General features: G+C 42.7%; 4 protein-coding genes across 6 annotated transcripts in view; 1 reads left to right on the top strand and 3 right to left on the bottom strand.

Moving 5' to 3' along the window:
• rgl1 (ral guanine nucleotide dissociation stimulator-like 1) overlaps positions 1-17,608 on the top strand; it is a 66,998-nt gene extending 49,390 nt beyond the window's left edge. For both annotated transcript variants that reach the window (XM_084309175.1, XM_084309174.1), the window contains exons 6-18: positions 585-709; positions 1,693-1,908; positions 2,059-2,162; positions 2,372-2,456; positions 2,801-2,890; positions 3,185-3,271; positions 3,559-3,591; positions 3,820-3,941; positions 5,914-6,003; positions 6,586-6,766; positions 8,679-8,930; positions 9,330-9,444; positions 15,545-17,608. In XM_084309175.1, coding sequence (XP_084165301.1) covers positions 585-709; positions 1,693-1,908; positions 2,059-2,162; positions 2,372-2,456; positions 2,801-2,890; positions 3,185-3,271; positions 3,559-3,591; positions 3,820-3,941; positions 5,914-6,003; positions 6,586-6,766; positions 8,679-8,930; positions 9,330-9,444; positions 15,545-15,732 — 1,688 coding nt within the window. In that variant the 3' untranslated portion in view covers positions 15,733-17,608. The remainder of the gene's footprint in view (positions 1-584; positions 710-1,692; positions 1,909-2,058; positions 2,163-2,371; positions 2,457-2,800; positions 2,891-3,184; positions 3,272-3,558; positions 3,592-3,819; positions 3,942-5,913; positions 6,004-6,585; positions 6,767-8,678; positions 8,931-9,329; positions 9,445-15,544) is intronic.
• Positions 17,609-41,940: 24,332 nt separating this feature from the next.
• Positions 41,941-55,568, bottom strand: abhd17ab (abhydrolase domain containing 17A, depalmitoylase b). The gene is made up of 5 exons (XM_084308753.1): positions 54,833-55,568; positions 54,180-54,565; positions 50,438-50,632; positions 46,257-46,436; positions 41,941-44,607 (listed from the first exon to the last, which is right to left on the bottom strand). Exons 2-5 carry the CDS (start codon positions 54,557-54,559, stop codon positions 44,379-44,381), a joined length of 984 nt encoding a protein of 327 aa, XP_084164879.1. The 5' UTR covers positions 54,560-54,565; positions 54,833-55,568; the 3' UTR covers positions 41,941-44,378.
• Positions 55,569-57,412: 1,844 nt separating this feature from the next.
• Positions 57,413-83,901, bottom strand: LOC311222923 (AN1-type zinc finger protein 5). The gene is made up of 6 exons (XM_084307589.1): positions 83,797-83,901; positions 82,137-82,343; positions 81,465-81,576; positions 65,490-65,617; positions 63,473-63,580; positions 57,413-61,524 (listed from the first exon to the last, which is right to left on the bottom strand). Exons 2-6 carry the CDS (start codon positions 82,306-82,308, stop codon positions 61,376-61,378), a joined length of 669 nt encoding a protein of 222 aa, XP_084163715.1. The 5' UTR covers positions 82,309-82,343; positions 83,797-83,901; the 3' UTR covers positions 57,413-61,375.
• Positions 83,902-84,085: 184 nt separating this feature from the next.
• Positions 84,086-123,565, bottom strand: plin3 (perilipin 3). 2 transcript variants are annotated; one of them, XM_084307300.1, is made up of 8 exons: positions 123,439-123,565; positions 115,444-115,530; positions 112,292-112,487; positions 93,129-93,211; positions 91,683-91,905; positions 86,773-87,158; positions 85,957-86,175; positions 84,086-84,893 (listed from the first exon to the last, which is right to left on the bottom strand). In XM_084307300.1, the coding sequence occupies exons 2-8, from the start codon at positions 115,507-115,509 to the stop codon at positions 84,753-84,755; spliced, it is 1,314 nt and encodes a 437-aa protein (XP_084163426.1). In that variant the 5' UTR covers positions 115,510-115,530; positions 123,439-123,565; the 3' UTR covers positions 84,086-84,752. The 2 variants fall into 2 exon arrangements, with proteins under 2 accessions (XP_084163426.1, XP_084163427.1); XM_084307301.1 differs by having other exon boundaries at positions 85,957-86,172.
• Between the last annotated feature and the right edge of the window lie 20,614 nt (positions 123,566-144,179).

The raw sequence follows: 144,179 nt of genomic DNA, 5'->3' as shown, positions 1-144,179 counted from the left end.
TGCTACTGGTGGTATATCACAAAATATTCTCCAGCAATCTTTAAGTTTGCTGTTTTGTCTACGATACAACCTCTGCATTTAGATTCCGACAGGGCAAAATCCGATCAAATCCTTAATGTTGTTATTTATAGCGAACTATATTTAGCTATTCCAGTGCATAACATTAAGCCATGATGTTAATATTTAATATTTTCTCTCATAGTCACTTCAGCAACATTTTATATTTCTTTATCAAATACCGGTACTATTTGAATTGGCAATTTCTTCTCTCCGCTGAACCATACCAAACTGAAACCGTGATATGCACCAAACCGTGATTTTTGCGAACCGTTCCACCCCTAGTATATATATATATATGTTTAGCATTCACAACACCCAGGATGTCGCATACTCTGATTATCCAGCATGTTCTAATTGCAGAGTGAATACTGTCGTTATGATTCATTAAAGTTACATAAAGAGAAGAAGGCGTTTACACATAATTTAATTTGTGTATTCTAATGGGATACACACATAATTGGTGTGCAAACATAGTCACTGTCATTGTTATGGTTCCAACTAAAACTCTATCTGGATGTTTCCAGGTGGTTTCCACGGAAACAATTCCTTCTGCCTGGGGGAGGAAGAGGAAGTGGAGATCGAGGTCCACGAGGACTTCCTGTCGTTTGAGGCCGACCTGGTAGCTGAGCAACTGACCTACATGGATGCGGTAAGAGAGGGACTGTTGGGGGGGAAGGAATGTGGGGATCGGAGGGTGGAATAAGGTGTAGCGGTACGGGGCTGTTTATATAGGAAGAAAGGCTCAGAGGAACACGGCAACATTATGGTCAAAGTCTTCTCAAGAGTGAGACAAGAAGATGGACACCAGTTTCCTCTCTGTGCGTATCTTAGCACAATGAATGGAAGTGGACAGTGCCGATTCGCCTAGGCGTTTGGCTAACTAACGCCTCTCCTGGAGTTTTAAGTTAGGCTACTGGTACTGTCCACTTCCATTCATTGTGCTAAGCTAGGCTTGCGTGCAGACAGACGGATAGCTTTCTACTGAACACACAGAGAGTTAACCGGTAACTTTCTTCGACCTGACTCTGGAGAAGATTTCCCATACTGTTGCCGTGTTCGTTTGACAGCACAAAGCAGTGGTATCATCTTTTGTATAATCTTTCCTCAATGTTCTGACACAAATAATAATAAACTTTATTTGTATAGCACCTTTCATACAGAAACTCCAGCTCAAAGTGCTTCACAACAGAAAAAAGACAGGCATAAAATGAGCACATAAAGTGCAGACATAAAATCACAGTTTTTCACATTAGGATCTAACATCCCAACAGGCCACCTTGTTTATGGTTTGATTCAGTTTTAAACATAGACCATAATAGAAAGAGTAAGATAGAATAAACAGAGTAAAATAGTGCCGTACAATAAGTAGTAGAATAGAATAGACATGAAATGAGCACATAAAGTGCAGACATATAAAATCACAGTTCTTTTTACAGTGCAATAATAAAATAGTTCTGGATTATTGTTCAAAGTCGTCGTTACCTTCTCTGTTTGTTATCCACCGTTTAAAACCTGACAGTCTTACCTCCTGTTTGATACCCACTTTGACCCTTCAAACCTCCCACTCAGGGCAAACCTCCCTCTCAGGGCGCGCAGTGCATTAATGTAACTTTTCTTTTCCTTCTGTTCCAGCTGCTGTTTAAGAAGGTGGTGCCGCATCACTGTCTGGGTTCCATCTGGTCCCAGAGGGACAAGAAACAGAACAAACACAGTGCGCCCACCATCCGCGCCACCATCACCCAGTTCAACGCCGTGGCGGCCTGCGTGCTCAGCACGGTGCTGCGGCGGCGGCAGATCAGACCGCACCTCCGAGCGCGGATCATCCAGCGCTGGATAGACATCGCCCAGGTCAGCAGTACATGGAGTCACTCGTTGGACACACTGAGTGGACTTCAGAGTTACACACACACAGACACGCACATTAAACAGCCCAATGGATAGAATGTTGGGCCCTTTCGATGTTTGACACAGCGTTTTCTTTCTGTTCTGCTCTTCCAGGAGTGCCGTATACGCAAGAACTTCTCTTCTCTGCGTGCCATCGTGTCTGCACTGCAGTCCAACCCTCTCTACAGACTGAAACGAGCGTGGGCCTGTGTGCACAAGTGAGTTTCCACCTTTAAGACTATTATCCATTATTAGATCGATAATTATGGTGGGTCCTGATTGACACATCAGAATCAGATGGGGTTGGGAGGATACGCATAATATCAGGATCACTCAAAACAACAATTTTACTCATATATTTATTTCAGTGTTTTCGGCACGTGTCGGTGTTATCTAACCTTAAAGCTCTGGTTGACACGTCACACAGGGACAGCATGCAGACGTTTGAGGAACTATCGGACATCTTCTCCGACCACAACAACTACTTGACCAGCAGAGAGCTTCTCATGAGGGTGAGTTCCAGCGGCAGCGCCTTCACAACACACAGGGTGGTGTTTTAAAACGCACCTATCTCAAACCCCCGCCCTCTTTACTCCATCCTCCAATCGCGACGGTTGCTTCTGAAGGAAGGGGCGCTGTTTGAGATGGATCCATTGGTTTATTATAATAATCTGACGAATTGGAGAAAACATTTACCTTCCTTTTCATATTCAACGGTCTTTCCAGCCCAGTCCTCCAGTTAACACATCCACCCTTATAAAGTGTTGCGATATCAGCCGTGTGAGACATGTAACATTCATCTGTTGATCTTTAATAAAGACCGGGGCTAAATACTGATGTCTTTTCCCTCGAACAGGAAGGAACCTCGAAGTTTGCCAGTCTGGAGAGCTGTGCCAAGGAGCACCAGAAACGCACGCACAAGAGACTGCTGCTCCAGAAGGAAATGGTGAGGAAAGAGAGCCGGTTTACTAAGGAATAAAAAAAAGAATCCGAATACAAATCAGCATGTTGAAGGAAAAATTAAATGGGGCTTTTATATATTTTTAATGGGGCTTTATGTTATTTTCTCCAAAGCAGTGTACTAGTATACTGTGTACTAGCACAGTGAGTTTGTGGTCTCTGCCCCCCAGGAGACTTTAGTAGTATGAACCTCTTGACACTTACCGGTAGCTGTGCTTACACCATACACTGTGTGTTTGCCCAGTACGTGTGTTAAGTAAGTGTGGCGTTTTCTTCACAGGGGGCCATGCAAGGGACGATACCGTACCTGGGGACCTTCCTAACAGACCTGACCATGTTGGACACGGCTCTGCCTGACTTAGTGGAGGTAATGGTCTCACCTTGACACCTGTTGAGTTGTGTGTATGGGTGTGTGTGGTCGGGGGGGGGAAACCTTGCATGTGTGGATCAGTTTCTGTGGCTGTTCTGTGGCACACATATCACCCGTCTCTATGTAATCAGTGTCGGCAGCTGGAGCATAAGTTTCCACGAGTGTGTGTGAAGGAATCCGTTGGGCCATTTCTGGAGTGGCCCATCGAAACGCTGTTTGTCCAAGCAGCCGCCGGTATGGGACGTCCAGACCCTTGACAGTGTGCTCTTTGTGTCCCTCCTCAGGGTGGGCTGTTCAACTTTGAGAAGAGACGCCGGGTGAGTAGCCTCCTGTCACCCTAGAATCACACCAGCGGTGGGCACACACGTGGTGTGCTTGAAGTGGATATATACTCCAGGGCAATCGGGTCTAACACTGATCTCTCTATCTCCCTCTTTCTCAATCTCTCTCTCTCTCTCTCTCTCTGTTCTGTCACTTCATCTTGTGTGCTTCCTTTCTTTATTTCTCTCCTCCTGCTCTCCCTGCCTTTTCCTCTCCCTCTCCAGGAGTTTGAGGTGATCGCTCAGATCAAGCTGCTCCAGTCGGCCTGTAACAGCTACTGCTTGAGCCGAGACCCGGCCTTCCTCCGATGGTTCAAGGGTCAACCTCAGCACAGCGAGGAGGAGAGGTACATGGTCACCGTCAAGAGTACTTCACCAGGAATGTCGGGGAATTGCCCCGTTTCACTATTTTGTTGCTATGTAAACGGAACGTCTCGTGGTGGGGGCTTAGCTAGTCAAAATTGTGGCTATTTCTTTGCTATTTTATCGCTATGTGGTCAATTGAAAGACGACGCTTAAATGTTTTAATACATTTTACATTCACTACAATGGAAATGAAGACGACTTGTCATCATTTGGGAATTTACAAATGTAATTTAAATCCAGCTCTTATTGTTTTCATTTACCCCCCATCTCAAGCAACAGTGAGTAATTTACTGCACGTTCTGTTCCATAGTATACAGATACCCATGGTACAGTGACAACAGGATGTCATATACCACACATCAGGATATACAACAGACAGTAGACTAATCATCACTCTAATATATACATTTCCTACCATGTACATAAGCATTTGGCAGCATGGCATTGTCCAGACTAAAACGATTTTGATCTGTTTAGTTTTCGTTTCGTTTTTAAGGTTTCCGTAAAAACGAAAACGTCTCAAGATAATAAGTGCATGCCACAAATTTACAAAATAAATGTCTTTCCTGTTTCTTTTATTTTGAAAACCCCCGACCGGAAGTGTTATAGTGTCTGTTGCTAGCAGCTTAACTTGTGTCTGCCGGTTCTGTGCTTTTCGAGCTAACGTAACGTCATTAGTTTCCAAAGGAGAGGAGAGAAAGACCGCGGCTCACATGCAGCTCAAACTACCTGTTGGAATAAATTAATTGATTGGTGTTTAACTTGTCCCTGTGTGTGTCCAGTCATTTCGACTAGCAAACGTTGTCTGTATTTAACGTTACCTCAGGATACCACTGTCTATTGTATTTAGTTGGTTAGCTATTTAGCTAATGTGGATAGCATTTTGAATAGCATCAATGCTAGCTGGCTGGCTACAGCTTTATTTACTAAATTATGGAGGCTTTTTAATCGTCAAGGTAAGAGAGGATTTGTCATGATCAACTGAAGGCGTATGCTATGGAACAATAATGTGCTCGGGTTTTCAGAAAAAGGCCAGCTATGTGACGCTAATCTCTAGTTAGTATCGTGTATTGCATCACAGTAGCCTCCCGATCAAGCTCAATAGCTTCTGTAACACGAATGCAACTACTCTGATGCCATTGTTGTTTAATAAGAACTCCCGGTGTTTAATAAACACTTCTAGCCAGGACATATAAGACATAATGTATCATGTTTCTTTTTTTTGTCTGGGTTTGCATGCGGATCAAGGGAGATGCGTGTGAGCATGTGTGTGCGCCTCGGTCGGGGGTGTGTGTGTACAGCAGAACCCCGCTCCGCTTCAGACAGATAGAGAGAGCACAGCATATGTAAAGCTGTAAAAGCCCGATCAAGCTCAATAGCTGTACATGCCATTGTTGTGATGTTTTCACACGCGGGGTAAGGGAGAGGTGGGCTATCGCGTCATCGGTTCAGGAGAAGACTCGTATAGCTTGTAAAGATGGTGACGCAATGGGGGGCGTCTTCAGGTGTCTTCAGAATTGCGCACTCTGGGAGCTGGTATCAGAAAGTATAGTCTTCAGGCTGCCAGCACGCAGTTCTGTGTGGCAGGACGGTGCAAACTATCAAAGACTTTGCCTAAAACGACCCAAATCGTTTGAGTCTGGACATGGCCACAGTCTCCTGGTTCATTCTGAAGCTTCTTCTTTATCTATCTCTGTTAGAATTAGATAAGAGTTAATTAATGCTGCTATCAGTACATGGTCTATTGGGTCTATTGTTCACATACCCAAACCAACGAAAGGCAGAGAGCCCCTCCCTCTCTTCTCTTGTCGTGTCTTTTCTCCCCTCTGATCTATTGTTCTTTAGAGAGCACTCTCTCTCTCTATATCACTCACACACACACACACACACACACACACACACACACATGGAATACATAACCGATGAGTATTGATATATTTTTGTTTCATGCAGCTATGCCTTGTCCTGTGAGATTGAAGGCCTGGGAGACAGCAGTCCAACGTCACCCAAACCTCGCAAGAGCATGGTCAAGAGACTCAGCCTGTGAGTACCCACAGAAACATAGAGCATAGTCAAGAGACTCAGCCTGTGAGTACCCACAGAAACATAGAGCATGGTCAAGAGACTCAGCCTGTGAGTACCTACAGAAACATAGAGCATGGTCAAGAGACTCAGCCTGTGAGTACCCACAGAAACATAGAGCATGGTCAAGAGACTCAGCCTGTGAGTACCCACAGAAACATAGAGCATTGTCAAGAGACTCAGCCTGTGAGTACCCACAGAAACATAGAGCATGGTCAAGAGACTCAGCCTGTGAGTACCCACAGAAACATAGAGCATGGTCAAGAGACTCAGCCTGTGAGTACCCACAGAAACATAGAGCATGGTCAAGAGACTCAGCCTGTGAGTACCCACAGAAACAGAACATGCTAAAGATCTGTCCTAAAGGGATAAGATGAATGTTCACAAGTACATGAGCAGGAAGCCAAGTCTTAAGTAAAATATTCACTGGCCTGTACGTGATTCTTCTGACCACTATTGTTCTAGGCATTAGGAGAAGGGATTGCTATATGACCTACATTTTTTTTCTCCCTCTCATAAAACATTCCTTCCTTCTCTTTTCAGACTGTTTCTGGGAGCAGAGGCGACGGCCTCCAGTTCTCCGGTCAGGGAGACGCCTCGCTCGCCCCCTACTGGCAGCTCAGGGGAGAGCATGGACTCGGTCAGTGTCTCCTCCAGCGACTCCAGCAGCCCCTCCGACAGCGAGGGACTCGCAGCCATCACCTCAGACGCCCAACAGAACAAGGTGGGTGGCAACACTGTACACCAACCAACACTTGTTGAGAGTGTGTGCTCTTTGAAAAGACATTAACACATCATGTTGTCTACTTGGGGGTAAAATCTGAGAAACACAGAAACAAATTGTGTAGCGTGTGAGGCGACATCTGGGCATAGCAAAGTTCCAAATAAATGCACATGAAGTCGAAGGCTGTAAGGGAGAGGATGTAGCTACTAGGGGTGGAACGGTTCACAAAATCGACGGTTCGGTTCGTATCACGGTTTTGGGCTAACGGTTTTCGGTTCGGTTTGATATACGTTGTTTTTTTAGTAAAAAAAATATTTAACACTCAAATCTAAACATGTTTCTCATTTATTAAAAAAACATTTTTACAGTGGTTTGCCTTAAATAATGTTTGGCACACAAACACCGAACTGACGAAAAATATAGGCTACATTTGTCAAAGTATTAACTTAGTGCAAACAAACTATGCTCAGCCAGCACTAGACTTTCCTTTCTTTAATATAAACACAAAAAAACAATGTCAACAATGTTTAAATTCCCTGATTGTCAGTTCTTAATGGAAAGATTCGTTTTCCGCTTGAAATTAAAGTGCAGTATTTGAAATACAATGAAAGGAATATGGCTGGATTTCTTATCAAAGGGAAAAGTGTCACTGTTATTTAAAATAAATAAACAGTGAAGGCCATCAATATAAATTGCAGCATACATCAAACTAACACACACACACACACTGTACTGTTTCAAAACAACACTTCTCTGTTCATTCTATTTTTAAAATACATACATTATCTGTCTACATTTATTTAGACTAACATTATTTAAATATTGAGTGCAACTGTGGTGGATTAACGTAATTCGGTGAGTTGGAACTATCTATGGGTTGGGTGACCGCACGGACAATTTAGCGTCACGGACCTTCTCGACTCTACCGGTTAGCGGAGTTGAATCGAGTTGATAACATGCAGTGGAAAAGCAGCAATAGTCCCGGTTGGAGTTAGTAAACACAGTTGTATGTTAGCCTTCTTGGATGTTGAATAAACGCCTATCATTGTCTCTCAACACCCCGCCTCTCAGACTCCCATTTTCTCCTCTGCTAGCTAGTAGCTACAGTAACATTTCATTGGCTGTATTAGCTGGCGGGCTACCATAGTTAAAAACGTGCGTTGTGTTGTACAAACTGCTAACGTTATGGCAAGATTGTGTGTAGGCCTATGTAATGTTAATGGCTATGTTTTTAAAGTCGTAATGAAGATTGATTTATATTTCGCTTGCCATTTCCACAAACTGACTAGCACCTGCACCACAGAGCACAGAGACATTTCAAAGGTACTCACAGTTGCACAAGGGTTTTGAACAGACAAACGTTAGGGTTTGAAAGCTTGGCGTTGCTAATAAACATTTTAAATAGTTTTTATAAACTGGTCAACACTGCTCAAAACGGCTTTAGCTGCCTGATGCGCCTGTGCTGTGATCACAGCGCATGCGCATCAGGCACCCAATGCTGGAAATAAAGCTGTGTTGACCAGTTTATAAAAATTATTTTAAATGTTTATTAGCAACGCCAAGCTTTCAAACCCTAACGTTTGTCTGTTCAAAACCCTTGTGCAACTGTGAGTACCTTTGAAATGTCTCTGTGATACTTGTATAACGAACGGTTCGGGTAGGACCAGTTCTTCGGGGTAAATCTAGGTTGGTTTCCCATTGAGGAGCAAGGGACTGGATTCACTCTGCCAAACCTTGTTGGCGTGCATCACAATCACAAGAGGGGCTAGGCTGTATCTAGTGTTATCTGTTGTGATCTCATTGTGTTGTGACGTCATTGTATTGTGTGGTATCATTGTATTGTGTGGTATCATTGTATTGTGTGGTATCATTGTGTTGTGACATCATTGTATTGTGTGATGTGTCCCCACAGCTCTCGGAGTCGTCCTCCTGTACCTCTCTCCACTCCATGGATACCAGCTCGTCTTCAGCAAGTGTCCCGTTGACCCCTGCCTCTCCCTCCCTCCCCGGCCCTCCCTGCACCCACAGACGCTCCCTCTCCCTCACCCCCCTGTCCCCCACCTCCCCCAGCCAGCCCCCGGCCTACAACACCCAGGCCCAGGACGCGTGCATCATCAGAGTCAGTCTGGAGCAAGGCAACGGAAACCTCTACAAGAGCATACTGGTGAGTGCTTAGACCCTGTGTGTGTGTGTGTGTACACGCATGTGTTTGAATTCTTTATTGCACGTGTACCAAGGCCCAACAAGTTGCATGGACATTCATGACTCCATTATATAAGTCTAATCATGTAAGTTATATAAGTGGTAATCTCCTCTCTAACAAAACAATAAAATCACACATAAAAACATAAAATATGACACAGCACTCTTTTATAAACCAATTAACCATTTTTCACAACATTCACTGGTAGGCTGTAAAAGGGTGGAACATTTTATGATGCATACAGGAACATCATTCAGACTCTTATGAAGTTGCATGATTTACTTTTACATTCATTTTAATGTGACCGCATTTCTTTCTCTCTTTCTCTCTCTCTCTCTCTCTCCCCATTTTCCAACCCAGCTGACCAGCCAGGACAAGACTCCAGCAGTGGTCTCTAGAGCCATGGCCAAACACAACCTGGAGGTGGAGCCGGAGGAGGGATATGAGCTGGTACAAGTCATCTCCGAGGACAGAGGTAGGCCCTGCGACACGCATCCACGTTCACTGTGACAATCGCACACTCTGATAATGTGCATCGGGTTCTCTTAAGTGGGGTTCAGGGATCTCTAGGGATCCCCAGGGGGGAGAGAAGTTCAATTTCACTGATTGTAAAAGGAGCATATTTAGCATTGTAACAGAATTCACTGAGCTATTGATCATCTCTGTATAACAGGCCTACATCTGATCTGAGTAATATTTTCTCCCAGTGTGAAAGTATTTGGGGTCATGGTGTGATAAGATTTGAGTGATCATTGAGTAATGATCTGTGTGATCTATGAAACGTTTTACCCTTTATATCAGTGTAGCTCTAGTCCAAATCTCTGAGCTACAGGTGCAGTTGGTACAGTTATCTCAGGCTGTTGCATAACTTATATAATAATAACCCAAACCTGTGAAACATGTTGCCCATGTTATCAAGCAGCTAATAGGGAGGTGTAGTCTGACGTCACTTTAGTTTCCCGTGCGGTCCACCCGTATAGGGATTTATCATTGGGAAAATGTATTATCGGCTATTGTAATAATTCTGCCTCATGAACATTGCCAAGCTTTCCATTTTTTGCACAAAATTGAGTTCCCTTCTATCACTAACATTATTGTTTAAGCATTTTTGGTTGAAATAAAATTACTGTAGTTATAAGGTTGTTTAATTTGTCCTTAAAAAAGAACTACACTTACCAGTAGAACGCCTGTCGGTAGAACACTCTACTAACGTTACGTAAAAAACATTAACGTTATAAACTATATACACAATATATACGAAACAATGATTTACATTCGTATTTACAGTGATTTAATATGCAGCGAATTAACATTATACGATTTAAATTATAAATACAAATATGGTAACGTGGTTGTAGTGTTGGGTGAAACGGATAATTCAGGGTCAGTTATTTTCCCATTGTACGAATTGTCACGTTAAACACTGCAGACCACTGATTGGTCAGAAGAGACGCGTCACTCGTTGGAGGCTCTCCACAAAAACAGAAAGCCGCCATCTTTAATGTCTCGCATAGGATTTCATTTGCAGCAGGAACAAGTGCAATAAACAAAAAAGGATACGGTCACTGTGTATTCTGCCTCATTTATTGATGAAACAAAACCGACATCAACACAATTTGCCACAGAGCGGAGAGTTTAGTCTCACAAAAAGATCGCTGACTTGTTAAGCTTGTTGTTAGGTTAGGTGCTAATGTTGTGCTAGCGTTTTAGCATGGCTATCGTTAAGCTAAAACCAAAGATTTTCGCCCATCACCCCGTTTTAAACAGCGTAAATACGACATTTCTCTCAGTTTTTAAAGCAATCAACTTATATACGCCAACTCCCCCACACCTTAGCTAGTATCCCTCCGTTTTTAACAACAATCCGACGGTCGCAACATATTTAAAACACATAATATTAGCTAAAACCAAAGATTTTCGCCCATCACCCCGTTTTAAACAGCGTAAATACGACATTTCTCTCCGTTTTTAAAGCAATCAACTTATATACGCCAACTCCCCCACACCTTAGCTAGTATCCCTCCGTTTTTAACAACAATCCGACGGTCGCAACATATTTAAAACACATAATATTCATCGCTAGTCATTACATGCCAAACCCTGCCGCTCTCGCAAGACGCTCGTATTTTCAAACCTCTTTGTCTAGTTTAGCGACACGACAATTCAACATTACTTTTACAGTTATACTGTTTATTAAAACACACACGTATTTAACACTTTGAGCGCCACTCACGGCTAATCTCGGGTTTACGATTGTGACGTTGAAAGCCGGTCGTCACGGCTTTTCTCTGGATTTTTTTTTATTAGCGATCTGCAATCATATTGCATCACGAGAGCCTACCGTTGGAGATCCAGGGGCCGCCGGCGATCAGATGTGAAAAAAGCGCCCCCTATCGTCTCCCAGATGGTAAATCACCCTTTTGGAATGGACTCAATGAAAATGGATGGGGGAAAAAAATATTCCAGTCCACATTTTCCAGTCCACTGATGCAGCCGGAGTTACCAGAGTTCATTCTGGAGCATCTGAGCCGCGGCGATCATGGGTTATACTGTACACATGTTGGATCAATATACTTATCGATTTTTTCCAATGGTGATCAGGAATTGGAATATACCATTTGGATACCATCTGATGTCAGGTAAGGAATATATGTTATCAGTGTTAGGATAATCAGACTCGTTTTCATGGAGATATAAGCGTTTCCACTATATGTGATATGGCTGTTTCACTGTAAAAGCCATGAGGAAATAATAGCAGCGATTATCAGCGCACGGCACGAGCGTGCGTGCGCACACATATACTATCGACCATCTAGCGTTTATTTGAAAACGATTCATAAATAGACAGACAAATGATAACGTTCTGGAATATTCCAGTAAAAGGCGATTATCATGGGATGTGTTGTTTTTTCTTCGAAACCGAGTGGTTTTCAAAATGCTATAAAAAGGAAATGAAGCGATAAAAACACGATCTGCTTTGCCAATGTTGACTGGAAAATGATTCTTTGATAAGCGATGGGCAGATTAGACACATAGCATAATTTAAAACATAGATTAGGCGATATTAACGTTACATGGGCCGTGGACCGTGGCATCAACGGGGTAAAAAGGAAAACACGGCCTGGCACTGAAAGTGTTAACAACGACCTCAAGTACTTCCTATTTAGCTCCTGTATCATAACACAAGCGTATTTGTACGCTCTGTAAACGAGCACCTGGGGGGAGCCTCATGCGCATGCGCGGCGTAGGGAACGAGCGTAGAGCGGCTGGTATTCACGAAGGAGAGCGCTGGCCAACGCTGGCCAATCAGCAACGTGGAAGGACATGTTGGTTGCCGAAAGTATTCACGCGGCATGGCTCGTCCGGCGAGTGTTGGCATCGGTGGCATGACTACAGTACTGATAGGAGCTACTGTAGCACATAACGTTAGTTATCATAACCATCGGCAGTCGCAGTGGGGATCTTTGTTGATTGGCGTTGGCTGGCTAGCGCATTTTGCGTGGAGTGGACTCGGCTAGCGTTGGCTTGTATAGCTAGCGAGCTATGGTTCTGGTTGGGGCTGGCTGGCTGACGTTGGTCGATGGAGATCCTCGCTGCGATTGTCGATGGTTGTGCTGCGGTGGCTCCTATCGGTGCTGTGGTCGTGTCGTTGGTGCCAACGTTCGTTGGATGGGCTATGCTAGCTCTCGTGACTACAGTTCCTTATACGAGCATTAGAAAATGTCCACAATGCTATTCGCAAGAATAGAAAATAAATTGAAAAGCCTAATAATAAGCTATACACAGCCTAAACTGCCGTGCTAAAAGCTAGTAAACACAGCATCCCCTGTTGCCTACCCACAACAGAAATTAATTGATGCACACGTGCATCTCATCTCTATGGCTTAGTCACAAACGTGATTTATACAGAGACATTTGACAATTGCCCATTAATGGTTCATACATACTGTATAAAGACAACGGAAATCTATTTTATTTTAGTTAAGCGGCCTACAATATGACATAACCTAGTTCTAGAATTATGATATGGCTATAATCAGTCTCACTCATCAAAATGTTTTCTAGGTAACTTATGGTATCTCAAACTAATTAGGCCCTCTGCTATGACAAATGTATAATAATACAACCATACTTTGTCTACCCCTTGAATTTTTTTTAACTACAGAAGTCTGCTGCATTTGGCTCACAGAGTGACTCCCCCCACTCAAGCAACCTAACCTCCCAGCTTTTTTTGAGCAGCATATTAAGTACACAAATGAGTCCAAAGATGATAAAAGGATCAACAGGGCAGTCGCAGAGTTCATCTGTATGGACCAAGTTCCAATATATATACAGTTGAGAAAGCTGGGTTCAGAAACCTTGTACAGCAACTGAGTTTTTCCCTGATTTTGAGGAAAAGTATCGAAACTTCGAAAGTATCGAAATTAATATTGGTATAGTATCGAAACTAAAATGTTGGTATCGTGACAACCCTAGTGTGCATTGTGCAGCTGTATTATCTAGGGAAATACTTATATCGGATCAGGACTCTGTATCAGCAGATACTCCACTTGATGATAATAATAATAATAATAAATTGTATTTGTATTGCACTTTTCGTTCACTAGGATCCCAAAGTGCTACAGGGTTAAAAACATAGTTAAAAAAATTAAAGAATTATTAATAATAAAATAAATACAGAATAAAAAAAAAAAAACATAGTTAAAAACATAGTATAAACAGAAAATTTAAAACAACAGCACAAGAAAAAATTGTGTCGCAAGAAAAAAAGAAAAAGCTAGCAATCAAAGGCCTTTTGAAATAGGTAGGTTTTCAGGCCTGCTTTAAAATAGTCCAGGCTCTGTGGTGCCCTCAGCTGGATGGGGAGGCTGTTCCACAGGCGTGTTGCAGCCGAGCAGAAGGCTCGGTCACCCATAGGTGCAGAGCCAGGTACTGGGGACCCGAAGGAGCAGGCTACCTGCAGATCTGAGGGTACGGGTGGAGGATTTGTGGAGTGATGAGTTCCTGTAATAATAATAAACTTTAATTGTATAGCACCTTTCATACAGAAACTGCAGCTCAAAGTGCTTCACAACAGAAAAAAGACAGGCATAAAATGAGCACAAAGTGCAGACATATAAAATCACAGTTTTTCACATTAGGATCTAACATCCCAACAGGCCACCTAGTTTATGGTTTGATTCAGTTTTAAATAGACAATAATAAAAGGAGCAAGATAAAATAGACAGAGTAAAATAGTGCAGTGCAATAAAATTGTAGAATAGAATAGATAAAAAAATATATATATTTTACAGTGCAATAAAATAGTTCTGGATTACTGTTCAACAGTTCAAAGTCGTACAATGGTAAAACTGTTCTGGATGACTGTTTCAACAGTTAAAAGCCGTCCCAAACCTTTGTTCTTTGTATGCACATTTTAAGACAAGCCATATCAGACAGTATTAAAGCTGACAGTCTCCCCTGCTCATGACAGTCTCCTGTTGCCTGACACCACAAATGCACATTTGAAGGCAAGCCGTATCAGACAGTAGTCTCCTGCTCATGACAGTCTCTTCTGCTCGATACACACACAGTTCAATACCCGACAGTTTTGAACCTGTAATAAACAATAGACAGAAAACTGTAGCCCAGTGCAATAAAAACCTGACAGTTTTGAACCTGTAATAAAAAGCAATAATAATACAGTGCAATAATAGAATAGTAGAATAGAATAAATAGTAAAATTATGCAATAGAATGGACAGAGTAAAATAGTGCTACAGTACAGTGGAGTGTATTAGAAGGCTATGGTGAAGAGGTAAGTTTTTAGCTTATTTTTGAAAATATTAAGAGATATAGCTTCCCTAATGTTCATAGGTAGTGTGTTCCATAACTTTGGTGCATAGTTTGCAAAGGCTGCATCCCCGATTTTCCTTAGACTGTGGCTTGGAACCTTCAATAGACCAGTAGTAGATGATCGCAATGTTCTAGGAGGCACATAGTTGACTAGAGAATTTGCAATGTAGCTTGGTCCTGTTCCATTTAGTGCTTTGTATATAAGGAGGAGGACCTTGAAATCAATTCTAAATGTTACCGGAAGCCAGTGTAGGTTAGCTAATACAGGACTGATGTGGTCTCCTCTTGGTTCTAGTTAGTAGCCTAGCTGCTGAGTTTTGAATGAGTTGGAGTGCAGGTAGAGGGGTGCGGGTCTGACTTGACTGGGACGTCCCTATTAACTAGGGATGCTCGATATTGGCTTTTTTACCAATACCGATATTGTCCAACTCTTAATTACCGATATCAACCGATACCGATATATGCAGGGTCCCCCCCCCCCCCCCCCCCCCAAAAACGGAATAATTTCAGGTAATTAACATTACATATCTCTTGTCGTGTAATTAACACAGCATTATGCATAAAATAATAATTTGTTCTTACTTGCTTGCCTGGGTAAATAAAGGTTAAATAAATGTAAAAGAAAAAATTAAACCGATACAGATATTTTCCGATATCGCTTTTTTATGACAATATCGGCAGATAATATCGGACATCCCTACTATTAACGCTCGTCTCTTCTGTCGTCTCTCCTCCTCTCAGAGCTGGTGATTCCAGACAACGCCAACGTGTTCTACGCCATGAACACCTCAGCCAACTTCGACTTCCTGCTGCGGGTGCGCGGCTCGGCGGGGCGGCCGGTCCAGCTGCGGAGCCGCTGCAGTTCCACGCTGCCCCGCGCCCAGCACCGCGCCAGCCTCTCCCTGAGACTCAGCAAGGTCACCCTGTGACCTTGGAATGTGAACTTTAACCCCTACCACTTTGACCGTAGACCCCCCGTGACATCACCAGGGCATTACAGGAAACAGCCTGGGGTGTGAGCGAGGCTGGGTGTTTTGGGCATGAATGGATACGGATTTGAAGATTTGAAAGAGCTCTAGGGAGAACTGAATGAGTGAGACTCTTATAAGGCTCCAACGTGACTCTCTCTCCCTGCCCTTTGTGCCACGCCCAGCACTTGTAGTCTCAACCTGTCCTGTGCCAACCCTGCCTGGCCCCTCCCTCTCCAGCCCCTCACCCAACCTGTCCTGTGCCAACCCTGCCTGGCCCCTCCCTCTCCAGCCCCTCACCCAACCTGTCCTGTGCCAACCCTGCCTGGCCCCTCCCCATCCAGCCCCTCACTCAACCTGTCCTGTGCCAACCCTGCCTGGCCCCTCCCTCTCCAGCCCCTCACCCAAGCTGTCCTGTGCCAACCCTGCCTGGCCCCTCCCTCTCCAGCCCCTCACCCAACCTGGCTACGGACTATGAAGTGTGACTGCTGTGCCAGTGGGGATAGACTTATTAGAGTGATGCCTGTGGCAGAGTGAAACAGCGCCCCCCAGTGGCCACTGCTCTCCACGGCAAGAGTTTTTGCACACACTGCAGGAGCAGCCCGGCTCCTGACCTCCAACAGTATTCTGCTTTTAACCAACTTGTTCTTTCCTGTGATGCCTGTATTGTTGAGATAATGTTCCTATTTTGGTGGCTGGATGGATGTATAGATAAAGTGATTGATGGACAGGAGAAGAAATAGACTGAGTGTTCAGTCATGTTGCCTTTATTGATGAATGAATGGACTCCTGTATCTTTCAGTATGTTGATTGATTGATCGATTGATCAATTGACTGACTGACTGACAGGAGCTGTGATGTCATTGTTTTCTCTCATGTTTAAATGTCATGTCCCCTGTGTGCACAGTGTGTACCTATATGTTCTACCCCTCTCATATATTGAGCTGTGTGACGAATGCTGTATTATTTGCATTCTGATTGCTTCCATAACTTGGTTTTAACAAGTCCTTTTTCTAATTTGATACGGCTTTAGCTGCCCTGTTTCTAGGGTGGAGAGACATGATATGAGCTGCATTCCAATCCAGAAAGACTGTTCCCTTTTCCACCTTCTACCCTCCCGACATTCCTATTTTCACAATATTCCCTTCAGATTTTCTCTCGTGACTTGAGTCATCCTTGTTATTAAAATGTAACACGCATTTATGGAATATGATTGACGTCACAACAAGAGGGGAGGGAACAACTCACTGGAATGGTAGGCAGCGTAGGGGAAGTCTCGAGAGTTGATGCCTGCTTGTACCTGCTTGCCCTTAATTAGCTGAACTATACAGTAGAGCTGCACTTGTTAGTGGGTAGGTGATGCCAGAGGGATGTATGGTGGAATGAGTGACCCGCTCTGATGGTGGTTTAGCTCCCTCTTCACTAAATGAATTACTACGTATGTTTCTTTTTATATGTTTTTTTTTGTAAGTCAGGTCAGAAAATGTGTTATCAACTTGGAGAGCGATAGAGGTTTTTAATAAATGATATGTAAATTAATTTAGATGATTGTCATTAAAAAAAGTGCCAGTGCCAGATTTTTACTGTGATGCATTTGGAAATCCTGACTGAGGGGCTCTTCACTTGCGTACACACACACACACGCACGCACACATATACACACACACGCACCAAACAAATCCAAAAGCTAGCCAACCTCTTAACACCCTGACTTTATCTTATGATCAGTGACGGCTACTTTGTCATACACTCCCTGTCTCTCTCGTTCATGATGTCAACTATCATTACATCATCACTAGCAATTATTCCATTTGGTATTACATCTGCAGACACTATAGCCATTCCTTTTTTTTTTTTTTTTTTTTTTTTTTTTTTTTTTTATATAAATCTTTTCCCCCCTCCTTTTTCCTCAGTTTTTCTCCCATCCCAATGTTAGTCGTTATGCCAATTCCCAATCCCCTTCCTGGTCGCTGTGCACTTACCCCCTACGGTCGGTCTGGGAGAGTGGAGGCTATCACATGCTTCCTCCGACACATGTGTAGCCAATCAACTGCTTCTTTTCACCTGGCAGTGCGGACTCTCACTGAGAGGGTGTAACGTGTGGAAGGATCACACTACCCCCCTTAGATCCTTTCCTCGCTGAGCAGGCGCCCCGACCGAACTGTAGGAGTCGCTGTTTACAACGACCAGGACCCACCCCGCCAGCTTTCCCACCCTCTAACACTGCCAATTGTGTTAGTATGAACGACCAGCCAAGCTGGTAGCAATGCAGAGAGCTGGGCTCGAACCCAGCATCTCCTGCACTAGTGGCGAGTGCCTTGCCCACTGCGCCACCTAGCCGCCCCAGCCATTCCTTTTGTTGATGCAACTTGCTATCACTCCACTCCAGTAGACCCTCCAAGGTTGTTGTTATTATGGTATGTTTACCATGATCCAATGTTATAGCAAACGGCTAGTGTTCTCTGGGATTAACTGACTGTACATCACCCAAGCTAAAACAACTTCATCTCTTTTTGGCTTATGAGATGTTGGCTCAAGGTGGACTGTTATGTGTTACTGGCCAGTTGTCCTATCATTCTCTCCCATGCAGTACTTCACTTGAGACTGATCCCCTCATGAAACCACCCTCAGTACCTGTTTTTCACTGCCAAAGACTCTGTTTTACCTACATAAATAAATTATTATCATCACTTATGATGCTTGTCTTGTGTCTTTATGATTCCCCCTTACCTTACCACACTATGCACTATACTTTATCTGCATATATCCCATACCTACTCTTACCACTGGCTAGTATGGCTTACTACCATAGTGTATACTTGTATCACTGTACATAATAATACTGTACATTAGGTTAGCATATTTACTCTGTAGCTTTGTTATATATATTCCATATAATCACTGGGGCTTGTGTCCATAGCGGATGTTTTTTTCAAGGCGGACCGCTTTGAAAAAAAGGGAAAAAAAGCTTGAGCGCTTTCCTGGGTCTCGCGACTGCCGCGGCTCCGCCCCTTCCTCGATGTTGATTACCTTGATGAGCGCGCTCCTTTCCAAAAGTTGAACTAGTTTCAACTTTATGCGCTGGGAGCTCTCCGCCCAAAACCGCTGCCGCCGATAGCTCATAAACGCGAGGCGCGGCGCTGGGAAGAGGAGCACGCCTGTAGCATAGAAATGAATGACAGGAAGGAGCTGACAACTCATAAAACGTCCGCTATGGACACAAGCCCTACTGTATATTGTTAATGCACTTTACTGTTACCTAGCACTCTGGTTAGATGCCAACTTCTTTTCGTTGTACTGTACTTGTGCTGTACGATGACGACGCCTGCAGCCTTATCTACAGCATACACCTTCTTTCACACACCCAGACCCTCCAAACGTGGTGGTGGAGGCACTGGCCTTCTGACCTCTCCCTCCTGAACTACAAGCCTCACCCTCTCCTCTCAAATATCATGCAGTATCTGTCTGTAGTCCATTCAATCTCACCATTGTTATTCTCTATTGCCCTCCAGGTCCCCTACACTCCCTGTCCCCCTCCACCCTCTCTGACATCCTGTCCACTCTACCCTTGAGTGAGACTCTCTTTGCTCTCCCTTCAGATACGGCAACCTCCACCCTCCTTTCAGCCCTCTCAATCTCCTTCGGCAAGCTGTGTCCCCTCACCAAGAAGCCTGCCAGCCGTTCCACACCTAGACCGTGGCTGACAGATGCGGTTAGAGAAGAAAGACAGAGCCTGAGAGCTGCAAAGAGGAAGTGACATCACTGCAGTTAGAGAAGAAAGACTGCAGAGAGGAAGAGCACAAAAACCCACCTCACCGGTGACCTCTTGTCAACATTCTCCAAAAACATTACTACTGTCAAAGCCTCTTTCTTTCACCATAGGATTGAGGCCTTGGCTATGAACCTCCACAAACTGCATGCCAGTTTTTTTTCTTTTTTCAGATATCGATTGAAGAAGTGTCTTTAGTCGATGGCGAAAGATGGACGGGTTTCGGATGTCCTAACTGTGGTGGGAAGTTCGTTCCACCATTGAGGGGCAAGGACCGAGAAATTACGGCTTCTCTTTGATGACCCTCCCGGAGCTCGGATAGGAGTAGGTCTGAGGCGGCCAGAAGATGCAGAGCGTAGGGGTCTTGAGGGTGTGTAGTTAGAGACCATTGACCGTAGCCGTTCTCTTCGTTGCATGATATGCCAGGTCGAGGGCCTTGAAGCGGATTTGTGCGGCAATGGGGAGCCAGTGCAGGTCCCTAAGAAGTGGGGTGACATGGGCTGACTTCGGTAGGTTTCAGATCAGGCAGGCAGCTGTGTTTTGAATGAGTTGAAGAGGCTTTGTGGCAGTGGTCGGAAGGCCAGCAAGCAGTGCGTTGCAGTAGTCGAGGCGGGAGATGACTGTTGATTGGACGAGGAGTTGGGTGGCTTCTTTTGTCAGGAAGGGGCGGATCTTCTGACGTTGCTCAGGAGGAATCTGCAGGTTCTGGTTGTTACTGCGATCTGAGCGGAGAAGTTCAGCTGGTCGTCAAGGACAACACAAGGTTCTTGGTGGTCCGGGACGCGGCCACAGATACATTCTCCACTATGATGGAAAGGTTGGTCAGGGGGTAGGATTTGGCCGGCAGGTGAAGCAATTCTGTTTGGCTTAGGTTCAGTTTGAGGTGGTTGGTCGTCATCCAGGCGGAGATGTCGGACAGACAGGCCGAGATCCGCTCAGAGACGTGGATATCTTTTTTTTTTATCAAATATTTTTCTTTTCTTTTTCTTTTCTTTTTTCCAACATGTAACAAAACATATCACAATACAACAACAACAATACATAAAAAGACTTCCCAAGACAGTAACTCAACACCACATGACAAGACAACAACTGATACAACTGTACAGTGATCATCCTAACATGGACACTCGCTCGTTCTCTCCCCCCCCCCCTCCCCCCGCTCACCCCAGGACCTCAACATGAGTCACATGAGTCACACTCACTGTTGTGAAGGATCAGATTAAACCGAATATATATATTTATTTATGGATATATATTGAATAGTATTTGTATATCGTTTGATATCCCTTGTATATTCCTTGTACATATACACGGAATATTCCTTTAGTCTACTATAGCCCATAATAGTTCATTCTCTTATTGGACAAGGACCTGGCGCCAGGGACAAGCCCCTTGGAGCCAAGTTCAATGGTACCGACGAAACATGTCCCTACTAGCCCCGGCTCTGCGCAGGAATACGGCTACCGAAAAGAGAGTGGCACTATTTGTTCACCGTGCATATAAATAGGGCGCAAGTAAATGTAGAATTCCTCTTTCCCCTTAGTCCTTTACCCTTCTACCCAACTAAGTAACAGAACGTGAAGCCTCACCCCACGATACCGCGTGCGGTGTAGTATGGCCTGTTTGGCCTTAGAATAGCATCGAGACTTCGTGCGAATTAATAGCTGAATTGTCAGAGTTTGGCACTGTATTTCTATTAAGTAATAATAGTCTATTATGTATGGTGCATCGTGCGGTTAGAGTTCTAAAGTGAGCACCACCCCCATCGCTTCCACGTGTTATCTAGAGTCTTAACCAGGTTGGGCAGACCACACGTGGTGCTTTCATCCGAGGAGTTCTAGGCGAGGACCGAGTGGACCTGTACATTGGATTACCTACCCGACGACTGCTGAGCCCTATGCGGCATGGAATATATATTTGCTTTGGTACTTTGATTTGTGGAGCGGATAATCGCCAACACCGGTGAGTGTTGGATCTACCCCGAAAGGAGTCAAGGTGAGACGGCGCTCAGACCAGACTGAGGTCGCCTCGCTTCTTCTTCACTGTGGAGCTACAGCTACAGCTACAGCCTACAAGAGAGCCAAGGTGTATTCATCTGTGGATCAAGATTCTACTGCACTGTCTTCTGTACGTGAAGTCTCCCTAGACATCGTTGACCAGACGGGATACGGCCGACGGCTCTCCTACCCCCCCTACCGGCTTACGACCGGGAGGACCCCTACAGTATATCCAGCTATAATCATTAAGTGTGCCATCGTTATAATTCCCTAAGAGCCAGGTTGTATACTTGCTTCCTGCGTAACCAGAGATTGGACATTCAGTGTTGATTTGCCTACGAGTACTCATTTGCCTTACAAGAGCATTCAAATCATAAACGTAATAGTGAATGTTATATGTACCTTTTGCTATATATTAAATATTTGATTATTACCTTTGTGTGGACCTGGTTTCATGGTGGGAAAGTGTTCATCATATTTAGATATCGTGTACTGTATGGCCAGTAGTTAAAGTACATAAAGCGGTAGTGGTTTAATGATACCATACTTATCAATACAGTCAGGGAATTGTACCCCTCAGTTACACTCACAATACATCACAATACATCACTCAGCAAAAAAACAAGAATCAAAACAAACATTTCCAAACTTATATGCGTTCCCTCAACTTTGCCACTGTAGCCAACCAAATTACGATATCAGATTCCCTAACCCCTATAACACGTGCCGTGGATATCTCCAAATAGATCACGTCAAGGTAGGTGAGAAACCATACCTTTGGACGTGGATATCTGAGGGAGGAAAGGAGAGGAATGGTAAATGGTAAATGGCTGCTTTTTTTATATAGCGCTTTTATCCAAAGCGCTTTACAATTTGTTACTCACATTTTACCCATTCACTCACACATTCACACACCGACGGCGGAGGCAACCATGCAAGGTGCCAACCTACTCATCGGGGGCTTAGTGAAATCTCTTCGTACATGGCATCAGAGAAAATAATGTTCAATCTTAAGAAAAAACCACATCTCTTTGATAAATGCTGGGCTGGGTTTAGGCAATACTTAGAACAGATTACATAGTAGGTTGACGATGTAGACTATTATTGAAGCTCCCTTTTGTCTTTCTGATGGGTATATATATTGCAATGAATAATACTGTAAATGTTATTAGTTGCTCTTTGAAGAGAAAAGATGTAACGGTAGATATTTATTTGTTTGGTGTAGAAGTATGGGCACCTGTTAGACGGGTGTAACTGGGTTTACTAAATTCTCAAAATGTGTGTAAAAAAAAAAAAAAAATGAATTTGTTGAGGTCCTAGTCTGGGGGAGGGGAGGGGGGGTCTGGCCTAGAGTTTTTTTTAAATTTTTTTTGTTTATATTGATTTATCTATAAAAATAGATCTATTTTTCTGTAACTCGGGGAGGGGGGGCAGTTGGCAGCATTTCCTTTTGTATGGTTGTTGAACTGTTGAACTGATGCTGTAAAACTAAAAAAAAAAAAAAAAAAAAACAATAAACATATTGTTTAAAAAAAAAACTGCTCATCGGGAGCAATTAGGGGTTAAGTGTCTTGCTCAGGGACACATCGACATGCTGCCCGGGAGGAGTAGAAGAGTTGAGTATCATCGGCATAGCAATGATACGAGAAGGCATGAGACGTGATGTTACCCAGAGATTTGGTGTAGAGGGAGAAGAGGAGGGGTCCAAGAGCCGAGTCCTGGGGGCCACCCGTCCGCAGGGGGTGTTGGGTCGACACGGTCCCTCTCCATGATACTTGGTAGGAATGGTTGTTGAGGTATGGTCAGCCATGTCAGCGCAGAGCCAGCCACACCCATTCCTGCGAGGGACGCAAGGAGGATCTGATGGTTGACTGTGTCGAAGGCTGCAGACAGGTCCAGGCGAATCAGAACAGAGGAGAAGCCTTTCACTTTTGCTAAGTGAAGAGCCTCACTATGACCGCTATGAGGGCCGTCTCTGTGGAGTGACCAGTCCTCAAGCCTGACTGATTACGGTCTAGGAGGTCGTTCTGTAAGAGGTTGTCACAAGTAAGTCCTTTAAGCACAGGTCCCGGTAGGAATAGACAATAAGGCGTTTTCAAATGTAAATTATATTTATTTTATAATGGGGAATGAAACCCACAAACACAATCAGGGATAAGGTAGGGGAGAACAAACAGCGATATACAATAAGACAAACAAACACTAAGCAAAGGTAAAACACTAAACAAACACAAGTTATCGACGTGTCACAGGACACAAGCAAAAAGCCACATGGTTGGCACGCTGGGAACCACCCAGCAATAATATACACAACACAATACGGCTATGGCTATTATGGTTTTTAATAATCCTATCGATCCTATCGATCCTATGGTGAAAGAAAGAAGCTTTGGCATTAGTAATGGTTTTGGAGAAAGCTAACAAGAGGTTGTGATATGTGGCGATGTCAGCAGTGAGTCATGTCTTTCTATACTTCCTCCTGGCTGCTCTCAGGACCTGTCTTTATTCTCTCAATGCATCCATCAGCCATGGACTGGGTGGGGAAAGGCCGGCAGGTTTCTCAGCGAGGGGACAGAGTTTGTCAAAGGAGGTTGAGAGGGCTGAGAGGAGGGTGGATGTTCCCGTATCTGGGGGGAGAGCAGAGAAGGTGTCACTCAAAGGTAGAGCAGATAGTATGTCAGAGGAGAGGAGAGTTACATCCAATAAATTTTTTAGAACATAAACTTAAAGGGGCTGTAAGTGGTATTTATTGATTTGTTCAAATAAGTGGTCTACATGTTAAAATAATCTAGCTCTACATTCCGTCAGCCATCACTGATATAGTGTTTGGTCAGTATGGGTCTCCCAGTCCCTCCACTCTGCAGTAAACAGCCATCACTGATATAGTGTTTGGTCAGTAACATGGGTCTCCCAGTCCCTCCACTCTGCAGTAAACAGCCATCACTGATATAGAGTGTTTGGTCAGTAACATGGGTCTCCCAGTCCCTCCACTCTGCAGTAAACAGCCATCACTGATATAGTGTTTGGTCAGTAACATGAGTCTCCCAGTCCCTCCACTCTGCAGTAAACAGCCATCACTGATATAGAGTGTTTGGTCAGTAACATGGGTCTCCCAGTCCCTCCACTCTGCAGTAAACAGTCATCACTGATATAGTGTTTGGTCAGTAACATGGGTCTCCCAGTCCCTCCGCTCTGCAGTAAACAGCCATCACTGATATAGTGTTTGGTCAGTAACATGGGTCTCCCAGTCCCTCTGCTCTGCAGTAAACAGCCATCACTGATATAGTGTTTGGTCAGTAACATGGGTCTCCCAGTCCCTCTGCTCTGCAGTAAACAGCCATCACTGATATAGTGTTTGGTCAGTAACATGGGTCTCCCAGTCCCTCCACTCTGCAGTAAACAGAAAATACACATGATCCAATCAAGAGAGAAAACTCCACAAAAAAAAAACATCTGACAAAAATATGAAATAAAAGCTCGTTTTAAGCAATATGTGCTTTAAACCGGTAGAATAACCTGCCAGTGCTGTAAGCAAATCTGGCTTGGCAAGATTTCTTGAAATAAGTAAATAAGGTTCTCTCTCCTGATTGGATAAAGTGAAATGGGATACCAGAAAAGGAAATGTCTGTTTATTGCAGAGCTGAGGGACTGGAAGACCCATGTTACTGATGAAACACTATATATCAGTGATGGCTGTCAGACTGTAGATGGGTCAATGACGTGACGCCTATTTTTTCTGTCCCACTGAATTTCTTACCTTAAAAAAACATTAAAATTCATAAAAAGATTACATGTATCTCTAATACCTTCCCCATATACAGACCCACTCTAACTCCTCCAAACATTTGAGTTATTGGTAATTTTTCTGCTATCTGAAGTGTCAAATGTCCATGTGGGGCGACTGTCCAGCATTGACTTCTATTTGGACAACCGGCTTAAAATCACTTTAAATCTATTTAAATATTACATATATATATATATATATATATATATATATATACAAAATTATGAAGCATTTGCACATATACTTCCATCATAATATACAAACGAATGTTGTCCGCATATGTTAATTTTATGAAATATCATCTGGGGCGACCATCAAGAAAACACAATTGTGGGACTTTTATTTTGAAACCACCTCAAGGACAGGATGTTGCATCAGCCAGTCACATGTGAGGGACCCAGAGAAACAACTAGCAGGTTAGTAAGTCTCTTTCATATTGGCAAATAAATCTCTTTTTTAACTGCTGTAATGTACTTGCCACTTTTGGATGTCTTGTGGGACGACCGCCCCAAAACTGTGAATAATAAGTTTGATCTGAAAATCTATATTTTGATGATGAATTTGATAGTGACATGTGGTAAGCGCTAGCTAGTTTGGTTTCTGTAGCTAATGGTTAGCCTGTAATATTTGACTGACCTTAAAAACATCATCTGGGCGACCGAGTATCATGTGGGGCGACCACTGCTGAGTGTTTTAGATGATAGATATATGTCCTGTATTTGTAGTTTCTGTATATTTATATTTTATTCATGTTTTATATACATAAAGTTCTTTGTTTTAGCATAACTCTTTGTATACTTTAACATATATTTTTCAACGTTTCTGTCATTTTTCATTCCTATTTAGGAATTAACGTTTCTTTTTGAGTATTGTACCATCTTATGAGAACATTTTTAAAACGGTATAGCATGACATTCCATTTAGGTAATTGTACATGTAAGTGGGTCCTATGTTCCCCGGGTTCTATGTTCCCCGCTTTGATTGATTAATAGATTGAAAATTTTATAAATTTTTATTATTTTATTAATTATTAATGTCCGCCTTGTTTCGAACGGTTAAGCTTAGGCCCTCTTTCGAACTGGTTAAGGTTAGAGTTTGGAATCAGGGCTGGTGGTCTAAAATGTTCAATCAATCAATCAATCAAAGCGGGGAACATAGAACCCGGGGAACATAGGACCCGGGGAACATAGACATGCTCCCGTATTAGTCATGTTTAACTAGTTTAACCTATTTTCTAGATGGCACAAACAAGCAAACAGAAGACTGCTCACTACAGACAGCGGGTCAATGCAGACTATCTTGCCAGGAAAAGAGAGAGGTAAAAAAAACCTATAGGTAACATGCAGTATATCTTTCTCTGGTGTATTTCAAACTGTCATGTTAGTAGGATTAGGAATTACCTTTTCTGTAATATCTTGAACTTAAGTTTGTATGTAATTTAGCCCACCAGAAGTAGTATCACATTATACACTATTGTTTCAGCGAGAAGAAAACAACAAGGCAAGATTCCATGTGAAGTCAGATGAGCTATCGGAGAGGGAGAAGGCTGCATCCAGAGGTTACAGGGAGAAGGAAAAAGATGGAAAATGCGATGCTGGACCTGACACCACCATCCATGGAGAACACTCCACCAGTTCTGGCTGGTGTAGAAGTAGAGAAGAGCAGCAGGGCAAGCTGTGGTGGATCCCCTACCTCTAAATGAGGATTTGAATCACTAACATTTACTTTGATTCTACAGTAGGTGTCGTATTCGATTTATATAGAATAATCTTCAGGACGAGGAGATTGCATTTAGATATTTATTCAAAGGTAAGTACTCGTTAAGCATGAGTGTAACTCCATCCACGGCTGGCAGCCAACTGACTGTCAGGACCCCTTGTCAGGTATACATAATAGGAAGGTGCGCCTGGCGCGCCTGTCGTAAATGATATATTCAAAGCATGAATATTACAGTAAATGATATATTCAAAGCATGAATATTACATCATCCTTCTTTTAAAGAAAGCTTTATAAGCTATGAACAAAATTGAAATAAAGAAAGGTTGTGCAATACTCTGTAAGAGTTTCTTTGTAAACAATAACAAGTGCGTTACCTGTGTCAGGACCAGGCAATGTAAACAGGTAGGATTAATATGTTAAACATAAAAGATTCATGTATCAAGGTATTACAGTTCGTATTGTGTGCCCTCTTATTCTGGAAAGTCTGCTTTAATATTTGAATACTTCAGCTGTGAAAAGGTATGTATTCATGGCTTATTTGGTCGTGTGTCTCAACACTCTTACCATATGCAGTTCTTATTTGTAGAATTAGCTTGCTAACAAAATGGGAAAATATCGACAATTAAGCAAGGTAAGTAGGTCATAGATTCAACACATATAGTAAGTCATCATTTCAGCATACATTAATATTTTGTTACATTTCACCACTTTTTTTTTTTTTTTTTTCTCTTCATTGGGGTAAATGGTGTTATAATAGGGCAGCGATCCGCCTGCACCCTGTACATTTATAGGTCTAAAATGTCCCGAGGCTTCACTGCTCGGCCGGATCTGGTGTAGTATGAAGCTGAGTTCTCTTCTGAGTCCTCAGACAGTTCAGGGTCGTTGGTCTCCGGCGGTTGATCGACGCTCTCTGGACTTGGCATACCGTCGCTGTCCTGGAAGTGTTCCTCTTTTGTGTCCCTCAGGTGCCTGCGGTTGCGGCGGTATTCGCGTCCATCTTGGGTGCGAACGTGGTATGACCGCGCAGTGTCGGCTGGTTGTATGACTACTGCTGGCCTCCAGCGTCCATGTTCTTGTAGCCTGACAGATTCACCACAATGTAGTGGGGGCAGCGGTCTAGCTGACCTGTCATAGTATTTCTTCTGGTGCTGTTGTCTCTGCACTCGCTTGTCATGTCCATCTTTGGGGCTTACTACCCCTGGCCGCAGCTGTTGGTTGGTGCTCGGGAGGGTTGAGCGTAGCCTGCGGCTCATCAACAGCTGTGCCGGCGATTTGAAGTTGTCGACTGGGGTGTTACGATATTCCAGGAGGCTTAGGTACGGGTCTCTTCCGTCTGCCTTAGCCTTGTCCATGAGTGATTTTGCCGTCTTCACAGTTCTCTCCGCTAGTCCGTTGCTTTGCGGATAGTGTGGGCTTGACGTGACGTGTGTAAACTCCCACGACTTGGCGAATGCCTCGAACTCTTTAGACTTGTATTGTGGTCCGTTGTCTGAGACTATGGTCTCTGGGACGCCATGCCTGGCACAGGCTGCCTTTAGCTTGTGGACAACAGCTGCCGATGTGGTGCTGTGAAGTCTGTCTAGTTCGAAGAATCTGCTGTAGTAGTCGACGGTCACAACATAGTCCTGGTTGTTCCAGTTAAAGAGATCTGTCCCTACAACCTGCCAGGGGCGGTCTGGGATACGATGAGGCATCATGGGCTCCTTGGTGTTTGATGGGCGGCGCTCTTGGCATATTGAGCACTTCTCCACGACTTGCTCTATATGTCTACCCATTCCAGGCCAGAACATGATGTCTCGTGCTCTCAGTTTGCATTTTTCCATTCCCATGTGGCCTGCATGGATCTTGATCAGCATCTCTCCTCTGAGGCTGGTAGGGATGACTATTTTCTCCCCTTTGAAAATTATTCCATTCGTTTTGGATAGTTCATCTCGGTGATTCCAGTATTCGGTGATGTTCTGGGGGCATTGTTTTCTTTCCTCAGGCCATCCCTCCAGGATAGCCTGGCTGAGCAGCTTTAGCTGTGTGTCATTGTCTGTTGTTTCTCTGATCTCCTGTAGCCTGTCGTCGTGTACAGGTAAGCTGTTGTATACCATGTGTACCTGAAGGTCCATCCCTTCACTGAGACCGTCGTCGTGAGAGGTGAGTGATTTCCTGGACAGCGTGTCGGCTACTGGGATGTCTTTCCCAGGGCGGTGCACGATCGTGAAGTTGTACTTGTGTAGTTGCAGTATCATCCTCTGTAACCGCGGTGGGGCTGCGGCGATCGGCTTCTTCATGATCGACTCCAGGGGCTTGTGGTCAGATTGCACCATAACATGGCGACCGTAGGCATATTGGTGGAAGCGTTTGAATCCATAAAGGACTGCGTACATCTCCTTTTCGATTTGTGCGTAGTTGACCTCGCTGTCCGTGAGTGATCTGGATGCGTAGCTAATGGGCCTTCCTTCCTGCATCAGCACAGCACCCAGACCATACTTTGATGCGTCCACTTGTAAGCTGAGCTCCTTATCTGGGTCAAAGTAGATGAGGACTGGCCCAGGTTCACTGGTAAGTATGTCTTTCATCTTTTGGAATGCAGCGTCGTGCTGCGCGTCCCACAGGAACTCATTCGATTGTTTAAGCAGCTGTCTCATGGGTGCGTTGATCTCGGAGAGGCTCGGGGCGAACTTCGCCAGATAGTTGACCATACCTAGCACGGTCTCCAGTTCTGCACGGCTCTTTGGCGCCTCCATCTCCTTGATGGCAGCTATCTTGCCTGGGTCAGGCTTCATGCCGTCAGCTGAAAGGATGTGCCCGAAGTAGCTCACTTCGGTGGCTCCGATGGTGCACTTGTCTGCGTTGAGCCGAACGCCTCTCTCCCGTGATCTCACCAACATTGCATGTAGGTTCTTATCGTGTTCTTCTCTGGTCGCGCCATATACAAGGATGTCGTCTACTATAGCTGCTACTCCGTTCAGTCCCTCGTATGTCTCGTCGATTTTTCGTTGGAACTCGTCCTGGGCAGAAGCGAGCCCAAATGGTAATCGTAGGAATCTGTATCGTCCAAACGGTGTGTTGAACGTCGTCAGCTTCGATGATTCTGTGGAGAGCTTGATGGACCAGTATCCCGACCTTGCATCCAGTACGCTGAAATAGCGTGCGCCTGTTAGTCTGGGTGTGATGTCCTCTAGTGTCGGCAGAGGGTAGTGCGGGCGCTTGATAGCCTTGTTTAGCTCCTTAGGATCCAAACATAGTCTGAGCTTGCCTGTGCGTGGTTTCTCAACAATGACCAGTGCACTGACCCACTCCGTTGGTTCGATGACTCTAGCGATGATCTGTGTGTCTTCCATACTCTGTAGCTCCTTCTTTAGTCGGCCACGCAGGGCGATCGGTGTCCTTCTCAGTGGGCAGACTACTGGCGTGGCGTCTGGGTCTATATGGATGTGACACTCTCCTGGGAATAGTCCTATCCCTTTAAACACGTCGTGGTATTCTTCCATGATGGTCTGTTTATCTGTGTGTGCATTTACTGACAACACTAGTTTAATGAGGTCCATATTCAGGCATGCCTGTAAACCTAGAACTGGGGGTGCCTGAGTGTCTACTATGTAAAAGTCTAACAACATGCCACGCTCTTTGTATTTACACTTTAATGTGCATGTGCCCTTTACCACTAGCTTCTCTCCACCATATCCTGTCAGTCTGCGTGAAGTAGGCTGTATTTTGCGTTTATCTTGTAAACTGTGATACTCTCTCAAAGGAATTACATTTACTTGTGCACCTGTGTCTAGCTTAAATTTAAGCTCTGTGCCCTGTTTTCCTACTTGTATGTCTGCGAACGCTTGTTCTGTTGCATCAAATCGTCTGTCTGTCACGGTGTCTACATACAGTTCGTCTGACTCTTCTCCTGACTCAGAGCGCATGCTAATCTCGTGTACTGACTTTTTCTGGAAACTACCGGCCCTGCAGACTTTGGCAAAGTGGTTCCATTTTCCACACTTTGTGCACTGTTTCCCCCTATATGTATCCCCTTCCTTGTGAGCTCTACCCCCACAGTATCCACAGTTCTTACGTGTGTCTGTGTCGCTCGCTCTGTTCGCTCTCTCTGTCCACTCTGCTCTGGGGCGATATCTCTGTGCGCTATACTTCTGTTCATGTCTGTGTACCTCGTGCACAAGCTGCTCCTGCGCGCTGCTCGTGGCGCCAGTAAAGCTCTTTATCTGTGATTGTGCTAGCTTGTGGGCTCTAGCTATATCTACCGCTTTGTCTAACGACAAGTCTGATCCAACGTTTAATAGTTTCTCTCTTACTTTTGCTGAGTGTATGCCAAACACTATGCGGTCTCTAACCATCTCATCATTGTTCACATATGCACAGTCCTTCACGAGTAGTTTCAATGCAGTGACAAATTGTTCAAATGACTCGCTAGGTTGCTGGGTTTTCTCATGGAATTTGTACCTAGCGAAAATCGTGTTCCTCCTTGGAAGTACATATGCTTCGAAATTGTCATAGTAGCTCTTCAATACCTTTGCTTCATCTGCACTGAGAGTCCATGTGTTGTGAATGTCTCTCCCTCTTTCTCCGCTCCACAGTAGCAGGTAGCTACATTTCTCGTCCTCTCCTTTCTTCTTGAGTGGGCCCGAAAACATTAGCTCTGCATGCTGCCTGAACTTCTTCCATTCTCCCGGTAAGTCCAGAGAATCCCAATTAATCCGTGGCGACGGGACTCCGTTGATATCCATGTTCATCCCACTTCTGACACCATGTCGTATTCGATTTATATAGAATAATCTTCAGGACGAGGAGATTGCATTTAGATATTTATTCAAAGGTAAGTACTCGTTAAGCATGAGTGTAACTCCATCCACGGCTGGCAGCCAACTGACTGTCAGGACCCCTTGTCAGGTATACATAATAGGAAGGTGCGCCTGGCGCGCCTGTCACAAATGATATATTCAAAGCATGAATATTACAGTAAATGATATATTCAAAGCATGAATATTACAGTAGGTTTAACATCCCTTGAAACCATAGGTTATATATCCAGCTCATGATCAACAGTGACATATTTCAACAATAAATGTTCAGTGGATTGCACTGTGCAACATCTCCATTATAATCTGATCAAAGTTTGTTTCGTGTTTGATATATCTTTGGGGAATGTTGACTGTAGGAGCCAAAGCTATATTGTCAAGTCAAGTCAAGTCAGTTTTATTTGTATAGCACATTTCCAAGCAGCGGCAGCTGACACCAAAGTGCTTCACAAGCAAGTTGATAAAAACAAAATAAAAGCAAGGTATAAGATTAAAAGAAAGAAAAAAAACATAGCAAAGCAATGAAAGCAACAAAAACAAAACAATATGGTGCAAGATATAGGATTAAAAACATAATAAAGCAATGAAAGTAATAAAAACTGGTAGGACACAGTAAAACAAAGAGGATAGAAGGGCCAGGGGTCTAGTGGTGGTTAAGTAGGGGGGAAGGCCAAGGAGAACAGGTAGGTTTTCAAGAGTGATTTAAAAGCCTGTACGGTCTGGGCGGCTCGTACGCTGAGGGGGAGGCTGTTCCACAGTCTAGGCGCTGCGGTGGAGAAAGCTCTGTCTCCCCTAGTCTTGAGCCTGGTTCTGGGTACCACCAATAGCATCTGGTCAGCTGATCTGATGGATCGGTGGGGGGTGTGGCGATCCTGAAGCTAACAGGCAGCCAGTGGAGCGAGGCCAAAACTGGGCTGATGTGTTCGTGTTTTCTTGTTTTGGTGAGGAGGCGCGCGGCTGCGTTCTGCACCAGTTGTAGGCGGCGGAGGAGGGACTTGTCGATGCCCGTGTACAGAGCATTGCAGTAGTCGAGGCGGGTGGTGACAAAGGCATGTATCACCGTCTCTAGGTTACTTTTGGAGAGGTATGCCTCATATTGTATTGTATGAATGTTTATATGTTTATTTTTATAACCTTACATTGAAACGGCATTAGGAATATTGATTGGATTTAGATAAAGTCATTGAACCGTCTTATTTGTCATAATAGAACATTTGTGATGTCACAGTATGATGTCATGACCGAACGTTCTAGAACATTTGTGATGTCACAGTATGATGTCATGATCGAACGTTCTGGAACATTAATGATGTCACAGTATGATGTCATGACCGAACGTTCTAGAACATTTCTGATGTCACAGTATGATGTCATGATCAAACGTTCTGGAACATTCGTGATGTCACCGTATGATGTCATAACCGAATGTTAATAATTTAACTAAATGTAAAAAATATCAGTGTTTAGTTTTTTTGGTGTGCTTCTTATTCTAGGTGTTCAGGTTGCCTGATTTGTTAAAACATGCACATGTACCTCAATTTGAAATGCCTGCAGTTTACCATGAGATAATATAAAAGGAACTAGGGATGGCACCAATCCGATACTCAGTATCGGTATTGGTCCGATACTGGCCAAATTCACAGGATTGGATATCCGATACAGGCCGTAAAGCATGCCATCACGTGAACAGTAGTAGCGTGACAACAACGTTAGCATTAGCTAAACGTAAGTCAACTTGTTAGCAGCGTGCCGCGATCATGTCAGCTGTGTGGAGTTATTTTAAGCTCAAAGAAGAAAAAGGCAAAATAGCCTGTGGTGTTATGCTAATGTGTGTGCATTAATATGACGCAGAGTACAGGCCACCGTACTGGGATCACAGACAGGTACGCAGGGCAGAGTAGACTAAGAGCGGATAATAACGGACCTGTATGGTGGAGCTAACAGAATGAAGACACGCACAAACAAATACAGAGGACTCACATGTATACTTGTGGAATAACACGACACAGCCAAGTGTAATATCTGCGACGCAAGTATTTCTAGGGGTGGCAGCAACACTGGAAACTTCAACACCACACAACACTTGCAGATTAATCATGGAAAGGGAGTATGCCGAGTTCATATGTGCAACGAATGCCAAGAGGAAAAGTTGTCGCAGCAGCTAACATAGCTGGAAACCATTCAGAAGCGAGAGAAACTCCCTGCAGACAGTAACAAAGCAAAGCTGAAGAAAACCGAGAAAATAACCACATTTATTGTGCTGGACGACCAGCCCCTTTCTGTTGTTGAAAATGTAGGTTTCCGACACTTAGCCTCACTTCATGTTGCCAAACCGTCATTATCTCTGACACGGCTATCTCAAATAAGTACAATGTTGTGTTTCTTTTTCAAATGTAGCCAAGAGTAAAGACCCTAACCCTATCAAAACAGCAGTCAAAGTGTATATTTTCAGCACTATGTTTGTTTACCAATGATTGGAAACTCTCCACGCATTGTACTGGTAAACAGACGTTTTAGACGTGAGGACAGGAAGCCGCCATGAAATCGATGTAGTCTTATTAATGTATTAACTAAATAATTTGAACAAAATAAAAAGCAGCAGCACTATTGCATAACTGAGTCATGTGTGGTATGTATTTCTTCCTTTAGGGGAGTTTTTCATGTTTTATAGATGGCTAGGTTAAACACAGGTTTTTGTTTTTTAAGGGAGTATCGGATGGGTATCGGTATTGGCAGATACTCAAGGCTGTGATATCAGTATCGGACATGAATAAGTGGTATCGTGCCATCCCTAAAAGGAACTGATACAACTGTGTTGTAGTTGTTTAGCGTTGATTTCATCCATGCAACTATGTTGGTGGTTATTGTTTGTTGACTATAGAACTGTGTTGGTGTTTAATTTTTATTCCATACATACAACTCTGTTTACCTTTTATTATTGACTTAAATTGTTAATCCCTGTCCAATCACAAAAGTGACGCTACTTAACCCACCTTCTCGCTCTCATACATTGACAAAACCAATGATGATATGAGGACATGAAAATGGACATTTGTGAAATGTTCAAGTTCCTGAAGCATGTAATGTGTATTGCACTTAAACTTTTTGAATGTTTAAATTTTTTCTTTTTTTTCTTTTTAGATTTTTTTTGGCGTTTTATCGCTTTATTTCTACTGGGCAGTCCAGTAGGGAGAGACAGATGAGGAATGGGAGACAGAGTGGGGGGAAGACATTCGGCAAATAATGACGGGGTCGGGAGTCGAACCCGGGTCGGCCGCGTTGCGGCTGAGCACGCTATGTGGTTCGCCACTGGGGCGCCCATGTTTAATGTTTTTAACATTTGTGATATTTGAATGTTCCTGACGAAGCTTGTAACCTACTGTGCCAAATGATGGACGGAGCTAGAGCACCGGGAGTCGGCGTTGTATTTGTACAACACTGTGTACTTCGGCGCATACCTCACATATCGGCATGTAACTCGAGAACCGCTGAACGGATTGTGTCACCTGAAATGACTATCGACAGGCAACAAATAGGGCTTTAATTCGATATATATATTGTATTAAAATATATGCACACCCAAGCCGGTAGAGGTCGCCAAAGTGCAGGTGGGAAAATCTTCCTCAAGAGGGCCCACATGTGGGCCCTCGCATGTTAACATGTTTTACTTTTGCGATATTTGAATGAATTGAAGAATATTTTTGTTGACCACTTGAAAAGATTGTAATAAAAACATTGTTCAGTTTTCTTTTGTCTGAACTGCATTGTGTAACATTTTAAATAGGCTTAACTACTCATCATTTGGGGCGACCATTTGTCATGCGGGGTAACCAATGATTGTCAATAACTGTACTAAATTCAAAATAGAATATCCATCAGTTTTGGCTCAAATATTAATCACTGGTATACTATGCTTAAGTGGATACTATCTGTACACATTTTAAATCAGTTTTATGGGTTTTAGAGCATATATGGGTATTGTAACTGCATTACGAGGGAGACACTGCCATTATAGAATAAACTTGTGAAATCATGGTTTACAAAAAATTAAAGGGCACACAAGCCTGTCTTTCTTAAGATGTATATTTAATTACTGATACCTGTTAAAATATTAGTAATGTTAAGGAAATATATTAATTTTGAGATAAATTACGGTCGCCCCAAATGACTTTTATTAAGGCCATGTCCTATTAATTCAACTTTAAAAACACTAAAATCTCTTAATTTGGGTTTTTGCATAAATGCATGTATACACTACATTCCAAATGTTTGAAAAATCGCCAAATATATCCTTATTTTTTGTATTTTAAAATTGGCCCATTGAAAAGTCAATCCGTCAATCTATACCCAGATCTATTTAACACTTATTTGAACAAAAATAATACCACTTACAGCACCTTTAATCTTTGAGAAAATGTGTTTTATATCGTAATCTCCCATGGTAACTACAGTACTACAGTACCCATATGCCTCACAAATCTTTGACCAATTGCAGGAGTACAACTACTCTGACATGACATCTCATGAGATTCTTGTTGGTTATCGCGGCATTCGCCACCATCGTTGTTTTTAATAATCAATAAAACATTAAAAACATGAAAACTACAGCGTTTTAAAACAAGTTAGGTAATCATGAGTATATAATTCCAATAGTGTATGTATGTCTGTTGTTTTGACTATTTTGGTTTCCTAACATCGTCCTCTCAGCGTGGCATGTTTGCCTGAGACTGGTGTCAAATGCAATTAACCAGTTTAACCATTCATTTTCCTGGAAAGATGTTGTTTTGCATTAGGTACACATGCTTGTACCCATTACTTATTTTTTTTTTTTTTTTAATATGAAAGCAGAGCCTCATTTAATTATGTTCAACTCTGCTCTCGTCAAATGTCATACCTTCTTCTTCTTTCGTGTAACGTCAGAGGTCCAATAATCCATATAATCCATACTTAGGTCCTGGTTGTGGATTTTCTGGTTTAATCAAGTTGAGTTGAGGTTGTTAGCATCGTCCTCCTCGCCTGCTAGTAACATTAGCAGGGATCAGACTTTTGAAAAAGCTTGAGATAAGTTACTTGTATGTTTTTCAGAAGTAGAACGTCCTTCTATCCTTTTGTTTTAGTTTTTTCTTTAGCTGATCTAGCATTTTTCATCCATGTATGATTGTTGAGCTAACTTTAACATTTCTTCTGTCATGGTTTCACACTGCCGCTATCCAATTCCCATGTGTCCAAAATCCAAATGTGTCCAAGAAATACACCCAAGAAATACACACAAGTGTAAATAGACAAAGATATGTGAAAGACACACAGATTTGTTTCTTCTATATTTACATTGTATTGTACAGTATGTTCTCTTATTGTGCAAATAAAGCTTTTTCAAAGCTTTCTCAGTCATTACATTTCTTTGTGCATGTTATTTTTCAGACCATGTATACATTTATAAAAGTGGCAGGGACAGTGTACAGTGTAAAATGTGTGTGTGTCCCCTACCCAACCCCCCCCCCCCCCCCACCTCCAATGTACAGCCCTCACCCACCCACCCAACCCCACCCCACCCACCCAACCTCCTCCAATGTACAGTTTCTACGCCAAATGTATATACACTCTTTTTCTGGACACTTTTGTATCACAAACAGTACTGTATTTGCAAATCTGATATGTCATAATGTATAGATGTAGCAGTACTGTCTATCTGTATGTCATGTATGTCATATATGTTATGATGAATTGAAAATGGGGGACCCTGATGTAAACAAGACGAAAGTCTTTCTCTGGTCTGCATCCCCTTAACAATTGTATGTATTGAGCTGTACTGTACTGTACCCATTCTGCAATCTGTTAATAAACTTTTCAATCAATCAATCGGACAAAATTGTCCATCTCAAAAAGTGGTGGGGACATGTCCCCAGCGTGAAGGACACCTATGGGTTCAGGGGGGGGGGGGGTAAGTCTGGATAGGGCCCCATACTTTCTGCTGAGCATCAGACATTTCTGCTGACTTGAATGTTGTTGTCAGGACCTTCCTTTCCTGTAACTACATTTTCCTGTGCTGGTCAGGCCTTTTCCCAATAATTCAAACACAAACATGATGCATGGGATTTTCAAGATTTGACTACAAAAGATGAGTCAAATTTCATTGAATCAAGGGAGAAATAATTAGCACTAATACTATTATTCCAAACACACCACACGCCAATTTACTTAACGGGTATCTCAAGTCTAAATTTGAAGTCAAAAGATACATTTATTGGGGCGCCAGGGTGGCGCTGCAGTGCAACACGGCGGTCCGGGGTTCGACTCCCGGACCCGGCGACACGCATGTCCTCCCCCCATATCTTCTCCCATCCTTCCTCTCTGCCGGGTCTGTCCAATAAAGCAATAAAAATGACAAAAATACTATTTACATCGATTTTCATATAGGACATGTAGCTCAACAATGGCAAGATGTGTGTGCGTTTTATTTAGAAGAATTTCTTTGGTATTTTGTTGAGTAAACACACAGCATATTTTCTTTTATAATATGGGTACACACATGGAGGTGAGTACTGAAATATTTGACTAAAAGTTGAATCAAGTAAGTTGAGTGAGAGCAGAAGTATAGCTAACACAAACACAACTTAAAAAGAAAAAAACATTTGATCAATCATGTTTGTGTAGCCTATCTTAAACTAATACATGTTTAGGCCTACTGCTCATGCCTTATCTAGCCTATAGTCTCATGCCACGGTCGGGTCATCATGTCAGAGAAGCGTACAGTGACAACATCCACCCAGTGGGCTCATTGCCAGCCACTCACCTGACATTGTTGCCAAGTCAGCACATTGCTTCCTTTTTACCCATCCTCCATCAGTGGAGGCTATTGACCATATTCACACGGTGGCCATTTTGCTCTTATATCATGCTCAGGTTGAGATTCCTTTCCATCCTGTTCGGACACGGGTGGAAAATAATCCCAACCGGAGCATGACATAAGAGCAAAATGGCCACCATGTGAATATGGTCAGGACACAATGAAGACCATATCAAATAATTGACTACTGATATTTGATCAAAAAGTGACTCATATCTTTTATCATGAGTATTACACAGTATTGACCTTTTCAAATCCTCCCTCACATTTCCTGGAATTAGTCCTTCTATCAATCTGTTGTCATGGCCTACTATTCATTTGGATGGTGGAGACCTAGATCAAACAGGAGACAAGGCCTATGTGTGTGTGTGTGGGGGGGGGGTCTTTGATACAGCAGGTCAGACTGCACTAACCTTGCCTTGTGCAGGGGGCGGGGTCATTGCTTCTGCCTTAATCCCTGCCGCAGGCCATAAGTGCATTTGTGTAGGACACCGGACTGGTTATGCAGTCCATTGAGAAAGAGATGGGAGAAGTGTATTTGTATTGTATTCAGGGGGGATGGTGAGTGGAGCTTAAGGCCCATCTGTCTGTTCTTCTCCTCCCCAACTCTACATGGTGGCCAGTTCATCTGTCTGTTCTTCTCCTCCCCAACTCTACATGGTGGCCAGTTCATCTGTCTGTTCTTCTCCTTCCCAACTCTACATGGCGGCCAGTTCATCTGTCTGTTCTTCTCCTCCCCAACTCTAGATGGCGGCCAGTTCATCTGTCTGTTCTTCTCCTCCCCAACTCTAGATGGCGGCCAGTTCATCAGTCTGTTCTTCTCCTCCCCAACTCTAGATGGTGGCCAGTTCATCTATCTGTTCTTCTCCTCCCCAACTCTACATGGCGGCCAGTTCATCTGTCTGTTCTTCTCCTCCCCAACTCTATGTAGCAGGGTGGATTATCCCTGCTTCGTGGGAACGGGTGGGCACAATCACTGGGTAGCGAGACACAGTAGAGCTCTGTCTAACTGCACCTCCGTCTTTGAGTCTGGAGCTTCAACTGGAGGCTGGCAGTGCGAGTGGATGGGGCCCGGGATTTACCAACCTGGTCTGGTTAATGCTATGTTGTACTGTTCAGTTACACGAATGAATGGGAGTGCTCTAATGGACTGTAGTCCTACCATAACTCCATGTGTAACTCAATACCGTATGTCTACGTATATTCTACACACACCTCCGTGTTAGTGCCTGGAGTAATATACTTTAATGTGTTTTACTCATCACCCACGTCTGGGTCAACACCCTGTATAATACCTCTGACAGGCTTTAATTATACGGCCAGAATAATACCTCTCTAGGCTTTACTTATAAGGCAACAGGTCTGTAACCTCCCCACAGGGAAAGGGTTAATTAGATGGGAAAATATTATTAAACACACACACGTTATCACACTCAAAAGAAATCAAAATGTGGGCCCACAAATACCTAACAAAGTCCTATGCTAATGCCGGCATGTATTGTTAATGGGGTACCCCTAGAACTGTGGTTAGCAACGTTAGCTTCGCCCGCAGGCTGCACCACACTGTACTGTGTAATAGATCTGGAGCATTGATGCTCAATTGTACTCAAGCCAAAATGCCGGCCGCGCCGCACCACCACCGTCCGGGTGGCAAGATGGCGTCGAACGCTCTCGGCGAGGGTGCTAGCAGGCGGAGCTGGAGCAGAGAGGCAGTGCTGGGCTGAGAGCGTGTGCTGGGGGATGGCGACCTCTGTTGGTCGGGACAAACTCCTGTGCGCTGAAGGCAGCCTGGTGCAGATCTGGTTGTGGACAGCCGGAGCAGACTGGTTGTAGGCAGCTGGTGCTGGGTCCATGCGCGTATCTAAACTCGCCCTCACTAACACTGCAGCTACACTCTGGGTCCCCAAACAGCCCTCCTGCTAGCCGGGATATATGATAACGCAGGGTGTTTCTAAACACCGGTCCTCTTCACGTCACGCTGGCAGGGCACCTCACTAGAGGGAATAACTTTAACTTAAACCCCTCAGGGCGATACCGCATTCCTTCTAGGATAACTCGTTGTATCGCTAGGGTATTCAGTAGGGAAACATGCAACACGCTTCTACGTTTACTGTTATAGGATAACCCGTCGCTCGCTCCGGCGGGGCTCTCTGGTGGTTCTTTAACGGGGCTATTCCAAAGCACCTCCCGTTGTAGCTGCGACCGTTCACGGCGACATCCCAAGCCGAAGAGGCTCGCCTTCCTTCTTCCGTCCCCATTTACTTGCTCCCCCGGCTCTCTGATACGCTCTCTGCCTGCCACCGCCCCCTGCTGGTCGCCAACTAGCCACACAGGGAGGCTGGGTGAGTGAATATGGTCCAGCGATACTGTTCATAATGCATATTCCAGCGAGTAGGACAAGGAGGAGCCTGCGTCATTGTTCGAGGGAATATTAATGGAAACTAATTAGAATGTCTTGGTGCACAAAGGGGAGATAAAAGGCAAGTCAGCACATCTGAATAATAGGCATATTTTCAGGTTGCTACATCTAGATGGTGGCCAGTTCATCTGTCTGTTCTTCTCCTCCCCAACTCTACATGGCGGCCAGTTCTTCTCCTCCCCAACTCTACATGGCGGCCAGTTCTTCTCCTCCCCAACTCTACATGGCGGCCAGTACTTCTCCTCCCCAACTCTACATGGTGGCCAGTCTGTTCTTCTCCTCCCCAACTCTACATGGCAGCCAGTTCTTCTCCTCCCCAACTCTACATGGCGGCCAGTTCTTCTCCTCCCCAACGCTACATGGCGGCCAGTTCCTAACCAGAGTTGGGATGGAGTAAAAGCCTCGACTGGTATAATTAAAACAGACTGAATATTTGAATATTTTCTTTTTGGCAGAGATAATACATGCATCCATCGGCTGACCCTCCTCCCAAACAACTAAACTAAAAACCCACCAGCCAATCAGGGCCCCGTGCTGTGTCCATTGGACACCCTTATCAGTAGCCCGCCTCTTTCCCACGAGCCAAAAGCAGCTGTTTTAGGAGGATCTGCCAGATCTATATTCACTGGATGCCAGAACTCGGATGAAAATGGTGACTGAAGGAGACAATAAACATGGATTCCTTGATAATAAGAGCTCTGTGAAAACAAATGAATACCTTTAAGAAAGAGGGACAGAAACAATACTTATTACCAACTCATGAGTAATTTATTTTTCTATTATATCTTTAATTCTTGGAAAAAAAGATGATATCTTTAAAACTAAATAGAACAAATATAATAAACAATATATAACTGGATATGACAACACACAAAAAAACAGAGACTGCTTGGGTTCTGCAACCCCTTACCAAAATTAAAACCCAAAGAGATTCATACAACATCTGAATAAAAAAAAAAAAAATTCTTTAACTTAAGTTTATCTTTAAACAAAAAGCTATTTCATGAGTCTGCTTGAAGCTCCTCAGTCAGTTATTTCATCATTAGTCTCTTGACATACAGTTTAACCCCAACACACAAATCCACTGTATTGCTTATACTTGCCATATAAACAAGCATCAGGATAAACACTCAAGGCTTTTAGAAACAGCTGTGTAACAACAGCAGCAGCTGACAACCTGGCTGATTCACAACATTCAAACTTTGTTCCTGTAAGGGGGGGGGGGGGGGCAGCGCAAGGGTATGATGATCATTTGGCAGATTACTCTGAAATCTGTTTGAGAGTAACCTGACAAATGTGTTTTTAAGTTTATATCCACATGAGCATTGTGAAAAGACAAGACCAACCAGGAACATGAATATTTTTGATGATATTTTTGGGGGGCGAAAAAAAGACAGAATAAAAAGGTGAACCTTTGGTTTGTTATATACAAATAAACCTGATTATTCCATTCCCACTTCAAAAAACCAAACAGAAATAAAAAACACTTTCAAAACTCCATCGCAATCATTTTGTTAGTGGAGAATAACTCACTTTAGCCAGAGAGGTTGGGTTTGCCTATGTCAGTCATCACACAGAGCTAGGTCTAGAAATAATCTAAGTATGTCTTGACAAATGTGCAGTAAAAAGGGAAAAAGTTAAGAGGTTTTGAGAATGGTTTTCCGGTCTATAGAATCCACCTTATCTGGGTATCGGTCAACCCAAAATGAAACTCAGGACAGTCAACCGACGTGATCAATACTGTGTCTGTAACTGCAGCAGAACAGGACTAACTGAATGGAGCATGGTCTAGTGTTCTGATAAAGACTAACTGAATGGAGCATGGTCTAGTGTTCTGATAAAGACTAACTGAATGGAGCGTGGTCTAGTGTTCTGATAAAGACTAACTGAATGGAGCTTGGTCTAGTGTTCTGATAAAGACTAACTGAATGGAGCTTGGTCTAGTGTTCTGATAAAGACTAACTGAATGGAGCGTGGTCTAATCTTCTAATAAAGTGTTATTCCCCTAAGCAATTAAAGCAAAAAAATCAGAGTGCAATACAACGTGATTGAACTAGAGTTTTAAAATGTCACAAATAAGACCAGCAGCGATAATATTACTGTACGTCACTGTAGAACTTAACGCTGTTCAGCAAAACAGGTGTGTGCCAGGTGTGAACATGTTAAAAAGGGGCAATCTACTGTACGTATGTCAATGTCAGTCAAAAACAAGTCGATTTAAATAAAAATCACATAGCCCCTTTAAGATTCAAACAAAATAGCTTAGTCCTCTAGTGAAAGCCAATTACTTCTCAGTCATTGAAATGACGATGCATAGAAGTGGACAAATAATAATTGTAAACCAGAGAGCGAAAGAGAGAGAGAGCACAGACTTGGACAGAGTTTCCCCACAATCAAAGGAAACGCAGCAAATCTGTTGTCAACCACAACCCAGTTGTGTCTGCCTAGTTTAGTTAGAGCAGTCTAGTGGCTGAAAGATGATGTCCTCACACATCGGATAATTAAAGACATTATCCACCAGTATCAGTGCCTCAGATTAGCTCAGTGCTGTATCTGTTGGTGTTATTATTCTTAAAGAAGGGGTGGTGTTACTATTCTTTTAAAGGGTAGATTAAAATTGTCTTTTAGAAAATGAATCATACATTCAGTAATTCAAACGAGACAATTCATTCTCAGATGTTTGTCTCCAAATGACCAGAGAAAGACTTTAGTCTTGTTTACATCAGGGTCCCCCATTTTCAATTCATCATGAAACACAGATAGAGGGACATCGAAACAGCCTGGAAGTAGAAAACCAAAGCCTGGATGATGCTATGGTTCTTGCACTTGTTCCAGAGGCTGAGAGAAACAAGAGGTTTCCCCCCTAGAAGCCACGAATGACAAGGTGTGACATAAACAAGAACAGCAAAACCAGGACAAGGTTTTCCAGAAAAGCACAGCTGAAAACAAAGGAGACGGGAGAAGCAGTTCTGTCAAAGAGAGCTTCTTGAACTTCTAGTCCTTCCTCCTCAACAGAGCCACACATCCCCATTCAAACACCAACAGCTGTGGGTCAACAGCTGTGTGCTGTAGGAAGGAACTCAAATGACACAGAAAGGGAACCGGTGTTGAGTCAGAGATGGTTTTTGCCCAATTCCCTCTTAAGATAAGGGGAGTTGAGCCACATATGAGTTGAAGGAGGACCGGGCTGCAGTTGGAGAGGAGTGGACTGCTGGAGAGCCAGGAGTCTGAGGATGAGGATGGTGGTGGTCATAGTGGTTGAGGTCTGGCCGGTCAGGTGTGCTGCGGGGCGGTTAGCTCCTGTCCGATGAAGCGGCGCAGGCGCTCCAGATACTGGCTGTACAATTCAATGTCGTTGTGTCCCGCCCCCTCCACCCAGAGGGGCTCCACGGCTTTGGGGCAGCGCTCGAACAGAGCCAGGCCGTGGGAGAAGTCAATCACCTCGTCCTCCGTCCCGTGGATGATCAGCACCGGAGACGTTATCTTAGACACTTTTTCAATGCTGAGAGAGAAAAAGAGAGAGAGCGAGAACAGAGAATTAGCTGTTGCAACATTAGCTAGACAGGAGGATTACAACAGAACCATACATACCGAACGTGTGCAACAAACAACTCTTGTTCCATTTCAGTGTTTTGTTATGCCTCCCCCACTCAGGCAGTTCCGAGTAGGACGGAACCAGTGGATTGTGTGAGAGCGTGTGCATGATGTGTAGTGTGTGTGTACACACTCAGAGATAAGGAGAGCAGGCGAACACTGGAGGCTCTCAGAGCTCACTACACGAACAGAGGCCTCTTCTGGTCCCTCACGCCTCCTCCTCTCCTCCTACGCTGGTACTGTCTGGAGCTGGACTGACACTAGTGCCTCCTATTCACTCTGCCTGAGGCTGATTCTAAAGACAAAAGCAGTGAGAGTGAGCATAAGGACCAACCTCACTGAATACAGTAAGCCTGTAATTTGTACAGCATATTATTCCATTAGAGCTAGACTGATTTTCGGTTCAGTTACAGATATTTGGGAGCTGAAATATCTAACAACAGATATCTGCTGATATACTTTAAAAAAAAATTAAATATAGACTTTTCCTTGAAAATATCCACTGACCGGTACCCTAGAATCAACCCTTCAACTATATATCTAGTTTATCTACAGCAGCAATACAACATGAAAAAGGCTGGTGGTCAACACTGATCATTTACCATATTCACACGGCGGCCATATTGCTCCTATGTCATGCTCAGGTTGAGATTCCTTTCCATCCTGTTCTCACAGGGGCGGAAAGGAACCCAACCTGAGCATGACATAAGAGCAAAATGGCCACTGTGTAAGTGGTCAATGACAGTCATGTCAGTTCAGATGGGATTCACATGTGTTGTATCGAGTGTTGAGGCTGAATTTAATCTCTCTAAAAAAGGGCAAATGAGGATGAGCGGAGTGTAGTGGAAACAGCCTGGTCACACAAGCCTCTGGGGCTCAAATCCTGTGCAGAGACGGGGACGGGGACGGGGACGGGGGGATTTGCCAGTAAAGGTAAGTAAAGCCAAAACAAAAACAGAGAGAGATTACTGCCATAGCACGGAAGTGCCACCTCCTCCAGTAGTTATTCTTACTTTCCCCTGCAAAGAGCAATTCTCTGGTGTTAAATATAGTTCCTACATGAAGCTGCTCACAGCAAGGTCTGTGGATTACCTTGAGTAACCGGCTCATGTTTTCTGTAAAGAGAGGTTGCTTTGAGTTTTTCTAATGTATTATTTTTTGTTCCTTTGAATGCTACAAACCGAATGCCATTCGGCTCCATTGTATTGGGAATGACGGCAGGTATCTCCAAAACTAGGCTAATCACACTGGACTGGATAGATAGCATTCCAGGTAAGGGGGGACTTTTTACTTTAGGTGAACTGCCCCTTTAAAGTCTGTAATTAAGTCAAAATGCTAAGAGGCAGATAAGCAGTCTGTGTAACGTGTGTATGGAGAGAGAGAGAGAGAGAGAGAGAGAGAGACGGATAGAGACGTGGACAGAGAGATAGACAGATGGACAGAGAGAGAAACAGACTGGCAGAGAGCGAGAGACAGACAGATGGATAGAGGCGGACAGAGAGAGAGAGAGAGACAGATGGACAGAGAGACAGACAGACAGAGCAGTCAGAGACTCACTTGGGGAAGGCATCAAAGCAGTATGTCTTCTTGGTGTCTGGGAAGGCTACTCTCATCCCGGAGGTGAGGGGGGAGTGAAGGACCACGGCAGCACATTCGTAGCGTGACGCCAGGTCTACAGTGGGTACTGTGCCGATGCTCTGTCCATACAGGATAATGTTCTCTGGGCTGATGCCATACCTGGTTAAAGCAAGCCACACAACAGTGTAGACACACACACAACATTATGCTTCTAGTACAGGCTGGACATGTGGAGTTGTGCAGAATGTGGTGTGAAGCCACGATGGAAATCTGAAGTAACACGTCAGAAAAACGTAAAAAAAACATTCATTCTAGGTCCTTCGTTGACAAGGAAGAGAAAGACGGCTGACTTAGTCCACTGATTCAAAGGATTTAATCATTATTGTCCTTCTGCAAATGAAGGCTGTGATGCAGAGGGCCCACATAGTGACTACTATTGTGATGCCAGAGATGTGCTTATCATGGAGAAGTCATTCGGCATGAAAACTAAAACATGAAAAAGATTAATCGAAAAAGAGTCATTAAAATTTCACCAAATTTTAACCTGGCTCCATGGTCACCATGGCTGAGAGAAGACCTCTAGTTGGACCTATTACTACCATTGAAAACATTTGAAGAAATATTGTCTGCAATTCACTAGAGCAGTGGTTCTCACCCAGCTGGAGTGCCGTGAGGCAAGATCAAGTGAGCCGTAGGATTTTAGGACCAATTCAGTTTTCCTTTCATGAAATTATTTCTAAATCACACATACAATTACACATTTCAATTCAACATACATATTTGTGTCAGCACTCAATATTCACAACTATTTTTACATACCTAATGTGTGTTCTAACCACATTCTCACCATTGATTTTGCTAACAGGATGGGGAATAATTATCAATCTATTTTATGATGATTTCAATTTTCTTGCACAGATGTCACCCTAACCAACTAAAAGAAAGAAAAGGAAAAAAAGAGCAAAGACTGGCAACAGATGGTATGAAAATTATGCCGCGTATCGTCGTCACTTGGACTGTCGGAAGATGTCAACAGCGCACAACCTGTGTGCGTCATCTGCAGGGAAAGTTATGCTAGTTAACTTTGCTAATGCAAACCAACAGTGCTGCCAAGTAAGTTGAAGAGGCTCTTGAAAACCAAGCATCCCTTCCACTGATCATGTTCGCTGCACAGCAGATCCAGGTAATTTCCTCCGTCTCTCCCTCACTAAAGTTGTGACATTAATAGTGATATTTCTGTTTCTCCAGTCCACTAATATAACCAGATAATGCATCAGCTAGTAGTTTTGAAAAATGAGAGTAAAATTGTACTCTAAAGCCTTGAAGGATTAGGGCTGCCTGCATCGGATTGGCCAGTCTATTTTGTAACAACAGAGCTTCTCTCTCAGTTTCTAGCATCTTTCCTGGGGATGAAATTTAGAATATCCAAGAAAAACAAGAGCTTTATGCAACAGATATGCAATTACAGATGAGGATGACAGCTAACTACACATTTAAAGGTCACATAATATGGAACATTGGTTTTGCGTGGTCTTGGTATGGATTTGGCAGACTCTGATGTTATTTAGGTGCTGTGGAAAATGACATAGCTACTTCTTGCCGTTTTGGCCAGGGATGGTACCTGAAAGAAGTCATCAGATTAACAAACTTTAACACACTCAGAAGTACTACCCTTTGTAATGTCTCGTTAAGGACACACTCGTTAGCTTTAATGAATCAACTAGCTGTGCTTTTTGGAGCCAAGAACACTGCCCACCTTAATCTATTGCCCAGTGGCAGTTTGGAAATGCTTTTCTTTCTTTTACTTTTGGGTGTAGAGTAGTCAAGCAGGGAAGGAAATAATTAATTAAAGAAATGTGCTATAAAATAAAATCTAAATGAAAAACCACAAAGAAACTGAACAAACATGTTCCACAGAGGCAAGCAAATCATACAGAATTGCTGAAAATATATATAATATGAGTCCTTCAAACACTTCAATCCACCCTCGACAACGCTGTGTAGTGTCATGTCTTCCCAAGGGCAACTGCAGCAGCAATCATCCAGCGGCACTTCCCACTAACGAGACAGTCTATCACATCCCAGCGTCCTTGAGACACATCGACCCCCCCGACCTCGCTTCTCTACGACCGTGTCTGTCTCCCTCCTCCACCGCACGCAGTCTGTCGGTGCTCTACAGTAGCCATATTCCTACCTCTATCACTACCCTCTCTCCCACCTTCCTCTCCTCTGCAGTGCCTGGCCCCCTCGGGCTCTGAAGTTTTGGTCACACCATTGTTGTAGACTATCTACATCTAGAGTATCAGTTGACTGGTATCTGACTTTCAACTAAACCATCAGTTTGAATGTCAACAGGGTAGTTGACATTCTGCCTGGCCTCTCTTCCATCATCAGCAGCCAGGCCACCTCTCCAAGCAGCCTCTGCAACAGCCCAAGCCCAGCTACACCGCCGCCAGACAGCATGGCAGCCCTTGTCACCCTGGAGGAGTGGTGCCACATGGACAGTGCTGTTGGGCCTATATAGTCTCTTTTTCTTTGGTAACCTTGTTTCAGAGTCCAGTCATTTTATTGAGTTAGTTATTTTAGTTAGGCATAGTAACTGTTACAAAGGGTCAGATTAAACCGAATATATATATTTATTGCCTGAGATCCCATGTATAATATTTGTATATCGTTTGATATCCCTTGTATATTCTTTGTACATATACACGGAATATCCCTTTACCTGGTACAGGACAGACCATAATATTCGTTCTCCTATTGGAAGCGATCCCCTAGGCGCCAGTGACTTACCCCCCTAGAGCTGACTTGAAAGCTACCGACATGACTTGTCTTAACATGCCCGCTTCTGCCCATGAATACGGCTACCGAAAGCAGAGCGGCACTATTTGTCCACCGTACGTATAAATATGACCAGCGAATACAGAACTTCCTTTTCAGTTCGCCTTCAGTTCAGTCTGGTTCAGTTACCAAGTAAAGCCTTACCCACTACGCAACGTGCGGTACAGCAGGGCTCGTATTGCCTCAAATAGAGTCGTGTTTATCCTAGTACGTTTGTTTAACGTATCGTTCGCTCCTTACTAGTAAAAGCCTTCATTACGAGTCAAAGACCACGTGGAGTGAGTAATTGTGCGTCTACATAGAGCACTTATTGCCGCGTGCTAATAAGGATAGTAACGTCAAGTTCAACTGTGAACCACGGACCAACCGGAGGATTTACCCCGGTGATTGCAGTGCCACTTTCGGGCAGGAGTACTATTATTATTCTTCATTCTTCACCAAGCTGCTGGAGCAGAGAACCGCCTACCCCGCTGCTACTGTGGGATCTACACCTGCCCGTGGGGACATCACTCGAGCCCGTCTCTGTCGTACCAGAGGCTCCACGGCTTTCACCTGCGCGGCGCGCACATTGAGAGTACAGAGGCTGCCTTTCCCCGCTGCTCCAGGGAGTAAGATCGCCTCCGTGGAACCATTGACTTTCATAGAGCATTGCCTCCCCCTGCTGGCTTACAACCGGTAGTACACCCCCCTCCCCAGAGTACCAGATCTAATTCCTAACATTCCATATTGATTTGCTTACGCACATTCTTTGCCTTATAAGCGCAATCTAAGTAAAGTATATAATGTAATACTATTTTGATGTAATAAATATTCTAAACGAGTATTTGTGTGGAAACCGTTTCATTGTGGAAGTGTTCTAATCTAATATACTTGTGTACGGTATTGGCCAGTAATGTACATACACGGTAGTAGTTTAATGATACTAATACTTGATTAATACAGTCAGGGAATTGTACCCCTCAGTTACAGTAACCATTTTGTTTAGTTAGGTATGGCAAGGCCACACACACAACACACAACACACATACAACTAAACAGTGTAGCTCTCAAAACCAAGAACTGTAGCGATGAAGAAGAGCTTCTCCTGGTACTTTTGTCACTGAAGAGAAAAATAAAAAGCTGAATGAATGTAGGACTGACGATAGAGCGTTTTGGAAGTCAGTCCAAGTTATGAGTAACAAAGAAAAACACTATAGACATTTCTGTAGTACATCACCTGAGAAATTTGTCTTTAGTTCAGGACAGCCCTAGCAGGAAACGATGGCACTCGAGGTAACCGATCAGTAAAGCCATAATATACAGATAGACAGATGACCTACCGTGTGCGCAGGGCGTGCCAGGCAGCATCTATATCGGCATAGAGGTTCTTCTCAGAAGGCTTGCCGGTACTGACGCCGTAGCCGGAGTAGTCATACGAGAAGATGTTGCAGTTGATGCGTGTCCCGAGGCCAATGTAGAAGCTGCTCATCTGGCCCAGGTCTACTGCGTTCCCATGGGAGAAAAGCACTGTAAACCTGAGAGCGGACACAGAGAGAGAGGGGTTTACAACTAACTAGTCCAGACCACATAGTTACATTCAGAGTGAAAGCTTGCAATCGCTGTCAATTATTCCGATGACATAGTTGGCTGGGGAGTATTATGGGCTAAAGCTACATAACCTAGTTGGTATATTGCAGCTCCATTTGTTTATTTGGATCCTCATAATCTGTCTATATCCTTATTTTACTGTCTCAAAGCCTACATCACATGATGTTTTTGGCGACAGTGTGTTGAGGCCAACATATGGTAGACTTCCTGGGGCCTACATAACACATACTCAATAGTGGACCAAGCACTTGAGACACAAGGGCATCACTTGCTTTTAACAGGTTTTAAACTAAATGGTTAAGAAAAGGCCCCCATCTTTTCTATGTGTACTATGCACCAGGTAACAAGTGCATAAGTGATATACTTCAAGTGAGAGTAATCAAGCATTGTAGTGAGGGTTCAGACTCAGAGCAACTTTCAGCACTGAACAGGGAGTTAAAAACAACTATCAACACTGAACAGGGGATTAAAAACAACTAGCAGCACTGGACAGGGGATTAAAAACAACTAGCAGCACTGGACAGGGGATTAAAACTAGCAGCACTGGACAGAGGATTAAAACAACTATCAGCACTGGACAGGAGATTAAAACAACTATCAGCACTGGACAGAGGATTAAAAACAACTATCAGCACTGGACAGAGGATTAAAAACAACTATCAGCACTGGACAGAGGATTAAAACTAGCAGCACTGGACAGAGGATTAAAACAACTATCAGCACTGGACAGGGGATTAAAACAACTACCAGCACTGGACAGGGGATTAAACAACTACCAGCACTGGACAGGGGATTAAAAACAACTATCAGCACTGGACAGGGGATTAAAACAACTACCAGCACTGGACAGGGGATTAAAACAACTACCAGCACTGGACGGAGGATTAAAAACAACTACCAGCACTGGACGGAGGATTAAAAACAACTATCAGCACTGGACAGGGGATTAAAACAACCACCAGCACTGGACAGAGGATAGAAAACAACTATCAGCACTGGACAGGGGATTAAAACAACTACCAGCACTGGACGGAGGATTAAAACAACTACCAGCACTGGATGGAGGATTAAAAACAACTATCAGCACTGGACAGGGGATTAAAACAACTACCAGCACTGGACGGAGGATTAAAAACAACTATCAGCACTGGACAGGGGATTAAAAACAACTATCAGCACTGGACAGGGGATTAAAACAACCACCAGCACTGGACAGAGGATAGAAAACAACTATCAGCACTGGACAGAGGATAGAAAACAACTATCAGCACTGGACAGAGGATAGAAAACAACTAGCAGCACTGGACAGGGGATTAAAACAACTAGCAGCACTGGACAGGGGATTAAAACAACTAGCAACACTGGACAGGGGATTAAAACAACTAGCAGCACTGGACAGGGGATTAAAACAACCACCAGCACTGGACAGAGGATAGAAAACAACTACCAGCACTGGACAGAGGATAGAAAACAACTAGCAGCACTGGACAGGGGATTAAAACAACTAGCAGCACTGGACAGAGGATAGAAAACAACTGCAGACACTTTTATCCATGAATGTGATCAACTTGATAACTCTCTTACAGCACAGATTCTAACAATAACCGTCGTGTTGATAAAAGAGACTATGACTAGTTCACTTGAATCTAACGCCAGGAGGACTTAGTTCAGACTGATGTTGCTCAGTGGAGGAAGATTGGTTTACTAAACTGGATCTGTGTGTCAAATGACTTGCTTCTAGCCATTTAGTAAAACCCGAGTAGCAAGGTAGCCACTATAAACCCCAGGCATTATAGCCCTAGCTTCCTATTCATGAATGCATATTGTGCTCTCTGGACTGGAGCAACCTGATACTTTCTCTACTTAGAGATTGTGTGAGCTTTTGCTTTGTTTCCGAACCCATATAGGCCAACATTTCGCTGGTGGGCTTTCTGAGAATATGGTTGAACAATGAGGCCTGTAATGTGCCTAGTTTGGATTCATCCTTGTGTAACACTAGATTGGACCGGGCATAGACAGTAACACAAGCCGGTCCATGTCTTTTTAATTGATGTGGTCTGCAGCACAGTGCAACAGGTTAACGGACCTGGCTGAAAACACACGATCAGTACATCGCTCAGCGAATGAAATGTAGTTTAAAGGGGCACTTCACCAAAAAAACAATGCTGATTTATTTTGCACATAATCTCAAGTTTCAAGTTCAAGTTTCTTTATTAGTTGTCATATAGAAGTACAGAATACTTTTATACAACAAAATGCTTCTTTCTGTTTCGCTCCAGAGACTGTGCTAGGCAAAAATAGATAATAAAATAAGTATAGCAGTATAAAAGTATAAAATAGAAGTAAAGTACGTAGACAAAAATGTTCAGTATATACATATATACAATGCTCTATGTAGAGTAGAAGTAACTGAGTTACCATACAATATACTATACAGTGCAATGCAGAAGTGGGATGAGGTAAAATGTAGGTACAATATAATTTACAGTAAGGTGTAATGAGGTATTAGGTATGAGGGTTGTAGTGCAAATTCGTTACCGATAAATATAAAGTGTGCTTAGGTGTACTAAAGTGGTTAAAGTAGGTGCTGCAGTGAGTTGTATGTTTAAAGTGAGTGTGTGCGTGTGGATGTGTGTGCTGTGAGTGCATTTGATGGTTGTTGTTACATAGTGTTATTGTTCGTTGAGCATCCTGATAGCCTGGGGATAGAAGCTTCTTCTGAGTCTCTCTGTGCTTGCCATGAGACTCCGGTATCGCTTGCCTGACCGCAGCAGTTCAATCTCACACACATGTCAAAACTCAAACCGGTTTGCAGACATTATTGAGAGTAAATGAGTTTGAATATGGCCACCAGTGATGTCATCGATCTGTGACATTGAATCCTTGTGTTAATTAACAAGGATTCAATGTCCCCCAGTGACATCACTGGTGGTGGCCATATTCAAACTCATTTACTCTCAATAACTGTCAAACTAAAGGAATGTGTGCTCAAAAACTCCGTTTTTGGATGTGTGTGAGATTATGTGGAAAACTAAATCAGCCTTGTTATTTGGTGAAGTGCCCCGTTAAGTGTAGATCTATTCACACAAGCATTACCAGTGTCTCAATTGTAAGCTCTCAGGCACCAGCCTACAGCAAAGACTATTAAGACAACATAATGAAAATAGGGCTGAGAATAAGAAAGAAATGGTCAAAACAAAATGGCGATGCATGAAAAATGCAGGAAGAGAGCGGATTTGAAGACCGCTGACTCAACAGGGAAGCACGCACAGGAAGTAAAGACCTGGGACACGAGTGGAAGAAACACAACATAATGCAGGGGAGACAGAGGAGTGGGGGGTGAGACTCTGAGGAAGAGATACAATGACATACATATGAAACAGGAGGGATTGAGGAGATACTAGTTCCCAGTCCACAAAACAATCAATTCATTCAGCCTATGGCGAGAGACTGAGCAGACTCAAAGCTACTCACCTGGCGGTAGGGGCACAGCGGATGTACATGCAGCCGATCCTGTTCCCACGGCTGGAGCGAGTGAGGAACACCTCTGTGGCGTCCAGCTCTCTCTGGGAGTACTGGAACTCTGCTCGCTCCGTCAGATGAAGCTTCCATTTCCCCTCCACGGCCCCAGGGGCACCTCCAACGGCCGCTGCGCTCCGCACACGCAGGCCCGATAGGCCCGATGCCCCCGATGATGCCCCCGTTGCTGCCAGGGAGGCTGGCCCAGCCTCTAGGTCTGGCAGGAGAGCGTATGTGGGTTGAGGGGGCAGGAAGGCGAGCTTAGCAGCGATGCGGCTTGGACAGGGAGGGCAACAGAACAGGCAGCAGAGCTCGCTGACAGACAGACCATTCATGCTTCACTGTGGGGGAAGAAGACAAGAGTGTCACTGCATGACTCTACATTGATCCCAGTGTTAAGACAATGCACGGACTATGACAATAGGATAAATGGTTCAAAGCATGCTGTGTGTTTAGGGTCTCGGAGGATGAAATGGTTCCGAGTTAGGATTAGGAAATGGCCATACAATGATCAGATTCTTAATACTGACTATTCATAAGGAGATCATCATCAAGTACATTAACTATCTAGTATAACTAATGACATGACTACAGAAAAGGAGACCCACCTGTTGAGTTGAGCCGCTTATTCGAAAAAAGAACAAAACAAAACAAAAAAAGGTTAAGAGAAGCACAAGCTACATGAACACAAACCTAGGACCTGATCAGAAAGGCGCCCAGTCAACAAAGGGGGGGAAGTAGGTTATGCCTTCTGGCTAACAGCAAAATGTTATTTATGAAATATCATGTGGGTATTTGTCCACACTGTTGTTGAAGTCCACATCAAATCCATCTTTCCAAGTATTGCGATGTTGATCGGATGACTTGATGTTGCCCAAAGGTTTACTTGGATTCTTGAGGAAATCTCTTCAACTTCTGGATCTGTTGCTTCCCTGTTTACTTTTCAGCTCTGCTGTCTGTTGACCTTCTCGAGACCCAAACAAACAGGGGTGATGACTTTCAACTACAATTATACAAGCACGTCGTCTCTCGCAATTGCAAACGAGGAATATAATAAGAACCTCGTTAATTACATTTCGATCGAGGAAACTGCTAGCTGGTTAGCCTTGTCGTCTGTGCGTGTTAGCTAACAACACCAGCGTCCCGATATTAAGTACACACAGGCTAGCAAGAAACTCAAAACAACGTTCATTCGCGGATACTGACGTCAAGTAGATCCAAAACGCCGCGTAGATTTGACCTGTTGGATCAGAACGGACTGGTTTATATTAAAGCTGATATAAGAGATAGCAACTGTCATTTAAATTAATCCATGGATGTGCGGTGTTTTTCCCCTTCTCCCGTTTCACCGCATCCGGAAGTGACAGCTGACAGGAAGTGACGGAGGGAGTTTCCGTTGGATAATGAAAGGTAAAAGTAACAATCACAGTTAACAATGTTGGCAAAACATGACACATTGTATTCTCAGAAAATCAGAAAAATACAGATTTTTACAAATAGTTACACGGTGACACCGTGAGCACGTGAATCACCAAATGTACTGGTGTTGTTGCATGCTTTCATTGCTGTCAAAAGTTAAGCAAACCAAATAAGTCAGGAAAGGATGCATTTTCTGTGGAGCACTGATGTGATTCATAGATAGACTAATTGAGAAAACAATACTGTAATTATAAGGAAGACAGGGGACACAGTCCAATGTACGGTACATTCATACGCATGTGTGCATACACACACTTTAAAGGGTTGAAGGAGGAGACTTGCATGCTGACATTTTTCTGGTGAGAAGAGATTTCCTGTAGTGAGGCACCCAGGGAGGGGGAAGGACATTGCTGCCTCAGGAACCACTTTTACCACTTCTCCAGAAAATATAGGAGTCAGCACAGTAATAGTCCTTTCATAGACACTATTGGCCAGCAGCCTGTGCTGTATGTGTTGCTTAAGTGTATTATATTTTAGAAAAACTAAAACAAAACATTGATGCTGCAATTGACACATGGTAGTAAAGATATTTCACAGAAAACCAGTTTTAATCCTTAAAAGAAATAATTTAATAATTTCTTTTTGTCACATAATTATGCTCCTTTGATACACATGGTCATGTATAAGTCTCTTTGTGACATCATTCTCTTGCTGTGCTTTGTGTGATAGCGTAGGCGAGCAGGAGCCAGGCTTGGCTCAGGTACTGTAAATTGAATACAGATGCTCAGAGCCCAGCACAGTGGATGGGCTGCGGGCCGCTGATGTGGCAGTGGGCAGGGCTTCCTGGCATCAGCTCCTGTATTACAGTAATGGTCATATGTGTGTCTCTGTGGAGAAGTAGGCTGGTGTGTTGCAGTTCTTTACTCTATCATTACCTGAAGTGTGTATTCATCTACTTACCCATACATGCAATTAATCTCTAATGTATGGATGAATAAGATAACTTTATTATCACTAAGGGGAAATTGCATCGTTAATATTAACAGCGTTATACAGAAATTAATAGAAGATAATGTACAATTAACGATACATAAGAATTAAAGAGAACAACTGCAAAGGTGCATCATATTATTCCTATTCACATACAGATGTTATGTATCTACATGAGTCAACAGATTTCTACAGATATTAAGTTGTGTACTCAATATGCTTGCATGGGAGCTGCGTATGCATGTCTTTAAGCCTACCAATGATTCATTCTAGTCGTTTTCTAAAAGCAACTGTCAAGCGCGAATACAATGTCCTAATGGAAGTTAATTTCTCGTCACCGAACATGCTTTTTCTCCTTCACATAAAAACAGTAGAAGGGTCTTGCTAGGCCAGTGGACGACGACATGTCAGGGAATTGAATTGAAGTGTAATGTAGGTGTTCAGCTCAACGGGGTGAAACAGCCCTCATGGTATATTCCCGTTACAGCCAGCAAGCATTCCAGCTAAACATTTGGTGACATTGTGTAGGGCCATTATTTTTGTCTATGGCATTTTGCTGAGTCAGAGAAAAAGACATAAGTACAAAGCAGTAGGCCTACTGTGTGCAGATGTACAGCTGCAGAAAGAAGCAATGCTGTTGCCAGCAGAACACATATCTGGCTGTCTTTTTTCATTGAGAATAATCTCTTTTAATTCAAAGACCATTTACGATAGACTATCAGGTAAAAAGCAAAAGACAAGGGTTGTGAAAACAATACAAAAGACAAGTGTAAATTTAAAATAAACTTTGTGATTTTATTGTTTTATACTTACTCTTACACATCATACAATCCTAAACTTTAAAAGAAAAAAGAAATTTGAAAAAGAAAAAAACATATCTGGTGGTATTTCTGGGGGACTGGAGTGACTTCCTGCAGCACAGAAATGAAATCTGATGACATTCTAGAACTCCTTTGGTGTCCTTTCCCCCAAACTGTTCATCAAAGATAGAATGAACAAATTCATGATTATTGCCATTCACAGATTAACCAGTTATGCTGCACGAGAAGATTAACCAGATTCAGTCACTCATTGTTAGCTGGTTCATCATCATCTTACCATCAACCAAAAACCTTGCTTGATGTGTAGACAATAAATTATGTTAACTTGTGCTAAAGATAGGGTTGAATACATCACATTTTCATGAAAGCAACAGAAAAAGGGGAACTATATGTATTCATGTCTATGACTGGTCTAGGTACAGATGCCTGAATTGCTGGTGTCAAATCTTTCACCATGAAACACTAAATCTTGAATCTCCCCCCCTAAAAACGGCCAACATCAGAGCTAATTATAGTTTAGTAAGCATGACACTGCGCTACACTGTATGAGCTGTGGTGGTTTACATTCAAACCGCTCACATTTTGAATATATGAGCAGTCAATAGAAAACGGCAACAAGTGTAAACCATGACGACCTCCGAAGTTCCACGTTAGAACACAATCATCCAAAGAATGAATGACGGACTAATTTGAGTTCCTTCGTCTTTAGAAGGACAAGGCTGATGCATTGCGGCCCACGTTCCATTCCAAAACTCGTCCTCCCTCCCGAGAGCCCTCCCTTGTCCAAATCCCTTCACACAGACCTGAAAGTGAAGCCTTGGGCTTCAAGGTGGAAACTAGGAGGCGCTGACATGCCCAGTAAACATTTGTGAAGCAAAGTGAACAAGGGTATTTTGTAGGAGGGAGGGGACACACAATGTTTTGAAATGAAACCCCAAACAGCAAGCAAGGTAGAACTCAGAAAGGGGAAATAATAGAGGGGGCTGGTCTAATCACAAGTAACGTTATCCCTCATTACAAAGAGCACTCTCCCAATGCATCATCACACATCCCATCCATCCCAATATTTTTCTTTTCAAGTGATGCATGAGAGCTAAGGGACCGTAACTGATTCAAATGAGGACCCACAGGACTCCATCTCTTTCTAGCTCAGTGAGCTTTGGGTGTTGGACTGATCCCAGGTAATAGGCAGTCATGGTGTTTGCATGCCAAGTCACTGAGCCACTTAGACCGATCCTGTCCTTTCCTAAGACTTTCTTTTAAAAGGGACTTGTGATCAAGACTTTTCAATTCGCAGATCACAGGAACTGTGGCTGAATACAGGCCAGGAAAACAGGTTACCGTATATATATATATATACTGTATTTAGAAGAGGGCTCACTCAGATCAAACCCGGGTGTTTTGACTGTAGATCAAATCCACACTCTGCCCATTCCTTGTAACCTTTGCTCCGCCTCGTTCAGGAGGTATTTCAAGATCAGGTTCAAGGAAAGGTTACATGGATGATTCGTAGCCTGGATGCAGCCCCTCAAACGGGATCTCCTTGTACATTTCTGGTGGGACAAAGCATTTTCAGCAACATTATCACCCTGTTATTAATAGTCCAACAAGTCCAAAAGGCATGGGTTGGGATCCTGTGTAATCTAGCAAGGTTAAATAAAAAATAGCCTTGGTTAGGGACTTGTTAATGATCTGACCAACTCTGTCCATTACAAAGTCACAGGGTGAGTAACATCGGGCCCGTCCCAAGTCAAACACCAGTTACCCGTCAATACTTTGGACAATATTACGAGTAGTTGTGTTTTAGGGCAGAGTTGCTGAATACGTGCTCACTTGGAAGGAGCTTAGACCAATCTTGCATGACAACATCAGTGGTGTTCAGTAAGCCAATAACACTTTTCTGCTTTGACTAATAATCCACCCCTACTTCATGGAGCAGGAATAACCTGCAAATGAATGAAAGGAAGAAAAAAAAAAAAAAAAAAAAAGGAAAACCGATCAGTGCCGTCTATGGCACTTTCTTTTTTTCTCCTCTTTTGGGTAGTTATGAAAAGCACTTTTATACATGTACTACTATTTTGACCTTGTCCCCGCCCTCCATCCCCCAACTCTATAACCTGGCGACAATCTACATAAGATTATACTATATGAGTAGGAGCCACATGGTATTTACATTTGAAAAATACAGTAGAGTCCCGTTAACTTGAACCTCAGTCAGCCAAGGTTCCAGCCATGCATGTATTGTGCTACTGTAGTGTCTTTTAAAACATTCTTGCTTCGTTTTTCAAACTATGCAGTCGATTACAAGTCGTTTATGTCTGACCGCGCGCGCGCACACACACGCATGCAAATTGGATCTTCCTAGAAGTAGCTGGCTAGTAGCATTCTTCATAGCAAGGACTCTTCTGATTTTGAGCGCATCATAAAAGCACAGCACGCAACACTGAAGTATTGCAACAATATTCACTTCAGCCAAGAGGGAAAGTGTGTGTCTGTGTGTGTCACCATGTAGAGTAATTGCGACCCATTTCAGTTTTCATTCAGCATGTGTCAGTGGTCTGCTGGTGGTTATAAAAAAACATGAGCTTCACCCCGTGCGACTCCCTGCTAAAAAAAATAAAAATCCAATCAATCAATCGAGCAGACAAAAGTTTGAGAATGCCTGCGGTACGGAGATCAACTATGGACTAGAAATGACCCAGATGCTGAACAAAACCGAGTAGGTGTGTGTAGCACATTATTTTGTGCTCTGCAGTTGACACTTCATTTAGTTGTGCTTAAACGTTTTCAAATCCAATATCATGGACATTTTACTGCACAATCTTATTATCATAACGGATTAACCGGACTCTACTCCATCGTATATCAGAGCTTGTATATTTTTTTTCTTCTTCAAATGGTTACATAATCAAGATGGAATTACTTAAATATAATTGAAAGAAGGTATTAAGCACAAATCGTTAACGATTTTGCCGACACATGCTGCCAATCCTCCAGCACAGACCAACCAAATGATAAAAAAATAAATAGAATGCAATCACACAATTCAAGCTAACTACAATATATTAATATAGATCTTCTGATGTCATACGTTCATTAAAACAAAAACAAAAAATACATAATTCAATCACTCAGTTAAGTCAAGGCTCTCGATATTCCCCTGTCCCATCCCACCCCAACTCACCCACTCAAATAAACTGTTCATGCACTCAACATCATGATAAGTCAGTATATCAAAGAGAAACGTTTCTGGAAAATGCAGGGACTGGGGGAGTCCAACATGTTGCGAACCACAGAATAAGGAGGAAGAGAGAGTGAAAATAAGTCTCATTCGACAAGAACTGGACATAATTTTTTTACATCTGGGATCATAATTTATATTCTCAAGACCTCAATAGATCTTGCCGACACATGGTAACTCCCAGTGAGGATCTTTAGCTTTGCTAGCTGTCCTTCTTGACCACTCTCCGTCCTTATCTGGGTCGTGGCCAGCTCTTAAACAGCTTACCCCCCCCCCCCATCTCGTTTTAACTACCTTGCTGGGATTGTATAAAAATAAACCCACAAGTTCCCCCCAAGTTCAGAAACAATAAAAAGGGGTAAAATTAAAAGTCTTCCCTCCCCACACCAAGACTAATGCCCACCAAACCCCCCACTGCTCTCTCCCTGACTCCTGCATATGCACACAAACACACATTTTCGTTCGCACACACACATTCAGTCTCAAAACAGTCACCGGAGGAGAGAGAGGGAGATGCTGATGAAGTGAGCGTCTGGACAGGGGGGCTGTGACCACCTCCACCCCACCCATCGTAGACTACTGTGAACAAATGAAGCCCATTCTATCTGGTATTATCATCCAAGTTGTCATTGTTCCAAATTCACACCGTGCCAGAGAGACTTTTTAATGCACCAAAGTCCTCATAACTTCTGAATCTTCTCTGCCACCACAATGGGGTTCTCCTTGCGTATGCGGGCGGCGGCCGCGCCCCGGTAGTCATAGGGACAGTCGTGTTTGTCAGAGTAGCGGTGAATGGCACAGAAGAGGTTACCACAGCGACAGTCAAAACCTAAGATAAGGAGAGGGGAAAAAACAAGGTTAACTCGACAATAACAATCAGAGCTTGTCCATTTCTTATACAATTTAATAGTTAACAGTGTTCTTCAAATGAAAGGTACAGTGGGTGGAAATGAGAGAGAAAAACAGTAAACAGGCTAAGTCCCAAAAAGTAACTGCTGTTAGCTATTAATTGAGCCAAGGTTCTGGACCGCTTAGCTTAAATGTGCACTAACTGGTCTGTTAAAGTAGAGAGTAGGCACAAGGCTCCAGGAGGCTGTTTTGAGGCTGGCCAGTTCAGCACTGGAGTGCAAGCCAGCAGTACACTGTGAAATGCCTTGGACCGTGAAATGCACCACTAGCCTGCAGTATGTTGCTCTTTACACCAAAGTTGGGTATAGGTAGTGGTGGTGGTGGACTACCATGTACCAAACCATGGATTAGGGAGAGGGTGCTGCTGGGATATATAGGTTACAATGAGGCCTGCGGTAATAAATACTGACCGAACATTAAAAGCATGAACAATGCACAAATATGTGTTTAATTCATACCACAATACAATTTGTCCTGTTTTTCAGCTTAACACTTTGAGTGCCACGGGTTCGGTGCCCCGGAACCCCGTTGCGTGCCACTTCAATGATAGAGCTCTCATATTTGCGAACGCATAAACTATATCTTAAATTATGGCTATGTGTATAATATGGCCGTCGCTCATCAATGACTTGTTTGCAGTCAACATTGTCGAAACAGATTTTTTTTTTAATAATCGGTTAATTTCCATTTTATACCATTTTGAAAAACGCTTGTTTCTTGAAAGTTTCAGAAAATGTCAGAAGATTCTGTGATAATCACCCTTTACTGGAATATACTGGAATACACAAAAAACATTGTCATTTATTTCAGCCTATTTATGAATCGTTTTCAAATAAACGCTAGATTATCGATAGTATATGTGTACTTATGCACGCTAGGGAAGCGGGCTGAAAAATCGATTCTCATTTCCTAATCAGCACACACACACACATACATAGGGCCCACGTTGATATATCTGTGAAAAAAGTTCTGATTATCCCAAGACTGGTAAAATAGATTCCTTACCTCAGATCAGATGTTCTCCAAAAAGATTATTCCAATTCCTGATCGCCATTCCAAATATCGATCGTGTTTATTGATCCAACGCTGGGTACTGGAAACACACATTATCGGCTGTTCTGGTGGTCGGCGATGACTTTGATCGTCTCAGGTTACTTGTCTGACAAGTAAAATGTGGAAGCAGGACTTTTTTTTCTCCATGCGTTTCATTCAATCCAATGGGGTGCAGTACCATCCGGAGAGACGATAGGGGGCGGTATTTTCCCAATGGAGCTCAGAGAGAGTTTGAGTGGTAACGTGAGGCTAGATTGATGAAATATGAATGGAAATCGCTAATAAAAAAAAAAACTATCAAAAACGAGATCTCTCGTCTCTCTGGCACTCAACGGTTGGCATGAAATAACGAGAAATCTCGTCGTTGGCACTCAAAGTGTTAAAAGGGTAGAATCTGTAATGTGATCAAACAACAACCTTTAGGCAAAAGAGCCCCTCTTGGTATTGCGCTTTGTTTCCGTTTTTGTCCGATATGTGGGTTGAGTGGGGACAGGGGATGGGTTGCCAATGCTGGCCACACATCAGGCTCTGCCAAGAGGTCTGGAGAAATCCACAGTATAATAAGTTGCTAAACTACAATCCACAAGTCAGACCAAAACAGAAAAAGTAAACAAAGTGCAATACCAAGCAGGGCTCTTTTGCCTAGAGGTCGCCGTTTGACGGCATTACAGTTTCTACATTTAACATTTGTGGGTAAGGATCAAACGCGTATGAAGCCTAGATGGAACTACTTGATGTTAAATGTATCTTATATAACTACTATCGTATCTTATCCAACAAGAGTTCACAGCTAAAAGAAACCTTCTCTTCCGTACCAGTGAGCCCCACTTTCTTCCGGCAGGTGAAGCAGCGGTTCTTCTTCTTGTTTTTATCAGGGGTCTGGTCTCCGTCAGAAGAAGACTGTGCAGCCTCCCCCACAGGCCCTGGTGCGACACAACAAGCATGAGTCACTTATCCTTAACTCAGCAAATAAGAATAAACTGTTAAACGTCACTAAAACAGGTCAAACAAAACAACATGATAGAGCCTTGTATTTTTCATTTAGTTAAAATCACAAATGGAATCTTGTAATTCCAGTTAAATAATTATATTTACATTTAGTCATTTAGCTAATGAACATCAAACAAATACAGAATGTCAAGGAATTTGTTTCCCCGATATCAGGAAATGATGAACATAACCATGTCTAAACACCATATCAGGTGTATGGGGAGTAGAGCTGTGTCTGTGGAATGCTGTGCGGGTGGTGTTGGTGTGTGTGTGTATCAGTGGAGGTTATTCCATGACAACACGTGAAGCACAAATTCACTCATAATTCAAATTATTATTAATTTACATATATATATATATATATATATTTTTTTTTTTATTATTATTATAATTTTTTTATTGGAAATGTTTTCCTCTATAAAAGAAAATTCCAGTGCATTTTTTTTCTTCAAACAGCTCTGAGCTCTCTGATCAGGCCTGCAGTTAGTAATGGCTAGCTGTCAATCACTCAGGTGCAACTTTCCCTGCACGGGCTGACCTTATGAATATAATAGCCAATCAAAATAGGCTATTAACGTCATCTAAGCCCGGTCTGTGCAATATTGCTCTTGCCATTCACAAACGGGGATTTAATGATTGACAGCCTTGAAATCCAATCAGAGAATGGTGCCAGTTCTGCGGCTCTGCAGTTGCATACTGTTGATTGCTACGCGGAACTGTGGGGCGGCGCCAGTCAGTCAAGTGTAGTAGTTTCGATTCCGTGCGTCAGCTTAGCTAGGCTCGTGGTTCGGTAATAACAAGATATAAGAAGTGTATTCTCAGGAGTTGGAGAGATCAGCACGAGATACTGTACATTACTGACAGTGTTGGATTTGGATTTATATGGAGTCTGGACATACACTTTATCAAGCCCTGCCGGTGTTGCTGACAAAAGCTTCTCAAAGGGTTAACACGACGGCTCGAGGCTCGTTCCAACCTGATGCGCAACCAAACAACAAGTGAGTCTAATGTACTGTTCTGTAGTTACTGAAACTGATTGAATATGGCAAGTCAAGATTCAAGAGGTTTATTATGACATACATGATACACATAAGTGCAGTGAGGTGACGTCTGATATGAGTGAGTGGCGTGATATATCTCTTTCTCTCTCTCTCTTTCTCTCTCCCTGTCTCTCATGCTCCCTCTCTCTCTCTCTCTCTCTCTCCATCTATCTCGCTCTCTCTCTTTCAATATAATAATTTTGTGCTTCACCAAGAAATTTGGTCAGCAACCGCCACTGGTGTGTATGTAACGTTATGCGAGTGTGTGTGCCAGTACGTTTACATCAGAAAATCCATGCGTTTGTTGGGCGATGATAGAGCAATCTTGAAAGCATCTTGAAAGACAGTCAATGATTACTTGAAAGTAATCAATGGAAAAAAGCCTCTAAAATGTGAAGACACTCGGAACTAACTGCCAGACAGATTCCAAATGATTTCTATTGAGATGAGAATATGTGCCAGCATCATACTGTTGAGATACCTATAATGACCGCATTAGGTCCAATTCTTACAACAAAAAAGCCACATTTTGAGGTGTTACACACTTAAGGTAAAAAATATTAAAACCCAAACTAACTAAATTAAGATGGAAATCTTAAATAAGAAAATAAAATGTATTTCACAAGTTTTTTTAAAATTTTTATTAATTAAATAAATAATCTATATAAAATAAAAAGTAGGCTTATTTCCATGTTAGTACTGACATGACAGCCACTCTAAAGCAGGTCTTGGGAGGCAGGTGCACAGTGAATATGATGCGTTTGCCTCGTGTGACCTCTAGGCCAGACGAGTTCAGACGGACCTGTGTTTTTGGATGTGCCCTCCTCCTCGTCCTCCTCAGCCTCGGCTCGATCAGAGTCTACGGCTCCGGCTTCCTGGGAGATGCTCATGGCCGTCATCTGCTGGGTTACTGGGCTGGGGGAGCTGGGACTGACGACACAAATAAAACGCCAATTAAGACAAGCAAGAAACCATTCTCACAGAAATCAGCAGAGACGCACATATACATCTTTCACTGTCGATACGCATTATGTGAAATGAACTCGATACGGAGTACTGCATACAGAACTTCCAAACTTTTATGGCAACGACCGATTGGATACAATCATAAATATTGATACCTAAGGAGTAAATCTCATCAGTGTCAATGAGTTAATAAGCATGTAGCATGCTTGTACCAAGATCTAATAATGCTGGTGATTGACTGTCTTAACGTTACACGTCGTAGAGGCATGCAGGACAAAACTACGCTACGCTCAGAGAGATGGGGCTTGTGTATGTGTGTATTTTGAGAGGCTCGACTACAGTGTGTGACTGTGTGTCACATGTTGCAAACATGTCTAAGAAGAGATCAAAGGTGTGGCTCCATTTTATTAGGCTTGATGCAATATAAGCAAAAAAGGACATTGTTGCCAAGACCGGCAACACAGCGAATGTGATGGAACACTTGAACATGCATGGAATAAATTTAAGAGCAGAAAGTTGCTCCGTCTTCGACTGCATAACGGACCGCAGCCCTCTTCCTCTCCGCATTCAAGTGTGCCTAACGTTACAGAGCTTCCTTCAAAATCTCCACTACCGGATTCCCCCTAATCCCACATTACTGAGGATGGCACTGTGCAGAATTTTATTTCAACATAAAAATGTACATGGTTGTTTACTAACGTTAACGTTACTGTAATGACTTAAACTGGGACCCAGGTAACATTAGATATCGTTTGCGTGTAGCTTTAGCTTGTGGTTATAAATAGCTAGCTAAATCAAAAGCTGAAATGCATCCACCCATCAATCGCATGCCTGATAGACACACACACCTGAAGTCAACTCACTTGATTACACCATGCTTGCACCTCGTCTAAGAAGCTCCATTCTATTCATTTATGCCGCATCCTAGTTAAAAGCCCTCTCTTCCCAGGACTACACATCCCGGGAACCCGTCGCACTGACGGCCATGGGAGGCCAGTATAATCTGGCCCAACACTAGATCAGTCCTCCCCGTGAGATGGGCGCGAGGCCAGGGAGACGCTCCCCTTCCCTGCAGGCGAATGGGAGGCCCCTTTCCTACTCATGGCCTCAGCCTTGGTCTCTCCTGAGGCTCCGGAGATGACAACTACACTCTCCTAGTGCATTCACGCCAAACAGCCAGTATCCTGGCACCTACAGTGACATTTTTAGCTCTACCTCTTACCTTCCTAATGAATACACTTAACCGTATCCCGGTGTCTTGTGTAAGTCTGAACTCATGAATAGAGACATATTTCTGTATAAAAAATGCAGACATCTTCTCACTTCGATTTCTGGCATCTTCCACATTCCTCCTGATAATAGGTTTTAGTATTGAGGAAATTCTCTCAACAGACTTTGTTTTAGCCTGGTATCAGACCGTTATCCAATACAAGTATCAGTGTATCTCTAGGAATTAGCATGATAAATGTAACAGTATCTCTACTGCATGCTTACCATGTGCCATACAGTATTTCATCAGTATTTGGACAGTGATACACCGTTTAATATTTGAGCTCCCTACTTTTACTTCAGATCTGGGAAGAGGAGCGCGCCTGACGCTTCTCCAGCATATAAATGAATGACAGAAAGGAGCTGACAACTCATAAAACATCCGCTGTGGACACATAGCCTAACACATCAAGTGCCGTTCAGCAGGAGGCACTGTGGGCCGTCAGTGCCAACGCTCTGTTCAATGAGATAAATGCCGGTGTTTTGCAGTGCTAAACCTATATTAAATATTATAGCTATGGATTGTCAGTGAGTTTCTTCCGGTCAACATGCAAAAAAAAGAAAATGTTCATCAATACATTTCCGTTTTATAGTTCCAGAGCGATTCTGTGTAATCCCAGGAAACGCAGCCAAACGCTAGATATATGTTTTTTTGTGTTACCAAGGTGCCACACAAGAAACATCAAATGATGGGTAAAAGCAAAGAGCTCTCAAGACCTTCACGATCAGATTGTTGCAAATCATGAAAATAGAATTGGCTAAAGACGTATTTCACAACTTCAGAATCTTCCAATAAGCACCATTGGGGGCATTATCCATAAGTGGAAGCAACATCACTCCATCATCAACCGGCCATGCACAGGTGATCCTCGCAACATTTCTGATCAGGGAGTCAGAAGGATACTTAGAAGAGTAGCCAGAGGGGGCGGTCAGGTGGCGTAATGGAGATTGCGTTCGTCACCAAACCCCGGAGCGGCTAGATTCGCCTGTTTGAATCCAGCTCACAGCTCCGGGGTTGTCACCAGCTTGGCTGGCCGTTCACACTAATACAATTGGCAGTATTAGAGGGTGGGAGAAGCTGGCGGGGTGGGTCCGGGTCGTTGTAAACAGCGACTCCTACAGTTCGGTCGGGGCGCCTGCTAAGCGCGGATAGGACTTGAGTGGGATAGTGTGATCCTTCCACACGCTACGCCCTCTCAATGAGAATCCGCGCTGCCAGGTGAAAAGAAGCGGTTGATTGGCTGGACGTGTGTCGGAGGAAGCACGTGATAGCCTCCACTCTCCCAGACCGACTGTGGGGGGTAAGTGCGCAGCGACCAGGAAGGGGATTGGGAATTGGCATAACGACTAACATTGGGACGGAAGAAAATCGGAGGAAAATGGAGGGGGAAAAAGACCAAAAAAAAAAAAAAAAGAAGACTAGCCAGAGCATGGACCACTAGGAAAGAGCTCTAGAAAGACTTGGAGGCAGCAGGTACAACTGTGACAGAAAGGACCATAGGCAATGCATTCCACCGCCATGGCCTCGGTGTGCACGCTCAGCCCGCAAGACTCTACTACTGAAAAAAAGACATGTTGAAGCTTGTTTAAAGTTTGCCTAACAACATTTGGACAAGCCAGTGAATTACTGGGAGCATGTACTCTGGTCAGATGAGACCAAAATGTTACTTTCTGGCTGTCACACAACACACCATGTTTTTGTTTGGAGGAGAAATGGCAGTGCACATTACCCGAATAACACTACCAACAGTGAAGTTTGGAGGTGGAAGTATCATGGTGTGGGGCTGCTTCTCCTCTCCTGGCAGACTTCATATCATTGAAGGAACAATGAATGGAGCCATGTACAGAGAGATTCTTGAGATGAACCTGCTGCCATCCACCAGGATGCTGAGGATGACACGTGGGTGGACCTTCCACCGTGGCAACAATCCAAAGCATACAGCAAAGGAAACTTGCAGTTGATTTCAGAGAAAGAAAATCAACTTGTTGGAATGGCCCAGTCAATCACCTGACTTAAACCCAATTGAACATTTGTGGAAGCATCTGAAGATCCAGATTCACAAGAGGCCCCTCCGCAATATTCAAGATTTAAAGACAACCGGTGTAGAGGAATGGGCCAAAATCACACCTGAATACTGCAGGTGATTAGTTACATCATACAGAAAGCATCCTTGGAGCTGTCATTACAAACAAAGGCTTCTCCACTAAGTATTGAATACATTTCAGTTAGTGTGTTCAATACCTTTTTCCTATGTCATTCCACTTTATTACACATAACTTTATTTTAACTGTTTTAGTTGATATTTTAAAATTATTTTTAAACGTTTTTAATTTGTTTTACTCTGGTGTTTAAATTTCTGTGAATATTGTTTTTATTATGTACTGTACAATCGTCGTTTCTGTAAATGAGGGAAACCTCAGATGCTTACGATTTTAAATAAAGGTTGAAATGAAAAATGTATGTATGGACTTTAATGTTTAGATTTTTTGTCTGGATTCCCTGAGTTAATACCAAAGTCTGGTGAAAATTTCACTCGAATGGCCACATTGGAAATATATTTACGGGACAAAATGCTGATGTGTTCAATACTTATTTCCCCCATTGTATGTCCTTTCATAGTTTTAACCACATAACATGCACCCGGACATATACGTGCTCACAAGCACTTGTGCGCAAGTCACGGCACTTAGCGAGTGTCTAGCGGCTCAGGCTGCATTTTTCGCAGAACATATAATATACCATTCGAAAGATCTATTTGTTGCCGTTTGAATGCCACCCCACTCGACCAAATCCGTGCCTCGGTTCTCGAGTTACATGACGATATGTCAGGACTCAGGCGAGCGTCTTTTTAGTCAGATGACCACCCCAGACTCCAGACACTCCAGAACTGCCAATCAGCAGATGGTGAAAATGATTGGTCAGCGTTGTAGCCAACGAGTGTAGGTTTCCAACGATACCCCACGTGGGGGGGTGCGGATAAGGGAGGTAGAATAGGTGAAAGTTGACAAGCGAAAACAGGAAGTGAATCAGACTTCAGAATGCACTGTAGTGAGGAAATGGATTTTGGAAAGCCTTTTTTCTTGGCGTCGGTTTTATTCTGACATCTAAGACGTACAGTGAAGGCTGAGAAGTAGCTAGAAAACGATTCTCGCCTTGGCAGACTACACAATTTTCACTCTGGGCTAAAGATCTATTGGTGTAGACTTAGGAATAAAAAATTCTCCATTTACAATCCTGCCCATTTTGCGCAATCATAATTTTAAAGTCGGGACTAGATCTTTCCTCGCAAACGGATACTTGGTCAATTGATGCGAGTTCGGTCACGTATCTTGCGCTCGACCAATAGCAGTTCTCTTTGTTGCGAGGATACGGCCAACAGGCGACAACAAATGACATCCACAGAGTAACGTTATGGACGAAAATGGACAAAAAACACCTTCTAAAGTTCGCAAAAAGGTTTCTAAACAATGTTATATGCATCTCACGTCCGTTCAGAAAGAACGTGTACAAGATTTTACACACGGTGGGATAGATATAGAAACTGCGTCGAACGGTGGCTTAACCTACCAGGCCATAATCATACCATTGCGGAGACATACAAACATTGTTTAGAGATCGATTTGTGTCATAAATGTCATGATATATATCTGTATATCTGTATGTCGTGTATGTCATAAATGTCATGATGAATAAAAAATGGGGGACCCTGATGTAAACAAGACGAAAGTCTCTCTCTGGTCTGCATTCCCTTAACAATTGTGTGTATTAGGGGTGTAAAGGTACACGTATCCGACCCGAACTGTTTCAGTGTGTACCTTACCGTACCGAACGGCTGTGTACCGAATAGGGATGGGTACCGAACCGAAACACGTCGGTACTACCGAGTATCGAATCAAGTGAGAAACCAAAAAAATAAAATAAAAAAAATAACAATATTTTTTATTAATTTTTTTTTTACTTTTTTTTTTTACTTTTTTTTTTTCATGTCAACGTTCACACGCACAATATATGCGTACCTAGGATTTGACTTGATTCAACAACAAAGCAGTCGGAGCAATGACAAGCCGAAAACTGTCGAAATTGTAGTTATTTGAAGTTTGGATTTTTTTTTTACGACTGAGGTAGGTAAATTAAATTTCTTGAGACTAAAGTACCGAAAAAAGGTACCGTTGGGTACCGGTATCGATTCACAGGTACCGGTTCAAATGTGAAAGGTACCCATCCCTAGTACCGAACGAATACAACGGTATGTTAACCACTAACGACCGCCCACCGGGGGCTGTTTTTTTCACAATCTAATATAATTACTATTATTTATTTTTTCTTTACAAGTCGATAATTTCAATATAGAATATTTGTTGACAGCCCTACAAGTACAATTAGTTACTGCACACTACATCACCCCTGAGTGGAACATGGAAAGCCAAACTTCCCCCCACTGTACCGAAAACCCGTACCGAACCGTGACTTCAAAACCGAGGTACATACCGAACCTTGGTTTTTGTGTACCGTTACACCCCTAGTGTGTATTGAGCCGTACTGTATTGTACCCATTCTGCAATCTGTTAAAAGTTTTCAATCAATCAAGATGTGGATACACTATTTGATGCTGTGCTGAGCTGTGTTTTTGTTTACATAACTAGCATTTTAGTTTTCTTCAGATAAGATAAGATATTCCTTTTATTGATCCCCTTGGGGAAATTCAGGCATAGCAGCATGGGGAGGGGGTGGGGAGGTACAGGTGGTCAAAACAAACAGTGTAAACAATATAACAAGTCAATATAATTAACTAACTTAACTGAAATATACAGTATTCACATAAGGTGCAGTATGCATACGGTGGTGTTATTGTCCTTTTTAGGTTCCTAGTAGTTGTAGTTGGATGTCTGGCAGCAGTCCCTGGCCACTGTTGTGGAGCCTGATGGCCGCTGGTATGAACGACTGGTCGAGGCGGTTAGTTGAGTGTCGGGGGGGTGTGAGTCTGTGACTGAACGTGCTTCTCATCTGTATGCCATCTAGTTTTATTGTTTACAGTGATGTTTATGTAGCTCTGCTAGTTCATAGTGATGTTTAAAGTATGTTAGCTTTCAGAATGCTTGTGTTACCCTCACCTCTTCCTCCCCCACACACACTAGGTCCTAGTGACTAGGACAATATAGCTAGCTATGCACCCCTGGGGGAGGGGGGGGGGGGTAACATCCCATAATAGCGATCTTTTTGCCCCAGTGTGATCGCCCAATGCTACGAGGAGACTGGGGTGAGTTTCAGCGTTTTTCTTTACCATTTTCGATACAAACTGCTCTGATCAATATATCACCCATACTACATAAATCATTTAATGTCGGTCATTGAATTATAAACGACCCCCCCCCCCCCCCCCCCCTCCGTTCACCCGCAGATGACCAGTCATGACGTTTAGGACCATGTACAGTTGAAATTTTTAATATAACGTTGATCGGTATCAAACTGCATTTGATCATCTAATATATGCATTTATGCCTATATCCCACGTTCTATGAAATACTGCAGAAAACAATAAAAACATATTTATACTCTAGACGGTATTTTAGTATGAATGTGTGAATGAAAAAGTAAAACGTTCCTACATCCTGAACAATAGATAATTGATGTTGAATGGGCCATAGTAATGTCAATTTAGCAATACAATTAAAAAAGTTATAGCCCTGCAAAGAAGGTGAACATCTCCATAGACAAATAGCGCTGGCAGAGGATGGTTTAGGATGGATATAAGCCCGGCAGAGAATGGGTTAAACAATTCAAATGTATATGATTGGTATACATTATGCTTCATAATGCGTGAAGGAAAGGGGGGGGGGGGTCGTTTATAATTCCTTGATCGTCAGTAACGGCTTTATTTAGTATGGGTTGATATGTTGAGCAATGGTTTGCAGTGAAATGAATAAACAATCGGGCTGAAAATAACGCTATATTCCTCTTACCGTTCGCCGATGAGACTGGAGGAAAAAGATCCCAATTATTTGACGTCGATCTCCTACATCCATTTCCGGTTTGTATGGCGTAATAAACGCCGAAATCATATCGATTATTGCATTTCGAAAGCGATCCAAATGCACTAGAGTGTTTGTCTGGATCCACGTAACAAGATATGACTGCCGGAGGGATTTCCTCGACGCACCGATCGCCACTTCCGGTTTTGGCGAGAGTGTAACTCTCGCCCGACCATCCACCAGGCGGCGGCGGTATTGAGGCGTTGCAATCTCAGACAGGGTGCCGCTGCAGTCCGGAGGGAGGTTGGATGAATTATGAATGCCATGGCGAAAAAAATCAATATTGATCCCAAAAACGATTGACGCCGTTGTTGGCGTTCAACGCATGGCGGGCAATAACGACTTACGCCGTGTTTGGCGATCAATGTGTTAACACTTTCAATGCCAACGACGAGATAACTCGTTTGTTCATGCCGACCATTCATTGCCAACGGCGAGAGATCTCGTTTAAAAAAATTAATTATTAGCGATTTGAATTCATATTTCATCAATCTAGCCTCACGTTAGTGGTGCAAACTCTCTCTGAGCTCCATTGGGAAAATACCGCACCCTATCGTCTCTCCCTGTGGTACTGCACCCCTTTGGAATGGATTGAATGAAACGCATGAAAAAAAAATCCTGCTTTCTCTTTTTACCTCTCAGACAAGTCACTCGAGACGATTGGATTCATTGCCGAGCCCCAGAACAGCGTTGGAAGAATTGGAATTATCTTTTTTGATTTGGATCTGAGGTAAGGAATCTATTTTGACCAGTCTTAGGATAATCAGAGCTTTTTTCACAGAGATATCAACGTGTGCCCTATGTGTGTGTGTGTGTGCGTGTGTGTGCTGATCAGGAAATGAGATAATCGATTTTTCAGCCCGCTTCTATAGCGTGCATAAGTACACATACTATCGATAATCTAGCGTTTATTTGAAAACGATTCACAACTAGGCCGAAAAATGACAACGTTTTTTGTGTATTCCAGAATATTCCAGTAAAGGGTGTTTATCACAGAATCTTTATATTTTCCTGAAACTTTCAAAAAACGAGCATTTTTCAAAATGGTATAAAACGTAAATGAACCGATTAAAAAACAATCCGTTTCGACAATGTTGACTGCAAACAAGTCATTGATAAAGGACGGCCAGATTAGACACAGCCATAATTTAAGATGTAGTTTATGCGTTCGCAAATATGAGAGCGCTATCATTGAAGTGGGTGGTGGCACGCAAGCACTAAATCGAAAAACGTATATATGTTTTTGGATTGTTTTTCCTTTTTTTCGATTTTAATAATCTATTCAATGTCACAGACATGTATGTTGCCGTTAAAAGGCATACTGGGACCCCGAGGGTGCAGTACCGGCCAGATGGCAGTATCGAGAGTGCAGTAAACCCTGTTCCAGACCGGGTGTTACGTTTAAACCACTCCGGGCGCAGTTTTTTAGTACAGGGAAGCCTAGGGCTTCACTCGATCGCATTGAATCGTCTTCGGGACAATCGATGCATGTGTTGTGATGTATTATGGACCAGATGGACATGAGGGCCCTATTCCCTGTACCTGGTTCAACTAAGTCGATCAAAAGTTCCATTAGAGTGGGCAGCTGGGTGGCGCAGCGGACTAAGCGCTCGTCACCAACGCGTGAGACACTGGTATCGAATCCGGCTGTCAGCGTTGCCTCCGGCTTGGCCGGCCGTCATACTGGCTCAATTGGCAGAGTCAGCGGGAAGGAAGCCGGCAGGTGGTAATCTGGTCGTTGTAAACAGCGACTCGTACAGGTCGGTCAGGGCGCCTGCACAGCGAGGAAGGGAGATGGTGAGGGTAGTGTGAGCCTCCCACACGTTACACCTCACCAATGAGAGTCCGTGCTGGCAGGCGAAAAGAAGTAGCTGGCTGACTCTGCATGTATCGGAGGGGACATGTGACTATCAACCCTCCCTAGACCGACCAGTGGGGGGCACATGCGAGCACAGGAAGGGGAGGGTGGAATTGGCATGACTAAATTGGGATGGGAGAAAAACACAGAAAAACAGGAGAAAAAGAAAAAAGCCAGATTCAATTAAACCGATGTTTGAATCCAGGCTTTCCCTGTTTCTAACGCATTGCTTGATTGATTGATTGAAAACTTTATTAACAGATTGCAGAATGGGTACAATACAGTACGGCTCAATAGCCTCGCTGACAAGTTAAATGCATAATAATTTTAAGTCCCTCATTACCCCAATCAATCAGATTATATTTCTTTAAATGTGCCTGCTGGCAGTAGCCTTAACACATTGGCGGCCATTTAGATGCGTCTAAAATCACTGTGTCACACACATATGTAAACAGACTTGCAGTCCGTGGGGCTGTTTGTAGAGCTAAATCTATACTTTATAGTATTGCTATCTGTCCATTCTCATTGTCAATTGAGTCCATAAACCGTCCCTTCAAAATTAAAGAAATAATTTTTTCATCAATACGTTCTCATTTTATAGCGCTGTGAATATAAGCGTTATACGGGATTTGGTCTAGTATATTTCCTGGAAGGCTGGATAAAGGGCTAATAGCTACTAACGTTATATCCAATGGCATTTCGGTTATACAGAAGCTACAGTTAAAACTCAAACTGCATATGATCGGTACGATCCTCAAGCATGAATGCATGGAAGGGGGGGGGGGGGGGGGGGGGCGTCGTTTCTGATTATTGATTACCAATAACCGTGTTCGTCTCAGTAGCTACATACGCTGATCGGCTGGTTGAGTATCATAACAAGCTCTGATCAGCATGTAATTTACGTGAAAAAGATCTTACCATGAGCCGGTTGGATCCCCCACACCATTTCCCAGTTATCGATCGCCATCTGGTAGATCGATATGTCCATTGGCTGATGATAAATTCCTTTACTGCATCGTGAAATCCGCGATCCAAAACGTATTCCGTGCAACAGGCAATAGCGATCGCTTCAGGCGAGTAGAAAACTACATTGGAAATCCAGAAAAAAAATTCTGCCACAGGGAACACTGCATTATCGATACAGCGCCCCTAAGAGGATCTGGCCGGTAATGCACTTTTTCGAATTCAAAGAGTAGGGTACATCTGCAGTGCAGCTCGGCGACCTTGAATAGGTTATTAAAATGGAATAAAAGCCAAAACAACCTTGCCACGGAGATATCCGTGGTTGGTCCCTTAAGCATGGATTCGAAACACGGATATATATGTGGCCCGTCCCGAATGTGTTAATGGAATGAATAATCGAATGAGATCTTGCCAGCGAAAATAATTAGTTCAACTCTTTCAGAATAAGTAGATACAAAAACAAGCCCAAAGAGTATATCTAATTGATAGGAATGAATGCTTATGAGGATATCTATACTGTATGTGCTTAGGTATCATGTACTATATAAATACATGGTTCCCAAAGTTTAAGGCGCAACCCCCGAAATAACATGTCAGAGAGGCTTGGATCTATACAGTTTCACTATTAATCAGGTTTTAATCTGTTTCGGACATCATCCATACATGCATTGAATTGATACCAGTGACACCAGTCATGTTCATCAACCTCTTGTTCATCATCAGATAACAGTGCTTGAACAGATAAATGCATTTTCTCAAATTCATTCATCAAAACGTCAAAGGCTTGCAATTGCTCATTCATTTTCTGAAGTCACGTCCATGTCATCAAATCCGTCAAACAGCGCATAATCCCAGTTACAATATCACAATAACGTGTGAGTGACAGTGATACAATTCACAAATTCAGATTCGTCGTAATTCACATCCACAATCCACGCATAAAGACGCTTCAATTTATGCTTGAATGAAACACAATCCGGGCGCTCCGTTAAGCAAATACATCCACAGCGGAGAATATGAAACGAATCAGAGCCAAACGCCCGATAGGTTTCATTCATAAAAAATATCCCTGCGGGATTCACATTTGTAATGCTCCGTTATTAAAATAACCACATAGTGTGTGTCGCGACTCGCGAGCGCCGTATCCGTATAACTATGATGTGCATTATTTAGGACAAAGTAAATCCATAGGCTGAATATGATTTATTATCAGCATTTTAGGTCTATTATTTTACATTTGAAAAGCCCCCTCTAGAAAAACGAAGCACAAAAACATAATTCAGAATGGTATACTATAATGGGATCTAGACTGTGAGGAAGGGAGCTGGCATTTCTTTTTGCGAGGGCGTGGCCAGGTTATCCAGCTAACTCTGAACTAAACCCTGCGCTGGACCAGGTTCAAACTTTCTGATCTGTTGCCATAGTGATTTAGACAATCGCGCGTCGGGGAACCGAAAGATCTGGCTTATGTCAAGTTATCCTCAAAATTATCCGGCTAACTCAGTTAGCCAGGTACGAGGAACAGGGCCCAGATGGCGATCAAACAATTGGAATATTCTTTTTGGAATAGCCCCGACCACAGGTAAGGACTATCTGATGTCAATTTCAGCTTGATCCAACAATGTTTTCATACCGATCCAGCTGATCCGGCGTGTGTTGTGGTAATAACGAATGCAGTTACTGGCAATCAAAGCATCAGAAACGACCCCCCCCCCCCCCCCCCTTCATGCATTCATGATGAAACATAATACCTATTATATACATTTGATTTGGAAATAGTAGCGTGTCCAGGGACGAAACGCCAATGCTTTTAGTAGAATTCACCTTGCGCCCTATAACCAGCCTCCCAGGAATTAGCGCGGATCTTTCCGAAATTATACTTATATTCACCACGGCATAACGCGCGAACGTATGACATTTCTTATTCTTTTTTGCATCTTGGACAGAAGATAGTTACGGTCAAATGATAGTATTGTATCCATAGCTATAATATAGAATATAGATATAGCTCTACTAGGGATGCCCCGATCGATCGGCCAGCGATCGGTATCGGCCGATATTCAGTATAAATATGAGATTGGTGAATTCCGATGTTTTATTTTCACCGGTCGTGAAAACCGATCGAAAACATGATCCAATTCTCAGCAGAGTTCTCACTCGCTGACTTCTCTCTCAGGCACACTCTGCTGCTGCTGCTGCAGCACACTGCCCCTCCCCCTCCCAGACCCCTCATGTCAACAAGCTCCGGCAATAGTCTAGTGCAGTGGTGCCCAACCAGTCGATCGCGATCGACAGGTAGATCGTGGGCTGATTTCAAGTAGATCTTGATTAATAAAATTTGATTATAAAAAAAAAAAAAAAAAACTAACTACAATAAGCAATGCTGTTTGTTATTTAAGATGAGGTCGGACTCGACACTGACAGATTTGTGTTCATTATGCTGCTTTTATAAAGCCTCAAATGACTGCTTACAATATACAATTTTGGCTGGTAGCTCTCGGGCTAGGTGGTAAATAAAAAAGTAGATCTTGGTTCAAAAAAGGTTGGCCACCCCTGGTCTAGTGCATGAGCAGCTCCGTGAGCTAACGTTAGCTACCTAGCTAATGTTACTGTTTAAACAAAATGACCCGGTCAACTATTCACTTTTAGTTTAATACATGAGGCATAGTCTAACGTTATCTAGCTGGCTAGCTACTGATATCAACAAATGCTCAGGCAATAGTCTAGTGCAGGGGTGGCCAACCAGTCAGAGACTAAGAGCCACAAAAAATACTGTGGTACCACAAAGAGCCACACCATATACCAGCGTTTCTCAACCTTTTTTTTCAGTCACGGCACCCTTCATGTGTTTATAGGTCTCACCCTCTGAAGTTACTAATGTCTTTTTTATTTGGGCCTCACAGGGTTAAAAGTACCCTGTGAGACCCACGGTTGCAAAATTACAGAATCATCTGAAGAAAACTAGAATGCTAGTTATGTAAACAAAAACACAGCTAAACTGTCTCAGCACAGCATCAAATAGTGTATCCACATCTTGATTGATTGAAAACTTTATTAACAGATTGCAGAATGGGTACAATACAGTATAAGATAAGATAAGATAAGATATTCCTTTATTGATCCCCTTGGGGAAATTCAGGCATCATAGCAGCATGGGGGAAGGGGGGGGGGGGTACAGGTAGTAAAAACAACACAAGCAGTGTAAACAAATAGGTCAATATAATTTACTATCTAACTAACTGAAAAATATATTCACAGTATTCACAGTGTCATATAAGGTGCAGTATGGCTCAATACACACAATTGTTAAGGGGATGCAGACCAGAGAGAAACTTTCGTCTTGTTTACATCAGGGTCCCCCATTTTTAATTCATCATGACATTTATGACATACACAACATACAGATATACAGATATATATCATGACATTTATGACACAAATCGATCTCTAAACAATGTTTGTATGTCTCCGCAATGGTATGATTCAGGCCTGGTAGGTTAAGCCACCGTTCGACACAGTTTCTATATCTATCCCACCGTGTCTGTGTAAAATTTCTTTCTGAACGGACGTGAGATGCATATAACATTGTTTAGAAACCTTTTTGCAAACTTTAGAAGGTGTTTTTTGTCCATTTTCGTCCGTAACGTTACTCTGTGGATGTAATTTGTTGTCACCAGACGGCCGTATCCTTGCAACAAAGAGCTGCTATTGGTCGAGCGCAAGATACGTGACCGAATGCGGACCAATTACGTCAAATAAAACTCTGTGGTGACCAAGTATCCGTTCGCGAGGAAAGATCTAGTCCCGACTTTTTAATTATGACTGCGCAAAACAGGCAGGATTGTAAATGGAGAACTTTTTATTCCTAAATCTACACCAATATATCTTTCACCCAGAGTGAAAATTGAGTAGTCCGCAGTGGTGGGGACAGGATGAAACGATACAGCCTTCACCTTACGGCCTAATCTCTCAAAGACTCATTTCTGAGCGGATTTTTATAAAATTTGGACCTGTACTACATAAGCTCATACCTCTATGCTGAAATATTGGAATATGGAATGTTGCAACCACTAAAGAAAATTGTGAGTACACAAGTTCAACTCAAGTTCAGACCTCTGTTACTCTATTTCATTAGCACTAAAAGAGATTTTCCTTTTTTGCATTAGTAACTTCAGAATGTTATGCAGTCCTCAAGTTCAAGTTAAAAAAGGCCACTTTTCAGGGTGCCTGTTAACACTTTGAATGCCCATCACGAGATATCTCGGGTTATCAGCCCGCGGGTTGAATGCCCATCATGAGAATTCTCGTTTTATTTTTTTATTAGCGATCTGAAATCAACCGAGTCTACCATTGGTAACCCTGCCCCGCCAGGCGCTCAGATGTGAAAAAAGCGCCCCCTATGTCTCCCAGATGGTAATGCACCCTTTTGGATTGGACTCAATGAAAATGGATGAGAAAAAAAAACTCCGGAATCCACATTTTACTTCTCACGCATGTAACCGGAGCCGATCAGATTCATTCTGGACCCTCAGCACAGCGTGTAATATGTGTTTTACAGTATACACGTTGGATCAATAAAAGGATCGATTTTTGGAATGGCGTTCAGGAATTGGAATAATCCATTTGGATACCATCTGATCTCAGGTAAGGAATCTATTTTACCAGTCTTAGGATAATCAGACCCGTTTTCACTGAGATATAAGCTTTTCCTCTATATGTTGATATGGCTGTTTGACTGTAAGAGCGATCAGGAACTGAGAGAATCGATGTTCAGCTTGCGGCACCAGCGTGCACACGTACACATATACTATCGATAATCTAGCGTTTATTTGAAAACGATTCATAAATAGGCCGAAAAATTACAACGTTCTAGAATATTACAGTACAGGGCGATTATCATGGAATATTTTTTTTTCTTCTTGAAAACGAGGGCTTTTCAAAATGCTATAAAACGGAAATGAACTGATAAAAAAACAATCCGCTTCGACAATGTTGACTGGAAATGAGTCATTGATAAGCGACAGGCAGATTAGACACATAGCCATAATTTAAAACATAGATTAGGCGATATTAATGCTAACATTGAAGTAGATGGTGGGCATTCAAGCACTAAATGTGCTGGGCACTGAAAGTGTTAAGAGGTTAAATACATATTTGTCTGCTTTTGAGGATTCTTTTTGACTGTTTTGCAGTTCCCCTGTGGATTGAGAGAGCTGCAGCCTGAAAAACACAACTCGCTCACTCACAGGATGTTGACTGCATGAATATTTCAGTCTGCATTCTCACCTTCCAGCCGGTTTTTTTATTACCGTTTTAAAAATCCCTGTCTCTGGAATGGACAACAAGTCTTTGAGCTAGCAAGCTACACGCTCATGAAGCAAACATTCCTCCCCCAACACTATTTTGCAAGGTGCTCGTACGCAATGATAATGCCGTTGTGCCAGACATTTCTCCTGCGCTAAAACACAGTGTGGAGATACATCTGGCAACGTGAGATTATAGCAGACAATAGATACGACACATGTCATGGCTTGGGGCATCAGTATGGCTTGAATGGGGCACGAGTGATTCTCATTTAACATGCAGATTATTTTTTACACACTACACGCTCACACAGAACAGTTAATACTTGCTGTAAGGATTTAGTATGTGCTTAACACTATTTGGAGGACAGAACACACATCAACATACCTGGGCGTCCTTTCCTTTGGTGGGGTTCCCACCCCCTCTGTGCTGGGTTCCGACGACGTGCTCTCCACAGACACACAAGCTGCTCCCGGGGACCCTACAGGCGATGTAGCAGCTGTGTGGAATAAGATGCAACACACATTTTAATATCCCACACAAGTCAGCAGCTACGCTCATGGCCCTGAACATGGATGACCTTGCACATATATTTCATTATAACTAGTGCAGTGGCCCGTTCAAAACAGGCCGATTGCTTGGCCCCCGGTACCGCTGCTTGCGGCGTTTTCGAGAACCGATCATCTGACCGACTTTACACTCTGCACTGCACCTACTTGAGCCCCCGGCAATACGTGTGAAGTCAATCGGATGAACGGTTCGAGTAAAATCAAAGGACAGACATACTGTCTGAGACTCCTTCCATTTTAGTTTGATGTCACATGATATACTCAGTGCCTTCATTCGACTACCTTGAACAGATGCGTTACGAGTCAGTGCATAAATCAGTCACTGGTTTTCTCCAGCCGCCTTCAGTAGATTCACGTACCCCTGTACCACACCCAGCTCCTTTTTGGGTCACCTCTCAACCGTGTTCATAGCTTCGTTACCTCTTAACAAGCCCATACCCATTACACCCCGCCCCCCCTTCTTTTTTTTGTAGGTCACCCCTCTTCCTACCTTTCTCTCCCGGGGGGCTGGATCGCCCCCCTCCCTGTTGTCTCTGCAGGTGTTCCTTGTAGCAGACCGAGCACATGCCGTTGGTGCGAGGGTTACCATAGAAACCGCATCCCATAGTGCAAAGCATTGGCACCTGTGTCTGATTGGTCTCCTGAGCCATGCTCTCTGACATTGAGGGGGGGGTAAAGGGGATGGGAGAGGATATACCTGAAAATCGGGGTTGGAAGAGTTAGTAAAAACTATCATTAGTGCCCATTTGATTACATTACACATTGGCTAAAAGAGCTTCGAGAGACTGGCATCAATCAATCAAGCATTGGTGCGTGATAGTTTTCTTTCTTACTGGTGTAAAAATAAACATGTCTGGGTGCTGTGAATATGTATAGAGGGTTATTGCCAAATTACAATGTCACTTTTTTTTGGAACGGGATAAAAACCATCCAAATGTGGGCGTTCTCCCATCTACCATCATCACAATGCCATATAAGCAGGATTGGACTTTGCCACACTAAACTGGGATTGGAATTCACAACACTTTCTTCACAAAAGGCTCAAAGAAAAACAGTGTCGTTAGAATGCTCTCAACGGGGTTGTCAAAACTGTAAAGAAAGATGATCACTTGAAATCGTCACTTGCCCTTTGAGTGCAACGTGAAACATGCATGAGGAAAGTCTCCCCTGGAGTCATTACTACTCAGTCAGGTCATCCCCCTGGAGTCATTACTACTCAGTCAATACTACTCAGTCAGGTCATCCTCTGGAGTCATTACTACTCAGTCAGGTCATCCTCTGGAGTCATTACTACTCAGTCAGGTCATCCTCTGGAGTCATTACTACTCAGTCAGCTCATCCCCTGGACTCAGTCATTACTACTCAGTCAGGTCATCCCCTGGACTCAGACATTACTACTCAGTCAGGTCATCCCCTGGACTCAGTCAGGTCATCGTAGAACTGTCCAAAACTACGTGGAAAGCTAGCATTAGAAGTCAAGGGGTTTCAACCACCATGGACAGTCACTGTTATTTGCCACATTTACATATTTAGTAACGTTGACGTTAGACGACTGCTTGTTATGTTATACATTGCCTACATAGCTCGCAGCGAGATGTTTTGATCCGGGACCAGCAAACTTTCAAACAAAAGGAACAAGGCGCAGAAATGTCTGCACAAGTCTGAGCATGAGAAATCAAACAAAAGACGCGTTATTAGCCGTCCATCTAAAACTCGCTTGCTCGCTGAGGAGCGGGCTGGTTAACACAGAGTAGAGCTGGTTGTCAGCCAGGTTTAGTTTGTCCGCAGCCGAAAACAATCGCGTCCTCTGCTCGACTCAAAGCCAAGTGTCGCGTTAACGCCGTTAGCCCACTGGCTAGCTGCTCGACTTGTTGTGACTGACACTACAATGTGATAATAAAGTGGCACAGAACCAGCTTGCCAAAATACCATCACAGAGAAAAACAAGCTAATGCCAAACCACGGGTGGTTACCAAGCGCAACCACACTTTGTTTTTTCCAAAACGACCGAACACTAGCTGGCTAACGTTAGCTAGCCCAGATAATCGGCTAGCCCAAAACGGTGCGCATCCCGTCACAGTCCTGGTCGGTTTAAAACGGCGTACGCAAACTAGCCTTCTTTCACAACTAAGTTAGTTCAAAACAAATACCTGAAATACAAAGTCTCGAGGGCTGTCGACGACCTTGGTCTTCAGAAATGTACAAGTAATCTGTCCCCTCCGATGCGCGCGGCCTCCCACCCAGCGCTAGCTCCCGACATTCGAAACAACGACCATGACGTCACCCTAAGCAACACTTTATCATTACATCAAATACATTATTACAAGTTTAATGTAACCCACCCACCACCGAAATGCAAAGACAGAGACACGAATACACAGACATATTGCATTAATGGATACACTTGGTTGTGACATTTTGACAAAGCTGTCGATTTTATTGAGATATTTCATTGAAAACTCATGATGGAATCATGCCACAAACAGAAATGTGTAAATACTGATATTCACTGCAATGTGACCATGGAATGCACAACCCTGCAGGCTATAGGCTACCTATACCAATACGACAAGTCTGGCATCAGGCATCTGTCCTCTTTTCTTTTCTTTCTCTCTGTGTCTGTGAGGGGAGAGGATGACCTGAAAGGGTCTTGCCGTTTACAGTAGAGCTTTGGTCTGGAGGTTAATTTCTTTAAATGATTCATTCAACTCTTTCAAACACAATTTGTTCAAGATTAAGGCAGTTGTGATGTATAGCAATAGCTTTCCTGAGAGATTTAAATAATGTAATAATAGGCCTACTTTATATATCGTGTCCCACTATGTAGTAAACCCAAATCACACAGGATTTCCAGTTATCAAAAGTAATTATATTCAAATGCTAATTTAATGGAGTGAACTTTCAAGTCCATATAGTGCAAACTCAGTTACTTGCTGTTGCATTATGTACAAAACATAAGCACACAAATTTTAAATCTTTCATTAAAAGTAAACACAAAAGAAGGTATATTTGGTGTGATCCACCCAACTAAGAGTATCTAACCTTCCCTCATCCTATCATATCAACCTGTGAGGATATCTAACCATGTGTTTTATATACATGACGCTTAATTCTGTGGGCCCGTCTTCTCCGTTGCCTGCCCTCCCTCCTCTGCCTCAGTGATCTCCGGGGTAAAGGGTCCCACCAGCCAGTTGAGTGGGGTGTTGTTGAGAAGATACTCCATGACGTCATCAAGAGATTGTCGCACCTGGGAAACAGGAACAGACTATTCTCAACACAAACAAGTCTGATTATCATCCTCATCAAATCATATCTTGATACGAGATGTTAGAAACATTGAAATAGTTATGCGTGTGTGTCACTGCAAAGGAATGCTGCGGAGCCCTGGATTAATAAAATACATGTGAATGAGGAGATCCTCCAGGGTATAGATATGCTGTGTGTAGAGTTATGTATGATATTTTATCTTTATACATGTCTGTACAGTGCCTCTCCCCAGGGGAATCTTTTAAGTTACCTATGAAATGGTGACGGATCGGTGGGTGCACTGTGCATGTATTAAAGCTGCAGTAGGCGACTTCAGAGTAATTAGCAAGAGTGAGTTTACCTGCCCAGCAGAAAAAGTGCAAGCTCTGAATCACTTTTCAAGCCCATGCATGCACAACAAAAAGTTTTCCACAGACTCCCAGAGGCACCAGCAACTTCACGCTGAATAAAACCTTTTTTTAAATATATTTATTTTTCAGCCTCTGAATGGCAGGTGGTTTTGCATATTGTGTGTACTCTAATCAGATATTTTCTATATCCCCAAAAAAGAGGAAATTAAAAATGTTAACTGGATTTATCTGATTGGATGCTTTGACAAGGAAAGCCTGATGTAATTCCCACTTGGGGACCAGGTACCCAGGTGGGGTATCTCCCAGGCCTTTCTGTGTGGGGTTTACATGTTTTCCCTGTGCTCGCAAGGGTTTCCCCTCCAGAAAAAGAGATAAACCCAATGGAAAGACATGCAGAACAGATTGCTAACGCTGTCACGTGTGTAACGTCCCTGACGAAGACGGACAGGAGCACTTGGATTGGTCCCCGGGTGCGGCCCCACGCCGCAACCCATGTCTGCTCCCGGCTGGGGGTGGGGAGGATGACGGGATGGGTCAAGCGCAGAGACTAAATTTGATCAGCGACCCAAAATTGCATGTGTGTGTTCCTGTGTGTGTCGCCTACCGCATGCGTGTGTTGCTGCATGACTACATTGTCAATGTGTGCAATGAATAAAGACTTCTTCAAAGTCCAGTTGAATCTTTAATTAATACTTGTTTTAGGTGACGTCGGCTCTGCTCCAGGAGAACGGGTGTGAGGGTGCTGGTGCTGCCAAGGGACGAGTGTAGTTCTTCGGCCGACCGCCGCGCACTGGCTAGCTGGTCCTGTACCACACCTGGGAGGCCCTGGGTACTGGATACCACGCTAGAGCACGCTGACCGCAGCTGATCGCTGAGACCACGCACCAAGGAGAGGGTCCGCCACTCCAGCTGCTGCAGACAAAAGGATGGGGGAAAGAAACATGACAAACCCTGATGCCATGACTGCATAAAGAACAATAATTTCTGATTTATTGCTCATATTTTGGTCTTGTTCCCTGACAGACAAATCCTCAAGTGTGAAAATCAGAGTAATGGGAAGTCACCTTGAATTACCCTCACCATTTTACAAGCAGATACAAGACAATTGCATGTCAAAAGTGTTCACATAAATTGCATTTGACACTGAAATGTAACATGGTTATCTCAGATTTTACACAATTTCATGCACTTAGGGCCCACAGTCCCTAACCTTCCACCCACATTTTCCGCCATCGACTAAAAGCACACTTCTTCAATCAATATCTGAAATAAAAAATATATATATACACACACACTAGTATTTTACCATCATGCACTTTGCTACTAAGTAATCTTCCTTGCCTATATTACTACCTACTATGCTAATCTGTCTACTATGCACCAAAGTCCAACACTGTTTGATGAACAATTACAGCCAGAGTTGTACACTTCCTGCTGACCTGTTGTAAAGAACTTGTAAGTCGCTTTGGATAAAAGTGTCAGCTAAATGACTAAATGTAAAATGTGTACCTCAGTCACAGCTTCAGGAGCAGCCACCACAGCTTCAGGAGCAGCCACTACAGCTTCAGCCACTACAGCCTCCGTCTGTCCATCTCCGGGCTGCGTCTGCACCCACTCTCTCCAGCGCTGGAGAAGCTGTTCAGGGGCTCCTCCTATCTGGTTACTGGCAGTACCCAGAGCAGTGCGGGTACTCTCTAGCAGGTCCAGGGTACTGGTAATCTGAGCCATCGCAGAATAGGTGGTATCCCTGGCATGCCCGGCCCTGACCAGGGACTGCTCAAGAGCACGCTCCTGCACCTTGGCAGAGAGTTTCCCCAGACGGACAAAGTAGCTGGGGCTGGATGGTGGAGTAGTAATAGTAGTCAGCTCATTTGTAGCAGGCTCTGCCAGAGCAGCTGAAAGAGAAAAGTTAGATCACTACTTTTGAACCATAAACCAAACAGGGCTGGTCTCATAAGAGTTATGTGATGTGCAGTGACAAGACATGCAATCCATCTACATAGTCATGCCATGTATTTCCATGAGAATATAGGCCTGCATATATTTAATTCATGGGGTTTCACTGAAGACTTCAGTGTGACCGTGCGTGAAAATCAAGGGTAACTGTGAACCATACCAGTCATATTATATAATAATGAAGTACAGTAGGTCGACATGAAAATATGACATCATCACATAGTAGCAGGTGCTGAAGCTGTGAGTGTTGGAAACCGTAGTGTGTTTCTGGGCCAAGTTAAAGGGGTGTTCATTGGAACGTTCCCTTTCTCAGCTATGAATATCCTCAACCATTCATATGCATTTTTAATCACCGCTGTGCAATTGAGCACTTGTACATCAAGACCCCCCACGCTGACATACTATTTCATCTTACCTTTGTCATAATGAAGTATACAGTCAGTAACATAAGTATTGGGAGTTTTGTGAAATGTATTCTTTGTGCTCTGTAGTCATTCAAATGAGCATCTCAGCTTCTATGTTAAATTGGATATGGATATATATCCATAGAAATATAAGGTTAGGAAGAACTTAATGATACAATTCTACACAGCCATAATACAAAACATTATTTCACTATCCATCACTGTATGGTACGGCAACACACCCAAACACACACTACACAGACTAGACAGGATCATTAAAAGGGCATCCAAAATCATCAACTGCACACTCCCCACCCTGGACTCCATACACAAACATCACACCATCACACGCGCACACAAAATCATTAGTGACCCCCTGCACCCAGCTCATCACCTCTTCCAACACCTCCCCTCTGGTAGGAGGTTCAGGTCACTGGGTAGTCGCACGGTTAGGTTCAATAACAGTTTCTTCCCCAAGGCCATACAACTGCTTAACTCCAACTCCTCCTAAATTTACCCCCTGCTGTTATGTTTCTTCTGGTCTAGGTTACATTGAACTGTCATCTATAGTTCGTACTGTACTGTTTCTGTCATGTATTTGTTCTAGGTGGTGTTTTCTGTACTGTATTGTTCCATGTGTCTTTTTATGTTTTTGTGGTGTATTGTCGCAGCTACCACCTGCACTGTGCTTGAATTCCACCGGCCTGGCCGTGTGGCAATAAAAGGAACTTGAACTTGATACATTCTATGATCAGGAGACAGTTCAATCAATATTTGTGAAACAGAGTTGTGTAATGGTATTAAAAAAAACTTTATTGGGATTATAAATTATAGTTAAGCATTAAGCATTTCTAATTCCTGTAAGCATCTGCATCTAACCATCTAAAAGATAGCAGTGGCCAGTAAGCAGTAGAATGAATAAAGAATAAAGATTTGTTTGCAGGTCTAGTATGTGTAATATAATAAGCAATTGAGTAATATGTCCCTATACTGCATACACAACTGTAATTGGAGGGAGTGACCACATGTTTTGAAGTTGAAGAAAATAGTCAGAATAAATAGTGGAAAGTCTGTTTTGAACAGAAATGCAAATGTAAACATTATACAGCATGAAGAACCAAGTTGTGTAAAGCATGGGGGGGGGTTCAGCAGTTTGGACCCAAAATCATTTCCTGTCAACCATTGCATTGGCATTAACACATTGCCCGCCGGGGGTTATGCCCATCTAATGCCCCTCTCTGCCAGTGCTGTAAGCCTATGGAGATGTTTACCTTCTTTGCAGGGCTATAACTTTTTAAATTTTATTGCTATATTGAGATTACTATATGGCCCATTCAACATCGATTATCTATCGTTCAGGATGTGGGAACGTTATACTTTTTCATTCATACCTTCTAGAATATAAGTATGTTTTAATCTTTTCTGCTGTAATTCCAAAACCGCTAGTTATAGGCCCAAACGCATTATATAGATTATCGATTGCCGTTTCCCCCCCATACACGCTACACCAAAAAACTCAAATGTATATGATCGGTATACATTATGCCTCATAATGCGCGTCGGAAAGGGGGGGGGGGTCGTTTATAATTCCCCGATCATCAGTAACTGCTTTATGTAGGTTGGGTGGATATATTGATCAGATGGTTTGCAAACAAGGAAATGCACAATCGGGTTGAAAATAACGTTATATTCCTCTTACCGTGGGCCAATGAGACGGTGAAAATGGCGGTGAAAGATCCCAGGTCCATTTCCGGTTTGTATGGCGCAATAAACGCCAAAATCATATCGATTATTACGTTTAGAAAGCGATCCATTATGTACATAGTGTCTGTCGGGAGTCCCGTAACGAGATGTGACTGCCGGATGATTTTCATCGATGCACTGATGGCACATCCTGTTTGCGAGTGTAACTCGCCCGACCATCCACCAGGCAGCCGTATTGAGCCGTCGTTGCAGTCACATCTAAGGTCCAGCTGCAGGACCGGGGGTGGGTATATGAATTATGAATGCCATGGCGAAAAAATGAAATATTGATCTCAAAAACGCTGTACAGCGATCCTGGCAGACAACGCATGGCGGGCAATAATGCTGGACAGCGTTTCAAGTTCATGCTAATTCTGCCATTCCACGGCGTACGACGTTATTGAGATCATATTTCATCTTTTCGCCATGTTATTCATAATTCCCTCACGGAGCCTGGTCTGATGCAGTGGGAGCATGCACAACTCTGCAACGGTTCAATACTGCCGCCTGGTGGATGATCGGCAAGTTACCAAACCGGAAATGGACGAGTCGATCTCGGTGTGTCTGGGAAATGCGTCCGGCACTTGCATATTGTCGCGGGACTCAAGACACACACTGTCTATATGGATCTCTGCCATAACTCAATAATCAACATGATTTGGGCTGTTATTATTATTATACAAACCAGAAATGGATCGACTCGATCGCCGTCAAATAAGTGGGATCTTTTTGCTCCAGTATCAGCGGCCAACGGTAAGAGGACGCTGACGTCATTTTCAAGGCGATTGTACATTTCTTTGTTTACAAACCAACTGATCAATAAATCAACCCATACTACATAAAGCATTTACTGACGATCACGGACTTATAAACGACCCCCCCCCCCGTTCATCCGCGCATGATGAGTCATAACGTTTAGGATCGTATTCAGTTGGATTTTTTAATATAGCGTGTATCACGAATAAACTGCAATCGATAATCTATATTATGCGTTTAGGCCTATAACTATAGCGTTCTAGGAATTACTGCATAAAACAATAACATATTTATATTCTAGACGGTATTTTCGTATGAATGTATGAATGAAAAAGTATAACGTTCCCACATCCTGAACGATAGATAATCGATGTTGAATGGGCCATAGTAATGTCAATTTAGCAATACAATTAAAAAAGTTATAGCCCTGCAAAGAAGGTGAGCGACTCCATAGGGTTACAGCACTGGCAGAGAGTGGTATAAGATGGGCTAGAAGCGTGGCAGGGAATGTGTTAAGGGAAAATACTGGTCCTTTTTAGAATGTCATTGTCTACCGTAACTCATTCTGCGCCATCGCTTAATGCGCCAGAGGGCGCTAGAACGCCATCGCTTTAATCAATGGGGAGACTGCGAGATTTGCGAGCGCTTAAATATATATCTTATATTATAGCTATGGGTCTAATACACCCGTCGAGTGTCAAGTGAGTTGCATCCAGTCAACATGCACGAAACAGATTGTTTTTTTTATCCGTACATTTCCGTTTTATATCGTTTTGAATATGAGTCGTTTTGGTGATTCTTAGTAATCCCAGGAAAAGACGCGATAATAGCCCTTTAGTGGAATACACTAAACATGTTGTCATTTTTCGCCTGATTACCGAATCTTCCTGAAATCAATGCTATATTATCATTATTATCCTTCCTCATGCATACATGAAATGGCCCTCGTAGCGCGGGGCTCCCCCCGCCACTCAACGGTAAACAGCCACACACACACAGACAGCGTCGATCATGGTAGAAAGAAATATCAGATAGACGCAATATTTTATATATAGAGTCCTTACCTGGTCTCTGATGTAATGCAAAAGAAATAATCCAATTATCTGATCGCCATTCCAAATACTGCTCGTGGAGGTCCGTCCCACACAGTGGTGCGTTATTGAAATCATCTGGGGTGACACGCACCACGTGCACGCGCGCTCCCGGCTCACCATCTCCATTGTTATGAACAAATCGATTGCAAGTAGTCATAAGTAACTAATTAGTTCTGTGAAACTAAATAAAAGTTTGTCACAACACTGATGTAAGCATATTTCTGTAAAAAATATTGCTTAAAGAAATGGGAATAATTAGGTGATCACACTTAATTTTCTGTGACAATTATGAAATTAATTAAAATATAATAATATATATAATTTAGCTTGAATAAGATCATCGAGACAAGAGTTCCTGGTCACCAACCCCTGATCAGGACTCCCCCTCTACCGGGAGGGTTTGTGAATATGACCCATGTGTGTGTGTAAACTCTTCATGCTCTCCTCATTTGCTTAAGCTACTGACCCAGCTCTCTCTCGCTGAGTGGCAGGTTCTGGTCGATCCAGTTCTCAGAATGACTGAGCGCCAGGCCCATGCCACTGCTGACCATCTGACCCATCCGGGTGCCAAGGACCGAGCTGATGCTTCCGCTCACTGCAGCCCGGGTCAGCGACACGCCGCCCATCACAGCTCCCATCATGGCCCCAGTCCATGACTGGTACATCATGCCAACCGTGTCCGACACCACCTGAGGAAGAGAGAGCAGGTTTACGCCACACATGAAAAGCAGGAAGGCTAGATCATCGCTCTATTTTTCTTTTTAAATCTTATTTTATCTACTAGAAAATGATCAGAATCACTTTTATTGACCAAATATATTTACACATACAAGGAATCTGGGATGGAAATAATCTTTGCTGTACAGAATATACACAATAATACAGAGTAATTTGCTGGGGTGGAAATAATCTTCGCTGTACAGAATATACACAGTCTTTATAAGAGATTTAACTATTGCACTAGAGGAGGTGGTAATGCAAGAGATATATACAGAGGTGGAGGAGTTGCCGTTAGAGGCTCAACACACATAGTAAAAAAGGTACAAAGAGCAGAATGTTCGTGATAACAAAATTCCATAACACAGGTTTGAAGGTAGGCTCTGCAATTTATCAATATTTATCTTATCGTCCATCTGTGTTATTGTGCGTGGGACGGTTTGATATCATTCTCATCAAATTATTTGTTATATTTGAGAATGTTCAGTTTCTGTTTGATACTGTATCACTATCACACAGTCTAATATGAGGTACATTGGATTGATTGGATTATCTAATGCAGGGGTTCTCAAACTTTTTTATACCTTTATATCTTTGGCGATCCCCACACTTATGTGTATCGGGTAATTTCAACATGGAATTAAGGAATATCAAAATAAAAGCACACGTTGTTGAACTTGATCATGCATATTTATTAGAAATTATTTTATTACAGCACTATGTTATGAATACACATTTATAAAATGAGGCATATTTAGCCAAAATATGTTGCCAGAACATTACTTGCCAATGCGCGACCCCACTGTCACCTACCCACGACCCCACTTTGGGTTGCGACCCGTAGTTTGAGAACCGCTGATCTAATGTCATTTTCCATATGTACCCAGATATTGTTAAATATATTGATATTGAATAAAGGTCTTCTCAATATCATGCTATTAATTTTGTTTCCTATGGTAGGCCTTACATGCCAAGTCCTGTCTACTGGTTGCTGGAGAATGGCATTGGGCAGCTTACCTTGTATACTGGTTACTGGCAGATGGGCAGCTTACCTTGTATACTGGTTTCTGGGAGAATGGGCAGCTTACCTTGTATACTGGTTTCTGGGAGAATGGGCAGCTTACCTTGTATACGGGTTGCTGGAGGATGGGCAGCTTACCTTGTATGCTGGTTTCTGGGAGAATGGGCAGCTTACCTGGACTGCTGGTTGCTGGAGGATGGGCAAGTTCTCCTCAATCTTATTCAGTCCCATTATGGCATAGTCATTTACCGCAGCAACTACAAGACAGAGAGAATAAAGGACCAAACCAAAAATCAAGTCGTTCTTCTTTTTTCATCATCTTTTACTGTTACAAAAAAAGTTTTTTCTGCCGGTTCACCACTGCCATAGTCTGTCACTGTATCTGCAAATGTTGTCTTAAACACCATATAAACCCATGACAGTCACCACATCTGACTAAAATGCCATGCTAACATCTGAGGTGTATTTATTTTCCAGAACGTTTGTTTATATATATATATGTCTTTTTTTAGTTGCTCTATAATGTCTAAAAAGGGGAGAAGAGGAGGAATTCTTTCTCAGATACTGTATTGGCAAAAGATTTTCTGTTGCATGGCATTTTAGTTAATACGAAAAATAAAAATTCTTAAAATTCAATGTTACATCCTTTTAACACTTTCTGCGCCAACTCGGGTTATCTCGCCAGCGGTTGAGCGCCAGAACCCCCTAAAACCAGAGAAATCTCGGGTTTTCATCGTTTTTTTCGATACACTCTCACGGACCTCTGTGTTACCATTGGAACTCATTCTGAGACCTTGAGAGTGCAATGCCGGCCGAATCCTGCTAGGTGGCAGTATCGCCTACCCTTTGAAACCTTATTTTACACTGTGTGTTACATTTTATATGATCCGGGCGAAGAATTTGGACCCGGTCAAGTGAAACGGTTCATTCGAGCAATTTGGAACGCGTTCAGGACACTCGATGCATATGTTGTGCCATTTCATGTCAGGGACCCGATGGACATCAATACTGGAAATCGCGATCAGACAATTGGAATATTCATTTTGGGATACCTCCTAGTAAAGGTAAGGACTATATGACATCAATCCTACTTTGATCCAACAATGATTTCACATCGATCGCAACGATCAACGTATGTCATATTCAAAACGTATGCCGTTGCTTGATGCATTCATGATGAAACATAATACCTATTAATATACCTTTGATTTGGAAACAGTAACGTGTCCAGGCAAGCAATGCGAACGACTTTAGCAAAATTCACATAGCGCTCTATAACTCAGCTCCAGGAATTAGCCCGGATCACTCTGAAACTATACAATATTCACTACGGGATAACATGCAAACTTATACATGAAAGAATTAACTATTTTTTACATGTTGGACAAGAGATAGTGACTGTCAAATGAGCCATAGTATTGTCTCCATAGCTATAATATAGAATATAGATATAGCTCTGCAAACATCGTGACGCACAGTGAAAATGCCTATCTTTTAAAGCGTGGCGCATTTACTACAGGGATGGGGATAATAGCTGGCGCTGAATGTGTTAAGGCCATATTGAAAGGAACAGAAGATGATAAACGATTAGCAGGCCCAATTACATTTGTGTTTCTAGTACTGATGCATAGAATTCCAATATCTGCCTCACATGCATGACATGCAAAGAGTTTGTTGAACTCATATAATCTAGGAATGCTGCAATATGGTTGTTTGAGGCCGATACTATCAGTGGTGCCAAAAGCTGGGGGTCCAAGGGGCCATTGGCTCCCCATGTTTTGAGAGGGGTTTGTCTGCAGCACCTTTTGAGTCGCAAATCACTGTATCCCTGCAAATGACCCTATATTGCAACACTCATGGAAAAAAATTAATTTCAATCAATCTGTAGACATAATGCCCCTATGTTACTTGCAACACTAAACTTCACCGGTAAAACTTCACCGGGACATCTGGGTGCTTCAGCTCAGAATGCTGTTATAACGCTGTTACATCTATTACATTGTTGGAAGTTTGTTTCGTTAGTGCATCAAGTTTTGTCGAGCAATTACCTTCCAACACTGGCTGCCATTGAGCATTCGTGCCATTGTGAAAAGTTAGGTTTTATCCGTTTTCAGGCATTTCAGTGATCAGGCCTGCATCACTATTTCTCACGTTACACAGCTTCAGTAGTAGTGTTGTAAAAAATATAGATTTTTCGATACATATCGATTCTGAATATTTAAAATGGTTTCAATACTGATTTCCCGCAATATCGATATTTAATTATTCATAAAAATATATATATATATATATATATTTTTTTTTGTATAAGGAAGTTGCATTGTTAATTTCAATACCTGTAATAGTACAGTAGTCCACACACACACACACACAGTTAGGTTGGAATATGACTGTAATACAAACAGGTTTGTCAGGTACATGCAACACAGATTACAGTGTTTACATCTGTCTGCTTGAGAAAATGCCATGTTCTGCAATAAAAATGATTGAAGTGAGACTTTATTTTATTAGATAAAACATGTTGACAAAGTTTTACTTTGCAGTTGAAAAAAGGTAATAAATTAAATTTAACTTAACTTTACTTAATTTCTAAGATTATATCATTTAGTTATTTTTATATGTGTGATCTAAAGATAAACAAAGGGTTTTAAAAGTGTTATATTTATCTTCTCTTATAGTACCAGAGAGAAGCTGAGGAGAATCAACCAGCAACAAAAGCAAAATGTATTAAAAAAAAATATATATATATATATTTTTTTTTACATTTTAAGATTGAACCTTTTTCCCTGTGGTATCGAAAATGGTATCGAATATCGAAATTCCAGTATCGTGACCACACTATTCAGTAGTAGCCGTTAGCTAACAGTGCGCCCGTGAGAGCTAACCGTTAGCTTGCTGCTGCATTAGCCGGTGGCTATCGACCCTTCTTCCTCCCAAGAGAGTTAACGTCCATCATCCTCATCGGAGTGTACATTCCACCACACGCGAACACTGGGGTCGCACTTTCAAAACTTCACGACGAGGTAAACAAACTCCAGACAGCTAATGTTGACGCTGCCATTTTGGTTCTGGGCGATTTCAACAGCGCGCACCTTAAAAAGGTGTTGCCGAATTTCTATCAGCATGTGACCTGTCCCACCAGAGGCGAGAACATATTAGACCATGTATACTCGCAATTTAAGAATGGGTACAAGTCACAGGCTCTTAGTCCATTCGGTAAAAGCGATCACGCCGCCATCTTTCTTTTGCCAAAGTACAAACAAAGTCTCAAGCGAACGCCGGTGGTCTCGCGAGAGGTTAAGCGTTGGGCCGTGACGTCAGAGGAGTCACTCCAAGCTGTACTGGAATGCACAGACTGGAGTGTATTCCGTGATAACACAGCCAATATTAACGAATACACCGAAACGGTGATTGACTATGTCTGTACTATGGTAGAAGAAACAATCCCCTCCACCAAAATTAAAATCTACCCAAATCAAAAGCCCTGGGTAGACAAATCCGTCCGTGAGGCTCTGAAAGTGCGCACATCAGCATACAACACCGGGCTGGTGACAGGCAACATGGAAGAACACAAGATGGCAAGATACAACGTCAGGAGAGCAGTAATAGAGGCAAAACGGCGTTACAGGGATAAAGTTGAACTTCAGTTTGAACAGGCTGACTCTAGAGGCATGTGGCAGGGCCTCAGAACAATGACAGACTACAAAGGCACCCCCCTCAAACTGAACAGTGACATCTCCTTAGCAAATGATCTCAATTCCTTCTATGCGAGGTTTGAGGCTGTGAATAACAACACCAGCCTACAAACCACGGCAATGGGGGGGGGGGGGGGGTCTGCTGATGGAGACTCAGTGTTCAGGGTAACAGAGCATGAGGTGAGACGGATCTTTAAAAAAGTGAATATCAGGAAGGCAGCAGGACCGGACGGCATCCCCGGCCGCGTCCTAAAAGTCTGTGCCGACCAACTGGCCCCGGTATTCACTGACATCTTCAACCTGTCCTTGGAACAGGCTGTCATCCCCACCTGTCTGAAGAAGTCCACCATCATCCCTGTACCCAAAAAATCTACGCCCGCTTGCCTCAACGACTACCGCCCTGTAGCCCTCACCTCCATAGCCATGAAGTGCTTTGAGAAGCTAGTGAAGGGCTACATCTGTTCCTCCCTCCCCATCAACCTGGACCCTCTGCAATTTGCATATCGCCCCAACAGGTCCACGGAGGACGCCATAGCCCATGTGCTGCACACAGCAGCATCACACCTGGACAAGAGGCAGGGGAACTATGTGAGAATGCTGTTCATCGACTACAGCTCAGCATTCAATACCATAGTCCCCTCCAAACTCATAGCCAAGCTCAGGGACCTGGGCTTGAACTATGACCTCTGCCAGTGGGTCTTGGACTTCCTGACGGGCAGACCCCAGGTGGTAAGAGCCGGCAACTGCACCTCCTCATCCATCACGCTCAACATAGGGGCCCCCCAGGGCTGTGTTCTGAGCCCCCTCCTCTACTCCCTGTACACACATGACTGCATAGCACAGCGGAACAACAACACCATCATCAAATTTGCTGATGACACAGTAGTGGTGGGCCTGATCTCTGCCAACGACGAAAGGGCCTACCTGGAAGAGGTAGAGAACCTGTCACAGTGGTGTCAGGAGAACTGCCTCTCCCTGAATGTCAGCAAAACAAAAGAGATGATTGTGGACTTCAGGAGGTCGGGGGTCAAGGACTACAGCCCCCTCAGCATCGACGGGGCACCGGTTGAGAGAGTGAACAGTTTCAAGTACCTCGGAGCCCACATATCCGAGGACTTGACATGGACCACACACATTGACAGTGTTGTGAAGAAGGCACGACAACGCCTCTACTTCCTCAGGCGCCTAAGGAAGTTCCAAGTCAGTCAGAAGATCCTTAGGAACTTCTACTCATGTACAATAGAGAGCATCCTGACCGGCAACATCACCTCCTGGTTTGGGAATAGCACTGCACAAGACCGTAGCAGACTACAAAGAGTGACACGTTCAGCCGAACGCACAATTGGAGGGGGGCTTCCCACCCTCCAGAACATTTACAACAAGCGGTGCAAGGGGAAGGCTAAGAGAATTATTAAGGACTCGAGCCACCCGAACAACTGCCTCTTTGAACTGCTGCGGTCAGGCAAGCGATACCGGAGTCTTAAGGCGAGCACAGAAAGACTCAGAAGAAGCTTCTATCCCCAGGCCATCAGGCTGCTAAACGAACAATAATCGCTAAACGAACAATAATCACTATGCAACAACCATCAAATGCACACAGCACACACACCCACACGCACACTCACTCACTCAAACAAACAACACACTGCAGCACCCACTCTCCACACTTTAGATCACACAAACACACTTACACTTTATATTTATTGATAAAGGATTTGCACTACAACTCGTACACCTACTGTGAATTGTACCTAAATTGCACCTCGTCCCATTTCTCCATTTCTGCCTTGCACTATATAGTATTGCATATTAGTACACTGCACAGTATTGTATATTGTATGGTAACTATGTCTATTCTGCATCGAACATTGTACATATGTCTAAACTGAACACTGTGACCTCATTTTTTTACTTCTAATTTTACTATGTTATTTTATTTCATACTTATCTTGTCTTGCACAGTCTCTGGAGCGCAACAGTAAGAAGCATTTTGTATAAAAGTATTCTGTACTTCTGTATGACAACTATTAAAGAAACTTGAAACTTGAAACTATCGGTAGGCCGGTAAGAGCTAGCTGTTAGCCGGTAGCTGGTCGTTGGTCAGAGCCGACGGTGGGCCTGTGAAGGCTAGCCGTTAGCTTGGTGCTAACCGTCAGCCTGGAGTTAGCGGTTAGCTTGTGCTAACTGTTGGCGTTAGCCGTGGGGAGGTAGCGGGCCCTGAACACTCTGACTCTGCGTCATCTCTGGCAGAAGATGTCGTCAGCCTGCACCATGGCCGGCCGCAGGCGACACACCGGAGCGAGGCTCCAGCCGTCGCCACTTCTGGCCCCGCCAGCAAGAGGCCTCGTCAACGTGGTGGACCAGCCATTTGTTGCAGCCATTCATCCTGCGTCCGGGGGTCAGGTAGGACACGTTACACTATGCCCCACTCCCCCCCCCCGCCCCAAATGTTTGGTTAATAACAATGTTTTTGTTTAACAAAACGTGTGTTTACTTCACTGTATTTTGGGGGTTACGACATGTGCTATGTGAACCCACAGCTACAAATGCTGGGGGCGCCTTCTTGCTTGGAGTTTGTGCAGTTTTCTCTGAAAATTTGCGTTGGTTGCTATTGTGTATAACTGGGCAAGGCCTGTATAGTTCTAACACTTAGCCAAGGCTTATGTCCTTCTCTCTACTTAAGACAGCGTTCTTTCTTACGTGAGTAAAAGTGAACTTGGGTTTTATTGTATGATGAGAGGTAAACGTAACAAACGTTTAGGTAAACGTAGCATTGAGTCCACAACTGGTATGGGTGTTAGCTTACAGAGTTGTACATATGTGGCATATGAACAGAGGACCTTTTGGTCCCCCTCTCTTTAGTCTGATATTTTTTCTTTGCTTAAGGGTAATGATAAAAATAGCGAGTGGCAAGTTTTTCACACATAAGCCAGAGCCGTGAAATAAAACCAGTTTTTTACACAAATCGGCTGTGGCTGGCGTGCATGATGTAAAGCTTTTACTTTAGGTAAGTATGTGCTTTCATGTAGCGCGCTATGCAAACTGGTGTCATAGCTCTGCTTTTTTATGGCGTCGTATCAGGGGTGAGGTGTTGAGGGGGGTGGACAGAATAAACCTCCCCCCGGATATAGTTATATCCTTTACGTAACTGCCTATCAGTTTCCCTGACAAGGGTGTTTTTCTCTCTCGTCACAGGGAGGGGGGTTACCTGTTTCCCACACCAAATTAGTAGGTGGGACACGGGATTCCCCCGGCCATTTGAAGACGTCACAGGCGCGTTTTCTTATTGGCCAAGAGACATGTCCGTGAGTTACAGGGCCGGTGTCATTGTAAAGGAGGGGATGCAATGCAGTCGACACTATTGGTTCGTCTGCTTTGCTCCATACCAGTAGTGTATATTGGGCCGTTTTGAGTTTTCAGAGCCTCCGCCATAGAGTTTCAGAGCCTCCTCCTCAGAGAGTTTCAGAGCCTCCCTCTTAGTGAGAGAGCCTCCTCAGAGAGTCTTAGTCTACTTAGTCCAATTGTTATATGAACCTTTTTCAATTGTTTTACTCACGTTGAGGTCTCTCTGGGAAAACCGCTGTCTTCCCCTCTTACATAAGAGCAGAATTTACACGCTTTTTATCCCCAGGCTCGAGAGACCATTGAAGACGTCACAAGCACGTTTTTCTTATTGGCCAAAAAACATGTCAGTGAGTTACGGGGCCTGTGCTACAGACTGCTGTCATTGTAAAGGCTGGATGATGCGATGCAGTCGTGACTATTGGTCCTTCTGCTCTGCTCTCTAACAGTAGTGTATATTGGGCCGTTTTGTACTTAGTCCAATGTGTTACATGAACCTTTTTCAATTGTTTTACTCACGTTGAGGTCTTCCCCTCTTACATAAAGAGCAGAATTGACACGGTTGTTATTCCCAGGCTCGTCGTGTGAGGACCCGTGTCTGTGTCTTTTGTAGACCGGCTTCCTGCTGCTCGTCCCAGACAGCAAGGGGAAACATTGTGGGGTTCTTTCTTGTTAGAAATTCACCGTCACTGTTCTCGGGTTCTTTACGAGCATACATACACGCCGTCTTATGAAATCAGTGTGTGGTCTTACCGATCAGCGCTGGCCCAGGGTGTTTTGTCAATGATTGAATCCGCTTTTTGGGACCGGCGCGCCTTGGTTGCCCAACATCATAAAAACAGCGTTTTTTATGCGGTCGGCTGGGAAGGAGATTTTTTTCTCTACCGAGCGCCAGTGCACTAGGTTAGACTCGAGGACTCGCGTGCATCTCCGGGGGGGGGGGGGGGGGGGGGGGGGAGATGATGGAGTAGATCAAAACATGGCAGGGGGGTCTCACGCCCGTTAGGTGGGCCACCGGGAGCAGTGCGTTCGCGTACCGACCGTCTTGGTGGCACCCTCTGTGATGTTTTGGATCGACACGCGTACCTACCCCCCTCTTACAGTAGGACTGGGGGCACCGGCGTGACAAGGGCACAGGACTTGTCCTGGTCGCGCCGGACCGGATCAGTTTAACCCGTTGTCCGCCGGGGCGCAGACAAGTTCCTGGTACCCCGAAGGACCCTGAGCTTTTCTGGGGGGAAAATGCCAGGGCGGACCGGACGTCATGGGTTTGATGTCATGAATGTGTGTGTCATATAGGTGCCACTACGAGTTGCCCTTAACAGTGGTGTGCATTGGTCCATACTGTACTTTTTTGCACAATGTTAGGTGTGTGGTCCTTCTCCATTAATTTCATCCCCTGCTGAGCCGGGGATGTGAGGGGGCTGTTTCTCTCAACTCCTCTATGCACCCCTGTGTAGGTCCCGGTCCTCCAGGGCCAGGTCGGGCCACCCCCTCAATGACCTGTGGCCTGGGTTAACCCTTTTATTAAATTTTTTTATCCACTTTTTCTCCTTATTCTTTCTATTTTTCTCCCATCCCGATTTCATATTGCCAATTCTCCCCTCCCCTGTCTTGAACGTTGCTAGACTATGCCTCCCACTGGTCGGCTGTAGTGAGGATAGAAGCCTTGCATCACGTGTCCCCTCCGGTACACGAGGAGGCAGCCTGTCGCATCTTTTCACCAGACAGCGCGGACTCTCAGTGGCGAGGAGTAACGCGTGGGAGGCTCACTCTGCCCCCGATACTTCCTGTCTCTGCTGTACAGGCGTCACCCAACCGACCTGTAGGAGTCGCTGTCCACAATGTCCAATCCCCACCCATCGACTTTCCACCCGCTACCTCTGGCAATTGAGATAGTATGACGACTGGCCCAAGCCGGAGGCAACGCTGACTCTGGGAGTCGAGACCGGAGTTTCTTGCATTGGTGACGAGCGCAATCTCCGCTACGCCACCCAGCCGCACCCCTGGGTTAACCCTTTTTAAACCTGAAACGCTTGAACTGCATTGTATAGCCTGTGTATACGCGCAGTTATGTTTCTGGGGTTTCTTAGTGGGTTAAGGGAGCATCCACTCTGTTAATAAACATAGGGGGGTGGTTGTCTCTCCGGTGTGTTGGTAGCAGAGTCGACTCTCAGGTTGAGCCCGGGTCTGACCCCGGCTGCCCAAGAGTATGCCCCGCATATTTCATGACGTCTGCCAATTGTGTCAAACTCTTTCTCTGAACCTCGACCCCACGGGATTAATAAATTGGCAGGGTCAGGGTTTGTGGTGGAATCTGTTCGCTGGCGGGGTTGGCTAACTCCGACTCCGCGAGGTTCGTGGCCCCATGAGATTGTGACATGGTGCACGGCATACCGAACACCCTTTCCGCCTGGATACTGTTCTTACAGTAGGCCCCTTAGGCACCCGTCTAGTCCGCAGTGCTCTGGGCGCAGGTCAAGTTCTGCTCTTAAAGGGGAACTCCACTTTTTTTGGAAATTAGCTTATTTAACATCTTCCCTGGAGTTAGACAAGAAGATGCATACCTTTTTTGTCTCTGTGCGTGCATTTTAGCTTTGGGAATAGACGCTCCGTTAGCATAGCTTAGCTTCATCACTGGAAGTGAGGCAGGACAGTAGCCTTACAGTGCCTTACAGTGTATTGCAAGGTCTGACATTGACCAAACTTGATATGCATGACCTTGGTGGGCTCTAGGTAGGGCTGGGCGATATGGCCTAAATATGATATCACGATATTTTCTGACCTTTCGGCGATACACGATACGCATCACGATGTTTTTCTTTTTTTCCCCAAACAATTCATTATGAGGCTTACCAAGACAGTATTTGAGTTTGCAAGCTAACATTAAAGACAAAATAAAATACCCATGCATTTAGCATTTTTATATTATATATTCGATTTAGATTATTGGATTATTAGATTATTTATTGCATATATTTAGCAATGAGATATTATATAATTTAGATATGAAATATGATGAATCGAAAATGGGGGACCCTGATGTAAACAAGACGAAAGTCTTTCGCTGGTCTGCATCCCCTTAACAATTGTATGTATTGAGCTGTACTGTACCCATTCTGCAATATGTTAATAAAGTTTTAAATCAATCAATCAATAGGATTTTAGCATTTTTATGAAACTACTGTATATTTGTATGTCTCTAAATGTTTTGATGAATTGAAAATGGAGGACCCTTATGTAAAAAAGCCGAAAGTCTTTTTCTGGTCTTCATCCTCCAGTCAGTCCACTGTTGTTGTATTGAGCTGTACTGTATTGTACCCATTCTGCAATCGTTAATAACGTTCATTAATTCAGCCGGCAACAGACAGTCGAGTCTGCCAATTACGTCACACCGCTTGTACCCGCCCTGCTGTTCTTAGCACCAATCGGCAAGCAGCGCTATTCTTTTTTTACTTCCTGAATGCCCTCCTTGATTTTAACGAGAGCTCAGCTCAACGACAACAACAACAGCTCACCGCAGCCGACGAGTGATTACTAGCGCACCGCAGCATGACAACGAGGCATAATGATTTTACTGCAACAAATGTTATAATAAAAGCCTTTCCATACATCTGTCTGATTGAAAACTTTATTAACAGACCGCAGAATGGGCACGCACAACTCGGCACGGACTGAGATATGAACAGTAACGCTTGCTATCTATGTCGTCATTGGACGTTGCTATGTTTGGGTAAATACGCTGATGTGTAACTATATAACGTGTAACTATATAATGTTGATGCCACAAAACGAATGCCTTTGTTAATCATACGTACTAACTTTGATGCAGTAGTGTGTGTGTGGGAGCGGCGTTGTTCAAAAGTTTGAACGGGGTGGACCAGATTGACGCGACACAATCCTCTTGGGCAAAACATCACGATATCCACGATACGTTAAAAAAGTGTATCGTTAATGAACTGTACCCGATATTTATATAATATCGTCATATCGCCCAGCCCTAGCTCTAGGTCAACTCCTGAAAAGGGGGTCAATGTCAGACCTTGCAATCAAAAGTTAGGGGGCGCACTGAAATTATGGCAAGGGTTATTAGCCCCCTAACTTTTGATTGCAAAGTCTGACATTGACCCCCTTTTCAGGAGTTGACCTAGAGCCCACCAAGGTCATGCATATCAAGTTGTCAATGTCAGACCTTGCAATACACTGTAAGGCACTGTAAGGCTACTGTCCTGCCTCACTTCCAGTGATGAAGCTAAGCTATGCTAACGGAGCGTCTATTCCCAAAGCTAAAATGCACGCACAGAGACAAAAAAGGTATGCATCTTCTTGTCTAACTCCAGGGAAGATGTTAAATAAGCTAATTTCCAAAAAAAGTGGAGTTCCCCTTTAAGACCTGTCGACCTGGATTGAGGGATCAACCTCCTTGGAGGGTTGTCTCCCCGGCGCGCCAGCTGGCCCCACGACATTGTGGGGGGGAAGCCTCATTGGGAGCGCTTCGGGCGGCGTGCCAGGGGGAGAAGGGCCTTCACCTGGTTTAGGCCCTGTCCGATACGCTGGCGATGTGGGGGGTGGTGTCACCAGTGACCGTCTGGTGGGGTCCCGATGCCGCGGCCTCGTTGACCTCACCAGGCCCCTTTTTCAGGGGGTCCTAGCCCCCGGGATGTGGCCTGGGGCTGGGACCTCCTCCGCACTCCGCTGCTACGGCCTTGCCACGGGGTTGGGGCCTTTTGACCACGACCCCGCGATGTTGGGGACTGTGACAGTTTTTTTTTTCACGTCCGTTCCCTGGTGGCGTGTGGGATGCGCGTCAGAGTAGTCGCGGGCCCTTCTATACGAAGGTAAGTCCCACGGTCTGCTCACCCTGTGCGTTTGAGGTGCTAAACCCATTTCGCACAGTCAGGTCTGGTCTCCCTCCCGTCCCTCATAGGGGGGGCCCGGACCCTCCCCGGTATTCTGATGGTTGTAGGGGGCCTCAGCGGGTACATCTGTCGAGCTTTCCGCTCTGCTCCACTCCTGTGTTCCAGTAGGCAGAGCACAAAGCCATGAATGAAATATGACGAAGGTTATCCTATAACCCTAGTTATATGAATTATGGCGAGCGCTCTGCTTCGACTCACTGAGGACCCCACGGTCTTCCCTTTTTGGCGGTGAAAGACTGGGGAAGGAGCTGGTAGTGTGGCCATGACCCCGCTTATATATGAGCGGATGTGGGCGTGGTCAGGCAGGTGGGTGCGTACACGTGGGTGAAAGTTTTCATGATAGTATACGATTAAAGGGATAGTTCCAGTAGGCAGAGCGCTCGCCATAATTCATATAACTAGGGTTATAGGATAACCTTCGTTTCCATCTGTAGTCCCTGCCTACCATGCATGACTTTATGGTGTGGGAGGAAACCGGAGTACCCAGAGGAAACCCATGCGAACACAGGGAGAACATACAAACTCCACACAGAAAGGCCCCCTGCTGGGGTTCGAACCCAGGACCTTCTTACTGTGAGGCAGCAGTGCTAACCACTGTGCCACCGTGCCGCCCAATATGATAATAATGATGATTGTCCCTCAGTTTACCCTTCAGACCTTTTCTACTAGTGATGTATTTGAAGCTATTTATTCGAGGAGTGGATAAATTGGATACTTTTTTCCTAAAACTTTATCACAGAGCAATTAATGCACACAGAGTATTTGGAAATCGGCACAGGTATTTCCATTACATAATTGTGGTGGTAGAAATTATTAAAATTACAGACCAATCTCCAAGTTACCTTGCCTAGCTAAAATCCTGGAATCTCTAGAAATAAATGCTTTGAGTTGGTTATTTGCCAGTCACTCTGTTCTAAGCCTACATCAATCTGGTTTCAGAGCCAATTTCAGCCATTACATTAGTTACAAATAATATAGTATCTGCTTTGGACAGCAAGAAACAGTGTGCTGCTTTTTGTGGATCTGTCAAAAGTGTTTGATACAGTTGATCATCCTTAGCTCTTACAGAGGTTATGTATTATTGGTTTAGATGGAAAAGCCTGCGATTGGTTTCAGATTTATTTTTTGAGACTTCAGTGTGTGAAGTCCGGGAGTACTCAGTCTGAATTCTTGTCCGTAACAAAGGGTGTTCTACAGGGATCAATTTTAGGTCCTGTCCTTTTCACAATCTATATTAATGATATTGTCTATTCATTGAATGGTTGTCAAGTAAATTTTTATGCTGTGACATTATTGTGTGTATTGTATTGCCAATTCTGTACAGCTAGCCTTTGAGAATCTGCACATTTCCTTTTATGCTGTTTACAGAGACAGAAATATTGATTATGATAGTATGCATATATCCACCGCAAATGGATCTAACATTGAGAAAGTTACTGAATATAAATATCTTGGCATCTGACTTGATGTGAAGTTTACGTTTAAATACCATATAGATGATATTCAGCAAACTGCAACACAAAATTGGCTTATTCTACAGAAACCCAAATGATTGTTGAAGCAGTGTTGAATATGAGGATGTCATTTATAGAAATGCTGCTCCTACCACCTTTGAACATCATTCTGCCCTCAGATCTATTACTGGTTATAGCTATGATACTCACCACGTGTCCTCTATAATAAGGTGGGTTTGTCTTCTCTGGCAGAGAGGTGTAATGATGATCATTGGTATTTATTTGGCAATTATCAGAAATCTAGATTGGACTTTATCTAACCTGCTCAAATGACTGGCTTATGCTTAAAAAGGAACATACCGACTTCTTGGGAAATTAGCTTATTTTTTTTTTTTTTTATCCACTTTTTCTCCCATTTTTCTATATTTTGTCCCATCCCAATTTCGTATCATCCAATTCAACCCTCCCCTGTCACGAACGCTGTTTTTTTTTTTTTTTTTTATTATTGTTGCAAAACAAAACTTATTAAAAGTCAGTACTCAACACACAATGTATAATGAAACTTTCAGTAAAGGTGGTTAAAATATATGCAAGTACAGAAACAGGATAAAACAAAAATAGTCAATAATAACATTTTAACCGTATACAGTGTATATCCAGCGAAGTTACAATTATATAAATGTTAGTATATAATATACCCCTAATACCTATTTTCTAAAACCCTACACACATATGCTCCAGCTCAAACCCCCCCCTCCCGGACCCCCTCTTGGATAGTACCTCCATTATCCCTCACTCCTAACCAGACACCACCATTATAGGCTAGCTTTTATTCTCTCCACCACTTCTAACCACATTGACATTTTGGATTCATTGAGCCCCAGAATTCTTGCTGTAGATATTTCTTGATATATCACATCGAGATATGTAAGAAACCACACTTTCCGGCACATTTTTTCCGGTTGAAACCAACGTGATGCGATCAGTTTTTTAGCTACTGTGATACCCGATAAAACCAATCTTTTTAGTTGTGGATTCACTGCAAACTCAAAAACATCATTCAATAGCAATACCGCGGGGTGTACAGGTATATTCCAAAATACGAGTATTGATAATTGTTGGGACACATCTTTCCAGAATGCCTTAACTGGTGGGCAGTCCCAATACATGTGCATAAATGTTCCTTCGTCCCCATTTGTACATTGGGAGCATTTGGAGTCTTGTATAAGCCCCATTTTGCACAGCCTTATAGGAGTCAAGTATGTCCTGTGAATATAGTTCAGATTGATTTGTTGATGATCCGGGTTCCTTGATGTAAGTCGGACATTTGCCCAGGCTCCTTGCCAATCAAAGTCATTTTCCAGGTCTGGTATATCCCTCCTCCAGACATTGTCTAGTTGAAGGGTTTCATACGAGGACGTTAGTAATTGATAATAAAAACCTGATACAAAACCTCCCAATGTATCTCTTTCATAGAAAAATTTGTGGTATCTGTGGTGTTCAATTGGTATGTGTAATGGAACACCGTGAGATCTCATACAAAGTCGTAACTGTATGTAAAAAAGCCATGTGGACTCGGTGAGGTTAAACTTTATGCATATTTCGACATAACTACAGAGGCCCTTGTTATTAAAAATATCCCCTAATGAGTGTATGCCTCTCTCTTCCCATATAGGGAATCTTATAGGTCGTTTTCCCATTAAGAGAGCATTGTTATTGAATATGGGAGTGTGATTATGCCATACTTGAGGGTTAGGAAATGTCCTTTGTGTTTCCCGCCATGTCCTGATTGCATGGGTAATTATTGGGCCAAATTCTCGCTCACAATGCTTGATTGAAAGTTTAGTGTATGCTATGTCTTTCAATCTCTGTGGGGCTACTATGTTTTCTTCTAATTTTCTCCAAGATACCAAAGCCTCGGGGTCAAACCATATCTTCTTCAATGGTCTTAATGTGAAGGCATTAAAATATTGTAAAAAATCTGGGACTGCCATGCCACCGTCTGCTTTATTTCTCTGTGCGGTGGATCTTTTTATGCGAGGTGGTTTGTTATTCCAAATAATCTTGTAATCTTTTCCAGTAGCCCTCTGGAGGAGGTAACGGAAGCATTGAGCTGAAGAAATTGATTCTTGGTAATACATCCATCTTAACTATTGATACCCTTGCCTGTACTGAGTTTTTAAGTTTTGCCCACCTGTCCAGGTCGTCTTTGATTTTGTTCTGTATTTTTGTGTAATTGTGCTTCACCGTTTGTCTTATGGTGGGAAATATTTCCACACCCAAGCATCTGAAATGTTTGACCATGGGTATCGCACCTGGGAGGGTTGTCTCTTTTTTTGCACTGGTGTTAAGAGGAAGAAAAGCCGACTTAGGCCAATTTATTTTAAATCCCGATAAATCACCAAAGTTCTCTATCAACTTGAGTATAAGCGGCAATGTGTTGTTGGGGTTTTGCATGAACAATATTACGTCGTCCGCATATAAACTAATTTTATGATGTGTGCCCTTGATTACTATTGGTTCTATGTGTTGGGATTGTCTTATAAATTGTGCTAAAGGTTCTAATGATAGATCGAATAGTCCGGGACTAAGAGGGCAACCTTGTCTGGCTGAGCGTGATACCGGAAAGATATCGGAGATGAATGTGCCTGTTGTAATCCTGGCCGATGGGTCCTTGTATAGTACTTTAATCATATCAATGAAACCTTTTCCTAACCCCATCCTTTCCAATACTGCCCATAGAAACGACCATTCCAACCTGTCAAATGCTTTCATAGCATCCAGGGATAGTATCGCCTTAGGTGTGATGTCCTCTTTGTCTGTATCTAGTACGTGCAGTATTCGCCTTATGTTATCATTGATCAGGCGACCTTTTATGAAGCCTGTTTGGTCCGGATGAACTAAAGACGTCATATGCTTTTGCAATCTGATGGCTAATATCTTAGAGTACAGTTTGACATCGGTTCCGAGGAGGCTTAAAGGACGGTAACTACCGCACTCAGTGGGGTCTTTGTCTTTTTTGTGAAGAACTGAAATGAGTGCGGTATTTTGGTGTTCAATGAAGCTTCCCTCTTTGACTGAGTATAAGATCATATTTAGTAATAAGGGTCCAAATATGTCCCAGCAAGAAATGTACATTTCTGATGGGATACCGTCAATTCCCGGAGCTTTGCCGTTTTTCATTCCGGATATGGCCTTCTTGAGTTCTTCTAATGTGATCGGTACTTCTAACTGTTTAGCGTCTTCATCCGTAAGTTTAGGGAGAGTAATTTGATTAAGATATGCGTCTAATTTGTCTTGATCAAAGGTCGTTTCTGAGTTATATAAATCGGAGTAGAATTCTTTGAATGTATCGTTTATTATTTTGGGTTCTGTTACTAGAGCTTGTTGTTTCCTAATGGCAGTTATATCTGCAAATTTTGCATTAATTGTTAGTCGCATGGCTAATAGGTGACTAGGTTTAGAACCTTGGAAGTACTGCTGTTGTCTAGTGCTGCGTATTTGCAATTCCGATTTTTGTCTGTACATTGCTTTGATCTCTGTCTTTAGAATGTTAACTTGGTTATCTAGTCTAGTAGAGTTGTTGTATTTTAAAGAATTAAAAAGCGTTGAGTAAAGCGTTTCCATTTCAGACAGTTTTGTGTTTTGATTTTTGCGCAATATGGAGGTAAATCTATCCGAGAAATCCTTGATCATATTCTTTACCGACATCCATAATATTCTGGGATCTTGCACCGAGTTAGCATTATCTTGTAGGAATACTGTGAGAGCTTCTTTAATTTGTGTAATGAATTCCTTGTTGTTAAGCAGCATCGAATTAAAACGCCATCTTGGGGCCCGGGTAGATAGTGTACCAAATGTTGCTTTCAGGATTAAGTAGCAGTGATCTGATAGCGCATTGGGTGTCATTTCCACTTCATATTTATCAAATATTCTCGGGGATGCAAAGACGTAATCAATTCTGGATAGTGTGTTGTGTCTCGCCGAACGACAGGAGTACTTGCGGGTCATGGGGTTAAGTGAACGCCATAAATCAGTTACTCCTGTTGATTTCGACCAATCTTTTAATGCTTTAGATGAATTCTTTTGTTCGCTGGAGAAGGAAAGGTAAGTTTTGTCCATCCTTGGGTTCCAAATGGCATTAAAATCCGCACCTATTATATATGAGTACTCGGGATGGTTTAACATTTCTCCTGTTAGTGAAGTGAAGAAACCCACTTCGTACAAATTCGGGGCATATACCGCTGCCAATGCAATTTTCCTGTTATTGTGTATAATCCTAGCTATAGTTATGCGCCCCTCAGCATCCGACCATACCCCTTTCAATTCGATATTTAATTTGCGTCTGACGACTATGGCTACCCCTCTAGTTCTCGTAGCAAAAGAAGAGTGACTAATATTATGGTATATGTTATCCGCTAACGTATTTATGTCTCCCTCTAAAATGTGCGTTTCGCTTAATAGAGCCACGTCCACATGTTCTTTTTTCATCAGTGTAAGCACGCTTTTGCGCTTGTGTTGTTTGTTTATCCCACCGGTGTTCCATACCATTATATTCAAACTAGCCATAGTCTATGCATGTTTTCGTGTAGTTTTTGGTAATGTTTCTGGAGTATGAAGCTACAATAGATGCACATCCAATTAATGAGGTCCCGTTGAGAGCTGAGCTTAAAAACATATATATATACAAATAAAAATCCCCTATTTTCCCCTCACCCAGAAAGTCGAACATGCCTGTGTTCCAAGAACACATCCTCCGCGATTGACTTTCTCCCATGGTCCACCGGATTGCCCAAACTGAGCATTGTAATCCTAATTTTCCTATGCTCATTGCCATAGGATCTAACATTTCCATTCTATTGCAATAGAATGTCGCTTTTGGTCTTGCACCTTCCCTTACTGTAATGAAGTATTGTGATAAATAACCTAAAGATAAAAATAAAAAATAAAATAAAAAAAAGAGAATAAACCTTTATCGACATATTCCTTTGAACCCTCCACTAACGTGTGGGGGAAAAAAAAGGAAAAGATTGTAGAGCAATATTGACACCTTAATGTGAAGAACATTGGAAAAGAATAATGTAAGTTAAAATATATTTAAAAAATATAGAGTAATATTGACACCTTAATGTGAAGAACATTGGAAAAGAACAATGTAAGTTAAAATATATTTAAAAAATATAGAGTAATGAGAAGAAAAAAATTAAATAAAATAAAAATCAATGGAAAGATATAGATAAGGAATAAGAGATAAATAATTATCAACGTGGAGAAGCCACTAGAACCGATTTAACTGATTAGATAAGATAGAAAAGCAGCGCCTTTTAGCGCTTCAATGTGCCTTTAATGGAGTGATTACTTAAATTGTTAGAATAACCTTGCTGTGCTCATACGTTTATGTGTGGTTAATTTTAAAGTATTATTACTTTAAACGAACGCCGTTTCTTGCCTCCCACAAGCCGGCTGCAATGTGGACTAAGTCATACATAGCACAAGTCCCCTCCGGTACTTGAGGTAACAGCAGTCGCATCTTTTCACCTGCGCAGCTCGATCTCTCAGTGGCGAGGAGTAACGCGTGGGAGGCTCACGCTGCCCCAGACACTTCCTGATTCTACTGCGCAGGCGCACCAACCGACCTGTAGGAGTCGCTGTCCACAACGCCCGATCCCCACCCATCAGTTTCCCACCCCCTAATACGGCCAATGTGTATTAGTATGAACGACCAGCTAAACTGAAAGCAATGTGGAGCGCTGGGCTCGAACAGTCGAGCCCAGCATCTCCGCATTCGTGGCGAGCGCCTTGCCCACTACACCACGTAGCTGCCCGGAAATTTGCTTATTTGTTATGCATTATCTTCAGATAATGTATATAGAACTTTAGCTGGTTGACATTATCTATGGCAGATGGGAGCTCTGTGTAGATCTTACTCTGTGGTTCCAGTATGTCCAGGAGGGGCTTTGATCCCGTGGAGGCAGCTGCTCCCAGGGTTCGAACCCCACTCTCTGCAACATCCATAACCCCCTTGAGCATGGGCATGCTGTCCTTAGTATTGCTGTAGGCGCTGGACACCACTCCACATGCTGAACTCACCAGGGGCAGGTTGCTCACTCTGGTCATAATACTCTGGGAAGAACACATTATTATTATTACCGACAAGACAGAGAAAATAAATCACTACACTTTCAGAATTAATTTCATATGGGGAGCTACAAATCCAGTTGTCAAATCCTTTACAGACATGCTAATAAAAATAAGTTTAGACCAATCAAATGTTTATCCAGAATTGCCCCAAGGGGATCAATAAAGGAATATCTTATCTTATCAAATGTGGATTTTCAGTGTTCAGTGTCGGATGATGGGTCGTTCCCCACATTTCTAATATGCTACAGTTGGATAAGGGGGCTTTCACACTAAAGGCGCTCCCATAGTCCAGCAGACTGTACACAGAGCAGACTCCGCGGATGTCCGCGCGGCTCTTTCATAGTCCAGCAGATCTCAGCGGACGTCCGCGGTCTATTTCCTACATTTCTCGCTCCAGTTTTACTACATTTCCCACAATTCTGTCTGTTCTACTGTACTGGCAGATCAGATGGAACATTATCAGCGGGAGCGGGAGAGAGAGAGAGAGAGAGGGGGAGAGGGAGAGAGAGAGAGAGAGCGCGCTTCACGGGCTCATCTCTCCTCGCGCCACCAATCGCTCGCGCGGCGTCACATTAAATGCAGTTCGATGTCAACCAAAACGCCGAGCAGCGTTTTGTGTGACACCAAGTCAGCGGCGCGGATGTCCGCGCCTCAGAAAATAGGAGCGTCGCACCTGTGGGTCTGCTGTCCGCTGAGATCAAAGCTCAAGAGTCCGCGCGGACGTCCGCGCGGACATCCGCGGAGTCTGCTCTGTGTACAGTCTGCTGGACTATGGGAGCGCCTTAAGGACCCGAGCAAGGGTCAGAGTACACTTGACCCCAAAGTCCAGTTCATTTTATCTTTTAGAGATTTGTTTTTTGGCATTTTACTGCTTTATTTTGGACAGGCCCGACAGAGAGGAAGGTTGGGAGAAGACTTGGGGGGGGAAGACATGCGGCAAAGGTCTCGGGCTCCGGGAGTCGAACCCGGGACGTCCGCGCTGCACTGCAGCTATGTGGTGCGCCACCCTGGCGCCCTAGTTCATTTGATTAGTGTGAACACTGTATACCCCACAGATCAACAAACAGTGCCCACGTCCACTAGAAAATGTGCTCTTGAGTCCAGTTCATGTGTACTCGTGTACGGTTAATTTATACTCGAGTACGGTTCATGTGTACTAGAGCAGTGGTTCTCAACTGGTCTAGCCTCGGGACCCAACATTTTCCTTAGTCATTAAGTCGCGACCCAAATTTCTTAACCACTATGATTTTTTTTTTTTTTTGCAGTAATACACAATCTTTCATGCATTGTTAAAAACATGAAATAAACTCAAAGTGCAACTAGGGCTAAAAACCCAATGAAATAAAATAATAATAAATAATATATGCTTCTTAGCAGATTTCTTAGCTTAACATAACAGACCTAAGTTTGGGGGAACTAATGGGATAACTGGGGTTGCAACAAAAGTGCAACTAGGGCTAAAAACACAATGAAATAAAATAATAATAATAAATAATATATCCTTCTTAGCAGACTTCTTAGCTTAACATCCCAGGGAACTAATGGGATAACTGGGGATGTTGTTTGCTCCTGACAAGAGTCTCAAAGTCTGGGGTGATGGTAGACAAAGCAACTCTGAGGTCATGATCAATGTCCAATCTGTTCCTCTGCTTTGTCTTAAGCCACTTCCACAAAGATAGGTAGCAAAAAAAAAATTATATAAAAAAAAAAAAAAAAATTACAAATTTAATTTTTTTTATTTTATTTTTTACACACACATCCGCGACCCAATCAAAATGACCCCGCGACCCACTTTTGGGTCGCGACCCACCAGTTGAGAAACACTGTACTAGAGTACGGTTCATGTGTACTAGAGTACGGTTCATGTGTACTAGAGTACGGTTCATGTGTACTCGAGTCTCGAGTACGGTTAATTTCTACTCGAGTACGGTTCATGTCTACTCGAGTACGGTTCATGTGTACTAGAGTACGGTTCATGTCTACTAGAGTACGGTTCATGTGTACTAGAGTACGGTTCATGTGTACTAGAGTACGGTTCATGTGTACTAGAGTACGGTTCATGTGTACTAGAGTACGGTTCATGTCTACTCGAGTACGGTTCATGTCTACTACTCGAGTACGGTTCATGTGTACTAGAGTACGGTTCATGTGTACTAGAGTACGGTTCATGTGTACTAGAGTACGGTTCATGTGTACTCGAGTCTCGAGTACGGTTAATTTCTACTAGAGTACGGTTCATGTGTACTAGAGTACGGTTCATGTGTACTCGAGTACGGTTCATGTCTACTACTCGAGTACGGTTCATGTGTACTCGAGTACGGTTCATGTGTACTAGAGTACGGTTCGTCTACTAGAGTACGGTTCATGTGTACTAGAGTACGGTTCATGTGTACTAGAGTACGGTTCATGTGTACTAGAGTACGGTTCATGTCTACTAGAGTACGGTTCATGTCTACTAGAGTACGGTTCATGTCTACTAGAGTACGGTTCATGTCTACTCGAGTACGGTTCATGTGTACTAGAGTACGGTTCATGTGTACTAGAGTACGGTTCATGTCTACTAGAGTACGGTTCATGTCTACTAGAGTACGGTTCATGTGTACTAGAGTACGGTTCATGTCTACTAGAGTACGGTTCATGTCTACTAGAGTACGGTTCATGTGTACTAGAGTACGGTTCATGTCTACTAGAGTATGGTTCATGTGTACTAGAGTACGGTTCATGTGTACTAGAGTACGGTTCATGTCTACTAGAGTACGGTTCATGTCTACTCGAATACAGTTCGCCATCGAACCCCATTGAACTTGGGTACGGAACAACATCACAAGTGTGAAAGCTGGCCAGCGGGGGAGTGGAGGGGGGAGGCAATCGTACTCAGGCACAGTACGAAAGCAATCGTACCTAATGTGAAAACAAGTGGAGTGACAGTGCTCCTCACCTGCTGCTCTGCGTTGGCAGACTGTATGGCTGCTTCAGGCTCATTCGTCTTCCCCGGGTCTGCCATTGGAACTGATGCTTTAAATTTCTGACATGGAATATAGAGAAGCAGAAACAGAGATTCACCTCAGCATTGTGCTTGGTTATCAATGTGGGAGCTGGAGTTGGAATAGAATAGAATTGGCACTACAAATCGCTCAACGGTAAACATTTAGGTAGACAAAACCAAAAGTCCTAAGAATAGGAATCTGTCCAGACAATAGAGCTCAACCGAACTTCATTGTGACAAGCAGCATGATGCAATGAGAGTGAAAGAGCACTAGACAAAACCATGCCGCAGAATGGCCACACGTTTCATAATGTCGTAATAGAAATCACAGTTGGTTTGATGCACGAGACCAGAGACTTTTCAGAATGGGAAATTATTCAACTCCCTTTCATTTCCTGAAATGTGTCACTTGGGTTACACAAGGCTTAGGAGACGAGCAGACGCAGGTTCCAGTCATCCCAGGGAGTGATGTAGAGGTTTGACAGAATATGACGACAAACTGAGGTAAATATTGGTGAAGGTGTTCTGGACATTTTGACACTGAACTGACGAGTAGATCCAGAGGACATTTTATTTTGTTGAGACTCGTCTAGCAATCTCATAGTATCCCGTTTAGAGCCCTGCCCACTTAGGAGACAGGAACTATAACATAAACTACAATATAATAGCTTAAAAGCCAGGTGTCTGATGTACTGTACTCCATCTCTCTAATTGAGAACTTACTGTCCTACATGTTAACTACTGTTAACTACATGTTTTATAGTTAGGGTTAAGGTACCAGAGAAGGCCCATTATGACGCTGTATATGAGATGCCTGGCTTTTATGCTATCCTTTGTCCCATTGGCAGCTTTGAAGTAGTGATGAACATGTTCTGGGAAATGTGAAAAGAAATTGGTTTAAGTAAAACTAGGCCAAACCGTTCTGGGAAATGTGAAAGAAAATTGGCTTAAGTGAAAACTAGGCCAAACACATTCCTAACTAGTTCAGAGTGTCATACTCTACACCAGTGGATCTCAAAGTGGGGTCCGAACCCCTGGGGTCTTTGAAAGGGTTCCAGAAAAATGGGGAATAGTTTAATTGCACTAATATTCTATTCACTGGAGGTTCGTCCAATTAGATAATGTATAAGAATGACTCTTCTGAGCACAGGTCACTGTTATATCCACGCCTATGTTTAATATAGTTATAGAATTAACTATAGAATTTATAGACTAAATCACACCTAAAAACAAATATCTTCTCAGGTGAGGGTGACCTATTATGTGTCAATTTGGGGGTCCTTCATGTGAAAAGGTTTGAGAACCAATGCTCTACACAACTTAGAACCAATTCAATCTGCAGTCTCAATTTCCACCTCTAGGTTTCTTCTTCTTAAAATGCTAATGAGGAAATTGAAAAAATGTCAAGGTCAAGGTAAGGTCAAGGTTCATCATCCCATACCAGAAGCCGCTTCTGGGGCTGCAGCATCTGAGGGAGTGAGCCCCCCCAACTCTCATGCATGTGGGGGAGGATAAGCCTGCCTCAGGCCTTCACCGAGGCCTTCTCCACAGCCAAGGAATTGATGAAGTTATTTTCCTCAGTCTGTGACAAGCATGTGCCCATAAAAAACTTACTGTAAGATCTATCAAAGCACTAGACACTGACCTAAGGAGCAACATGAAAGAAAGAGATCAACTGAAAATAATCGCTCTAAATTTACGGAATTCAGAAGATTGTTTAGCATATCGCTCTTTAAGAAATAAAGTGACCAAATTAAATAAACAGAAAAAAAGGCTATACTACCAATCCAGAATTGAAGAAACAAAACATGATGGTAAAAATCTCTGGAGTACTCTGAATCAAATCATGGGTAGAGACAAAATGGGTAAATGACATCATTTATTGAATCGGGGGATGGTTTCATCACTAAGCCCTTGGATATTGCAAATTATTTCAATAACTATTTCACAAATAAAGTAAATACTATAAGAGACAACATGCCACCTGTAAATGGTAACTTATCAGATTCAATTATAAAAAGTCAGATCATGAAGGACAAAGAATGTGAATTTGAATTTTTGGTCACAAATCTTTCAGAAATTGAAAAGCTATTGTCTGAATTAAAACGTGACAAACCCTCTGGTCACGACAATCTGGACAGTAGACTTTTGAAGCCATCAGCTGGTCCGATATGTATATTTTGTATATATTTTTTTACAGCTATCGGAATTGACAGTGTTCCGCTCACGTCTAGAGGAGGAAATAGACAAAGAATTCTAAACCAGAAAGAAAGTCGCTGGATCGATAGACTACAGGCCACCTCACTCCCAGGTTTAAATGATTCCATAGACATGGTATCATTTTTATAGGCCAGTAGATCACTTTATTTATTTATTGTATTTATACATTGTTATTTATTGTATTTTGACTACAGGCCACCTCTTTGCAGGTTTAAATGACTCTACGGACATACTGTCACTTTTATAGGCTAAGTAGATTACATTATAGTATTATTTTTTTTGTCTTGCATTACTCAATGCTCTTACATTGTTGTTTTTTGATAATTGTTTATATTATTATTGATCTATTCTATGTTTGTTTTGACTCATTTCTTTATGTTGTTATAATATTTTGAGTTTGTGTGTATATATACTTACTTATATAATATACAAATTTGTTTATTTCTATTTAGTATTATTGTATATTTCTTCAACTCAAGTTGAGAATGTTGCTTTGCCTTCATTTATTTGGGACCAGCTGTCCCCCATTGTAATTAGTCACTCCCTGAGTTATGTTTTTTCCTTTTTTCCTCTATTTAGTCACAGTATTGTTTTTGTCACAGCTACAACACCCTGAAGAAGGCCATGTAGGCCGAAACATGTCGGTTTTTTAAAAAGATTTTTCTAAATAATGTAAGCCAATAAATAAAGGCTTTTTAAAAAATTGTAGAGCTGCCTTGGATCTCAACCTTTCTTCTATATGTCATATATTCAATTTGAGTATTAAGGAAGGAATTTATCCGCAAATATGGAAGGTAGCTAAGGTCACTCCTCTACCAAAAAATAGAAAAGAATCATTCACTGGACCAAATAGTAGGCCAATCAGTATTTTACCTGTTTTAGGTATACTTATGGAAAGAATTGCATTCAAATTGCATTACTTCTCCCTTAATAACATAAATTCCGACTTTCAACATGCTTATAAACCTGGCTATTCAACATGCACATGCACTTACACAATTGGCTGATGATTGGCTAAGAAATATTGACTGTAAATTATTAGTTGGTACAGTACTGTTAGATTTTAGCGCAGCTTTTGATCTCATTGATCATGAACTGCTGCTTACAAAACTAGCTGATTATTATAGTTTCAAACACTCAGCTACTAACTGGATGAAAAGTTATTTATTCATGAGACAACAATGTGTCCTGTTTAATGGAACTTTATCAAGCGTTAAAACATTACAATGTGGCATTCCTCAAGGAAGTTGCTTTGGACCATTATTATATTAAATATTTGTAAATGATATGCCACATAGTTTAAAAAATGCAAGCAGTTCCATTTATGCAGATGACACTACAATATATGCTTCGGCAAGCAATTCCAAAGACCTCAGCAGTCTTCTTCAAAGCGAGTTAATGCAGATTTCTGAATGGGTCACGGTAAATAAGCTGAAACTAAATGCATCCAAAACAAAATGTCTAATTATTTGTTCAAAGCATGCTCAGAGAGAGAATCACAGATTGAATATTTCTTTGCAGGGTGCAGATATTGAACAAGTTAAGGAGGCCAGATTGCTTGGAGTTATAATAGATGAAACACTCTCTTGGTCAACTCACATTAACAATATTGTAACAAAAATTAGCAGAAGTATTTCAATTATTAGACGGAATGCCTATTTCTTAACTGACACAGCTACCAAGCAAGTCATACAATCACTAGTTTTGTCACATCTGGACTACTGTCCAGCAATCTGGTCAAATGCATCCAAACAAGACTTAAATAAAATACAGCTTACTCAAAATAGAGCTGCAAGACTTGCATTGCATAGCTCAATTAGAAACAGTGTTGAAAAGGGGCGGTCAGGTGGCAGGGTGGGTCCGGGTTGGCAGTATTAGAGGGTGGGAGAAGCTGGCGGGGTGGGTCCGGGTCGTTGTAAACAGCGACTCCTACAGTTCGGTCGGGGCTCCTGCTAAGCGTGGATAGGATCTAAGGGCGGTAGTGTGATCCTTCCACACGTTACACGCTCTCAGTGAGAGTCCGCGCTGCCAGGTGAAAAGAAGCGGTTGATTGGCTAGACGTGTGTCGGAGGAAGCACGTGATAGCCTCCACTCTCCCAGACCGACTGTGGGGGGTAAGTGCGCAGCGACCAGGAAGGGGATTGGGAATTGGCAACGACTTAACATTGGGATGGGAGAAAATCGGAGGAAAAAGGAGGGGGAAAAAGATTTAAAAAAAAAAGAAACAGTGTTGAAAAAATGCACAAGGAACTGTCATGGATGAGAGTCAATGAGAGACTAGTGTGTAGTCTTATTTTGTTTATGAGAAATATTTATACTTTACATAAACCTGTGTGCCTCTTTTTGCAGCTGGTGCTTATTAGTGATGGTCATGGCTATGGCACTAGACAAGCCTTGAGGGGTCGGTTTGCCCTGCCGAGACCCAGAACTGAAGCCTTAAAGAAAATTGTAATGTACAGGGCAATGTCCTACTGGAATAGACTTCCACAATATTTGGTTTCAATTACCAGTAAGGTGGGATTCAAGAGGAGACTAAGAGTGGCTGTAATGCAGAAAGAGATTGATTTTAGTTGGGTCTAATCTGTGTCTAATGAAGAGTTCTTGTGTTGGGTTATGTGTTGATTTGGAATGTCTTTGTCTAGTGGTTATGAGGAGTATTAGAGTATGAGTGTATGGAATGTCGTGCTGTTTTTGAGCACGTTTTAGTTTTCTCTGAGATGTCTTCGTTTGTTGTTTTGATATTTGTTGTTTTATTGATATTTGTTATTGTTCTATATTAGAAAATTTGGCATACATATTTGTTTGTATGTCTGATTTTGATTATGGTTTAATATTCTATAATTGTTTGTATATTTTATTGGTGTTTTATTGATATTTGTTTTGTTTTTAGGTTGTTTTATTGATTATTCTTGTTTAATTTTATATGTTTGGATCCAGACCCCAGGAAGAATAGTCGCTGCTGACTATTGGGTGTGACTAATGGGGATCTGAAATAAAGAAATAAAGGAGACCACACCCACAGCAGTCTTTCCCTCTCCCCGCTGGCATTCCTACGCAGAGAGTTGGACGGTGTTCCACTTGTGTTCCAAACATCTCTGCCCAAACAGTGATGGCCTAAGAGTTGACAAAAGTTAAATCATTTAATTTTAGGCCTTCTGTGCTGCCTTGTTTATTCACTGTGTCCATGGAAACAACGATGAACGCAGCCATAAAGGTATGGTTTCTTTACACAGAAAAGAGTCAGTTTACTTTTCTGATAACTACATCACTGCATAACTCAAATGTTCAAACAAGCTTAATTTTGGGTTATTTGTGATACTCTGTATACACCCAATTATTTTCTTTCAAACTAATTTGGTTGCGAATGTCTGGATTTGGTACAGAGATTTTGGCTCTCTTGGGCAGAGTTGTTCAGCAGGCTGTGACATACAGGCGTAGCAACAGCTCTGCGTAGCTGCAGCAGTGTGGCTCAGCACTTGCCAACGGTCTAGCAGAAGGTACAGAGAGAGATGGAGTACTGGTAAGCTCCTACCCAGCACTACTAATCCCACCTGGATGAGCTAGAGCGATGGCAACTGTCTACATCCCTGATCTGATCTACAAAGCCAACAAGGCAGAGAGGAATGTGGTCCATATGCTGCTGCTCACACTGTTGGAGATGCAGAGGATGAGGAGCCCGGCACAGCAGCGCTCACCTGTTGCAGACTCAAGAGAGAATAATGAAACCTTCCTCTTCAGAATGTCCAGGCAGAAAAGGCTGCAGCGCCTACAACAACAGTGTGATGTAGGGAAGGACTTTGTTGTGGGGATGCAGAATATATTGGTATCACCAGCAAACATAGCCTATATCGGCTAATGATTGATTTTTTTTTAAATTTATGAGCATCTGTCTGATGAGCAGAACTGGGCAAATGCAAAAAAGATTTTTTTTAATAGATACAGACCACATCATATTGATAAATAATATCACTTTCTGCCATAACAGAAAATGTATTATTATTATTATTATTATTATTATTATAGCCAACGTTTTCATATTAGTGCATTCCCTACTTTGGTTACCCTGTGACAACATACTGTGTGTAGATAGCATGTGGTGCTGGGCTGCAGAGATGGACCTTGTGTCCTCAGTAGATTGTGTCCCATCTGAGGGACTGACAACTCAATACTGCTCCACAGCCAGAACCATCTGTGAGCTATGAACGCAACCATTTTGACAGAGCTTTATATATTATTTTAGATGACACAGGATGAAATAAAATAGCAAGGAGAGTAATTCTGGTCGGCAACCCCATCTTAATTTGCCATGAAACATTATTATTATTATTATAAAAAAAATTAACATCTCTCTGAGATCCATATTCTTGCAGACTGTAATTGGTTGGGAAGATTTATTGGGCAATATGTTTGTCTTGAGATGAGAAGAAATCTTCACCTCCATTGCTACACTCCTGGTACAAAGTCTGGGACAATGCTCTCTGATAACAGGGATGAGATAAAAACAAGACATAAAAGTATGTGGCATGTTACAGTATAGATATGAATGTGGATTTAGATCAGTGACGAGTAATTATGATACAAGCTATAAAACAGATTAGAACTTTCTTAATAACCACTATTGCTACAGTGTTGACTCAGAGTGCCTTTACACCTCCTCACTAGTTTTGAGCAGTTGAGCAGAGTTGAGCAGTCTCTTTCCACACACTGTTCGGTCAGACAGAGGCTAGTGCACTCCTCTCTGGGCTTGTGTGACCTCTGGTGGTGTGGTGATGGGTATGTGTCCAGGGAACTATTGAGACACTTGGCTGGCTGCCTGTCGAGGCTAAGTGTCACAGCCTAAGCAGTAGTGGTAATTTGCTTAAAAGCAGCATATTTCAAACTCTAATCTGGGTCAACACATTATTAAATAGGTCCATATGTAAAACACAATGAAGGAAAGCCAGATACAGGAACTGTGCGGATGATGTTCTTACCGCTTATATGAATGGGTGTGATGTGGATGATTAAAAGCCAGAATTTTGGAGCGGAATGGCAGAATCTGCTCTGTTGAAAGCAGGCTGCCTTGTGCCAAAGAGGGACACTGTGAAATTAACATCAATAAAAACTATAAAAAGTCCCAGGAACGGGCTACATTATAGATTTAAATGAGTCATCTTGGTCCATGTCAGGAGACAACTGGCATCATCAAAGCAAGACATCATGCAGGGTTTTAAAGTGTTGTTTTTATTAGGCTACTTCAATCAAATACAGATGTGGAGCTTGTGCTGACAGACTCACAGCTGAATAAATAAATAAATAAAATAAATTAGTGAACACACTCTGCGACAGGCCATTTACTAAGAACAACATAGGTCCCTTTCCTTTCTGACTTGTCCCATGGGGCGCATTCGGCATTTAACGACCGCATCTGATTCAGAACAGCTCTCTGGAGAGTTCTGCTTCTCTCGTTCTGATCCATGAACTTTGCCCCAGAAGAGAACGTCTCCCTCGTCAGGTTAGCTAAATAAACTCGCCCATGAACTAATAAACAACTATTATTGTTATATTACAAATAAGTGACCACACAGCAAACAGATACCCTCTTTGAGGATATGATGGTGTTGGTCAAATGGTGAAGTTGAACAAAAGTTGTTGCCCAATAATTTAGAAGCTAAACTCTAGATGACTAACAACCAAGAGTAAAACGGACTTTTCGCAGACTAGTCATATTAGTCACACTGAACTCACTGGTCTGGTACATCTGCTGTTCTCCTGTCCTCTTGAGTCGTGACCCGCCGTCTCTGTGAAGTAGCCAAATTAATAACAGTAGTGTAATCACGACCAAACCCCCTTTTCTACCTTTCTACCATTGGGAAATCTGAACAGAAAGGCGGAGTGTGTTGCTGAAAACGAACCAATCACATCACAGAATACAGACGCGGAAGTTACAGGAAAGTACAGTTGTAAACTTTGGCGCGACGTGCGGCTAGGTTTCGAAATCACGCGCGACGCGTATGACCACTGTACTTCCGCGTTACATGGAGCTCGTGAGGGGGGCGAATCAATGTTGATTAGAGCCTCCCCCTTCCCCACTCTCTCCCATGAGCTGCAAAATACCGGAAGTATTGCGGAGACACTTGTTGTAGCCAGAGCCGTTGAAGATATCGGCAACAAACCAGGGGAAAATACAAATCATAATACGATTATAAAACGTCACTACATGAGATGCACAAGTCGAATCCCCAAACTACACTTAGTGTCTGCCTGTTTTTTTTGACTGACTGACCAGCTGACCGACCTGAAAAGAGTCAGGCGTACACAAGTGCAATTGATAAACCTAGAGAGGGCAGTCTTTACCCATAAAGTCAACCTAGCTTTCTACTGCAGCCTCGCCCACACAACACTACTGTTTCAATCACACTCAAAAAGAGGGATGAGACCAATTTCAATTTCAAAACCTTTTTTTGGCATCAGATAGAAATCCAAACCACTCATGCACACATTTTACTTAAATTAATTTGTGAACCTCCATTAAAAATATTTCAACATTCTGAGAAATGGGGAGCAGTGTGGACCACAGACAGACAGTAGCAGCTTCATCCAGTTAATGCATTCATTGCAGTCTTCTACTATACAAATCTATTATGAATTCCATGTGCGATTTCCTATAAAAATCAAATGTTTTTAACTGGTGTGAGATTCTTTATCGCTTGAAAAAACTAGCATATAATCATCTTATTTTTCTACTTGCTGAGTATCATTCTCACAGCATAGACATTATAATTCTACAAAGACTGTTTGTCAAGTAAGATTCCATTTCCCAAACCCTTCCATTTCATTAGGGGAAGACTTCATTATGTGAGCCATTACAATTTTCATTACGTGTCCTTTCATATTTTCCCAGCTACTACAGGCTCCAGACCAGAGGGAAAGAATAAGCAGATTGCTTTTATCATCAGACATAGACTGAATTGGTTCTCTCTCTGCAGTTAACTTTTGGTCAGGTTTGACAGGGATGCTGTTGTAGTTAGGGCTTGTTTTGATTGATTGAAAATGTTATTAACAGATTGCAGAATGCATGGACCGCGGAACCGGTATGGCCAGTAGGGCCGTGGCCCTACCAACTTTTGGGGCGTAGAAAAAAAATTAAAAAAAAAAATCTTATTTTATTTTTTATTTTTTATTTGTTTTGCTCTGCGCAGTTTTGGCGCCCTGCTCTATATCTGCAACCATTATTATACCATGAGCCTCAGCTTTAGGTGTTCAGAGTCTTTCTTTCTTCTTAATTTTCTTTGAAAGCAAATTTGCACATTCTTTTATTGTTTGTTATTGTTATTATTATTATTATTATTATTATTATTATTATTATTATTATTATTATTATTATTATTATTATTATTATTATTATTATTATTATTATTATTATTATTATTATTATTATTATTATTATTATTATTATTATTATTATTATTATTATTATTATTATTATTATTATTATTATTATTATTATTGTTGTGTGTTAGCTAAGTTGTTTATTTGTTTTAATTCTTTAGTGTGCACTTTACATTTATTCTTAGCTCTTGTTCTTGCTTGTAAAAAATAAAGGTGCAGTACTTTACTGTATAACTGTTAACCCTTTCACTGCCACACGACGGAGGGTTAACCCTTTATTATCACACAACCGACGGTCGTGAAAGGGTTAACCTTCTGTGTATTGTCGCAGTGAAAAGGGTTAACCGGTTGGTAGCGCGGCGATGTTTTGATTTGATTTGATTTGGGGGGGGGGGGGGCGCATTGGTGAACCTCGCCTAGGGCGCCAAATGTGCTAGGTCCGCCCCTGGGTGTATCAAACTCAAACATTATGTAAACATTAATAACTTTAATAATAATAATAATAATAATAATAATAATAATAATAATAATAATAATAATAATAATAATAATAATAATAATAATAATAATAATAATAATAATAATAATAATAACATTAATTAACATTAACAGTCAAATGTATATCAGCAAATACATTTACGTCCGCGCAGTGTGCAGTGTGAGTGCTGCAGGGATCTATCAAAGTCCAATCAACCAGATGACCCCGCTGTTCTTGCAGGTACAAAACGGATACAGGGAGAATACATCTCAGAGAAATCGGTCTGTTCATTCCAAGTGGTTCAAGGACCACAGATGGCTAACGTTTTGCCAAACAAGAGCAAAACTGTTCTGTACACAATGTCATCTTTGGACAATGAAAGGACTCGGTTCTGGTTGAAGCAAAACCAACGAGAATGCATTTTCAGTGCTTGGATTTCAAAATTGGAAAAACGCTGTACATGCCTTTAAAAAACACGAGAGTAGCAAATACCACAGAGAGGCCATGGACTACCACCAGGTACACGTTTCCTACCAACGCCCTACCAACTTTTGGAGTGTAAAAAAATAAAAAATAATAATAATAATGTTTTATTTTTTATTTCTTTTAATTAATTAATTAATTGGCCATACCTATTCCAAATGCGTTCCGCGGTCCATGGCAGAATGGGTACAATACAGTACAGCCCACACACACAATTGTTAAGGGGATGCAGACCAGAGAAAGACTTTCGTCTTGTTTACATCAGGGTCCCCCATTTTCAATTCATCATAACATATATGACATACTTCATGACATACAGATAGACAGTACTGTTACATCTATACATGTATGACATACCAGATTTACAAATACAGTACTGTTTTTGATACAAGAAGAGTCTAAAAAAGAGAGTATACATTTGACGAAGAAACTGTACATTGGAGGAGGTTGGTAGGTATAGGTAGTAGGGGTGGGTTGGGTAGGTGGGGTGGGGGGTAAGCGTGTAGCTTATTGCCAGCGGAAGAGTGCAAGAATGCTTCCGCATTCGTCACCGCACGCCAGTACGGTAATGCGCCTTTCCTTTCGCCCCGCTCAGACAAATGCATGTAGTACATTGCAACACAACGCAGCATTTCCGCGTACATTGCAACGAATCACTTGGAGTTTGAAAGTGATATCAGAAGAAACTACTCAACCTCGGCTGTCTTTAACTATGAGTGAACACAACACATTGTAACGTTAACGCAGCTGTCAACTGTACTTTACTATGGAATACATGTATATTATCGCGACGCGTCGTCACAGACTAAACAGTGTTCTGGATTTTCCTACAATGGATTATTGATTGTAAATTGAACCCTTGCACTGAAGAACCATTATGAATCTGTGTTAGAAAATGTTTTGGATCTAAATGAATGAATGAATGAATGAAAACTTTATTTAACAGATTGCAGAATGGGTACAATACAGTACGGCTCAATACATACAATTGTTAAGGGGATGCAGACCTGAGAAAGACGTTTGTCTTGTTTCCATCAGGGTCCCCCATTTTCAATTCATATAGTGTATATAATCACTTGGAGTTTGAAAGTGATATCAGAAGAAACTACTCAACCTCGGCTGTCTTTAACTATGAGTGAACACAACACTCTAACTTACCATGTTTAGATAATGAAGTATTCAACCTCTACTGTATTTAACTATGAGTGAACACAACACTCTAACTTACCATGTTTAGATAATAAAGTACTCAACCTCTACTTGTCTACTGTCTGACTGAACACAACACTCTAACTTACCATCTTTAGATAATGAAGTACTCAACCTCTACTGTATTTAACTATCAATCAATCATGTACCTCGGCGCAGCTGAATAACAGTAGGAGTGATCGCCTGCTGCGTCCATCACGTGTATGTGATTAATATGAACCAAAGCATATGTGATTAATATGAACCAAAGCATATGTGATTAATATGAACCAAAGCGTGATTAATATGAACCAAAGCGTGTTAATATGTGTCGAACCAAGCGGGGATCTCATGCGCATGCGCCCGCGAGCGCGGCGCGAGCACCTCGCGAGCACGCCGGTGCACCTGGGCGAAGGAAAAGAAAATGCGCATTACCGTACTGGCGTGCGGTGACGAATGCGGAAGCATTCTTGCACTCTTCCGCTGGCAATAAGCTACACGCGGGGGGGAAACTGTACATTGGAGGTTGTGGGGTGTGGGGGGGGGGTTGTGTGGGCGGGATGGGGTGGGGTAACTGTACATTGGAGATGGTGGGGTGGGGGGGGGTTGTGTGGGCGGGGTGGGGTGGGGTAACTGTACATTGGATTATTGACTAAACCTAAATGAACTAAATGGTAAAGTTGGTATCATTAGAAATATTATGTGCTCAGTGCTCTGTGAGCCAATCTGAGACTTGTTAAATTTTTTATGATTTTGGATTGTGGTTTGAACAGAATAAATTTTATATATTGTAGCAAACATGCTTATTGGCTCACTGACAGTGATGAGATTAACTACTTAGGTATTGAAAACTGGTCAATTTGAGATATCCACAGCATTTCTTTATACTCTGTAGTATTGAAGTAATTCATACCATAAAAGTATAGCCCTGGTTGTGGTCTCTCTCTTTTTCATTTCATTTTCGCTTGTCATCATACCAGGTAAAGACCATGAAAGTAAATATCTCATAGTGAGGATGAGAGATATTGATGGATGAGACGGGGAACTCTGGAGCCGAGTGGGACCCCCTGTTATCCTTTGATGTGTTTATGAATGCCCTAGAGATGTAACACTCCCAGGTATATATGCCCGTCTCCTCCTAAGACACACACACCACTTCCATCTCCCTATGACTAAGGGGGCTGCCAACACGTGCCCTGAAGGCCCTCATCTGTTACCGCTTAACTCTCAACTCTGCTCCACTGGGTCAGTTGATTGAGGCCCCAAAATTGTTCTGGATATTGAGTAATTGAAGATTAGAAGATAACAAGAAAATCACTCATCCCTCTGAGAAATGATCACTGTCGTTCCCCCTCGCTCTACCCTTGCCTGGGGACATACCATTCTACATGAACACACTAAATTGGCAATTTGACTAGATTTCCAGGAATGTAGGATGCATTTTTTTTGCAGAGGTCCTATACAGATCAATGTGTAGAGCATTATGGCACTAATGCTGCTATGGTCATGATGTATCTACCATGCACCATAGAAGGACCATTACTGTTACTATTTCTTGATAATTGTGTATAAGTTGAAACGTGATTTTCATTCATTAATTCGTCCATGCACTCAGAGTGACGTAAGGTGCTTTAGATAAATGTGTCTAACAAATACCATATGTTCGTACCTATATTAACTGTGGATCTCCTCCACTTGAATGGCTGCCTTGGCATTAGTTATGACTAAAACTAACCAAATATAGTTTATAAAACACTGAAAACCTGTAGAAATGGAACAAAGAATGCCAATTATAGAGGACCTCACAAAAACCTCCAGAGGTTTTGAATCCCAGGTGCAGCTTGCGTGGAAGATTAATTGTTTCAATAAGAGATCCATCATCATCAAAGGCGTGCTTTAGCCGGGAGGATGTGGTCTTACCCGAGCAGCGGAAGCTGCGCCACAATTACACTGTAATGAAAAACACTTGCCCGATTCATGTTTGCATATGAAAGAGATGTCGCAGGTGTGTGTTGCATGAAAATAATTTCAAAAGCATTAATTTTGCCCCTCACTTTGCACCTCTCACTGTTGTTCCTCCGATATCAACGTATGATCTTCACTATCTCTGAGGTCAGGAGACACAGTCATTTGAATCATTCTCCATTCATTCACATCTGAACAACGTAGCTTGTATTTCAACTCAACAGAGCAGAGTACACTACACCATTGACGAGAATCTCGTTTCCAACCTCCTGCAACAAATTTCCGGAGGCTTGCAACACAAGGTATCCAGTAACATACAACACAGCCACAAATCATCTCAAGGTTGAAACTTAATATGAACTTTTGCCCCGGTGATATACTGCCCAATAGCATATTAATAAGGCGTAACCTTGGATAAGCTGATACAGGACGTGTACATGTTACCAAGGGCTACATACACCATCATGTGGAAGCGATAAAGAAGATAGAGGTTGACCATCAATCACACATAGACAAGCACCATGTACTCCCATTAACATTGTTGTTTCCCTACAGCACGCAAGCAGCATCAGCTATCAGTTATATAGACTTGGACTAAAGACAGTCCTAATATAGAAAGATAGTCAGCTAAAAATGGATTATGGTTTTTGTTAGTCCACAACTTAAGTAGACATTGGTCCAGTTTCAAAGATGTGTAATAAGCCTAGTCCTCAACTAGAAACGTGCTTTCAGTGAAGCTCTATTGAGGAAGGATCCTTATAGGCTTAATGTCTGTAAAACGGAACCTCTTATCTATCTATACACCTATAATACTATGATACATTATGTCAATGTTCTCCAGGTTATCCTCTCTTGTTCATTTGATTGACTCTGAGAGTAAGTATTCTGATGAGATTCAACGTTATCAGTGCAATAACAGCTTGAGGTAGATTTGTCTCTATGGCTTGATGGCTTTCTTTCCCCCCCTTATCTAGGTGCTTCATTTTGCACGGATTATCTCTTCTGTCTGTCCATGTTTCCAAATGGTCCGTATTTAAAAAATGAAATAAGACACAGGAGAGAATAACCTCCACTAATCATGTGCACCCGAGGGCATAACAATTGAACTTCTTCTGGGAAGTATGAGCGCATCCCTGTTCTTTATAAATGAAAGCTAAAAATGAAAGTCATAAAAGTCATTAACTTTACACATTTAAATTTTTGCAAGTGTTTCCATCTTTAATCCTTCAAGTAGAAATTGCCCTGCAAGGGAAATTAAATTGGCTACAGACATTTTATGTCTCCTGTGCCTTGAGGTTGAAGCATATTGGCAAAATGATTTGTAGGGGACCTCTATTAGTGGACCTTTAAGAAAACAAGATATACAAGATTTGTTAGCTACAGCTTTAGTACACAAGCAACCCCAGGTCACTACACATAAGATACAAGATGAACGGTTACAAATAACACCAACGCTTTTTATTTATTTTGACGACCAAGCGGTCCATCAAAGTTACGTCCACAGACAATGCACAATTTCCTCATGCTGTGTTTCATGACATTGTGTCACCTTTCAGAGGGTCCATATCGACCGCTACTCTGTTTCTTTCTGTGTTTATTCTAGTGAGGTTATTCCACCCCAGGGCCCTACCAATGGACCAGTGGACACGGCTGAAGTGGAGAGGAAACACGCTGGAAGAGAGGACGGGCCCTGAAATATTCATGCTTCTTCTGTGTTTCTGTCCTGACAGTGAGGGCCTACTACTGTGACCACTTCACAAACAAAAGGCTGGTGTTTTTGCTATCTTGTTGTCATGGCAGGGAGAGGTTAGTCAAAGTGCATATACGTGTGTTCATCCTTAAACAAAGATATGTTGAAATAACACAAGATGGTGTTGTCCCTGACTAAACACATACAGGTGTGTTGGTTGGTTGGTTGGTCGGTCGGTCGGTCTGTCCACAAAATCCCCTCACCCTGTAGTATCCAAGAGGCTGACATTTGTCATGGAGATCGTGTGTGTGTGTGTGTGTGTGTGTGTGTGTGTGTGTGTGTGTGTGTGTGTGTGTGTGTGTGTGTGTGTGTGTGTGTGTGTGTGTGTGTGTGTGTGTGTGTGTGTGTGTGTGTGTGTGTGTGTGTGTGAAGATTTTGTGGAAAGGTTGGTCATGACTCAAAGGTCAGCTCATTAACTGCATGTTCATGCCAATTGGCAAAAAAGGAGAGTGGCCTAGAGCAAACGGCACATAACTTCTAAATGGATTCATGTACAGTAACATGGCCAAACCTTGTGGAAAGCTTGGCAATGACACACACACACGCCCCTTGTGAGTGTGTGTGTGTATGAATGCACACACGCATAGATGCATGCACGTATGCGGTTGCAGCTATTGCGAATTTACGCTTCTTTTAACACATAATTTGGACAAACACATCCTGTGTTATTTTATATTTAAGACATCTTTATTTCACATATCCCATATACAATTTTACTCCACTGCTCTTCTCTTTTGAACCATCTCTCTTCTCTTTCTCTCCTTACCCTCCCTTTCCTCAATCTCTCGCTCTCCCAATCATTTCCTCTGCCCTCACATCTCTGCACCACATTCACACTGATAGATTAATGGCCTCTCTGCCCTCCCTTGCACAGTAATACTACAGCCACACAGGCCAGATCAACTTACAGGGTGATCAGTACAGTATATAGCCACGACAGTGTCCCTGCTCCCTTGCGCAATAACTGTATATAGCTGCAACAGCATCCAGGCTTGCTTGTGCACATCTGTATATAACCCCAATAGCATCCCTGCTCGCTTGCGCATATCTACAGTATATAGTCGCAACAGCATCCCTGCTCGCTTGCGGAATAAATGTACATAACCACAACAGCATCCCTGCTCACTTGCGCAATAACTGTATATAACCACAACAGCATCCCAGCTCGCTTGCGCAATAACTGTATATAACCAAACCACAACAGCATCCCAGCTCGCTTGCGCAATAACTGTATATAACCACAACAGCATCCCAGCTCGCTTGCGCAATAACTGTATATAACCACAACAGCATCCCAGCTCGCTTGCGCAATATCTGTATATAACCACAACAGCATCCCATCTTGCTTGCTTATATCTGTATATAACCACAACAGCATCCCATCTTGCTTGCTCATATCTGTATATAACCACAACAGCATCCCTGCTCGCTTGCTCATATCTGTATATAACCACAACAGCATCCCTGCTTGCTTGCTCTATGCACCACAAAGCTTGGATGCTGTTGCGGCTAGTCTAGTCGGTGGAATTGTGTTGCTAGGGAACAGCTGGGACCCAAGTTATATCCTGTTGGCAGTGTTCAGTAATGGGACTCCCTAAAAGGGATTTCATGTATAAACCCATCCCTACCTTAACTCTAACTGTAACCTCATTGGACCTCACTCCACATTAACCACCCATTGGACGCAAATGAGATATGTTTAAGTTAGATACGTTTTTATTGAGTCCCGTTTGCTAATGTCAATAGCTGACAAGAAATCAAATGTAGCCCATTCCAAGAATGTTTGTTTGTTTTTGTTGAAACCGTCTTTATCTCCTGATTATCCTCTGATTGTAAATCATTGAATCATTTCATTTGTGAACTACCTTATCCTTAATCAGTGCATAATAACAGTTATTCAGAGCCAAAGGTTCATAATTGCATGTCAGTGCTGGATGGTTCAGTTTGTGAATGTGCTGGTAATATGAACATCAGTGGAAGAAAAGGCTCAGGTGTCTGTATGGAAGAGGTTTGGTACAGTATATGAAAGTAAATGTTGTTGACTGATGATTCTCACCGTCTTCTCTCAAGTGATCAGGAACAGGGTAGTTGTGCATGATTTTATGGTGCCGTTACATTAATTCAAATCAACAAACCTACTGTGTTGTGTTTACCAGATTAATCCTTACACATGACGCAAGGAAACTGTCTTTGCATTTATTTATTATCATAATTAGACTTCTGAGCAATGACTGCCATTTTGAAAGGCTACTGTTTGAAGTAATGACATAACTATTATCAGAAACTAATTCAACTAATCAACCAAACTGTATTAGATAGTGTTGACGTTAAAATAAAAAAAATAAACGTTCATTCAGCGTTTCATTGGTTAGCGATGAGGCTGGATCTGTGGGCTTGTGACAACATACAAGTCAAGTGAATGAGCTATTATATCTGTATCTCATTTGGCCATTCGGTGAAGCACATGATTAACTTGGTAAAACAGCACATGCTCACATTGGTTCATCTGCCCCATGCTGTCTTCTGGCGCTGTGAAGGGAATCTGGAGACAAGAGTTATTACTGTTTAGGAGTTAGAGACCTAATGTTGGCATCAGCATATCTTGTGCTTCTAACTCACACACACACTCACACACACACTCTCACACACACTCTCACACACACACACACACACACACACACACACACACACACACACACACACACACACACACACACACACACACACACACACACACACACACACACACACACACACACACACACACACACACACACACACACACACACACACACACACACACACACACACACACACACACACACACACACACACACACACACACACACACAAACAAACAAACATACATGCACACACACTTTGTTCGTTCCCTCCATCTCGAGGAATGGAAAGGCTCCACTTTCCATTATGTTGTTGAAAGATTAAAATAAAATACAACAAAAACAAGTTCTCCATCAAAGGTTCTACACAGTAACATCTTTCTACCTTAGCTTATTGTCTTACTTTCTCCTGCTGCTTTCCCCCATCTTATCTGGCTCAGGTCTACTACCTGCTGCTCCGACACTGAAACAAATGCAAGAACAAAACAGTTTTTATTTATTTTTTAATTTATTGTCAGCTTCCCGTTCTCTGCCAACTTTTGTCAGGAGATGAAATGGCAGAAGTTTATTTTCTTCTACTGAATTTGTCTAGAAGTTTCTCTGACATAATGTATTGCTTCGTGTAGCGGTTGACCCAAATCAGTTAATCATGGAGATTAGTTTTATTTGGCACGATGTTATTTGGCACGATGTTATTTGGCAACACTTTCCTCAATAGAAGCTACAGTTGGAGCTGTTGTAGACACCCCCTGCAATAGTACTGCAGGATTGAACACTTTCCTCAAGAGAAGCTACAGTTGGAGCTGTTGTAGACACCCCCTGCAATAGTACTGCAGGGTTTTCTAAACAATTCATTCCCAGTTTGGTGCAAAGGTGCAACAGCAGAGAGAAACTTCTATGATTGACAAACATAATAGATATTTTTTTATCCTTGCTTAAACACACACACTGACTCACTCACTCACACAGTCAGTCACTCACCGTCCGTCCCATTCATGTGAAAGCAATATCTCAGGAAAAAACTTGAGGGAATTCCTTAAAATTTGGCACAAACATCCACTTGGACTCGAGGATGAACTGAAAAGATTTTGGCGGTCAAAGTTCAAAGGCCAACATCATTGTGACCTCACGTCTGTCCAATTCTCTCGTGAATGCGATATCTCAGGAACGCCTTGAGGGAATTTTTACAATTTGGCACAAACATCCACTCAGTGCAGACTGCTACTTTCATTGGTCTATTAAAGTGCCAACCTTGAAAATCTCCATTTTATTTTGGCGGCACCTATGGCAATAAGCAGTAATTCGAGTACAGCTATGTGATTGCTGTGTGTCAATTAGGTGGCAGTTTGCACCTGGGTAGCCAGAAGTAAGACATGAAACACATTAAAAAAATAACTGAATGATGTCTTTTGATATCGTCGCCTTCTTAAAATAGTGGCCTAAGTCATAATTTCATGTTTTTCAGGAAACATAATAAACTGAACCATATATAGAATATATTATATTTATTAATTATTTCACACAAAAAGGTTATGACAATAGAAGACAATTAACATAAAAATAACGATGTCTGTCAATTATGTAACATAAAAGGAATAAATGCCAATTTACGACCATGACTTAGGCCAAATTATTTCTTGAGTAAGTGACTTGGGCAAAACTTGTCACTTCTTTTATTCCCACTTCTTTGACAGACAATGGGGAAGGATAAGCCACGCTAGCAGGGCACACAGAGACTTAGGAGACAGAGGGCAGTTTGGCCGTGGTTGGCCCTTTAATTCAATAAAGCAAACTCAACAGTTACAACTCAAATCACTTTTGGCTAAATCAAACATGCCAGGTGAATCAAACACTGAGGAGGCATGTTCCTCTCCTCACTTCTCCCTCCAGCTCTTCTTTACTGATATTTTATTGTAGTTAAATCACTCAAAATCAAACAAATGGCAGGAAAACCAAACACTGGGAGGCATGTTCCTCTCCTCACTTCTCCCTTCAGCTCTTCTTTGCAGAGCTATTAATTGATGCCTATTTATGTGGCAAATTATCGAAGAAGTGATGACACTCGGTGGGCATGACATATGTTTCATGGACTGAAGGTCCTGAAACTTCCTCTCTGTGATTGGCAGAGCATGTGCAACATTCTAATCCATGTCATCGGCTCGTTTGGCACCTGGACCCTCTGTGGCAGTGCTTCCCATGAGTTCTCCGAGAAGGATAGCTTGTAATGGACCTTGCCATCACTGCTAAACTGAAGAGCCCGCAAATTATGTACAGTCGGATCTCCAGCTTTTTTGCCTGGTCTGATGCTGAGGATGTAAGAGCCATTCAATTTCAGGATTTCATCATGCTTGATTGATTGATTGATTGAAAAGTTTATTAACAGATTGCAGAATGGGTACAGTACAGCTCAATACATACAATTGTTAAGAGGATGCAGACCTGAGAAAGACTTTCGTCTTGTTTCCATCAGGGTCCCCCATTTTCAATTCATCATATGACACACACGACATACAGATAGACAGTACTGCTACATCTATACATTTATGACATACCAGATTTTCAAATACAGTACTGTTTGTGATACTAAAAAAATCCAGAAAAAGAGTGTATATACATTTGACATAGAAACTGTGCATTGGGGGAGGTTGGGTAGGTGGGGTGGGGCTGTACATTGGAGGTGGGGGGGGGGGGGACACTGTACATTGGAATACTGACATACATTTGACATAGAAACTGTACATTGGAGGAGGTTGGGTAGGTGGGGTGGGGTTGGGTGGGGCTGTACATTGGAATACTGACAAAGCCATGCTTGGTCTTTATTGTACAACTGGGTTAGGACATTTGTAGGGGCCAGTTTTGAATTGCAGTCTCCCGTAGGTGTTCTTTGAGAGTGTTTTTGAAGGTGGGTAGTGATTCACATTCCTTTACAGCTTTGGGTAGGGCGTTCCACATTGTTGTGGCATAATTGCGAAACGTGTTTAGTCCCTTGTTTGAGCCGAATCTGGGTTTTACATGATTTGTGGAGCTCCCTCTGGTGTTGTGATCGTGGTATTCACTGACCTTTGGGAAGTATTTTGACATGTACATGGTGTGGTATAATATGTCCTCATGTAAATATGTCCCCCTTACCTGTGCCCCCCCCCCTCTCTGTGGAATCACCCCCCTCCCCTGTGTCCCCAAACCTGTACCCCCTCCCCCCCATCTGACCTATCAAATGGGACCACACACCCCCCTTGTTGAACTATAAAGGGCTCCTCCCGACCACAATCAAGGCTTCTTACCTGGGTAATTTCAGCTGACCACCTGGGGGGAAACCCTCAGCCATTCTCTCTATGTAATTCTATCTGTTTGGTTAATAAACCTTGTTATTATCCAAGCCTCGGTTGACTGAGACATTCTTCATCAGGATATCTACAAATATCCCACAATTGGCGTCTACGAACTTGTGACGGACTTTTTGCGTCCTCTCGGCATGCTGTATCGTTTCATCTATACAGAGAAAAGTGAGTATATAGACTGGTCGACCAAAAATGTATGGAAAGGAATTGAAACCTTCCCGCTTTTCTCTGTGCCAGGTGAATATTACAGAATGTTGTCAAATATTGAGACCATGGCTGAGTAAGAATAATGTGCATTAATATATCTGATCTGTATTGAGAATCGTTACCTGGGTCCTTATCAGGCGGTTCTGAAAGGATGGGTTATATGTGCTAGTCCCAAAAGTTTAGGCACAAAGGTTGAAGTGCTATTCCTGGTCGAGTCGGAGCCGACCAAAAGCTAAGGCACACAGTAAGGTTGTCAACAAAGGAAGATACGTGAGCTTATTAGAGTGATATCATTGGAAAACGCGACTCTCTTAGAAACTATTCTATGATTCTTGTGGCAAAGAGGCGGGACGCTAGGACCGAGAAGCTGTTATAATCTAATTAGATTTAACAGAGTAACGATATATATTCATAGATACAACCTTAAAATAAGCTCACAACCTCTTCCATTCCTGAAAACGATATATTTGGATTGAATTAATCAATTAATCATACAGAGAGCGGGAAGGAAAACCGGCGGTGCCTCGACAGTACGTAAATGTACATTTAACGGGACATTAATCGCTGGTTGAAGGGACCGAGACTATGATTAAAAGGTATATATAATCTAATATATCGCTATTAAATTTCGAAGTTCAGGATTCGGTCGTTATGCTTTAATAACGGTGTATAGTGTATATCAAGGGTATAAATGCCTTATCGCAGCAGGGTGCTGGGCGATTAAACGAACAGCGATCCAATACAGACCAGATATATACACACGTTAACTTATATGTATTAATGTTTGTTTGTCTGTTTAAGTCTCGTTTGTATGTGCACAAGTATTATAGGACCCGTCGCGTTGCTTTATTGAGTCAAGAACCGGCTGCGGATAGCGCGACGAGCATTGAGAGACGAGTTACCGTTATACAAAGAATAACATTGAAGTGCAGTTCACGGGAACAAACTAGGATAGTAATTTCCGGATTCCGCAGAACACCGGCCCACGGGAACGGCCATTTGGGGAAGTATAGTTTTATCGTTTCAGGTTGTTTACGTTTCACATATGCACAGGCGCGTTCATTCGGTAACAAAACGCTGGTATAGGAATTCCAGGCTATTGAGAGCTCGTGGGAAAAATACTGTATGAATTACAAAGCGTTATTTCCGAGGCGAATGAGAACACACGAACGTCGCATGGAGCAATGACGTGACGCTATGCGCGCCGTGAAGTTATTATTTTATATTAAACTATCCATAAGCGAACGTAAAGTGTAATGTGCCCAAGGCCAAGGGTGCGTGAAATCCACGTGTAGTATATGTTTTATTTGTATATGTATGTGCGCGCTGCTATTGGAAAATGTTGAGTTGCGGTGGCGAGATGCGGGTTGCTGACGACACGTAACGGATCCAACGTCAACAAAACAGCTTTCCCCGGTGAGTATGAAAATCATAAATATAGATGCTTTGATTGATTGATTGAAAACTTTATTAACAGATTGCAGAATAGGTACAATACAGCACAGCTCAACACACAATTGTTAAGGGGATGCAGACCAGAGAGAGACTTTTGTCTTGTTTACATCAGGGTCCCCCATTTTCAATACCAGATTTGTTTACATCAGGGTCCCCCATTTTCAATTTATCAGAACATATTATGACATACATGACAGACAGATAGTCAGTACTGCTACATCTATACATTTATGACATACCAGATTTGCAAATTCAGTACTTTTTGTGATACAAAAGGAGTCAAGAAAAGGGAGTCATTTGACGTAGAAACTGTACATATACACAACTATCAGTTACAGCAAATTACAACTATCTCAGATCACTTGAGTGTTTATGTTGCTTTAATTTACACATTATAAGTCACATAAAGCTAATTACAATGTCTGTTTCAGAATTATAATACATCTGTGGGCGTACCGGCCATACTGACCAAAACGGAGAGTTAAACAAACACTCCCGGTTTCCAGTATACGGCAGTACAGGAATTATAGTCCACATTAACTAACTTGGGCACAAACAACATAGATCATGTTTAAAAGTAAGATGTTTAGGTTATATTCACTTGAGTTAATGTGTTTATCTAAAGAACCAATGAAAGATAACTAGCCCTTTCCATTGTAAGACATTTTAAACATGATTCAAAATGTGTGGTTCCACATTCATATGATGCTTGTGTACATATGCGATATGATTGATAAATGATAACACTATCATTACATCCTAGGACGGGATGGATGAGAAATAGCTGATGTTTTGTTAAGCTCACAGACAATCAAGGAGAACCCACTCAGATGGTCTTAGAAAAGAGTGGAAAATTAACATGTGTTTGTATTTACAGATCTGGCTCTGAGGCGAGATGCAAAACAGTGAATGACTACACCCAAATTGTATCACAAAAGACAGAAAATCCAACAATTTGCATGTCAACCGAGAGACAGTGCAGAGCTGAGAGACAATCGATTGACCATTTGGAACAAATCTACATCCAAAACACCCACATGTAAATTTCTTCAGAGTGGGCATTTGGGAGACAAAGCAATGCAAATGCCTGCACTCGTGACCACAGACGTGATGAACTCACCTGGCGGTGGATGGCAACAGAGAACCACTTAGTTAACATGAATCAGACTAGTGATGAATTTGCAGTTATGAAAGGCTACCATATTTCCCATACTAACAGAATAACTAACCAGTTGTTTTCATCTCTCTCTTTTCAAGAAGGCACACAAATTAGAGATATGATGTCTGAATAACACCAAACAAAGTAGAAGTGCCTGAGATGAAAGATCAATGATGAAAACAATTTAACATACTATCCCCCTCCTTCTATTCTCTGCTTAACCACTAACTCCTTGCAAATTTCAAGTACTTTCCATGACTGCAAAATTATCAACCACCAAAATTGAAACACAATTATCTAAATGTACAAGATATCAACAACATTGATCATTTAGCTGACACTTTTATCCAAAGCGACTCACAGGTTCTGTACGACAGGACATCAGGCAGGGCACACCTCTATCAGCTGAGTAACAATGGTCATCAAAGTGTTGAGTGCTACAGTGTAGGTTAGTTTATTAGGACAAATGCATGACAGTAAGGTTAGTTAGGGTTAGATGACAAAACAAATGATTGTTTTTCATGCAAAATTAACTGGCTACCTAGATTTTATGTTTTTTCCCCATACTATGCTATGATGAGCCACACTGAGATGTGAAGAACAACCGAGAAGTCATGGCGAGGTAAGTATCTTGAAGAAGCACACCATCGTACGCGGCCTGAGGTAAGATCAACTTCAATTTAAGACCATCAGAATATGAAGACAAGGAGCTATTTTATCTGATTCAAAACTTTGGCCATTCATTTACAAATTTTATTTAAAGCCTAATGCTGTAAGATCTAGTTAGATACAAAATCTGATAAAATTGTAGTGAATGTGACCTTCTTGACGTAAGGAATCACTGCTAATGCAATTGGCTTGCATTTCCTATTGTCAATTAAGTGATTTTATTTACAATGAATTGAATTAATCCCAAAATGATTTTCCACTTTAGCAGAAAGGCGTTGAATCATTTATGTGAGGAGTTTTCTAAGGCAGTGTTTATCACCCTCAGATCACGAATTGGTGAGAGGACAGGACGAGTGAGACGACGCGTGACCTGAACCACGAACGACAGCAGGACCAGACAGAGAGGAACACAACCCAGTGACCTGAGCGACCCACGACAGCATAGAACCACCAGGGACGCCGCCAAGGAGCTGCGGACACAACCAGAGGCGACGACAACAACCGTGGGAGAACCATCCAACCCAGCCCACAGACATCCCCAAGAAAGTGGAGCAGAGGACCACGAAGGAGACTGACCAAGGAGACACTGACGAAGAGGAGATCAACCTTTGACGGCCTCCACCCCGGCACTGCAGACCAAACCCATCACCTGCAGATGGGAACCAAAGCCCCGACCATCAAGGTGGATTCCCATGACAAGATTGTCATCCGTGTGAGAGAGAGCGTCCTACTGACTAGCCACTACACCGGCGGGCCCTCGCCCTCCATCAAGTGGTACCGCAATGACGAGGAGAGGACAGCGAAACCAACACAGCACGTTCAAGAACGCCCTGACCACCATGTCTCTAGGCCTGATAGGGGCCAAGCGTGAGCACAGTGGCAGACATGTGATGGTGGTGGAGAACAACATAGGCTGCAGGAAAAGACCACTATAGTTGACTGCTACTGGTGACCCTTGACAAGGTACACAGGGAGCGGACGGCGACCTCCTGTAGGCCCCCTCTGAATGAACGACGACCAGTGAATGTTCCCGACTGCATCGTCAAGAAGAGACATCATCAGAGACCTGTGGAACAAGATACTTCTGAACACACATTGTCCACATTGTTATGTATGTATTGGCCCTGCCACACGACAGACCGAGAACAGATGATCAACACTTCACAGCAACTGTCAGATTCACAAACAAGAACTGTTTCACAGAGTTCAATCATGTTAGTTTTATTAACCACCAGGTTAACGGTTGTTAAAATGTTTTTGTACACATTAGCCTTATGTGTAAATCCGATTCCTAATAATTATGAACACAATTTTGTTTTTTCACCCTGTGCACTCTGACCACACAGACAGTGCATGTATTTAATTGGTTTATTACGATGCCTGTATGCACAACGATCACATTAGCTCCCCAGAGTCACGACATGAACGACTGAAGGTATGCCAAGATATTTGCACAGCGATAGCTTCTAATGATTATGTTAATTGTTGTTTGATATCAGAGATGAGGACCACTCATTGATATAGGTATTTTGAGCGATTAATAAAAGAAAAGGGTGACATCTATTCCCACATCTCTGATATCAAAATAACACAGACCGCAGTCCAGTCGATCATGTCATGAATCATGTATATAAATAATACTAGTTTAAATTATTAGGCCAACCAACAGAACACATTGGCCAACATTTTCATTATTTTAATTATTTTCTATTTTTTCATTATCTGATAACCGATGGATTACATCGGTCCCCACTTTTACCTGTTCCAAACAATCCTGGTATATTATACATTAATCTCACCCACATTATAAGAAAGAAAAGTGAGTATTGTGGTATAATATGTCCTCATGTAAATATGTCCCCCTTACCTGTGCCCCCCCCCTCTCTGTGGAATCACCCCCCTCCCCTGTGTCCCCAAACCTGTACCCCCTCCCCCCCATCTGACCTATCAAATGGGACCACACACCCCCCTTGTTGAACTATAAAGGGCTCCTCCCGACCACAATCAAGGCTTCTTACCTGGGTAATTTCAGCTGACCACCTGGGGGGAAACCCTCAGCCATTCTCTCTATGTAATTCTATCTGTTTGGTTAATAAACCTTGTTATTATCCAAGCCTCGGTTGACTGAGACATTCTTCATCAGGATATCTACAAATATCCCACAATGGGTACCTTGGTCGTGTAGTGTATCTTGTAGACCAGGCCCATTGCAAGTTGCTGTACTCAGTCGTCTACTCTAAGCCATCCTAGGTTGGCAAAGTGTGCAGGGGTGAGGTGGGTTCTAGGAGTCAGGTCAAGCAGTAGTCTGACTAGTTTGTTTTGAGATGTTTGTAATTTGGTTTTTAGTGCCTTTGAGGTGCTTTGGTACCATGAGGTGCAAGCATAGTCGTAGTACCCTTGAATGAGTGCTCCTGCCAGAGTCTTCAGGGTATTCTTGTTTACCAGGGAGGAGATCCGGTACAAGAATCGAGTTCGTTGATTGACTTTTTTTATTACATTGGATGCCATTTTGTCACAGGAAAGATTAGCCTCTAGGATGGAACCCAGGTAGGTAATTTCATCTTTCCTTGTGACAATATTGTCACCCACTGTAACTGAGAAGCCGTCGGTTTTGCTGAGTTTGTTATTTGAACCGAAGAGAATGGACTCTGTTTTGCCCATGTGTAATGATAGTTTGTTGTCGGCGAGCCATATGCAGATTTTGCCTAGTTCCGAGCTGAGGGTTTTTTCAACCTGTAACTTGTTCTTGTCAGAGACCAGCAGGGCTGAGTCGTCAGCAAACAGGAACAAGTTGCAGTCACAAGCTGACGACATGTCATTTGCATAAATTAGGAACAGTAGTGGTCCTAGTATGCTTCCTTGTGGAACACCACAGTTCACTGTGAGGGGGGGGGGATAGGGTACCGTTTACCTCCACCATCTGTTCTCTCCCCTCCAGGTAGGATTGTATCCAGCTCACTGATAAACTGATTGACCACCTTCACATGGTAGGGTGATGGTCTGATTCTTGCAGTCTGGAGTATGATCACGTAGTCTCTCGGGGTGATGATATCCGTAATAATTTTACTGATATTACCATGCTTGAATGAAACACAAACATCACACTGATCTTTTCGTGGAATGAATACGGAATACTTTCCTTCATGGAACACATCTGTAAAATACCGTATCCCAACGGCCCTCACTCCAGCAGTTGCAGCTGCTTGTTGATATTCCCGATGTAGTTGGGAGATGGTTGTGCCTGGGTGAAGGAACTTCTTGTCTTTGTAGGTCGCTGTGCTTCTGCAGTAATGCGAATCAACAGTGGGCAGGTCCTTCAACCAGTCCTTAAGGAAATCTGTGACGTCAGTTTCCAGCTTTGCATGCTTGCCACTCTTAGGCCCAGATTTAGTTTGCGGGGCTGCTGCTTGTTCGTCATGGTTGATGGTGTCTTCATTCAGCCAGTGTCTAATGGTTCTTTCAGGGAGACCAAGTGTAGGAGAAAAAAGTGCCTGGCACACTTTATGACTCGTTCCATCCTGAAGTTTAAGTTGGTAGGACAATGACGCATTGCGCCTGGATTCTTCAGCAACTTTCTTTTGCTTTATGGCGACCTTTGTGACCAAAGTTTTGATGTATAACCGATGTTCTTCACAGGTGTTCATTGACCAAACATTCTGAAATATCCACTGCCTCTGTTCTTCTGTAATGGATTGGCAGTCTCGAGTCGTGACTTGTTGACAGAACTTTGAATTGCAGGGAGGACCCTTAGCCTTTGCAGGTATTTTGTTGCCACCTTTGCCCT

The sequence above is a fragment of the Notolepis coatsorum genome (assembly GCF_963971535.1).
Source record: "Notolepis coatsorum genome assembly, chromosome: 2".
NCBI lineage: Eukaryota > Metazoa > Chordata > Actinopteri > Aulopiformes > Paralepididae > Notolepis > Notolepis coatsorum.
This window is presented reverse-complemented; position numbering and strand designations above follow the sequence as displayed.

Excerpts from the sequence above, each read along its gene's own strand:
- plin3 (XM_084307300.1), bottom strand. The coding sequence starts at position 115,509 with ATGGCAGACCCGGGGAAGACGAATGAGCCTGAAGCAGCCATACAGTCT. Across the intron at positions 91,906-93,128 it reads TCCAGCAACCAGCAGTCCAG|GTGGTGTCGGACACGGTTGG; the intron begins GTAAGCTGCCCA and ends TCTCTTCCTCAG. Across the intron at positions 84,894-85,956 it reads GCCGACGTCACCTAAAACAA|GTGCGACAATCTCTTGATGA; the intron begins GTATTAATTAAA and ends CCTGTTTCCCAG.
- LOC311222923 (XM_084307589.1), bottom strand. The coding sequence starts at position 82,308 with ATGTCAGAGAGCATGGCTCAGGAGACCAATCAGACACAGGTGCCAATG. Across the intron at positions 81,577-82,136 it reads CAGCCCCCCGGGAGAGAAAG|CTGCTACATCGCCTGTAGGG; the intron begins GTAGGAAGAGGG and ends TATTCCACACAG. Across the intron at positions 65,618-81,464 it reads CCAAAGGAAAGGACGCCCAG|TCCCAGCTCCCCCAGCCCAG; the intron begins GTATGTTGATGT and ends TTGTGTCGTCAG.
- abhd17ab (XM_084308753.1), bottom strand. The coding sequence starts at position 54,559 with ATGAATGGTCTGTCTGTCAGCGAGCTCTGCTGCCTGTTCTGTTGCCCT. Across the intron at positions 50,633-54,179 it reads CGCTGTGCCCCTACCGCCAG|GTTTACAGTGCTTTTCTCCC; the intron begins GTGAGTAGCTTT and ends GTCCGCTCTCAG. Across the intron at positions 44,608-46,256 it reads TGCTTTGATGCCTTCCCCAA|CATTGAAAAAGTGTCTAAGA; the intron begins GTGAGTCTCTGA and ends TTTCTCTCTCAG.